Source organism: Falco peregrinus, chromosome 1, assembly GCF_023634155.1.
Source record: "Falco peregrinus isolate bFalPer1 chromosome 1, bFalPer1.pri, whole genome shotgun sequence".
NCBI lineage: Eukaryota > Metazoa > Chordata > Aves > Falconiformes > Falconidae > Falco > Falco peregrinus.
Genome location: NC_073721.1, coordinates 12807584 through 12935326, shown reverse-complemented (window position 1 = coordinate 12935326; position 127743 = coordinate 12807584). Strand labels below are relative to the sequence as shown.

The window sequence follows — 127743 nt, the reverse complement described above, 5'->3', positions numbered from 1 at the left end:
AGGCACTTAAATAATATTATCTATGTTTTCCTGCAGGGGAGGAGGGGAAAACAAAAATCCTGAAGAAATTAAGGCCAAAGCAAAGAAAAATGTTTGCTATTTTGAAAGCAGAAGCATGCTCCGATACCTTTGTGGACTGAAATGTAGCAGGTTTTCTTGTGATTGTGTGCTGGTGCATGCGGGAAGGCCCCAAACGGTGCTCTCCCAGGCATGGCCTTAACTCCCAAACTACCCTCTCCTCCTGACTGTGCCCTTCAAACTGCCTCAAATATAAAGGAGTGCAGAGCTTAAATGTGTTGATATTGACAGAACCTGGACTGTTTATGCCTTAGGAAGCGCTCATTTCAAAATATAAGTGCTTTCAGTGAGAGACTGCGGTGAATAAAACTCTGTACTTATGAAAATCCAGGTCATTGATGTTGCAGCAAAATACAGTCTCCCTGTTGCCCACCAGCTCTACAGTGTTCCAGCCTGGTATCTCTCCCAAAATAAGCTGATATCCATCTGCCTGCAGGACAGCTGGAGAAGGGCAAAGCAGCAGTGGCCAGCACTGTACTTGCTTGGTTTCCTGTGAACTCTGAGTATATCCAAGTTCTAGCACTTAGGAGGGCCAGGAGCAAAAAAACAGTATTAATGTAGTTAAGTGCTGTACAAAACTCTCCACAAATCCTATCAGCTTTAATCTCTGGCTTCACTATTATTACATTAATGGATCTCCTTTGAATGAAGCTTCCACCCTCTGTCATTTCTAGTTCCAGTGGTAAAACGCAAGAAATTCATTATGTACTTGTATTTGCTATTAACTGGCACAGCGGCTGTAAGGAACACAATGTATTTATTTGTAACTACCATGGAACAGGACTAAATTCAAAAGAAATCTCCAATAAACGTTAAGATGGTGCTATAGAACAGCTGGAACATTAAGTGAACAACCTTGATAACCCAATTGTTCATTCACGCATAATTCATTTCACTTCTACTGAAGGAGTAATTCCTCAGGACGTTAAAGACTTGTGATTTTGTGAAGCTGAGAATGAAACCAATGAAACCAGAAGGGACAAAATCCTCTCGTGACCCACATATTTGTTTAGATGAATTAGGTGCTTTTTGGGTTTATTACAGTACATTGTATAGTGTTGTAAATTAATCAGAACTGGGGAAGAGAACTGGCTGATACAGAAATTCCATGTGCCTGCCCTCCCCCCCCCCCCCCCCCGATGTAATTTTTTTAAAATTCATCTTACTCTATTTACTTGTTTCACAAGACAGAAGCAGATCCCTGTATAGCCAAACGTGCAGGGTCTCACCTTTCCAGGCTTTTATCGGCTATGTGTCAAGGCTAGTACAGCCTACTGCCCAGCACACATCAGTTATTTTGGCAGGCAGAGGTACCGCTTCCTCTGTCCCAGCTCTACTGCAGCTGTATGACTTGCAAGGGTCGGTGTTTCTCAAACATTTAACCTAACTGTGTCCACCTGTGACAGCTGTTTGCAGCATTTTAATTCAACTTATTGCAAAACTACAGAAAACGGCTGAGGAAAGAGTCCGGTTCATAAAGCAGCATGTTTTCAGCTTCTGCTGCTGTTCTGTCATCCTCATCAGACAGCTCCCACCTATTTCTTGGATCCTTTAATGGCAACGTCTGACAATTAACATTTGTAAAATGAATGAGAGAAATGGCATCTCTATACCGTTGGCTCTAAATGTAAAAAACCCAGCCTTACTAGTTTCCCGAGGCTGAGGCCTGGTCTCGCCCAGTCCCTGTCAGGTACATTGCAATGATCTGCAATACATTGCAACCCCAGTAAGAGGATGTGGATGAGGTGCTGGTAGCTATATATTGCATTAACTCCTGCTCTTTGTGTCAGCCCAACAGTGATACCGAGTTTATCTTTTTTTTTTTTTTTTTTAGGTGCATGCATGTGATCTAAAGCCTTTATAATCACACATTTTACTTATCTGAATACTTCAGATCACATGCGCGTGATTTATCTTGCAATCTTACATTAATTTTTCTAGGTAGAAGTTTTTGTTATGTATCCTCTTGTAGTCGGAAAGCATTAGAACAGAGAAAAACAGTTGCTCATTCCCTAACAAACACAAAATAGCCAACAGTAATCCTTAATTCACGATGAATCGGGAAAATATAGCTACACCTTCTTTCGCGGGCGATGTCACCCCAGCTTTAGGCAGTGGTAGTGCACTTTGGCTGCTCTAGGTGGCTGGCCAAGAGGCTGAAGCACCCCTGCCCAGCGGGGCCTGCAGCCAGGCGCAAGGAGGTCAGCCCTGCACCCCCCGGGGCCAGCCCTGCACCCCCGCCGGGGCCAACCCCGCTCACCCCCCGGGGCCAGCCCCGCTCCCCCCCCCGGGGCCAGCCCTGCACCCACCGGGGCCAGCCCTGCACCCCCCGGGGCCAGCCCCGCTCCCCCCCCCGGGGCCAGCCCTGCACCCACTGGGGCCAGCCCTGCACCCTCCGGGGCTAACCCCGCTCCCCCCCCCCGGGGCCAGCCCTGCACCCCCCGGGGCTAACCCCGCTCCCCCCCCCCCGGGGCCAGCCCTGCACCCTCCGGGGCTAACCCCGCTCCCCCCCCCCGGGGCCAGCCCTGCACCCCCCGGGGCTAACCCCGCTCCCCCCCCCGGGGCCAGCCCTGCACCCCCCGGGGCTAACCCCCGCTCCCCCCCCCGGGGCCAGCCCTGCACCCACCGGGGCCAGCCCCGCTCCCCGCCCCGTGGCCCGGCAACCCGCCACCTGCCCTCAGCGAGCTGCTGGGAGCTACAGCTGGGCTGTGGGCAGCGGGAGTTACTCTGCACTCCCAAGTACTTGGCTTTATCGCTAGGTTTGAACCTGAGCGTTTTCAGCTTGAGGAGTTTGTTTCGGACTGCGCTTTTTTAGCGAGGTGTGTGTAATTGGGAAAGATACGCGCAGGGTACTACGAGCTGGTTTTAGCGAACATCACGGGCCAGTTTGCCTTCCCGAGGCACGTTTCAGGGCCAGCTCTTTCCCCAGTCACACAGAGCCTCCCTCGGCGGCCTGCGAGCCCCTCAGCGCGGCGTGACCGCTGCCAAACGCCCGGAGGAGCCCGCCGGGCCCGGCCGCCCCGCCTGCCCCCCGGCAGCTCCCCCAGCCGGGGCCCGCTTCCCGCCGCGCCGGTGGCTGCGAGGGCCGGGCCGCCCCGGGGCCGTTAGCGCGGCCGCCCCTCCCCCCCTTCCCCTGAGGGGCCGCGGGCAGCGCCCTGGGGCTGCCCCGCGGCGGCTGGCGGGGCCGGCGGCGCCTGGCACAAAAAGGCGGCAACGTCTTTCCTCAGGGATTTTTTATTTGCGGTGCAAAGCTCCATCTTTCCATAAGCTGAATGCATGTTGCCGGCATACACACCTCGGGTCATATATGTTAATATAGACAGATAAATATATATTAGTCGAGCGCAAAACACAACAGAAACCTGACGTGCTATAAACACACCTTTACATTTATCATAAATCTATACTATTTTATAAAAATAAAAGTATCGCTAAAATATTTTTATGTCCTCTGCAATGCATACAGGAGGCTTTGGGCTGCGCTGCCACAGGGCGCTGTGGGGAGCAAGGCCGGCCTCCCGCGCCCTCCCACCGCCACGGCTTGCCATGATGTATATATGCCTATCTATATATCACTATAGATAGAAAGAAGTCAAGTTTCTTTCACTTTTGTACACATTGAGCATAGAAGTTGAGAAAAATTGCCTTTTTAATTTCTGCATCCCAGTGCAGTGCGCACACGATGTACACCTACGGGCAGAGCGAAACAATTACCGCCTCAAAATTCTCTTGCAGGGGGTTTGTATGTCCCGGGTCTCACCAAGAGGTCTTGTTAAGTCATTGCCACTTGTTACATCCATGTAATTACACTTAATTTGTCAATCAAGATTTTCTCCCTCTTTATAACAAACTGTCTATTCCATAGTTTTCTGGTTGGAAATGTTTTAAAGGCTTCACATTCAATTTCCGTAAGTGCGTGTGCATAGACTGTGTATTTTTAAACCTTAGAAGAGAACTTCATTTGTATAATGCAAATAATTTTAAATAAGAACCTAAGAAAACTGCCCGTTTCCTGAAATCCTTAAATAGGTGCAGCTGCAGCATGGGACCCTGATGTGTGGGTGTAGGGGTTGATTGAGGAGCAGCACAGTCCCTTATGCTTGCAAACGGAGACATTTGTAATGCCCTGTGCCCTGAATTTTATCTATCTGTAATTTAATCAGGACCCTCCAATTTAAACATGCCTGAACCGAGCCTGCAGTTTCTCAAACAGGGCCAGGCACTTGGCAGATCCCACTTTTAGCAGGGGCAGTGGCTGAGGTTAAGGATGTATGCAAATGCCTTCCCCTGGAGGGACTGGCTTCACTGAAGCTGCTAGTTTTAGGTATTCAGGCTGAATGCTAAACTCAGAGCAGTGAGTATCTAAGATACAAGTATGGAATGGTTAGCTAAATCAATAGGAAGTATGGGTGGTCATGGTTTTCTTCTTCAAGTAAAAATATGGTGTTAGTATTTGCCAGTATTGCAGAATCTGAAACACCTGTCACAGCAGCTGTAGACAAGGGGCTCTTAATGATAAATTGGTATAAAATTTCAGGTGTGGCTGTAGTTTCTGCCTGAATTCTCAGTGATTGTGTATTGAGTACAGTGTCTAAGCTACTGTTAAAATTCCAGCCAAAAAAAAAGTAAAATGAAAACATGGGTAATATTTACAAATAAGCATCAGTAACTATGGAACTAGGAATACAAAATAAAATTGTACATTTTGTTAGAAGCAAATTAATAAATAATTAAATAACCATTCACGGCATTTTTATACACTTAAAATATGATTATAACTTTTAAACATACAATTCTATGACGCAAAACACTGCTATGTTTATGTTAAAAATGTAGAATGCATTTTTAGGGACATGAGAACAAAGCAAAAGTACTGGGAATGTTTCAAAGTAATTTTCATAATTATAGTATAGGAATTATTTAAAATCGTATTTTGAACAGTATATCCATTAAGTGAATGTCTGGCTTGACTAACAGTTTTCTTGGGGGGGGGGGGGGGGGTTGTTTTGTTTTTTTGGTGTTGGTTTTTTTTAAAATTTTTTTTACATTTTAACTTTGGGGCAGTTTTAATGCCATAATATTATTTATAACATCTAAAAATAGATTTCACCTTTGGTTTGAGCCACAGCTCATGGAGTAATGAAACACATACGTTTTTAAGTGAATGCACTCTCAATCACTGTAAATCATCACAGCTGATTTGCTCCAACACAACTGACTTGCTCCAATTGATCATCAGGCCCACTGTGCTTTCATAGATGGGGTTGTGGGTAGTCTTTGTCCAGCAGACTGCTTAATTGCATGTACGCCCCTCCAAAGAGGCAGTAAAATAAACATGGACACATATAATCTACTGAATCTGTATCTAGAGTTCTGCGCTTTGAGTTTATTGTAATAAATCTGTTCTGCTTTTAGGCTTGAGAGTGCTTACGCATGTGATTGTTCAGCCTACAAAGGAAGAAAAGATGTCTCTGCTTCTCCACAGGCAAGTAAGCAGTCCCTGGCCAGGCCTCCGAGTGTGCTCCAGCTTGTCTAGCAAAGGTTCTGCACTGGAGCTAGTAGCTAAGTGTCTTTAGTCAGTAAGCTGTATTCTAACAACGGTGACTGAACACTCCTAAGCAAGACAACATATTTCAGCTTAAGAGGAAGTAACTGAAAATATCAGTCCTTGGAAGGATTTGTAAGGAATGAAAGAAAAGAGATAATGAGAAAACCCTCAGGGTAACACTCACAGAATATGGAAGTTACCAGATACTCTAGTATTTTCCTGACTGAATTTACTGCGTATTGCAGAATATGAACCCTACATCTACAATTTAAAAATATAAAATATAAATCCTCCCAAGTGGGATGATGCAAAGCTGATATGAGTACCAGTACTCTTAAACTGGTATTTATAGCTCTAGCTTGGAGACTTCCTTATATTGCAAGTTTGCCTCTTCTTTCTACTTATTTATTGCTCTTTAATTTTGTGTGGTTGCATATACTCTCCTGCTAACCACAGCGACTAAATTCGTTCCTGTGCAAACAGAAAAGGTCTTAAGCAGGACTGAATTGCACTTATGCTTTGTGCTTTGCCTCTCTGTCAGACTGGATTTTGCACACTGATAGAAAGAAATAATTAAGTCAATTCATTACGGACAAAATTCTCCCAGTTCTCTGTGATGGATCTTATCTCCAATATGCCACTTTCAGAACAGGACTGTGCTTGAGGCAAGTGCAAACCAGAATAAAGGCTAAATTATTTCTGCAGCATTTTTGAACTGGGGGAACACGCAAACACTAGTGTAATCTTCCTAAACCCTGTTGGTGAAAATACACAGTGGCCACTTAAAAATAATCTGTTTTCCTTATGTAGTAAATAGCATGGTGGTATTAAATACTCTACATTCAAATTTTCAAGATTTAATGGCATCAGCCTATTATTTACAATGTCACTCTCAACATTCCCAGTAGGGGAATATTTTGAATTTTTTTAACATGCAAGTCTTGCAGGAATAGATGCGAATACTTTAGTGCTACTTGCAGGGGGTGTTAATTAATTGGTGTGCCTTAGTATTTAATTTATGTCATAGACAAACTTACTCAATTTTTTAGGTGATAAAAAGGCATAAGTTAATTATGGTTAGAAATATACTTCTTCCTTCATTTCAGCCATTTGAGACCAAACCTTTTTTTGCTGACTCTCAAGCAAGAAATGGTAGTTTAGTATGTACAGGGTTTTAAATGTCAGCTACAATGTAAAACAATGACATTTTGGTTCTACACTAATATATTACTAGTACTATCTTGCCTTTGAACAACTATATTATTGTTTCTTCCATAAGGTGGGTTCAGGAAAACAACTCCCACAGCCTCTTAGAGTTTGTGGTCACTCTGCAGCTGTGTGGTTGCTTCTTGTTTAGCAAGTGGCTTTGCCATAGTAGGATTGCATCTACTGCACAGATCACTCATTTCTAGGAGACTTTCTTCCACAGCTTTTGCAAACGCATCTGAAGAGGTTTCTTTACAGTCTTTAAAGCTTGAGATGCAGAATAATATATGCTCTGGCTGAGGGTTATAACATGCCCCATAACCGTTGGGCACCACAGGCCCATAGCAGCAGAACATTTCCGTAGTAGTTGGAACCTGGTTGCAGGGAGAAGGTAAGGAGTGATCTCTGGTTAATGAGGGCACCTGAAATCGGTTGGTTAGGAATGAGGAAAAAGATAAGCAAATGCTACAAATGCTGAAAATGTGGTGAACCCCCCTTGCAAAATATCATTTCCTTCAGAAGTCCAGACCTGGAGCTGACACTTTGAAGGTAAAAGCTGATCTCAATACTGAATTCGGTTGCTCTGTTTGTTTGCTATTGTTTGGAAACTGGTATCATTTGAAGTGGATATAATGCATAAGTTTTCTCACTTTATCTAGATCTTTAACAGCTATAAGCTGTGTTGCTGAAAGATGGGTTATTTTTAAGGATGTATGTAATTCTGATACATAAAGTTATGATACATAAAACTTCTCTAAGGTTTTAAATGTCTTAAGGTTATCTTAAGGTTATATTAAACTTGTAATGGGAAGACTGTAATCAATTAGAGAAAGTAGTATTGTCCATTTCTAACCACCATTTATAATTGTGTTGTTGTATAAAAATATTTTAATGCATCTAGGTGCTATATGTCTATGACATGTGAGTTTAATCATGGCATAATGCAGGAGTGAAACACTTTCTCCTGCAGAAAACAAAAGACGTGTTAGAAATCTATATGTTTCAGACTCTGTGTACATGGGCCTTCACAAATGACATTTGGCTTTTTAATGGTCTAGAACAAGCCATTAGTCCTGCTAATAGAGCCATAGAATTGTCAGATAAATTTGCCGTGCAACAGCCGAAGGCCATAAAGCTATTCAGAAGCACTCTTTGCTCATGGATAGTTTCTTCCAGAATTTATGTAGTAGTATGTTGGTTACATTCACTCATGTCTGAAAGCCTACAAACATTATGACAAGATCAAATTACTTATTAAGGTTTTATGCTGTAGCATGATATTATAAGTCTCTTTTGTTGCATAGTTCCAATCTGTGCAGTTGGGTTAGTGTTTCAGTAAATTAATTCCTACAAAGATTTCTTCTTTCATTAGGACTGCTACTACATGCAATGAAACATTTAATTTTTAGGCTGTATGCTATAAAGATGTTTCCTTATTCACAACATTAAATGGAAGAAGTGTTGACTCTTAGAGTATCTTAGTATGGTTGCAAATAACTAAAATCCGTAAATGTCTGTAAATCCAGGATGCATGCCTGCGCAGGCTGCAGTCTTACACTGAGTAACTGAAGGCTCTTGAAGATTTCAGACACAGCTACTTTTAAGAGTAAAATTTCCTCGTGGCTCTTGGCTTTTGTTTCTCAGAGTGGCAGCCTGTCTGGCTTGTGGCTGTACTGTCACTGGAGTAAAGAATTCACACTAGAGCTGTCACCTTAGGGGAAGGATGAGAAGAAAGGGAATGGGAAGATACATAGTTTGGGAAGTGAGGAAACACTGAGCCCTCATGCGAATTGTACTAAGCTTGTTTGTGTGCATTTCCAGAATTTCTGGGAAGGGGTTTGGGATGTTGCAAGGGAAGTGATAACTTCAGTATTTACGGTTCTGATTTTGTGGGATGAACGAAAACTAGATTAAAAATCTGGAGAATTTTGCAGACTTCTTGATGGTTCTTGATGGTAACAGATTTTTGTTGTAGTTTGTTTTGGTTTTTTGGTTTTGGTGGTTTGTTTTTTTTAACTGTGAGCTACAAAGTCTGGCAGAACACAAATGAATTAGCCTTTGCTTAGCAAGACCAGTGAACAGGAGAAACTCACCTGGCTGGTTGAAAGGATGAATCGATTACTTGTCAAATATGTCTCATCTGTAAATAACTCCGGCAGTTCCTTGAAGTGTTCCCGTGCCACCTCTCTGAGCCCCAGCAGATGATTGTCTATTGCCATTCCAGTAATAGCCTGTGTACGACATGATAAGATACCAGCGTTTAATTGAGTATGGAGACATTTTCTTAGCTGTAACTGCCTTGTTTTCTGGTCAGAGTTGATGAACTTGGTTTGGATGATGTAATGCTGGTAATGTTCAGATATTACTCTGAGTACGTACTTGGATGATCAGTAACTAGAAATTCATATGGTGCTCTGAAGATGTAAAAGTTAGGAAGGAGCTGGTCTTGAGATGTACCATGTGCTGATGTTATCCGGCATCTCTCAGAGCTAAGTATCATGGGCTGGGCTTCCAAAGCCACTGAAGGGAGCACATGGGACACTTAGAAATCTTTAACTTGTTTTGGAATTTCCCGTGTGTCACTTGGATTGTATTTCAAGATAGCAAGACAGATCTGAATTGTAACAAATTTATCTTTCATTGCCTTGCTGCCTGGGTCTCTCTGGCAGGTAAAGCATGTGCTATTCCACAGAACTCATATCCAAAGATCTGGTAGATGTCTCCAACAGATGTAACAGTGATCACAGAATAACAGATAGAATTGCCAGTGATCTATCACAGATCTACTAGCATACCCCACCACTTAAGAAGATTGCGGTTGTGGACACAGATGCCTTCTTGATTTAATTCACTGCCCAAATATGCCACTTCCCCCTGCCCTGTGCTGGATTATCTCAGGGGCAACCATCACTTTAGCCCTCGCCCTGATGGGGCAATTGAAAACACTAAATTTGGTAAGTAAGGATGGTACTGTAGCCCAGGTGCCATGAAGCTAGAATCAAATTAAAGAGGGCTTAACTAATGAGAATAATGTGCCTGACAAGCAAGAGACCTAGAGCAGCAGTCTAATTGCCATCCTACTTGCCCGTGTCTCTGCTCACCATCATCTCCAGCACAGAACCAGCTATGCTTGCCCCCAAACCCTGCTCCTGAGTGTCCCCAGTCTCCTCTCCTGATCACCTGGGGAGGTGATCGGCAGCATGTGCAGTGACTGAACTTTAGTAGGGCCATGCTGGTGGCCAGCTAGCCAGCTTACAAGAATTATTGCTGAGCCTGCAGTAAGTCTTTCTACCACGAGCTAGATATGCTTGGGTGTTTCAGCTCTATCCAGCTACCTAATGCTGTAGGCTTAAGGAATGCATTGGCTTTAAGGTCTTTGCCCTGATAGCAAATGTGATGGAAGATAGCTAACAGGATCAAAAGTCAGTTGTCGGAGATGGGCAGACCAGGATAGTTACAGACTTTTGTTTCTTTACAAAACCCAATCAAAATTTGTTCCAGTCAGGCAGGAATTGCATCAGATTAAAATATGCATTTAAAACCCTTCAGTCTAGGTTTATTCTTCTTGGTGGGAGCATTGATTATGAGGACTGAGCTGTAGCTTACCCCTTGTAACAGGCTGAAGCCATGGAGGAAGAGAATGCTGAACAAGGGACGTGGTACTACACTGGGAGTAGAACCGATAACCCTGTGGCACAGGCCCCTTGTAACAAGGGAAAGAAGCAACCTGAGAGAAGGCAGGATTTAAAAACAAGTACAAACTTGGTTTTCCTCTTAAGGGGCAAATGGAAAAAAAAAAAAAGCACAAGTTTGCTTTTCCTCTTAAGAGGAAAATAATTTTAACCCGCTAATAATGCTTGAAGCAGGGTTTTGGGAGTGCATAATCTTGTTTGTCTTATTAAGGAGTAGGCACTCATTGGTAGGGGGGCTATTTGCTCATCAGCCCAGATGGAGAAAGGAAGCTTGCAAAAAAGTAGCATACATCAGGGCATGTTTACGTTGTTTTTCCCATAGAGGGAAACTGACTTGATAATAAAAGGAAATATTTTGCTATCACACAAGATTTATAAGGTTGTTAGAATTGACATTTTTGCAACATAGATCAATGTCATGTCTGAAGAGAGGCCGAGACAGCCTAACGAAATAAACTGTGAGTCAACACATAGGAAAAAACTGTGCTAAATTGAATTTTAGAGCTCCGCACTTAAGATAGCAATGCTACTAGTAAGCCCTAACAAGGGGAAATAAAATCATTAAATTGCTTTTTGTTTTATGAACTAGATTTTTTCGTTTTTCTTAGGAGCAATTACATTTCAGCCTGTTACACACTATTTAGTCAGACAATGTAAGTCTTGACCATAGTTTACAGGCACAGCAACTACATTGTGCTATTCTGAGAAAGAAGGGGGGTACTTGGTGAATAGAAATACCTGGAAAACTTTTTAAATTTAAAGATAAGTTAATTTTCCGGTCTCAATTTTAGTATTTTTCCATGACCTACACGCGAGGTTGAATTTTATGAGTTTCAGGAACTGAAATGACTTGGAGGGAGAATTTTATGAAATTTTTTTCTTTTTATTTTGAACAGATGTTGTACAGAAATTCCATTGGTTGTGATGTAGTAGGCCTACACTATGTTGTGTTGGTGGTGGGGTTATGCTGAGGTGGTTCAGGTGAGGCAATTGCCCTGAAGTAAGACTCAGCTCTGCTTTACAGGTGACACAGAGCCTCAGCCTCTAAGATGCAGGCTCCCAGCACAAAGCTTGAAACACAAACCTGTTTTGGTTTTTTTTTTCACCTGCTTCTTTGTTTCACAGTCTTGGGAATAATCCTGCCTGAAAGCAACACTTCACCTCTCCAGTGCTCTGAGTATACCTTTGAAACCACCTCTGGAAGTGAACGATTTCTTGAATATTTAAACAGTGAGCAACAGTGTGGGTTTGTTAGGCAATGGTCTGAGACAAAACCGTAGGTAGCAGATTCACTTAACATAGCTGGTTAACGTTTATTAGTTTCATAAGTGGTTAGACTAAGTTGTTTGTAGTTTAAGTCTGTGCCTGTCTTGGCACAAGTGGGATGTAGAGCATTAATTAGACTGAATTATCTAATTTTTAATCAACAGAAAATGAGTTGCTTTTCATGCTAAACTGATTTCTTCACTGGGGGGGTGGTGTGTGTGTGTGTGTGCATCTCTTCCTTTTGTTAGATGTGCAGGTCTTTAAAAGAGAACTTACTGGAATCATTCCCTCATTGTTATGACCTTGATTAGAAATGGCACTTTGGAATACCAGAGTACACTTTCCAAAATACCAGCCAGTCTGAGGATCAGGTCCCAGATAGGGACCTCTCTCTGCTAGGGAAGAGAAGCCTAAGAAAATGCATAAATTATTATTTTTAGGGGTGCTCTGTGTGTGTGGAATTCCTGATGTGTTAACAGCTGTCTTGAGCTTATCTGTAACATCATAGTTTATCGGTCTAAATACCTGTAAACTTGGGGGATCTGGATTTTGCAGTTGGATTTTTTTCTCATGCATGTTACACAGCAGTTGAGTTGGTTGCTTGTAATGCTTGCTTACTTCTCATCCTGATGAGGCTTTCAGCTGTCCACTTGCCGTACCCCATTAGAATATCCCCACTGCCACTTTTCTTGGCTACCCTCATGGCTAACATTTCATGTTGATCACAGAGTACCCAGGATAAAGGCTTATTTCATCAGGCTACTGTTTTCCATTGCAAGCCTTTCAATATTTAATTTAAAAGTACCTTTATTATATTTTGATTGCAAACTCTTTAAGATGGAGGCCATTTTTTAATTGTTAATTTGTACAACACCAGACTTAGTGGAATCCTAATTTGTGGCTGTGACTCCTAAGTAAGACACAGATACAAATCATAAATGTTTTGTAGAAGCACATTCCGCATGAATATGTTGAATACAGAGTGTCATGTTCCATGACAGTTCTATATAAAAGAGCTAATGCCCAAGAATGATGGTCTTGCCACTGATGTCTAATGCAGAATTTTGTTATCTTGCTTTCCAGGAATTATTCTTTTAAGGTGATGTTAGTTGAATATGGCTATTTGGAGGGTGTTTGGGTCATTAGAAATTTTCAGAAGTGTGACATGGCACGTACTTTTCTCTTCAAAGATGCCTACATTTTCTGTTGCATAAATAGTTAATGATTGTATCTTCATAATTTTCTAGAACAAACTAACTAGTCCTTATTCAGACAAAGCAGTGTTCCACTTACCAGAATAGTGTAATTAGTTTGAGCTGCAATTGCATCCTTAAATCTCTGCATCTTCTCAGAATCCTGGTGGGGGAATGGAAATATATCTGTTATTGAATAAATTCTCAAAGAAATAGCATCTTCCATCAATTAACCAGCAGCCAAAGAGCGAGCGTACTCAAATGTCCTTTGCTCCTGATTCAGGTGTAAGTATTATTTATAAATGAAAAGTCATAGGGATTCAATGTCCTAATCAGCAACGGTGCCTGGTTGTGCAGGGGTTGAACAGGTTTATTGGTGGTAGTTTGTTTAAAGTCAAGGAAGGACTTGCAGTTCCTTTTGTGGATTCCTTCCGTGGATTTTGGTGAAGTAGATTACTACTAATGGAATTGCTCCATTTGAAGTAGGGAAAATAATTGCCTAGTGTAATTCAGTGTTTTCAGAACAGCTAGGCAGTATATTTTTTCCACAATGGTGTATCTAGACAATGACAGTGGTATTAATGACAGCCATTACTGATATTTTACTAGCCAGTCAAAAAATTACTCCCTGGTGTGAAAGGGCATCTAGAATTTTCCAAGGCTGCTCTACCCTGCACAGATTCCTCACATTTCAGATAACAAGCCAGTAAATTTTGACTCCTGTCAAATGACAGCCTTTTTATATTGCGGGAACGCTCCTAAGAAGTACTGCCCTGCTGTACATCAAGTCCAATGCTACAACTTTTGGAGACCCTGAAACAGCCAGAAATGACTGGGTCTCCAGATAAACGGGAACCTTCAGCTCCTATGGACGATGAATGATCTTTTGAACAAAGAATTAATTTTAGAAGCCATTCAAGGCCACCATCAGGGACCTTCAAAGTACAGAGTCTGTTATTTTTTCATAGGGCTAGAGCTAGGCCTTAGTTCCCTTATACAGATTAAATTACCAAATGCAGTCTTTAAATCTGATTAATTTACAGCTATTCAAGCAATCTCTGCAGTGTCAGTTGCTACTTCTTTTACAGCAAGTGTCAAATGCATGAGATATTTCTCCTCCTAGAGAATCAATCCGACTTGATCAATCTTTGGTGACTGTTCAAGTTATCATTTGAAGATCATTTTTATTAGCATCAGATAGAAAATTGTTTTTAATTTAGTTTGGATTAATGGCTATTAACAAACAATATTTCGGGGAGTTCAAGGCTACTTAAACCAAGTGATGCATCTCTTTGTCCAAAAAAATAAAATTAACCCCTTCACATACAGAGGTAATCTGTAGGTCTAAAGAAATCACCTTGGAACAGGGCTGTATTAAGTGAATTTTGTTTCTAATGATACTGTGATGATAATACGTATTGTTTTGAACTGAAAGATAAAGATGTTCACATCAAAACAAAGATTTCTAAAAGTTTGTGGGAAAGAACATTCACAGATCAGTTTAAATGTCCTTTGCATCTCTCAGTGGACAAGAAGCCAGGAAAACTGTCAGTGTATTGGTTTGCATTATGATTGCAGGTTTTTCAGGGGGAACGAAACCATTATTCTCCCTCTTCAGTACTGCCAAGGCATGCGATATAAAGATTAGGGAGATGAGACTGAGCTCACTGTAGACACGCATGGCATTCTTCTGCTTGCCTGTGTGAAGCCGTACAGTTTAGGATGCAGTGAAAGGTGGGTACAATCTCAGATTTCGGTGGTTTAAAATGGTGAGAAATTCTGAAGCTTTGGGAGAGCTGCAGAAGTCAGTAAGTGTTGGAATAAGGAAGGTAGGAAGAGATAGTTGGAGGGAACAAGAAGGATCTGGCAAAATAATGTGCTAGGTTGGCTCCTCCTAGGCGTATAGTCAGCCTGCAGCAATGTGTGTTGGGGCTGGGGGTATCCTGGGCACCCAAGTGTGGAGGGGAATGTGTGCACATATAACATCAGCTTCTAGTGAAATATGATTAAGAACCATGTTGTCAGACAGGACACTGATAGCAAATAACATCCTCTTCTTGTCTACTGTATGGTAGTCACTATGTGCAATAGTATGGTCATAATCTGCCTTGGATTACCCACTCAGTCTAGGGAATTACTTCAGGTTTCCTGTGAGTTATCGTTTTAACATAGAAATTATTTGAGTCTTGTTCATCATGAGCTAAGTTCTGGTCATGGTAACCTTAAGGAGACTGAAGAAGCAGTGAAGGAACAGAGCACTTCTCTGGGCAAATTTTCCTTATCCTCTGGGACATTAAAGCTTGATTTACAATATTTCATTAATTTACACTTAATCCAGCCCAGCAATACTTCTAGCCACGCTATGCTAGATTCTGTAGAGCAGCCACGTGGTCTGCTTCCACTGGAGTGGGCTTATTGTGCAAAATAATCTATATTATGGCAGTGTTTTGCATCTGAACAGCCACCTGGAAATTCCCTGTACAGCAGTGAAGTGCAGTGGGTAGAAGCAGCACACAGAGAGATGCTGAGGGAGCCTCTCCAGGGATGGCGGGCGGGACAGTGCGCAAAGCTGTTTGTGCAGCTATGGTCTCGGCTCTCTCACCTGTACCTCTTTGCATCCTCATCTACTGTGTACAGTACTCATGCTTCTGGCAAACAGATGGTGTGCCTCAAAGAAAGGCAATTACATTTTTCTTTTTGCAGGATGATGTCAGGACAGTTTGGAGAGTTGTTTTATTAGTGTGATGAAGTTTTTTCATCATGAAGGTTCAGCCCCCTTGAGGATCCTTTAAAGCTAACTCTATTTGGTAGAAACATACCTTTAAACCCAAAAAGCTCAGCCAGAACATATCCACTTTATCCAGAAAGCAAAGCATGTGAATTATATCACTTCACACATAGCAGTCTGCAGCAGAGCTCTTTACTGCAGGGGACCTGTGAGGCAATTCCCCTGGTGTGGCAGTATAATGATCCTGAACTTTGCATGTTCAGCCTAGATCTCGCCAGGGAGCTGAATTTGGATATGGTGATAGACCATTCCCGAGACAGTACTAAGTCTAAAATCAGATGTTTTGTTTCTTGTAATGTCATGCTTAGGCACCTCTGACACCTTTTTAGGCACCTTTTGGTGCTTAAATAAAAATAAGGAAATATTTATATTTAGCTTAATGGATGGTCTGCACAAAAAGCAAAATCCTGTTACCCCACCCTATGACTTCATGTTCTCAGTTAACAGTTAAAAATGAGAGGTTGGGGATCATAAAAGTATTATTTGCTTAGTGTTTTGCCAAAGAAGGCAGAGGGGGAACCAGGGCAACATACCGATAGAGCTGTCTTGTCATCAGTCATTGCTTTCACAAAAGCGAATGCTTCTGCGGTAGCAGACCTAATATTGTCAACTCTGCCCTCATCAAATCGGCGTATGGAAGCACTTTCGTAGGTAGGGACCAGTCTCCTATGGCATCTGAGAGAATGAATTAAGAAAAACGAAGAATAATTATTTTCAAGGAGTCATAAAGACTAAAAGAAATATAGGCTTGGTATATTTTATTGTTACAGCCACGATTTTATTTTTTGCATAGTATTCATCTTAATGTTGATAGAATTCTATAAGAAGCTTAAAAAAGATGGATGGTCACTCCTTTCTAATATGAGGAGCTGCATACAGCTGTATACGTTTTAGTTATGCATTGCCCATAAAAAATGACTTGCTGTGTAAAAACAAGGCTAGTAAAACTAAAATTTACTGAAAGATCTCAAGGAATGTTTTATTTGTACTGCATCATAAAATAATTGTGTAATTAATCATTTACTTATGGCCTTGAAATATACTTTATTTAAAACAAGAAAAAATGCACTGTGTAAGAAAAATAGAAAACTAAAAAGGGAAAAGGGTGCTATTTGAGGTGGAGCTGGAATGAAAAGCAAACAGAACAGTGTGAAGACTATTGTTCAATTTGGGTCCAGGTATATAGCTCCTGTTCCTCACTTCAAGACACCTACTGTGCCTTCCAGTTGAAGCAGGAGTCTCGGAACATAACTGTCCCCTAAGGTTTTTGCTGCATACATGGGATTTATATCATGGTTGGGATCCAGATCAAAATCTTGGACCAGGTCATTATTGGAATTTGGTTAATGGAATACGCAAATGGACGTTTAACAGCACTTAATGGAGTATGCAAAATGTGATAGGCATCTCTGGTTTTGACTAGGTAAAGACCACTTCAGGATTTAATTTGACACAATAAAGAATTGTTTATGAAATAGGCTGTTCTGCAGGAAACCATGCAACTGATCTCTAGCCTGGAGCATCAGCTGTTCTGACAACGTAAAAAGGAGCTTTTAACTTTGATAACACCATGGAAATTGGAGGGTATTATCAGTTTTGGGGTGCCTGTGAAGAAGGAAGCAGCAGTAGTTGCTATCCTGTGTAGGAACTCTGATCTGATATGCTGCTGGAGTATTTTTCCCTGTCAACGCTTTTTGCCCTGCAGTGCAAGGGATGCGTATGTGTTGAGCTATGCGTTACTGCCACGGTTCCTCACAACCTACCTGCAGTGGCAAGGGAGTGCATTCTGCTCCAGGGACTTGAATTCCCTAGCTGCTTCTGCTGCTGTGGGTGGCAGGGTTGTCTACCACTCCCTGCCACATCCTGTCACCCTCTTCTCTGTGCTGAGTGCAGGGACAGCTGTAGGGAGGGCACTGCCTGGGAATGGTGTGTGGTGGAAGGGGGATGTGGGGATGGGAAGGTAGAGCAAGGAGAGGGAAATGGAGTGAGGAAAAGGAGTATTCTGTCTTAGAGCCAAGTGGGAATTCCTATCTTGTCTGACCTACAGTCATTATGCAAGATCCCTCACTTCCATGCAGGAGGCATTTGTTTGGGTGCCGAGGAAAAAAGGACCCTTTGCATAAAAAAACAAATTGTGAGGCTCCTTTTGTGCTGCCTTGTTCCTGTGATTTGAATTAACCTTACCTGTAAAATGCCAGCTGAAGTGCTACTTGAATATAGGCATCTGGGCTAATCTTTTGTTTCTTAATAAATTCCTTTCCATAGTTCTCAAACTTGTAGGCGATAAAGTCCAGGTTTTTTACTATCCTGGAAAACAAGCAGAGGCAGTTACTGCAGGGGGAGATGCAAGAATCTCATGTTCCATTTCCATTTGCAAATAAAACCCAGAGATCGTTTCCTGCCTGTACCCACCTGGAGGTGAGCAGGCTCCTGCTCTGCAGACAGTCCTGCCCTTTGGTAACTTGTTCCTAGTCAGTAACTTTTATTCATGCAGGTTCTAGGCTGGGCTTGTTATCTGCAGCCTTAGCAGGAGCTGTGGCACTCAGGTCATTCTATTCATTTGAGTAAAACACTTTTTTTTTTCTTTTTTTTTCTTTTTTTTCTTTTTAACCATAGTGTTTTCACTCCTGAAGCCTAAGTGAGGGCCTGCTTTGTTCTTGACAAATGTCTGTGAGATTTGCTAGTGTGAGAAATGGGTGGATTTAAAACCTGGTAAAGGGTGTCAGCTCTCTGCAACCTTTCAATTTAGAGGACTACTACCTTTATTTAAAAACAAAAAGGAATTACTCTGCATCCTGGATGTTCTCATACTCTTACATATGCTTCTAGTTACTTTGAGGTCTCATCTAATTCAGTCACGCTGGACATACTTACTGCTGGTCATGCAGACAATACGGTCTCTACAGAGAGATCACAGGCCTGAGTGTTGAGATTAAATAATTTGGAAAAAAAATCTCTCATTACCACCCCTAACCCCAAAGATCATGCAAATCTTTTACAGTCTGGAAAACTAACCCCTGTATGAGCAACATAGATGTAAACAAATTACATTCCTGAATTAAAATCGTTATTCAAATCAGTTGTATTTTACTATCGCATGTATGTATCCCCATTGTCCTGGCTTCGGCTTTAGTCAGGTCAAACCTGCAAAGTGCATCCACAAAAACAGCGGACTTGCATCCTGTGCAAATCAGACTCAACAGTTTTTCCAGTGGTCTTTCATTGTCCTAATATTTACATGGAAGAAAAACAGTGGTAATACAATTCCTGAATACAGTGAAGTGGCTCCAGTCCATGAGGGTGCTATCCTGCCAAGAGATGCTAGGTACGTTCAGCTTGGGAAGAGGAGGAGAAGTGGGAGAGCAGGGAGAACCCTCATGAGGAAACCCATGCCTGCACACAATGTGCTGAGTAGTTCCCAGCTTGCAGTCATTGTTGAGAAAAATGAGGCATCTCTTCTACCTTTGGAGTTTTTCTGCTGATGATGCCAAATGTGCCTGAATTTCAGGGGAACATTTCCATCTCAGTCTCCGTGGAGCAGGAAGCTCACTCACTGAATCGGCTCGGACTAATTTCTTGGAGCTTTCTTTCCTGTTAGTATGTGAGAAAAAAAAAATATCATTACAGTCCCAGGAATAACCAATTTATTAAACACTGCTTTTTTAGGAGGTAAATGACTGGTTTCCAGGAGCTGTATGGGTCTTAGCGGCCCTGTGCATCAAGGGGAATTTGCGGCTGGCAGAGGCTTCCCAGGGGCTGGAGTGGGTACAATAGCTGTACTGAAAGGTGACTCACATGTGCTTGAGCAAGTGTTCAGTGCACTGCACCAGTACGATGCCATCAAAAGGGGAGTGTTCACACACGGTACCACAGATGCCATCTCTTCCTACCACAAACTAAGCAAGGAAAAGAACAAGTGTAAGATATATAGAGAATAAATCATTTTCTAGGTAAGTTACCCAGGCTGGCAACCTAACCACACGAGAACAACAACATCTTTTGTTTTCTTATTGCTCATATCAGGAACTTCCTTGACTTACAGATTAGTGGGTGACTTACAGTCTTATTGCAGGAGATTTTCTTGTCCTGTGAATAGCATTGCATTGGATCCCTTTCATGCTGCTATTTCAGACTGATTCCTGCGAGAATGTAAATTTTAGCAATTCCCACTGGAGTCTGGAAATAGGATTTAGCATCTGCTTTCTGGTAGAGAAAACCCATTAATAGAAATACAGGCCAGGGTTCTCCTTCCCCATTTGGGGGCAACGCAACTTCTGTATCTGGGAAGTCCCTTAGGATCACATTTTATTACAGATATATCAAATGAGCTAGCTCATGCTTATTTGGTAGCTTTCTCATGGCTTGTTTTACTGCCCTGCTTCCTCCTTACCTTTTTTGGGGTGTGTATTCTTCATTTTCCTCTTGCTTGCTTTCCTGATTTCATTACACATACATGGTACAAGTGGTGACACTTAACCTGCTGCACTGCAGTTCTGATACCCCCATGCAGCTGGTTACTTCTGTGTTTCAAACAAATGCAAATGTCTAGGACAAAATTGCAACTTGTCTCACATGTTTCCTATCCTTTTTCTGGACTTTCCCCCTCACTTCTTTTGAAGTGTCTTTGCCTGGACTTCTCCCACTCATCTTGCTCTGTGCATTTGTATCACACACCTATGCATTCTGCCTCCCTGATTTCTATGAGGTTTTCACCATGTGTGTGGTGCAAAAAGTTTACCGGGATGTTTTCTGATGCCTTACTGCAGAGCTGAAGAAGAATATGGAGAGAAAGAGCAAGTCCTACTGTGAGAATGGCTTCCTACAAAATTTGCATTTGCATGAAAGAAAATGGGATCTTTTTTCCCCTATGAATTTCTCTTCACCTTTGAACCACTTCTGGCCGGAATAAATCTGGGCAGATGCAGCTTTCCCGTATACTATGTAAATGTATTGCTTTCTGCTACCTTCTGATAGTAAACAGAAAGAAAATCTTGTTTATTCTCATCTACTTGAAACACCTCAACTAGTGGCCCTGCAAATGACAGGATTCTAACTAAAGACAAATGGTATGTTCTTGAAAAACACAGCACTGTGTTTGCAGTGGTATAAATCAGGAATGACTACTGAAATGTATTTGCACTGGGGTAAGTCAGCGCAAGTGAAATTAGTTTAGTGGTTTCTCTTTTCATGTTGCTGTTCTTAAATATGGGCAAGATCAACAAGCATTGTGCAAGCAATGTATCAGTCAGGGGGTTTTTTTACAGTTTTTCATGAGGTGTCAACTTTGTTGGCAGTTGGAGATTAATACATTGCTTCACCCTGGGTCTATTGCAAAATGTGAAATTAACAGTGCAACACTTTCAAATATGACAATCAAAATCTGATTGGGAAGAAGGCTGGAGAAATCAATACTTTCAGGAAAGTCTCAACAAGGATGTCATTAAATGAGTAAACAGTCTGTTAAGTGAGAACTTCGTACTAACTTTAACACATGCTGAATTATAAGCAGTAGTATTTCTAGGACGACAGGAAAATGTGTGAGAAAACAGAGAAAGCTATTGTGCTTTTCTTTTTTTGTTCTAGGATGCTAGTTCAGCATTTTTATTTCATTTGATTGAGTGTAATTAAATGGGTACTGTTGTTTCTGTTTGGTTTTATCAGATACTTACCTATCTGTGTATCTGTCTACCTCCTCAAGTGCAAAGGGCAACTTCAGGGAAGGTGATAGCATACCTGTGTTGGAGAAGGCCTCCCCACTGCAAGAAAGGCAGTAGATCTGCATCCCTGCCTTGCAAGGAACAGTGCTGTTCACACCAACCCTGCCTTGGCAGATGCTGACGCCACCTTCCCCTCTTTCTCCTCCTTGATTCTAAGTGGTCCCTACCACAAGGGCAACTGGAGTGCTTTGCCACGTGCAAGTAATATCATCGTACTGTAAGGTTTTTACCTGCATAGGTTTGTCATACCAGCGATTGGCCCCGTTTTTATGGTAGCCTCCCCCATGCAGCAGTTGCAGTGCCATGTTTGTATCATTGAGTTCCACCCTGCTTGGGCTGTCCAGACACACCAGGCATATGCACCGTTCAATCATGTCAAGGGAGTCGCGGTTAGTAGAGTCTGGGGATAAAAGAGTGAAATATTCACATCCTCTTACGTGTAATACAGGCCTGGTGGGGAACCCTGCTGCCTTGGAGAGCACTGGAGATCCGACCCTGACTCTGCAATGAGCTGATGACTGCAAAGCTCTCTCAACAGCAGAACATCTCGGTGCAAGGAAATGTTACACTGGGGCATTCATTCATGTGTTAACTTTTGCAATATCTCTGAGTATCTTTCATATGATTTAATAATATCCACTTTCTTTTTCTGCTTTCCATTTCCTGAAGTAATTATATTACAGAATAGATCTATTTTACTCTTAAAGCCAGCAATGCTTACTTCTTTTATATACAACAGTTACAGAGAGGACAGGTGGAAAATACAGAATTTCAGAGTTCGTGCTGTTGCTGCAGTATCCTGCTCTGGAACAGCAGGGCCTGTACAGGTATTGTGCTGTTCACCCATTAAAACCCTTTTCTGGACAAGGAACAGCAGGGCCCACGTTGTTTTTGTGTTCTTGCATTAAAACCCTCTTCTCTCTCCTGTCCTTGGTCATTTCTTGTCCTTTAGAGAAACAAGCCCTGGATGGGTATATTGCTTATATCACATGAGGGAAGCATCTGTGGATGAGGTTGTGAGGTTTAGTTTTTTAATGTGATATTGCCAAAACGATGGGTTGCCACATTCCACTTCCTTCCTATCACTAGTGTACCGCAGAATAAAATATGATTTTTCTGGCTTTCTTTCTCTGTTTCTTTTTCCTATCCTGTCACTCTTGCTTCTACAGGTGGACTACAAAGGCTATTTTCATGTTGTCCTCAGCACTTTCCTCCTTATTTATGGTCTATTTATGTGGGGTGTTTTCTCAAGTTTTTAAAGTCAGAAACATTATGAAGATAACGTTTTGTTTGCTTCTGAGGGCCAGTTTGAGGCATAGAAAATATTTAATAGTGAGCACTTAATACAGCTCTTAATTGAAAGGATAAAAGTGTGGAATCTATAAAAAGAACTTGGTTTATTCAAAAGCATATAACATCATTAATTGCTATTAAATGTTTTCTAAAAAGATCAAAGGAAAAAGGGCTTTCAAACATCAGCTTAAAATTCCTTCCATTCTTAACAGATCAACTTTCACCTGCTTGTTTAGCTAGGTTTTGGTGAAAATGTTTTTGTTTCAGAATGTTCCTAACTAAAGACATGAATTCAAATTGATCAAAACTTCTTGCAAGTCTGTGCTAAGTTCAACAAATCTGTGCTGAATTCAGGAGATGACTTTAGCTGAAAGAATGGAAAAAATATTTAAAATTAAACAATTCTGATTTGCATTTGAAATATGGAGCCGTTTCAAAATGTGCATGTTTCTAATGTATGCAAATATGAAAAGTTGATCCTCTGAAAGGACAGCATTTTTCAAAGTAAGAAAAATATAACTTCCCAAAATGAGTAATATAGGTTAATAAGGAGCTAGAAAAAAACCCAGATGCTTGTAATCATCCAGGTTCACTCTCTGGATGCTGTGTAGTAAAAAAGAGCACAAATATGCAAGAAATGAAAAAGGTATCAGGAGAAAGAGAGGCAAATGATAGCAGTGGCTGAGAAGGAAGAGGCAGGTTATGGTAAGGTACTGTCTATTGCGGTCTGGTGGCTTCTACTAGGGAGTGTTGGTAGCCATGGGCCCAAGTGACAGGGGTGGCCAGCCTGACTTCTAGGCTGCGTGGGGACCTGGTGGGGCACATTTTATGGTGTCTTCCCTTGCACACAGAAGCAAAGTCCTAGGAAAGGCACCTGGTGTTCCTGCCAGGTGCTGCAAAGACTTGAGCCAGGAGGTTGTAATTGATGGGTCATGCAGGTAGGCTGAGCTTTCTGCCAGTGATCTGTGGTGCCCTACAACATGTGAAACACTGATGGCTCTATGAATTGTATTCAAAAGCATTCAGAAGTTCTATAAGGGAGAAGTCACGTCCCTGTCCTCTTGGCTGTAAAGCTTTTCTAGTATCTGACACTTAAAGGGCTGACCGTAATTGTGGTATTTATTCCATTCATGGTCTGGGTACATCAATGCAAAGGCTGAAAAGATCCTCGTGAATGGAAGTTGCCCTGTATACCTCAGCTGCTGGTATTTGCAGACAGGCACCTTCAAGGAAAAACTGCTTGCATAGTGATTTACAAACTGCTCACAGTTTGCTCAGCGTTCTGCTTTATGTTGTCTGATAGATTTATATATATTTCATTGTGGCTGTTGCCCACACATCTTTGACAGATATGAAGCCCTTATTCTGACATATGACTTCAGGGTATCTTGAGTCTAGGTATTAGGGAGAATAAAATTAAGCTCTGCTAGAAACAGAAAAGTAGGGAAAAGATGCCCTTACAGAAAGAAACAGACATGTCCAGAGAGCTGATCAAACACTGAAAAAATTATCACGTAAAGCAGGCAATGAACTGCACAAGAACTCATGAACCATGACTCAGGATGGAAAATAAATATTTCCAGAAATAGCTGAAACAGAGAAGTGTGAGAACAAGCCTAAAGCCCTGCAAGACATTTCGTGTCCCCCTTCCTTTCTAATGCACGCAGTTAGCATCGAGTTGGCCAGTTATCTTTTGGTTAGTTGGCCTTTTTGTTTTAAAAAGGAAAATATGAGAAGACGGTTCTGAATCAAATTCAGATATAGTATACATGGGACAGCAGCCCCTATAGTAGTAAGAATTAACTTCCTCTACTTAGGGGAGTGAGTTAGTTCTGCAACCTCAATGCAGTTGAAACACTGAATACGTTTATAAATCAGCGATGACTGACTGGGTTTATTACAATTTCTTTGAAATTTTCTCACCTAGAAGACCTATTCTTTACTTGCAAAACTATACAGGCCCATGTATATATCTCCTTCATAACCTCTGCAAAGTGCTGTATAAGTCTTCTCCATCTTGAAGCAGCCTCTCTTTTCCTGCCCAGGACAGAAGAGTTGCAGAGTGGCCCCTTCCACCTCACACTGCTTCACTAGAGGCTTTTCTATTCCTCTCTTAGTTATTTTTGCAATAACATTTAACCATATATAAGAAAGAAAAAATGTCTGTTCATAATCATGTGTAACAGCAATACATTATACTACATAGAGGAGCTGTACTAATTTGAGTGGTCTAGGATGAGATTCCTGCTCAAATTAGAGAAGGCTCATACCGCAGTGATGTGAAATTTGCTAGTGCAGAATCTGTTTTTTTCAGCTGCATAACAGAGTTGGTTTGCTTCCTTTATTAAAATTAATATTTTGGCAAATGCCAGGCAATCCAAATACACTCTAGAGAGGGTTCTATTTTTTGTCAATTTGCCTTTTTTTTTCTTTTTTTTTTTTTGTTTACATTTAGGATGATGTAGGTTTACAAAGATGATGTTGCTTCAGGTTCCAAGGTATTCACTGTTTTACTTAAAGTTGTGGCATGAAAATAAATAGTCAGGTGTTTATCTCAGTTTTCATTAAAATAAGGAATCTTTTTTTTCCTCCTGATTTAAAAAGAAAAGATGGGGAGAGAAAAGCTTCAGCATGAGGTTGGTACCACATAGTAATGCTGTAGTAATGGCCAGGACTGAGTTTTTGTGTGTATTTATCTAAATAAATTTATTATTAGCACAGAAATACTTGAATAAGAAAAGGGAGGATCTTCCTTGGGATGGTAAACATATTTTGATAATATTGCTGAACTGGGGATAAAGAGATAGTTAGCATTTATTTTTCCAGGAGGGAAAAATAAACACCTAAGTCACCTAAAATGGCAAAAAGAGGGTGTTTACATCACTTAGTTTCAGACTAAAATGTATAAGGTGTGACGTGATATAGATGACTAATCTCACCCTTTATTTTCATCTGTTTCAAAGTTAGGCATTCGAGTCCAGAATCCAAGACAGCTAAATGCTGCCTGTTGTTGAAAGAGAGAGAGAACTATCCCCAGATAATAATTAGTGTCACCTTTCCTAGATACTTTCTTAAGATTTAGATGAATCAGCCCTGGTACTTCCTATTTTTCTCAATTGACTAGGGAGAGTGCACAGCTAGATTCAATGGGTGTTTAACTTGTAGATGCCTTTGTTAGATGAGATGAAAAATGTCTAATAATTGCCAAAAGCTAAGAGCATACATCATTCCTATTGGTACGAAATGGATGTGAAGAAAGAGACAAATCACAAAATCTGATGCAATGTAATTTATGGGATGAAAAACAGAGAATGGAGTGAAAGCTATTTACATGGTATAACACTTAAACATACACAGCCGAAGGGTCAAACCGTATCTGCTGCTTCCCTGGTAATGCACATCTGAACACTTACAGGTATTGAGTTTCCTCCTACTAGAAAAATTCAGCAGTGAGGTTGCACGTTCAATCCTGTGTTTGCTGTAATGTTCACTCCCAGCAAAGAAAGGCAATGGTGGTGAGGAGGAAGAGGAGTAAGACGATGAAGAAGAGAAAGCTGGGGTTGCTGCTGCTAACCTTTCATAAGGATCATCCTGGCCTCTGCCCACTCTGTTCTTCCGTCTGTTGTCAGCAGCCCAATTGGAGGCAGCATTTCCTCTTCATTCTCTGCCATTTTGACTATCTTTCGCAACTGAGTGAAAAGATCTCCCTCACTGAGACGACGGAAATTAATGACAACATCCAAAACAAAAAACTGCAAAAAAATGACAGAAGTCAGAACAGTTACAGGTGGGCTGGACCCTCACTGGACCAGCATTTGGCTTTTGTCTGGGTGAGTGTTGAGATGCCGAAGTCCTGCCTGGAGAGCCAGGCCTGCAGACAACGGAGCACAAACCCACTGGGGACTGGCCCAGGGCTCACTCCTCCTGCGTTTTAATGACAGTATAATGCCAGTTGCTACAGGGGACTTAAATTGTGTGTTGGGCTCAAATGCAACGTACCTTATTTAAATAAACTTAAAAGCCCCTGAAGAGATAAAATCAGGAAGTATGTAAGTAATTTCCATTGTACTATCTGTTTAAAAATAACCTAGAGAATCTAGAGAACTTCCCATTCAGGTGAGGGAATGGACTTCCTAGAAAGGGGACCACTGGGATCTACCTCTTCATTCCAAGGGGGCCTGCAGGCACAGCTCCAGTCAGGCAGTCAAGCTGGGCTATAAGATATCCTGCCTGGCCAATATACTCTGCTCCTCAATGGTATTTATTGGTTGGGGCGGACTCAGTCTAATGCTTCAGTATTTCTGCCTGCACCTGTGCTAACTCCTTCAGACATACCTGCTTGGGATGGTGGTATATATGCCATGTGTTGCATGCCAATACTTAACTGTCAAGAGAAGAGCATTTCCAGCAAAGGCACTCTAATAAGATATTTTTTTTTCTCTGTGGTTTTCTCTCTGTTTAATAAATATTTTTATTTGAATGAGAAAGCAAATGAATTCTGCCACATTCCTACTTTCTGCATCACTGTACTTGGAACATAATGTGGGCTAAGAACAAAAGTGCTGCAGAAGCATCTTTTGGAAATATTGACAGCAAATGCTTGGTAAGAAGTGAGCTCATACACAGCACATCAATTGTGTTTCTAAACAGTCATTAGATTAGGCTCTTGAGTGAATTTAAGCAAACTAAGAAATATAGAAAGGTATAAAAGAAGAATACTCATTTACCTGATTGTTACAAGCAACAATGATGTGCTCTGGTTCTGGCATTACACTGCTTTTCTGGGCCACGAGGGTATCTTTGGTATGTCCTGGAAGACGATAGGAAGAAAAGAGTCCATAGTATTGCTTCATACAGAGAGGATGACCAGACAGCTGTCCACGAGCAAAATCAACAGGTAAAGCATGGCTGGAGAGAGAGAAGGAGAAAAACAAAGCCAGAGGAAAAGAGGGGAGAGAGGGGAGAGAGAGACAGAAAGGAAATCTAATCTGTCCTTTGTTCTGTTACAATTAGATCAGGTATAGCACAAATTTAATAATAAAATGAGATTACAGTATAAGGGAAATAGATGAATTCCCATACCGAAGTTAAATACATCATTCCTGGCAGCTTCATGCATATTCATTAAGCAATTGCATTATCATCTAGTGGAAATGGAAAGAATAGCAGGTCACAAGCAGCTTTGCAATGTGCGCGGGACACCTGCCGAGATGGGACCCTGGAAATTTGCCAGGACAGAAGTCAGCAGAACAGCTGGAAAAGACACAGCACCTTGAAAAAAAGGTCTGATGAAATTCACTGCAAATCACAGTGGCCCTGTGCTGTGCAGAGTGGTTAAAGAGGCTGTGAGAGGGCCTTGTCTGATGAACAGGAGTGGCTGGGCATTTCTGTTTTCCAGTAAGCCTTGCTTACGTACTAGTCCTTACTTAGAGCTATTCCCCTTTTACGGAAGGCATGTGAAAATAACACCACCTAAAAGGCATCTTTAGTGGCCAGATAAAAAACCCACGTTATCACAATCACAATTATGGATTGTAAAATATCCCGCTGACACTGCAGCAGGAAATAATGGTGCTGTCACTCGGGACAGGTTGCAGAGCCCACAGGAAGAAGAAGATCTTGTGCTGCAGACATTTTTCCCTCAGCAAAAGAGGACTCAGCTTCCAGCTTGCCAGAGTGGTGCAGGGGTGAAAGGCACACAAGGAGGGTTACTGCTACATGGCTGATACGGGGTAATGTTTTGTGCTAGTTTATCTTGTTTAACTGTCTCTAGAACTCTTGCAGTTCTAAACCAGCGATACTCACTTCAGTTCCTGGCTCTCAAACTCTCTGTATCACTTATTTCCTTGTACAGGTGCTTAATTTTTTTTGTTCCTTATCAGCAAAATAGGCTTATTAGTGATCTACTTCTCCCACATTTTGCATAATGCAGAATTCCTCTTACATTTAGCAGAGTTTTAAAGAGCATCTTTGACGATCGAAGATAGTGGAATAGCATGGTAGATTTAGATAAGAAAATCTGTAATTATAGCAGTTAAGAAAGGGGTTATTAACTCTGACTGATGGCAGCAGAAAATCTTGAACTGATTTAGGAGAAGTCTGTGTAAGGTCTTACAACTCTTTTACATGAGCAAGTTAGGCATCATTAGTCATGGCAACTGCATGGAATATCTGCAGTTAAAATGAAATGCCTAGGTTTGGGTTGGAATATTGTGCATCTGCATGTGGGATGATCCAAGAGAATCTAGCAATACGCTCACTGGTAGAAGTCCTTAACAGCAACAAGGAACTGAAAAAGTTACAATTATGGTGTCCTCATAATTATACAGGAGGCATGATAAGCAAACAGCAGTAACAATATGAGGACACAGTAGTGAGGATTTAAATGATTACAGATTTAAGGCAAGCAAATCTGATCACAGGATTCTTTGGATATGGAGTAGCACGGTCAAAATAATAAGAATTTAAATCATCCTTTGTTTGAGCAATGTGGTTTCTTTATCTCAGATGCTGTCATATAAAGATGCAACAAACTACATTAGTATGCAATAGTGCTTCACAGCACGCTAGTGCTGGTGTTTGCAGCTGCATGGCATATCTTGGACAAAAGCATGTTCTTAAATAAGTACCTCTTCTATGCTTTCTGAGTAGCTGTCAGACTTCTGAAGTGAAAAACCAGCCTTTTCTTTCTTTTATCAGAGATGATAGGGACTTTCTTTGAATAGGGGCTTTGCCTTCCTCATACAAATAAGTGTGGGTTAAAGCATACGCCATAGGCCTTGTGTGTTTCCAGGCAGGAAAATGACCCCATCCCTACTATGGTGTGGTGTCCATTGTGCTTGACTTGCCACTCTTTCTGCTCTTTGGCGAGCAGTGATTTCAGCAGTAAACTTGGAACGCTAGGTGGGGTTAAGAAGTGCTGTGTAAAATGCTGTTATGAGGTACCTCATACGTGAGTTAAAGAATCATGGATTTCCCCATGTTTATACACAGAAAGGAACAACGGCATAAGTAACTTATTTTTACCAGCCACTGAACCAGCCTGTCTGTGGCGAGGCTCCCTTCTCCTGGTGAGATGGGTTATTTCTTTTCTGGTAGGAGGGAGGTGCGGGGGCTGATGCCCTGAATGGAGGGAGCAGTGTGTGGAGGCGGTGCATGCACAGGGAAGGTGTATGGGCTGTGTCACCGTGGTGCTGCTGCTCATCGGGTCTGGGCAGCACAGACTTCTTGGGGTGTTCTCAATAGCTGTTAGGCAGGTTGTGTGGGTCCTTTGGGCTGTGCTGCATGTGCTAGAGCAATGACTAGCAGGCACCACAAGGATTCTTCTCCAACCCATTAGATTGCAGTAATAGAGCAGAAAGCACATAAAAAAGCATCACTGAAGCGCTTGCCTTGAAGCATGCTGGAGCCCCAACCCTTCCAAATGGGGGAGAGGTGCAATGCAGCCTGACTTTGGGCATGTTAGAGCACCCTTGAATCAGAAGCCCTGCAGATACTCAAGCAGTAGTTCTCCTTCCAAGCTACTTACGTGTCCAGTAAAGCTTTATAGTCTTGCACTCCTGAAATGAGATTGGCAGCAAACCTGCAAGTAGCAGATAGAAGTGACATCAGTCTTTTGTCATTTGGCAACATCGGGCTGTTTCTGAGAGACAGAGGAGAGCCTGAATGATTGATGACACAGCATAAGGAGAGAAAGCCTTCTGGCTTGGCAAGAAGAGCCCCCCACCCCCACCTCAAACCTAAATTAATTCATGTCAGGAGAAGTATGAAATCCTAGAGACGGTCCCTTCAAATGGTTAAACAGACTACCACAGGAGGAAGCCTGAAAGCATTTATTTAAGGAATGGGAGCAGAGGCTGAATACTTAATAGAATCCCTAACATGGCTTTCAATATCAATACTCATAAGCTGTCCATTTTATTAGAGTACTTCCTGTCCTAAGCAGACACTCTTTCTGCAGAGCTGTGGACAGGTGTATTATTTCCTGACACTGCCCATTTGCACTGTGTCTGAGTGGGAGGCTCTGAGAAAAATATTTCCTTGTTACAGCACGTGCATTAGAAAATGCAAAGTGGAGTTTTTTTGAAAGCTGTGTGCACAATAAATTTACTCAGTAATGAATAGAAGCATTTATAGTTATGTTCAAAGTAAAGTAAAAAGATACATTGGTTGCCTATGCAAGATGTTAAAATAACACATATTGGCTTCAGGGTTCTGGCTGTTTTATAATAGCATAAATTCACATGCAGTTAATTCTTTCAGTAATGAGCAGCTAGAGAGTGCTAAAAGCAAAGAGGAAAATTGCACTATGTGAAGGTAGATTTGATCTGGTTTACTGTTTTAAAAGGAGAAAATGTTTTGGCAAAGGCTGAAGAATGGAATCCTGTTTTAAGGGCGCCTGGAGAGGTATATTCTGTGCTTGACTACTTGCTTACCTTTCCACTTTTTAAATGATTGTAATTGCCCACAACAGCTCAAAGGAGAAAGGCCAGTTCAGGGCTGGGATGGATGGGCCTGAGGAAAGCAATGTTCTTTGGGAGGAATGATTTCTGAATTCTTATTCTTAGATCCCCTGTGTTTCTGGTGCTCTTTTGGGCACCTGAGACAGACAATTTAATGCCACCGTGGCCTTTTCTGTTTGCAGCGTGGCTACAAGTTGTAGTGATGGCACGTTAAAAATTGTTTTCCTTTAAAGAATGTGTCAGAAATCAGTATTTCTGTTTTCCATCACAAAATGCTTTACTTACACAATGAAAAGCTTTGCAAATATTCCTTAAAAAAATTATAAATACCGTGGCATTATTTTTCATGCAATAAATGGAATAATAATGATGCTTTCATTTCTGATTATCAGTATGAGTATCCCCAGAAACACTGTCTTCAGTCAGCAGGCCTAGTAGGAAATCATTTAATGGTTGCAGCCCTTATTTTTTAATGAAAGTTGATTGTCTTTTTGCAAAAGCGGTATATTTAAAATATCCTTTCATTTAGCAAAAGCTACAAAGTCGTAATACATTACCTCAGCTGGTCATCTACATCCTTGAAATACTGACGAGCAAAGATAATTGCTGGGCTGGAATTGACTGGAAGAGCTAGTCGGTTGTTGAGGTACATGTCATCCAGCCAGTAGTTAAGCACCTAAGGGAAGGAGATGTGAATTCTTAAAGCTATGAGCAACGTGCAGAAAGGCAGTCTGGGCATGAGGGGAGAGTGCTTGGTGCTCCTGGTGTCAGGCATGGGCTCTGATTAATGGAGCCGCTGAGCATTTTCAGTCTGGGCTCTGTGACCTCAGCTCAGCTGAAATCAGCTGCAATTCCATAATCCTATTTTTCAATCAATGGCAATTTACAGTGTGTTCCATTAAAAAGTAAACAAGCTCCATATTGAGGTGCTTTGGGTATTTTGTTGTTTGCTTTTCTCTACAACAAAAAAATGTTTGAGTACAACATGCTAACTGCTGACTCTTGAAGAGTGATTTAAGAGATGGACAGAATTTTACTAGTGATGGCTTTCCTCAGGGGGCTTCAAATATTTGTCAGCAATGCCAAGATGCTCTGTTGTTAGCCAGCAGATACTGTCCTGTAGCAAGACAGAGTGGGAAAAGAATTTCCCGAGCCTAATGGTTTAGTCCTGCAGATACTGGCATGTGGATAGGGCCCCTGGAGAACTCCCTCTGTGTCCACTGACACAAATGCAGATTGCTGATGCTTGACCCAGACAGACACAAGTATTAAATTTCTAAAGATTTTTATTGAAAACACATATGTACAGTAACTGCATTGCTTTATGTCTGAGCAGAGTTTGAAGAATCATTATTTGGAAAATGGAGGCTTTCATAAAAAGATCAAATAGTCTTTCTGAGTTTAGCAGCATGCTTTGAATATAGTAACTATAAACAACAAGGAAATTATGCAAAAATAATTACGAATGCATGCATCAGTTGAAAAAGTTTTCCTCTGAGATATTTCATTGCTGTTAGAACAGATGCTTCCCCCACAGTCTCTGGAGTCTTCAGAAGAACAGGCTAGAGCTGTACTCCTGGCAAGTTAAATTCCAAACAAAACCATTTCTAGTTTATCTTAAGAATCAGGTATTTAATTTTAATAACCAGTGTTCAAAGTTGAGATGTTACAGAAAACACTTATACATCCTTCCTCTGTAATTTTCATGCTGTAAGTGGTTAAATGAACAGTTGTCTCCTGGAACACTATTTGCTATCAGGAACGCTATTTAAGCAATGGTTAATTTAGCCACCAAAACCATGAAGTTCTATGATCAGAATAACAAAACAAGATTGGGCAGCATTTAATGGAGCCCTCAGACTGTGGCAACAAGTCGTTCAGAAATTAAGAATTGCTTTTAAAATAAAAGCACTGCCAGTACTGTAGCCTTTTTTTCTATAGCAGCAATTTGATGGAGTCGTCTTGCAGGTCACACAACTGAAACGTTAAGGGAGAACCATGCTTCACTGACATCAGTAGCAAGCCTGCAGGATTTTACTGAATCCATGAAACTATCCAGTGTCTCTCTTCCTTGCTGGGAAGTGTCTCTAGTTTTCAGCTGCCATATTCTAATGTGGTTAATGCAGGCAGGATGAACTGTGACTTTGTGGAATGATAAAATCTACTTTATCTATGGCTTATTTAGTTTTCCATCTTGGGAAGCAGAAAGCTGAGCTTTTTCAAAGGCTGAGGTCTCAGCATGGTCTATGTGATAGATAGAGATATATCTATGTATACACGTGTGTGAACATTCGGCAAAATAAATACTTCTGAGTAACTACATTGGTACAGTTTGACAATAAATGGCAAATAGTATTTTAATTTAAAAAGAGTAATTCCTATCCTGTAGTATTCTATTTTAGAATAATTTGGATCAGAGTTTTGGGTAGATGGGCATACAAGACACATTTTTATAGCCCTATCAGAAAGCATTTTTAATTTTAATAAAAACTCTAAATCCTGTTATTAAGGAGAGAGGAAGACATTATCTCCAAAAAGGATATAATAGTGTTTCCTGCAGGTAGAGCCGCCACCTGTGTGCATGCACCTGAGGTGCACGAATTCCCTCATTTATGTCAACAAACTGTTTAATAATGACATAGATTTTAACACTGTTTGAAAAATCTAGCCTAATATGTCTGAAATATTCATTCCCTTGGTAGACTCTGATGTGACGACCCACTGAAACCAAGCAGTGATTGCATATATAGAACACCACAAAGAGTTTGCAATTGCTCAATACAGCAAAAATTTTTCTCATCTGTATTTGCTTACCCAGTTCGTTGTCTTTTCCCTTCTTTCCTCGAGGATTTGCTGCAAGGATTCCCCCAAACCTCCTGCAATTCCAAACTGCTCCACAATGACCTTGGTCTTTCTAAATTGCTCCTCTGGCACCAAGTGTTTCATGCATTGTAGGTACATGCATAAGGTCTGTTGTAGTGGTGGGACTGGAAGTTTTGACACTGCCTAATTATAAAAAAAAAAATAAATTAGCAAGTAATTCTAATTGTTCCCAAACTGTCCTCTTTTTTTTTTCTTCTTCTTTTTTTCCCCTTCTGTTACTGAACAATATATTGCATCCCTTTTTTTTTTTTTTTAGCATTTGAGATGCCTGATTACTGCAAATGTAGTTGTGTGACTTCAGTGGAGTTTCATTAGGTCTTAAACTGTCTGGATTTTAGGACACAGTATGCAGCTGTATGCAATACTGAAGCAGTGGTACCTATCCAGTGGCTCTATTTGTAGGCCTTTGGCCAATGAGGATTTCAAATAGATAAGCCAGGAAACTAGTGGAGAATTTTCCTTTGTAAAAAGTCTAGAAATCCTAGGACAAACAGGTAAATAGGCATGATGCAAGCATATAGCCTGAGCTAGACTCTAGGAAATCTTCAAACACATTAAAGTATAGTAAAATAATGCATTAAGAGAAGGTATTTCATTAGTAAAGAAGTGCACTTAGCTTGTGATCAGTAAAACCAGGGGTAAATACTTGTTTAATTGGCAATATGACTGGTTATAAAATTGGAGAAATAAAAGACATGCACGTCTACCTGTTCGTTAGTACTGACTACAGACAATCCTCAATAAACCTGTGGTTTACCCTGCCAAACCTCTGCTGTCGGCCAGGGTGGAACCCTCCTAGAAGGCTTGATAAAACATTTCTGTTTATATTTGCTTTATCTTTATCCTGTTTGGAGCAGGAAACCAACAATATCTGGGAAAAAAACAATCTCATGCTGCTCATGCAATTAAGCTTCTTTTGTTTTTAATCTAAAATTAACCAAGTGAATTGTAATTAGTCATTTAAAAGCCAGAGCAATCATGGGGGCAGTGGGAGAATCAAGCAAGGATGTAATCCATGAAGGACTGGGAAATTGCAAGAGGCTGTGATGCTCTAAGCATGGTTCCTTAGGGAGATAGACATGTTTCCTGTTGAGAAATGGTCATCTAATTCAACTGTGCTTGTCCATTAGCGATCAGTGTAGACTGTAAACTTTGGGAGGGTTTATTTCTCTAATCTGATTTTTGTTTGTCTCCTAAAGCAGGTAAAATTCAGATATTTTTTTTCTATTAGCTCTTGATGAAATAGACATTCATTTTCACAGGACTGCATGACCATAGCATGATTTCAGTTGGAGGAGATGTCTGACAGTCACCTAGTCCCACCTGCTGCTCAGAGCAAGGCTAGCTGCAAACTCCTTTGCTAGTGCACGTAGGGATGGAGGGAGTGGAGGAAGTGCTCGGAACAGAAGGCAGGGAGTGGGTGTCCTCAGAGCTCAAATACCAGCCCTGCCTTTTGACACCCACAGAAAAGTCAGATATTTAATTAAATTAAATTAAAAACTGCATTAAATTTCCCTATCTAGAAACCGAAGATTTCAGGTACTCGTAAAATGTGTCGTAGGATTACCTGCTATTAATGGAAATGCAAATCCAATTTAGCCTGTAACACACCCTGGATCTCAGAAATGATAGAATGGTAATTCTACAGTTTCAAGCTATGTTTAGTCAGGGGCATATGTCTTCTGTCATTGACTTCTAGGTCAGTGGAAACCGATGGGTGAAATGATATTTCTTGTTGATACTGGCTTTGGCCCGATCTTTCTGGGTAAGGTTGCTCTACAGTTCATGGCTCTGCTTAGGAAAAAAGCTTTAAACCCAAGGGGTTGACTGCTTATAGGCATACACATCCGGCATCTTTTAAACCAGCTTGAAAATGAATCATACATGATAGTTTGATAGTTCTGTACTATTAAGAAATAATTACATGCCATCTCTGACTGTACAGTAATGCATCTGCTGCTGTGTAATAATATTTCACTTACTGGAATTCTTCACAGGATGTTGGGAGGAAAAGTGTATTTGGGTATGAGAAGCACTAATGTTACACCAAAGTTCTTGATTATGAACTGCTTCAGGTATCCTAGTGTTCCCTGAAATGAAGAACTCTGCTCTGGAACAGAGCTTGGTTTACAATTATTGTATTAATTTACAGCATTAAAAGCTGTTAAGTCATCCATCTTCAACATTTTTTCTTGTTTTTTGTTTTCCCAGAAACAGTCACTTACTGTCTCATCTTTACTGCATGTATCTTTCTCTTTCTTCTGCATGTTTTTTTCTAGGATAGGCATTCCTGCATTTCTTTTGATATCTTTTGTTGAGGACAGAAATTGAAGCCACTCGGGGGCACTTATGGAGCCTCACGCCTCGGTTCTGGAAATAGAAAAGATTTAAAGTCCAGTCAATACCCATTATTTATAACCAAAATGTACGTGGGGAATATTCCCTGTGCAAGCATACACAGAAGCTTCAGAATGCAAAACTGAAGAGAAATAGAAGTACAACGTTCAGAAGTAGCTGAACTGAGCCCTGTGGAGATTGCTCTGACATTGTTTGTCTCATTTTGCTATAAATTTCTTTATCCAGAACTATCTGATACACATAAATGATGTCTTCTCAGCATGGTTTATTTTGTCCTTCTAATTTACTTTGCAACGCATTGTGCCGTGATCTGCACGCTTTCTATTACCGCTATGTGTTAGCTGGAGGAAAGAGGTGACTTCTCTTTGAATGTACTCGTGTTGACACAGATAATAGGAAGGCTTCAGTTTTTTATCTAAGGATCTTCTGCGTCGTCCCCTTACTATTTTATATGAAAGCATCATGGTCTTTAAATGTATTTGTCATTGAACGGTTCCATGGACACAGTGAGGTGCTGTCATCTCCATGTTAAAGATGTGGAAGCGAGCTTGACGGAGACGTGCCTTTGCTCCCTGCAGACTAGAAGCTCGCAGGGTGCCAGTACTTTGAGGCATAGCTCTGGGCTGGGGGGCCCCGTGAGCCTGCCTAGGCTGGCAGGCTGGCTGTGGGAGGGGTGCGAGGGGTGGCATATGCTGCACTTGAGCCACTTCACACAGCGGTCTTTCCAAATAGCATATACCTATCCAGGGAGACGGCTTAACCTGCCAAAAGTCACAGAAGTCATCTGTGACAGAGAACATACTTCCACTTGTGTGTCTCTGGTATTGTGCTCACCCTGGTTTTCACTTCTAAGGGTGCCTCTTGCTCCTTTTCTGTACAAGAATGAGCGATATGCCAGACGTTTCTTCCTATATAATAGTGCCCACATCAAGCAGTTACCCTTCAATTATGGTGATACAGCTAAAGCAGAGTAAGTTCCATCTGTTCAGTCAGGTCTTGATGAATCATAGGGGGTTTTGGAGTTGTTTTAGGGATTATTTTTTTTTTTAATTACTTTGCACTATGTGTATGCGAAATATCAAAGACAACGTGTTGACTAAGTAGAAAAGAACTTCCTTTCTGAAACCCTTGGGACTATACATTCGAGGCACTTGAATTACTCCTACAACAACTTTTAAGAACAATTTGGATAAAAACCTGAAAGTGAGATGAAGAGTTTTGTTTAGCGATGGGCAGGGATGGCTGTGCATTATTCCTGTCCTGCAGAACCAGCTTGGCTTTTCCAGCCTTGAGGCTTCAGCATGGCTCTGCCAATGTGTATGTGGTCACTGACACCTTGTGTTGATCTTGTCCTCTCCCAGTCCCGCACTGCCAGCGGGGCCATGTGCTGTGAAGTAGGTTGAATAAGGTTGAGAGATGTCCCTGGGGCCCTGCAATGAGCCACGCAGCAAACTCATGTTGATCTGTCATCTGCTCATGATTTCAACCCAGCTGAGAGACGATTTCCCTCATGGAAAGGCCACATTAACCCACTGTGCTGCTCCGCTCCCTCCTGTGTGCTGCACAGGTGCTCTATTCCTGGCAGCACAGGTTCAAAGCACGTCAAATAATGGACACATTCTGTAACTCTTGGAAAACCGTGGCTTGCTCAGTAGTTTATGGGCTGGCCTCTGCTCTCCACCTGTGTTCAAATACAGAGCAGCCATTTTGTCTCCAGGGCCCCTAAAACTGCACCACCCTAAAGGAAAAAGCGTGCCGGTATCCTTCTCACTGGGACTTTTGATCTTTCTTTCCCTATGTTTTTTGTCAAACTGCAATATGGAGTCACACCGGCTACGAGTCCGTACTGGTTCTGTGACTGTGGGAAATGCCACTAATAACAGACTCGCCTATCTGCAAAATCCGTGTGATGAAGAGTTTTTGGGGGTGCGGAGGGGGGGTAGCCTGAGCTGTACTTTTTCTCTGTCAGGGGGATGAACCGAGGCTTTGCCTCTGGTTCAAGTGCTGCCAGCTTAACATCAGACCCAATTCTGTATTTGCTTAAAAAAGGACAAGGAAAATGACACGAGGGAAAATCCTGCAGAAATTCAAGATGACTTCAAAGTTGCTCACTGGAACGACTGTGAGGTGCATTGTCAAAGTTATTAGGCAAAAAAAAAAAAATAATCCTAGCCGCTTTTATTTACGGCTGGCTTAGCTGGAGGGCTGGGGCGAGTGGCTTAGCAGGGCGGCTGCGAGTCACAGCAGGCTGGGGAGCCGGTGGCTTCCCCACAGCTCAAAGGAGCAGCTCAAATCCACAACAAAAGGCACTGATCTCCCCCTAAGCCGAGAGCACAGAGGGGCTGAAATAAGCCCATGTGCTTATACTTGAGTTCTCCGTCCGCTGCGGCCCCGGGGGCAGGTTGCAGTGCATTCCGCTCAGCCCCCATCTATTCATCCCCCCTGCCAGTGGCAGCAGGAAGATAAGCTTCAAGTTCTCAGGAACCGACGCTTAAAGTTCAGAGGGGCGTACGCGCTCCCACGAATACTTGTGGGAAGTCGCGCTGCGGCGGCCGTTGGCAGTGCGAGGCGGCCCCGGAGCCTCCCTGTCGCCTGCCGGCAGCTCCCTGCGGGCCGCAGCACCGCCCGAGCCCGTCCCCGTCGGGGACCGCTCCCGCTCTGCCGGGGGCCGCCCCGGCACTTCCCCCTGCCCCGGCCCCGGGGCGGTCCCTTCCCTCCCGCACGGCCCGTCGCGGCGGGACCCGCGGGGGGCCCCGACGGGAGCGGCCCCGTGGGTGCCGCGGAGTTTGGCGAGGGGAGCCCTCTCGGCTGCGGGACCCCACTCCCCCGCTCCCATGCCCGCGGCTTCCCCGCCCCGGCTCTCGCAGCCGCGCCGTCGGGGCGGCGGGGGGCGCGCAGCCCGCCCGCCCTTACCTGCTCGTCGGGGCGCTCCGGGGCGGCGGCCGGGCGGGCTCGGCGCGTCGCGGCGGCTCTGTCCAAGGTACCGCCGCCTGCTCCGCGGCCAGGGCCCCTCTGGGCGGGGGCGTGCGGAGCGAGGCTCGTCCCCGGCGCCGCCTGGCTCCTCCCCGCCCCGCGGCCCCGGCACCGCCCGGCCCGGCCCGGCCCGCCCCTCCCGCTGCGCGCAACAGGCGCTGCCCCCCGCCCGCCGCGCCCCGGCCCCTCAGCGGGCCGTGCCTGGCGGGGGCGCCGCGCCCCGGGCCGCCTGTGCCCCGGGGGGGCGGGCGGGGGCGCCGGGCGGAGCCGGGGTTGCCCGCGCCCTGACCACCGTCGGGACCAGCCGAAAGGCTGCGCGGCGGCGGCAAGGGGAGCCCCCGAGGGCTGCAGCTCTCGGTGACCTCCGGTGCCACGGCGGTTGTCGCCAGCGTCGAGCGGTGTCGCCGCGGGGCATCTGCGGCTCCTGAGCGCTCCGTGGCCGAGCGGGGCGGGCGGTGCTGCCAGCGGGTTGCCGGCAGGGCGGCGGGGAGGGCCGGCAGCGGCCCCGGGAGGGGACCGGGCTCTGCGGGAGCTGCCCTGGCGGCGGCAGCGGCCCCGGGGCGGGAGGGGAGGCGGCCCCGGGCGGCGGCAGCCGCGGACCGTGCCGTGCCGGGAGCGGGGCCAGCCCCGGGGCGGCGGGCAGGTGCGGCGGACGCTGCCGCCGCGTACCGCTAGGAGAGAGGCTGCGGTTTAGGGAAACGGGGCTCAGCCCCGCCGCGCTGGCCGTGGCTCCTCCGCCGGACCCGCCGCGCCACAGCACCGGCGCGGTGCTTCCCCGAGTTCTGCGCCGCCTGAGCAGCGACTCGACCCGCGGCGCCGCGGCACCGACGAGCCGCTTCTCTGCGCCTCCCTCGGGGCGCCCAGCTCTCCGGGGGCGGGTGGCAGCCCTTTAGTGAATGCTGTGGCCGTTTCTACAATTTTCCCCCCTCTCTCGAGATTGTAAGCCATGTATTTTGTTTCCTAATGAGCTAAGAATTTAAATGAACGATTTTATTTCATATCAAGATAAATTTCCAGGGCAAAATGTGCACTCTGGTTCCATTGTGGTCGGATCGAACGTTTCAACTTTTTGCAGAGGTTTGAATGAAGCACTTCATCCATCTTTTGTTTTGTTTAATCCCTGTCGGCTACACCGCAGCGTAGGGGCAGTTCTCGGCACCAAGAAAGGCGTTTTCCAGTGTCGTGTCTCTTTAACTGCCGGTTGTGCGATTTTTTAACTACTCGGGAATTGAAACTCATGATTGTCAGAATTAAATTTGCGTGAGAATACAAGGACCTGGTTTTAGGCAATCGATAGCATGTTTGCAGTGCGATGCTCAGACCCATTAACGTATATTTTGAAGAATGAACGAGAACGTTTTTTACTGGGTTTTCTCCTGGGCAATTTTGGTAACCGATGAGGTTTGTGTGAAGAATTGTTACTGTAGGGGTTACGCTGAGCACAACCAGCTCCCTCCCTCAAGCAGCCCTCAACAACAAAACAGAGGCAATCGATCCCCTTCAATTCCATTTATTCAGATTGTATTATTCTTGTAGTTTGGAATTCAACATAATACAGCATATTGCACTTACCGGAGAGCAGCACAAGAGAGAAAGAGAGAGAGAGAGAGAGAGAGAAAAGTACAATACTTCAGTTTATTCCCAAGTAAGAATAAGACGTTGTGATAGTTGTTGCTCTTCTTAAATATATGAAACCAACAGAAAATCTAAGTATATGTACACAAGATTTACCAAGTCCCTGAATATGCCATTCAAAATTTTACACAGACTTTTTTGCTTTTCTTATATTTTTTACAGAGATATACAGTATGTCACACACAGTTTCAGCTTGAGAAAAACTTTGCACGATTATACCCCAGCTATGAGGCTGTTGGGATTTTTTGTTGTTGTTTTGTTGTTGGTGGGTGGTTTTTTTGGAAGGCCCCCTCCCCCAGATTTATGCCAATGATTATTCAGATAATTTCCTTCAGGATTGTCCCCCCATTCCGCACCCCCTCCACCCTGCCACCAATTAAAAATAAGTCTAGAAGAAAGCCATTACATCATGACAAAGGTTAAACTCTATATATTGCACGTCAGTACAGAAACATAATGCAGTAACGCTTTCGTCCCCCCCTTTCCCTCTCTCCCAGGTGCCCCTCCTTGCTCCTGGGCTGGGTCATGTGGGGGAACCTAACTGTACTCATAGTCCGACGAGTCCTCCTCAGACACCCCTGTCAGGTCTCTGCGGTAAGAGTCCACGCTGTTCTCCACCTCACCCGCTGGCTGGAGGTTTTTGCCTGTGCCTTTGCGCTCTTCCATTTTGATGGTGTCGTAGAGTCCCTTAGGTCCTTCTTCAAGGAGGATGTTCCTCTCCGAGTGAGAGGGTTTCATTTGGCAGACGTTTTTGAGGAAGAGGAGGACGGGGGCGTAAAGCATGTTGGCAAGCCCCATGCCCAGGTTGAGCTGCACAAAGCCCATGGTGTGCACAATCTGGCCAGCCACGATGGGCCCCAGGGCGTATGCCACGCAGTAGGAGATGTCTGCGATGGCGTAGACACTGCCGTAGACAGAGACATGGCGCACGTCCACCAGGAAGGCCAAGGTGGGCAGCAGCGCCGTGTCCACCAGGGCGATGCCAAAGCAGATGCCGCAAAGGGGAATGATGACCTGCCCGAAATTCCTGCAGGCTGGCACCAGGCAAGAGCTGGCGCCAATGATGGCCATGCCCAGGGCCCCATAGAACCACTGGAGGTGGGGGTACGCGGCGGCCAGCCGGACGGTGACGTAGACGCCCAGCACGTGGGGGAAGAAGGCGGGCAGCCAGGTGAGGCCCACCTCCCACTCGCTGGCCCCCATGGACTCCTTCATCCAGTTGGCGATGGTGGGCTCCAGGAAGGCCAGGGGGATGTTGCAGGTGGCCAGGGCCCCTGCCACCACGGCGATGTAGGGGTCGACCATCAGGCGGTGGATGGGGGTGCCGACTGGCATGTTGGCCCGCGCCCCGGCAGCGCCGGGCGGCGCCAGGGCCAGCAGCATCAGCCCGTCGAGGAGGCAGACGCAGGCCAGCACCAGGAAGGGCACCCGCTTGCCGGCGAACTCGTAGAGGACGCCGCCGAAGGGGGGGGGCGGCCAGGCTGCCGAAGGAGATGCAGGCCAGCGCCGTGCCCAGGGCGCGGCTCCGCGCCGGCTCCTCGGCGTAGCGGTCGGCGATGAGGGCGATGCCGGCCGTGTCGGCGAAGGCCGAGCCCAGCCCCTGCAGGCTGCGCGCCGCGAACAGCGTCGCGTAGTTCTCCGCGAAGGTGAAGGTGGCGGTGGAGAGGAACATGATGGCCAGCCCGGCCAGCAGCGGCGCCTCGTAGCCCACGCGGTCGATGAGGGTGCCGCTGAGCGGGTTCACCAGCAGCTGCAGCATGGCCTTGGAAGCGAACAGCACCCCGACCTGCACGTCCTCATTGCTCCCCGTGGCCGGCGGGTACCGCGCCGGCAGGAGGCTCCTGTTGCCGCCGCTGCCGGTCTCGTTGCCCCCCGCGGGCGCGGACGGGCCGGCGCCGTCCCCGCGGCCGCGCATGGCCGCGATGTAGTCGGGGATGATGGGCACGATGACCATGTAGAGCATGTTGTCCAGCAGCAGCGCCACGCACACCACCACCAGCAGCAGCCGCCGCTGCCGCCGCGCCTCCCCCATGGCGGTGCCCAGCCGCCGCCGCCGCTCGCCCACCGCCTCCGACAGCCGCGCCACGGCGGCCCGCGCCCGGCCCGCGCCCCCCGCCTCCGACATCGCCCCTCAGCGCCGCCGCCGCCCCGCCGCCGCCCGCATGGGGCACGGCGGGGGCGGCCCCGTCGCCGCCTCCGCCGCCCGAGCCGCCGCTGCCGCCGCCGCCGCTCACCTCCCGGCGGCCGCCGCCAGCCCGCGCCGCCGCTGCGAGGCGGCTCCGAGGGGCCGGTCCTCCATCACCACACTAATAAGCGCCGCGCACGGAAACCCCACCCGCCCCCGCCGCCGCGCCGGCCCCGCCGCACGCCCGCCCTCCGCGCCCCGCCCCGCTGGACCGCGCCGGCGGCGGCAGCCCTGCCCTGGCCCGTCGCCGTCAGGGGGCTGCGGGGGGGTGCCGCCGGTCCCTGCTCGCCCCGGGGGTGTGCCGGGGGGGGGGGGGGGCAGGGACGCCGTGCCTTCCCCGGAGCGGGGGCCCTCTGGCAGCTCTCGGCGCCCCGACGGTGCGGCGGCCCGCGGAGCCGCGGGCGAGGAGCCGGCTCCCCCGGCAGCCTCCCGCAGCCCCCGCTCTGTCGTTTCCCTCAGGGCCTGGACGCGCAGGACCAGCGGGCCGGGCCCGACGTGCGCCCGCCGGTGCTGCGGCGGAGCCGCGTCCTCGCCGCCCTGCGCCGCAGTTGCCCCAGAGGGGCGACCCAAGCCCGGCTCGCTGTGCGGGGGAGTCGGCGGTTACCGGCGCAGCCCCTGTGCGGTGCGAGCCGCAAAGACCCCCTTTGCCCCCGCGCCTGGGCCGCAAGGAACCGGCGCCCCCCTCCCCGGCCGCGCAGCCCGGAGCCAGCGACTGCCGTCGTCTAACCCGAGGGCTACTCCCAGGGCTGCCGCCAGCCCGCGCAGCTCCGCCGCCCCTCCCGGTGGCCGGGCCTCGGGGGGTGGGGGGTCGGGCCCGCCGGCAACCCTGCCCCTCCTCAGGGGGTGTGTGCCCTCCCCGGCGCCAGCGCTCCCCGCTAGCAGACCCTGAAGCTGCACTGGAAATCAGAGAGCAACACGGTAACTGTGCTGCACGTGCCTGACACGGGGGCACACGCGCCCCAGGGCCGGACTCTCCCAGGGCGGTGGTGGGAGCTGGTGCTCGCCATCGGCCGGGCCAGGGCTGCGGCTGGAAGCCCTGTGGAGCAAGGGGCATCGTGGGGCACAGGGCCTTTGCTATGAGTAGGATGCTCCTGGCATAAAGCAGAGGGTAAATGTCATTAATCCTGTAGCAGAAATGACACGTGGGCTGATCCAAGGAGGATCTCTGCAGAAGGCTGTATGAAATAACTGGATCTCTCAACAGAGCAGTTCCTCAGTAGATGTGGAGTTTGGGCGCCTTCATTTGCTTGCGTAGCTGGGCTTCTGTGGCTGAAAGGGAGATGATTTATCTGTCAGTTGCTGTGTCTTGCTTTGTTGCAAGAAAACTGTCTAGATGGCCAGAAAGGCTTTAAGATGGATCCCTGCATGGAGTGGCATACAGATCCAACCATGCTTACACAGAAGCGGTGTCACAAAGCACACTTACAGCAGCAATACCCCTAGACATCCATACTGTCATTGCTATCATTATTTGTTAGTCGTTCACTACCCCAGCTGCAAAACTGCAGAAATACATCAGGACAAGGCTCTTGACCCAGGGCTCTGAATATTCTAGTATCCTAAACGCTTCAAAAGATCCTTTCAGAGGGTAGAAGGGAAATGTCTAAGAAAGTAGGAGAGTCTTATTAGAAGGGTACTGAGCTGAAGGCCATGGCTGCTGCACTTGGCTGCACAGTTCAGGCTACTTGTCACCTGCGAGACTGATTTCGTTGGGAAAAAACCCAAACCTCAAGCCCTGCAAAGCCCGTCTTCCTGTGGTTCCTCAAACAGACAGAACCGGGGCAGCAGCCTGAGAACATGTTTCTGCACGGCATTGTGTGAGCACATGAAGAGCAGCTCCCAGGATGGTAAGGGAACTGCTGAAGGATGCACCCCCTGCTTGGGATGGATATCACGTTTGCGGTAAGCGGTAATGGGTTGGGGGCAGATATGACTTTGGATCATTGCTGTGCTGCAGTCAGGAGTATTGGAATCTTGGCTCTCGCTTGATGAGGCACTTTATTTGATTAAAGTTTCCCTTTTAATCAGAGATATGGTCATTTCCCGTCTCTAAAATGGAATCTGGCTCTGGGGGTCATGTCTGGATAATAAAGGGACTGGTTCTCTTGTCTCAGGGGAGCTGATATTGAATTTATTACCATCAAGGGAAAGCAGAATTATACTTGTAAAATGTTGCATAATAAATTTAGCCTTCTTAGTAAATCAAATCAACGGATACCCTTATCTGCAAGAGATGCGTCATCGCTACGTGAGCTTCTTTGACTAGACAGAACTGATGTAGAGAAAATGTACCTTCAAATGTGGCCAAAACTGATGGACCCACAGTAAATTAAAGTTAAAAAAAACCCACCTCTCCCTAGTGTTTGGCTTAGAAATTCGTAATTATATTTGGGAAGGGACTTCAGGGTGAGATGAGACGACTTTTAAAATTTTGTACTTTATCCCAAAGCCCAGAGGATGTGACACTTCCTTGGTTTGAGAGGAGGAATGCGGAGGAGGAGATGTACTTCATTTGTCCTCCAGTGCAGAACATGCAGTTTTAGAAAGTCACTGTTAATGTCAAGGAGATGGAGAAGATTTTAGGTCTGTAAATAGAGCAGAGTTGGCTGCACCAGGACTTCTTACCACTTTCTTTGTTCTAGAGGCAGTAGATGAAGGAAAATGCAGCTCATGATGACGGTTTTGCCGTAGAGAGGAATTTATTCCTGTGTCCAAAAACAGCCCAGGGCCCAGAAAGGGAAATTTCATGTAGCATCTTTGAGATTTCAGAAACAATGGAAAATACATAACACACATATAAGCATATAAACCTACACGTCTGGTGATGGTATCAGTTCAAGTTTAACGTGAAGGGAAAGTGGGGTTCAGTATGACCAGCTAGTCACTCTTTTAACACTTGGTTTAGTTTAAAAAGAAAGACCTACCTACATTGGGAATCTTGGAAAAATGAGATGGTTTTCTCTTCAAATATAAAAATAAATATCCGAGTAGTTAAACAGAAAAAATGACTTGTGTACAATCTGTGCTTGCTTGTCCTGCTACCTACTGAATTGATAGTCCTTGCACTTTGGAATGACAGTTGGTTTTGATGCTGTGTCAGAGTGATTTTACAGAGAAAGAGGTAGAAGCAACAACTGCTGTGATGCACTCTGCTGTCTGGAACAGGCTTAAGTTAATCATGCATCCTTAAGAGTCTTTCTTCCACAGGAGAAAAACTTTTTGCTATGAGGAGTCCAAGTACAGTGAGTCAGTGTTCCTCATGTCTGCAAAATATTAATTTTCTTAATAGTCTGAGTACTTAGTATCTGCAATAGGGAGCTTGTCCCCTTAAGGATATGGTAATACTTTTTAGCGCTTAGTCCCGAACTAATTACGTGTTTCTTTTCTGATTTTAATTTCTGATTAAAAGACCTGCTAATCTGATCCTGCCAAATAGGAGAGGCTCACCTAGTTTGACAAGTATGTTATAATCTCTGTAAGTGTGGTGGTGGAAAAGAGAGGAGATAGAAGGTAAAGTCCATTTTCAACCACCTAATTTCAAAATCTTTTTTGTGCACAAAATGGTCAGCCATTGACATATTCCTGTATGTCAGTGGTCATTATTTTCCTGCCCTTCCTCTTGGGCTCTAAAATCTTTGTTCCCAAGGCAGACAGACACAAGGGTGCAGGCAGAGCCACACAGAGGAGCTTGGAAGAGCAGAGGGAAGAGCCAGTCCTGGCAGGGCCTGGCAAATCCCAGGGCTGGTGCCTCCATGCAGTGGCACCGGGTGGGGGGAGGCCAGGCAGGGCTCGGTGGCCCTGGTCCTGCTTCGGGTACCCGCTGGGCAGGTCTGGTTGGCAGGACTGGCTGGACAAGCCTTAGCCCCTTCGGCCGATGGTGCTTTTGGCATTAGTGAGAATAGCCACCAGGCACAGCCTTCTGGGGAGACTGTGTCTGTTGTAATTCTCTGTCAAAACTTCACGTGTGATATAGGTGTGACGAGGGATGGGGACTGTACATGAAAGTGTGCCTATCTGTTTCTATAAAAGCTGTGTTCAATAAGCAAAACTGCTCTTTATAAATTGTTGTCATAACACACACACACCCCCCACACCCTTTTATTTTTCAGCAATGGTAAATTATCTGTGTTTTTTTTTAATGTTGCACCCATACTTTATGCTGCTTCGCTCTTTGGCAATAGTGCTTAGAGAGAGACAGAAAAATAGATGAGAAAGAGAAGAGAAAAAGTAATTCAAGGATTTGTGTCTAAGCTTATGTTAGCTCTAGCAATAGTTGATGTTCTTGTTAGTTATAATAGACAGTTGTTAGTTAGAGTTAAAAGAGAGGTATTAAATTATAATGTGTCTTCCATCTCTAAAAGTACAGGGTATTCTCTATGTTAAAGTCATGTCTCTACTTCTAAATGGCTGAGTGAATGGAGTTTCCACTTCCTCCCTTGGAGAATACTTAGCTGTCCAATAAAATTCACAGCTTAAGTAGTCTTTTAATGTTCAAGTTAAAATTTCTTTTCCTGTTTTATTCCCACTATACCTATATCTACTGTGTGCATCACCTTAAACCACCCTTGTCTCTTCTTTCATGGAATCACAGAACAGTTTGGGTTGGAAGGGACCTTAAAGATCACCTGGCTCCAAGCCCCCTGCCACAGGCAGGGACACCTTCCACCAGCCCAGGTTGCCCAAAGCCCCGTCCAGCCTGGCCTTGAGCACTGCCAGGGATGGGGCACCCCCAGCTGCTCTGGGCAGCCTGGGCCAGTGCCTCACCACCCTCACAGTGAAGAATTTCTTCCTAATATCTAATCTAAACCTACCCTCTTGCAGTTTAAAGCCATTACTCCTTCTCCTATCACTACCTGCCCTTGCAAAAAGTCCCTCCCCAGCTTCCCTGCAGGCCCCTTTAGGTACTGGCAGGCTGCCCTAAGGTCTCTCCAGAGCCTTCTCTTCTCCAGGCTGAACAACCCCAACTCTCTCAGCCTGTCTTCGTAGGAGAGGTGCTCCAGCCCCCGATCATCTTTGTGGCCCTCCTCTGGACCCACTCCAACGAATCCATGTCCTTCTTATGTTGGGGGACCCAGAGCTGGACGCAATACTCCAGGTGAGGTCTCACAAGAGTGGAGCAGAGGGGGAGAATCATCTCCCTCAACCTGCAGGTCAAGCTTCTTTTGATTCAGCCCAGGATTTAGTTGGCTTTCTGGGCTGCAAGCACACATTGTCAGGTCCCACTGAGCTTCTTGTTGACCAACACCCTTGCATCCTTCTCCTTAGGGCTGACCTCAATCTATCCTCTGCCCAGTCTGTTTGTGTTTGAGATTGCCCTGACTCATGTGCAGGACCTTGGACTTGACCTTGTTGAACTTCATGAGGTTTGCACAGGCCCACCTCTCAAGCCTGTCAAGGTCCCTCTGGATGGCAACCCTTCCCTCCAGCATGTCGACTGCACCACATAGCTTGGTATCAGTGTTAAACTTGCTGGAGGTGCACTCAATGCCACTGTCCATGTTGCTGACAAAGGTGTTGAATAGCACTGGTCCCAATACGGACCAATGAGGAACAACACTCATCACCAATTTCCACTTGGACATTGAAGCCAATGGCCACAACTCTTTGAGTGTGACCATCCAGCCACTTCATTATCCACTGAGCAGTCTATTCATCAAATCCATGTCTCTCCAGTTTAAAGACAATGATGTTGTGTGGGACGGCATTTACTCTGTCAGTCCTAGACTCGACAAGGATCACAAATGGTGTCCATCTCTGAGATGCAAGAAGCAGCTATAAGATCTGGGAAGATCCTGCTCCCCCCAGTGACTGCTTCTCTTCCTAGTACTTTAGCATCATTTTTGTCCTATCATGTCTTTCTTTGCTCTTTTGAGGAAGCCAGTCAAAATGTTCTCTAACGAACCATAAAAATACTGTTTTTCCCAAAGTTACCCTGTATTTCCGCTTTTCAACTGTAAAAACACAGAATCTATCCTTGCTCCAAAACCCCTCAAATTCATCCCTGCACTCATTTCTCATGCAATTTTGTAGGGAGCTGGCGCTGAAGAAATCTTTTGATGCTACTGATTCTTGAAATGCTTCTCCACTAGCCACTCACATCTACTCACCTTCTGGGGCTTTACTGTAGCCCAAATCAAATTCCTCATTGCTTAACAGCCTCTCAAAACTAAGACAGCAGGAAACACTTCTTCCACACCGTCACAAATAGTTTCTGTGACTTTAAAAGCAGTGCCAGACTGGCAATCAGGTTTGCTGACAGTTTAAATGTAGGCTTCCATCATGCTGGGCTTTCTCCTCGTACTGGCTACAGAAGAAGGATATTTCAAATAACCTGTCAGATATTTTGTTTTGGTAATCTGTAAAGTGATCAACATTGTCCCAAGCAGAATGAATTGAATATGAATGTTTTACTTAAGTGGGGAGGCAAGTATCTTGGCAAAGAATTAGAAATGCGTTTGCAGGATGTATTGTATGTGACATATCCCAATGACAGGATACAAATCAGCTTGTACCTTCATACTATTTAAGTGAAATTTCACTGTCAAGAAAAGCTCTGGCATCTGGCAATTTTGTAATACCTTTCTACAAAACCATTGCATTGTAAGTATGAAGTAGTTGTTAGTTTTTGGAAACAAACAACATAATCATAGAATCATTTAAGTTGGAAAAGACCTTTAAGATCATCAAGTCCAACTGTTAACGCAGCACTGCCAAGTCCATCACTAAACCATGTCCCTAAGCACCACATCTACGCATTTTTTAAACATCTCCAGGGATGGTGATTCCACCACCTCCCTGGGCAGCCTGTTCCAGTGCTTCACCACCCTCTCAGTGAAGACATTTTTCCCAATATCCAATCTAACCCCTCACCAGGCACAACCTGAGGCTGTTTCCTCTTGTCCTGTCCAGCATAGGTAAAATCAAGTGGAGAGTGAAGCCACCTTGTAGCTATTTGCAGGTGTGTAGGATTACTATTTGCATAAATTTAGGGAGGGCCATTAGGCATGTCCTCGTGGCTGGTTCCTCAGGAGGATGGGCTCAGGTGAGGTTTATCTTAAGTAAGCCAGTGTGGGTTTGAAGGTGCTGTTGGAGTGATGGTGTGGGATAGGTTGTGGGCAGAGACAGAAGAGTGAAGGTAGTGATTTCATGGTGCTTTTTGTCACTTGGAGTGTTTGCTGAGATCTGTGTTGTCGGTACTGCTTCAGAGCAGCATATGGTCCATGTGGCCCTTGTCAGCTGGGGGTTTTTCTTAGCAAGTTTCAAAGGGCAGTGGCTCCTGCTGGTGCTTTTACATCTGTCAAAGCAGCCTTTGGTATTTTTGAATAAAGCTGAATAACAATCTATGCTTAATAATACATTAGGTAAGAGGTTTTTGGTCTTTGCTCACGAATCATCTGAAGATACTTTGACAGTTGTCTCACTTATTTTGTTTGAAAATGTGAGTTGCTCTCAGCATGAAGGTTGTTCTGAAAAAAAACTTGCTGTAAACATGAGATACCTGGGCTGCACTGACCGGCCCTCAGGGGCTGTGCACCTCCCATTGCCTCGCTGCCTGGGCTGGAAGCATGGGGGGTTAGTGGCAGGTTCCCTTCTCCTTCCTGCTGTCTCATCCTGAGCACTGCCATGCTGATGCAGGGCTTTGGGGAATCATTCTTGGGGTTGATGATTCTGGAGACCTGAGCTGGGCTTGGCAGTGGAGCACAGGTGGCGCTGGCCCCAGCGTACTGGCCTGGCTGATGCTGAAGGGCTGTATCCTGCTCCCTGCCCAGGGGCTGCAAGGCTGCTGCTATCAGGCTCCAGGCTGCACAGCACTGATGGAGAGGCTTTGCTGGCAGTGGCCTGGCCAGGGCACCTGAACAAGTCTGATGAGATGAGAACTGTGGAAGGGCAGGTGTTGTTACTTAGTTCTGGATGACACTTCTTTGTGTGAAATTTTTTCCTCCCCAAAACATCTGCTGCCATCAATCTGGTCACTTCTAGGCCTTGTTCTATTTGCTGTTTTCTTGGTTATGCCCAAATCGGCTTCCCCTCTGCTGTGTCTAAAGGGTCTGATGTGGGGCTGGAACTCAGTTAAAGAGAACTTCTGCAATTTTCTAAATAAATCCTTATATAAGTTCCCCCCCCCCCCCCCCCCCCCCCCCCGCTTAAGAAGAGTAGGAGTAGTCTGTAAGTGAAATGAACTTCCTAAATGCTGAGTTTTGTCAGCACATCCAGTAAGTTTGTGTTTGGAAATTGCACTGAAAGATCTCTGGAGGATTTGCAGATGGGAGATGAGGTCCGTTTGCTAACCAAGGCAGGATCAGCTGAGTAGCAGGAGGAGCACCTGGGAGAATCAGCTGAGAGTGCTCCTGCTCTGAGCTTTCTTGCTGGTGGAGAGAATGCATGGGATTTGCTGTCAAAATGTGATGGGACTGGTAGTGTCCTGGTTGCAATCCCAAAGAGTGTCTGGTTATGTAGTTTAGAGTCAGAATTAGAACTTAAATTTTCTTTAGTAGTTTGGCATAGTGGATATGGGGAGGTTTTGTTTTGGGGTTTTTTTTTTCTTTCCCTAGAAACACAAAGTTAGAGGGCAAGCTTTCTTTGACTTTCAGTGAGATGGTGGCACCTGCAGTTGAACTTCATTCTTACTGAAGGTATCTGGTTTAATTTTGAGCACAGCCGTAGAAGGAAAAGTACCTTGGATCTGCAGGGTGTCCTATTTTTTCTGAAGACTTCAATTTTTTAGTGGTACTGTTGAGAACTCTTTTCAACTATCTCCATAGTACTTGAATGCTGTTTTCTGTGCATTGCATGATCTAAACTGTATGTATGGAAAAGAGGGCTGTTCTATGCAGGCTTGTGCTGCATGCGTGTCCCTTCAATAAAAGGGAAATGCAGGGAATGTGCAGCAGTGAGCTAAAGGATGTTGAACATAGACTGTGAAGTACCTCTAATTGGAGACAAATAAGGCTGCATTTGAGGGGGACCCTGTACTTCCTGACAAGGTTTTAGGATTTCAATGGGCTCCAATAATTCCGAACAGTGAACTTCCGAAGATATTTCCCGTTTCCTTGATGGCAGCTATGTTTAAAGAATATGGCACCCGGGAATTGAGAGTAGGAGACTATGACCTTACCTTACCCGCAAAGCTGGTGGCAGCCACCTATTCCTAGTGCAGGGTCATTCTGCTCTTGCTGTGAGGCTGCCTCTGATTTTGAGGTGAAAGGCTAGAGCTCCCATATGGGAGGCTATTGTCCTGCATCTCTTACAGAGCATGCGTTAACTGGACAGCAGGCATCTGATTAACATCCCTAGTGCTGTCATAAATCAATCTGTGTATGCTTAAACAAGTTACATCAGCATAATGAGAAAAGATGTGGCGAGACAATTAAAAGAATTAACCCAGAGCAGGAGAATCGATACCACGGAATAATCTGTTGCCGGAGTGTGACAGCCAGGCACCATGGCAGTTCTGGCAGCCAGTCCCTGCAGGAACTGAGCCCCAATCTCTCTCATGAGGAGGCTGACGCATTTTCAGAGGATCTGGCAATAGGGCTCTGGGGCTTCCAAATGCCTGAAAGCTGATAAATTTTAATTATTTTTATTATTAATTTTTATTGCTCCGAGGTGGAAAGCAGCTGTGTGTGAATGAGTTCACAAGTATGTGTGTAAATAAGCCGGTTCATACCTTTCCTGCCAGTGGAATCGGAGCATAAGGAATAGGGTACAATCAATTTTAGTGATTTAATACTGTCTAGGTAAGCTTTTCTTCCTACCCACTGACTCAAGAAGGTTGTCTTGCAGTACTGTTCTTCTGCTTTAGTGCACTGCTTAAATCGAGCACTGCAAATGGCTACCAATGGAAAACAATCTCAGACTTATTAGATTTAGATTGTAGTGGTCATTATGGTTTATGTGGTCGTTATGGTCATTAAATTTAAATTTAATTTAAAAAATGAAAGGGGGGGAGGGAAGAGTTTCTAAAAAAAGTATGGGTTTGTTTTCCTTGGCTGCCCCCCCCCCAAAGTCACATTGTGAAAAGTCATGTTGACAATGTGCGTCTTTCAGGCATTGCAAACTCCTACTAAAGTTCAAGACAATTGCATGGGAGTCCTTGAAAAATGAACTTATGTCTTCCCCAGCCAGTACTCGGTATTCATTACTTGAATCCAGTTCAATTACACCCTGTGAGATAAGACCTCTGGTCCTTCATTTCTCTAAGTCTGCTTGAGGTTCCCCTGGAAAACTTCTCTGTAAGGCTGCTCATAGCTGGAAAACACAGTCAGCATAATGCACCTGGGACCAACAGATCTCCTCCTTTCTTGCCAGTTCAATGTAAAGGAAGTCAAACTGTGTGCTGAAACTCAGTGAGCGGCGAGAGTCTCTGTCACACGGATATGTTTTGGAGAAAGGCAAGAGAGCCAAGACATCGAGAGATTGGTGTGAAGGGATGCTCCCAGCATTGTGTTTGTGTACTCAGCTTTTTTTTTCTTTGCTGCAGCTCTTATCTTCCTCAGGCAGAGAAACCTGTGCTTGCAGGTCACCTTCTCTTCCACTTATCCCCAGGCAGCAACAGCCAAGTGCTACTGGGACCATAAGGAGTGACGTAAGGACCACCTCTTTGGAGGTGTGGAGGGAGCTCCACCACGTATCTCTGAGCATGTGGGACTCACATTGCGAGTCCACTAGACCACCAAAGCCTAATGGGTGAGGTTAAAATGCTGTTGGTGTTTCCAAGAAACAAAGTTATTGACCCTTTGTTTGGGAAGAGTTTCTCTTGGGTCAAGGCAAAGCACCTAGTGCTGGGACTCGTGTTGCCGCTTTGCAGGGCGGCAGGTGGTGAAGCACCTAAGGGTCCAGTGTCCTCTGCTGCCAGAGAGGCAGCGGCAATGGTGGTGAGGGGGCTGCCTTGCTGCAGAGCTGCCCTGGCAACAGGCATATGCCACTGCTTCTCCTTGGGGAATGAAGCTGGTCCAAAGCTTCCTTTGGCAGCAGGCAGTTAGGGTTCATTTTAAGCTCCATGTGGATACCCTCAAGACCAGGTGCTGTGCTTGTACCTGGAAAATGGGTGTCCTGCCGTGTGGTGAGAAAGCAGTGGGTGTTGAAATGTGTACAAGGGCCTCAACCGCAGTGCGGGCCCTGCTGTGGAGAGAGCAGGAGTGTGCATGCTGACTTAATTGCGAGGGGGAGTATTTACATGCTCTGTGTGAGGCACGGGCTAATTTGAAGTGCTCTAGTTTGCCCTCCTGTAGTTAGCCACCTTTCCCTGACAGCTGATGGGGAGGATGCTATCCTTCCCCCTTCATCATATAGCCATGATGATTTTTGTATGTGCTGTTCTTGAAGGACATGCTGGAGGGTCTGCAGCAAAGGGAGGCTTTTGCTGGCCCAGGAGACTGGCAGCATGGAAAGGCTGTTGGAGGTGCAGAATGAATGCAGGCCCTGCTTACTCTGCTTCCCGTTTGCTGTTCTGAAGCATGCTGGCAGTAAGGTAACTTGCAAGATAAGCTTTGTGTCTGTTTTTCAGTGCCAGTTATGTGTATAATGGATCTCAGCTGGGAAACCCTACTAGGACAGGGCAGGGGTAAGGGTTAATGCAAACCCGGGGCTGACCCTCCCCTAGCAGCTCTCCAGATGGGTCTTCTAGCACAATGCCTTTAGCAAAGATCTATAATCACCGAACTTTTGACCCCAGTCTCTGAAGTAACTCCAAGTATGTTTAGCACACATACAAATGAAGTGGAAATCATTATTGGCTTGCTCGTGACCTGCTGAAAAATGGTTCCCCTCGGGGGGCTCCGTTTCCATTTCCCTCAGTCTCTCTGAGCACTCAATCTTTCAGCAGTTTCATGTGCTACACACTGAGCATCACTGCTTCTGATCAGAGCTGCCTGCTGTTGCCTGTTCACTCCAAACCTTTCCCTGCCTTACATTTTCTTGGGCAGGAGTAACAGGGCTCATACATAACCACTGCCTGCTGTGTTTATGTTGTGGGTCCACCCATGGCTCTTGAACTCATGCCACGCTGTCAGTTGGTCTGTCTGTCCTCTCTGTCCCTCCGCCAGCAAGTCCCAGGTAAAGGAAATACAGGCTTGTGGGCTGCCAGGAGGCGGTGCTGATCCAGATGACTGGTAACCCAAATGGCAAGGCTTCTTCCAACCTGGAATTTTATTTCTCTGCTTTCTGGCTGCATGGACATACTCATCTTGTCTGGGCTGTTGCACGGGTGTTGGCAAAACTGATGTCTTCTTTAAAAGTCAGTCCCTGGAGCCCATTACTTCTGTTCAAAACAAATAAACTATTTTTCTTTCTTTCCCAAGCAAAGCTACAAATAAGTTTTGAGATAAGGACAAAGCTCATTGAGAGAATTGCTACTTATTCTGTGTAAATACAGAGTAATTTCCAACACTTGGGTTGTTCTTGGCTGGAGTCTCTTTTTGTGTGGAAATGATCACAGAAAGAAGTCCTAGTATTCACTTTGTCACCTTATCCTGCGTTGGAGTTGAAATATTCTGAGTACTGGTACTTCTATTTTGCAGATTTGAATGCCTGCTTATTTTTTTCCTATTGTACTTTTTAGTAAATGACAATTTCTTCTTGGTGGGATGGCATAACACTAGAATAAAATGACAAGACTTTGCTAGAATAAAAATGACCAATTCGTTAAAAATGGAAAATGAAATAACCATGTTGAGCTATCCTAGAAAAAAAAAAATAATTGTTGTAAACTTTTTTCTGGCAGTACACTAAAGTCTATATTGAGACAGCAACTGTTCATGCAGACACGTGGTGCTCTGCCCATGCTGTTAGCTGTCTGTTTGGCAGCTAGCCCCATGGCAGCACGGCCCTCTCCTCCAAAGGGGATGGTATGGCTGTGACTTGGTGTGGGGATGTGGCAGACCAAGGGGAGCAGGACCCTGGCTCTCCTCCTCTGCCTGCTCTGCTGTTTGCTGCAGTCTGCTTGGAAATCTTGCCATTGTACCTAGGGGCAGCTTGGAGCCAGGCAAGCTGTGCATATGCCTAGTGCTGCTTGTATGTCCTGCTGTTCACTTTGTGCAGGGGTCAGGGTTGCTCTGTAACAGCAGAATTACCAGGACATTCCCAGCATTCCCTTAACTTCTTCTTTTTATGTCACGGGACAGCTCTTCTGCATCCATGACAGACAGCTGGCAGCGCAGCCGGAGCAGTGCCTGCCCCAGGGTGTCCCACTGCTCAGGAGTGCGTATCAGCCCTGGGACCAAGGGGAACGGTGCAGATCTGGAGCAGTGCAGGAGGGAATCGAGCCTCCTGCTCAGCTGAACCTTGTGGAGGAAACTTTGAGGCCTCTGAGGCTCTTTAGTGTCAGTGCACAGGTATGCATGTGTGCATTTTTATTCTTGGAACTTCAGCCGTCTGAGGGATGCTTTCCGTATGGGCCTGTGCCCCCAGGATGCTTGCCGTTGTGCTTGGGTAGGGCTCCAGGCTGTGGACCAGTTACAGAGGTAACTTCTCTCTCAGTAAAACCTGGGAAGCATCTCCTTAGGCAACCAGTAGAGATGCATCCCTGAAGTTATACAGGAACACTGTTGGAGAGGTAAGGTGGAATGTAGCCCTTGGACTTGCTGGAAACCACCAGAGGATCCAACTAAACCCCCAATTTCCATAGTGTGACCTCTTCATTGGAGGTGATGTGAATAAGTGGTAAGGCTTGTGGGAACCTGTTCCTCTGGACTCTGGAACTTCCTGGAGGTTTTGAGTTTCTGCTCCACTGCTGATGTAAGGCAGTACCACATGAGTTGTACACACTGAGGGACCTGGGGTCCTTCTGAGTCCTGTAGTTTCGGTGGTTTTCCAGAAAAGCTGGGGTGGGTAAGCCAGAGTCTGGTTGCACAGAAGGAAAAAATAAAAAAAAAATATTGCCAGCGTCGAATACGTTAGTTATTGGCTATATTGCTCTGATTCCAAGGGGTTTACCCAAGTGGTAGCTTAAGTGATAGATACGTAGCTGGGTGAAGTGCCCAGGATTCTTCTCTGCTAGGCTCTGTCAGACAGCAGTTAAGGACATTTGGAGCAGATTTGTGGCAATATGATGCCACCTTCTGGTTATATTTATAACAGCAGAGATACTATTAAAAAATGGGTTTATTGCTATCTTTGATAAACTAGAATAACCAAATCCTTAACTATTTTAGTAGCTTTCTTGCATACTTTTATTTTAACGCATTTTCCACCAAGTAACATGATCATTTTCCCTTAGGCTACTGTTTAAATTAATAAAAAATAAAAAAAATAATAAAGAATAAAACCATTGCACTGTGATGTGCTGCTGCTGACTTCAAAGGGAGAGAGTTAAGGCTCCAGAAGAGGGCTTGACATCCCTGCTGCAGAAAATCTGCCACCGTGTTTTCTGTATGGCAATGGCAAAGACCCGGTTTTCAGTAGCTAGCAAGTGCTTGTCCTCCCGACGTTTTATTTAATAATATGTTATGATGTTTTTTGGCATTAAAACGGCCTTTCTACCCAGCACAAGATGACTCCTTCCTTACAAAAAGCAAAGAATCAAGTGACTTTGCAAGAACGTGATGGTGAAATAAGGGATTTTCCTGAACTTCCCTTGTTGGTCGTTAATCCTATGTGTAAGCTTTCGCTCACCACAGTCAGTAGAAGTGATGCCTGGACTCTAACTGTTATGAGGGGGTTAAAAGACATGAGGTGTCTCGGGCGCAAAGCAGTGCCCGGTAGGTGCTGTAGGTGCCGGGGCGCCCCGGCCCGCCCCGTGCCCAGCAGGGGGTGCGAGGGCACCGCGCATGGCCAGCTCCCCCAGCCCCCTTAGCTGTGCGTGCCGCTCCCGCAAGCCTCCGACAGCCAAGGAAAAAAAGCGTAGAAGCAGAGTGTAAGCAGATGGAGAAGCGTTATTTGATAGAATTTCATTTCACTTTGCACATATGCCAGTTGCTATAGGAGATGGAGCCTGGCAGGGAATGGGGTTCCTTCTATTTGGTGTAACTCTCTTCTATTTACCAGCTAGGATTTTATTGTTACTGACAGCACAGTACTTCTGTGTGTCGTCTTGGTGTGAAAACATATTTTATTTCAATATTTGAGCTTCGGAGCAACTGCTGCTTTTTCATTCCTTAGCGCAAAGATTTGATGCTACATTTTCCATGTAAAAAAAAAAGTTGCTTTTCTGAAGTGAGAAGGATCTTGGCTATTGGGACATACCAAGAAATTAATGCCACCTTCAGGTCGACAGAGCTCACTTATTTAACGTTTTCCTCCTGCATCTTAAAGTGTTTTGATACATAATTTTCATTCTCCGTTATCTACCAGTATAAGCCCTGATTTTGCTGCTTTAACAAGTATTGTTCTTGGCTGCTATGTGCTGACACCAAATTTTGCACAGAGACGTCAACTCTCTGATTTCATGAGATTGATGGCAGTTGTTTTAGAAAATCTGTTAATAGAAGTTGTATATTTTCACTAGATTTTGTATAGGGTAGTGGTAAGTATTTGGTGGTAGAATTATTTGAAAGGCGTTAACAACTATGATACAGCAGTTTTGTCATAAAAGTAATGTATTCCTTGACAAATATTGGTGTCTTTGGGCCTGATAGAACATCCAGTAACTTCTTCCTCTTGTAGGAATTGCCTTAAAGTTATTGGCTTCAACAGTAATTTTGTATAAGGAAGTCCTAGGTTTGTGTTCTCTAAACATTCATGAAGATCATTGTACAGGCTTTTCTCCTCTCTGAGGATGGGCACATTGTGTTTTGTGATCAATGGAGATATTAATTTGGTTGTGACGTTGTCTTTTTTTCTTTTTATCATTAGTAGTGCATTAAGATAATGCCAGTGATGTGTCACAGTGTAGGAGATAAGTGATGTGTTTGGTGAACAGCAATACGTGAATCTTAAATATAAGTTTTCTAGAGAAACAAATTTGTTTCTGGCAGAGTTTGTTTTCATTAAGGGCAATCTGCTCAAATGCTTGGGTATCATCATCAGCTGTCTCTTTGCTCCCAGTTTGTTAAATCCAGATTTCACAGTAAAATCTGCAGCATTTATGCAAGAGCACAAAGCAAGTGGCAGCTGCTCTGTCTGGGCTGCTTACAGCAGATTAAGCTGCAGTGAGGTGTGCTGCCAGTGGCCATTGGCCTGAGGAGACCGGACAATGAACTGCCCTCTGACTTGTTTATAGTCAGCCCTGTCCTGTAAATCTAAAATAAATCAGAAGCTGAGCTGTGGCTGGGCTCCTTAGATGAGTAGCTGAATGGAGAGGCCAGTCAGGGCTTTAGCTAGTTCAAGGAATCTGTAACTGCAGTCTGAGATGCACCTCTGCATCTTGGCCTTCTTCCAAAGAATATTTTCTATGTTTTTTTTCAGGCATGCTTCTGGTTCCATCTGAACTTAAACACCCCTTTGGTTCTGCTCTTACTTATCCCTTTTCATGCAGTCCGGATGGGTGCTGAAAGAAGACATGCTGACTTCTGCAGGAAATAGCATAATCCACTTCTTCCCTAATTCAAAATCCAACAGGAGCCCATGCCTCTACTAAGGCCTCAGCAAAGACTGAAGGAAATGGCAGCTACTCCCTGTTGAGAGCTGATCAAAGCAGTTTCTAAAAGTGAAGAAATAGTTATGACAGAGACTGTGGCTTTCTCTTTTCACTGCTTGTCTTTCTACCTCTTTGTGTCATCAGTCTTGGACTGATGATCTGTATGCAGCAGCTTTCTTCCACATAATATTTATGGAGAAAAGGCACAGCACTGAGTGACCTTTCCATCTTCCAGCTGTGCATGCAAGTATCTGGTCAGCAAATGCTTGATGTGGTGTGTTTGGAGATGAGCTTGTGGGGTACCTTTGAGCTGGCAGTGCAAGGGAAGAGCGCTGTTCTCTGCACTTGACCCAACAGAAGGCATGACTTGGCTCCCGGGATCCAAGCGCTTGTGGAAAGCACAACTTGTTTATGCATTACTGTCATTTTCTGCCACTGATAAGCCACGATAGGGCATGTATTTTGGAGATTATCACACTGCTTGGGTGATTAAAGTCCAGAGGCAACCTGAGGTTCGTGATAATCACTCAGAAATCCGCTGCCAGGTAGATCTGGTGGGTTAAGTAGATCATGCAGTTTCCTTCTGTAGTTTTTGGAAGCTGCAGCAACAGTCAAGTGCTGCCATTGCTCTGGGAAAGTGGGATGCCCAGAAAAGTGGAGACCCCTGCCTGGAGCATGGCTCCAGCCACCCACAAAGTGAAGGTGGTTTTCACAAAGTGCTGGGCTGGCTGCATCATGCTGCATCTGCTGCCCCTGCTTCTCAGATCTGCAGCATCTGCCAGACTGAGCTAACTTGATTATCCCCAGGATGAGATTACCCAAAGGTGATTTTTTTTCTTTTACTGCTGTGACAGATGATGGGAACTGACTCTTCACCTTTGGAGTCATGCTGATAGAATAGGATTTTCTTCAGGAAACTATAGCTGGTGCCTATTACCCAGGAACCGTAATTGTGTTTGTGTTATGTATCCCTTCCTGCCTCATTTTCTTATATTTGCATCTCTGATCACCAGCTCTGTGCTCTGAGCAGGGGCTCTCAAACTGTGCTGCTTGGCTGTTGTGAGTGCAATGGGATGGTCATGGGATCTGTGACTGAAAGCAGCTCCAGCTCCTGAGTTTGGGGGGATATATGCAAGTGGCGATGTCTGGGGTGGGCAGCTCCAAGCCTCTCGGAGCAGAATGTCTTGAACTAGGGTTTTTCTCTAATTTTTAAGCGGTGTCTGTACCAGTGTTGGTGAGGATATAGCAGGCTTAGACAATGCTAGTTTTAAAAATGAACTTTATGTCAATGTACCAACTGTATTTAAAATAGCAGTGGCAATGCCTAGAAGGGGACCTGTGCATATGATGCGTAGACATGGTCCTGTGGTGTTTGCAGATCCGCAGCATGGTGGGTAGGTGAGCCTGCAGTGTGCGAAGTGGGGAAGTCACCAGAGGGTCATGTGTGACACATTAGGAGAAGTAAATCAAATGATTGCTGTGGCAAAGACTGTTTGCTGTTCTTTATCTTTTTCTATAATATGCTGGAAAAATACGAGTTGTGTGATGTATTGGGCGTAAATAGAATTTTGTACCGATTTGATTTTTGGTGTGGCATGTTTAATTACCATAGAAAGGTGTGGAAGACCTTGAAAAGGAAAACAGGATGATACAGATACAGTTAATAGCAGAACTTAGTGTTTTGTAAGAGATCAACATTATTTTCTGTAAGGGAAAATGGCACAAAGACTTCCACTATACAGTGACACAGAATATTATATCTGCTCAATAAATCGGGTAATCTGTGATCAGAGCCAGCCTCTGCACATTGTAGCAGGCCCTTGAAACTGTTTTTCGGTGACCAACGCTCCTTTTGCCACAGTGCTTAATGATTGTAAAACCCCCTGAAAGATCACGGGGGAGTGAGCCACCTGGCTGGGCCTCTCCTCTCAACTGGACACGTCCCCTTCCTCCCTGAGGAAAGGGGCTGGTGGGGGAATTTATATTTTCTGCTTCAGAGGATGAAAGTAATTTTGTCAAGTGCAGCCTGTTCAGGGCTTGTCTGAGAGCTGCTGGCAGGGAGCGTGTGTGTGCTGCTAGTCAGGTGGCTTGTAGAGGTGCTCGGCTGTGGGGAAAGTAGTCTGACAGTAATGAAGAAACCACAAATCCACCTGTGTAATAGCACGTGCTGCAGCCACATCCTACCATTCTCTGTGTCTGTCAGCGGAAGTTTTGCCCCAGTTTCTTGTCTGTTTCCCTTTCAAGCAGTCATTCCACAAATGACTGTACGGAAAAGCTAGATTAAAAAGTCACATAAGCTGCTTTAGCAGCCATTAGTTTAAGTACACTCAGTAGAGTAAACATTTATATGCCAAATCAATTCAATAAATGGAGACAGGTCACTGTATTAAGTGGACTAACGGATGCTCAGGACACCAGATCCCCTCAGCAAGCGATGCAGGGATTGTTCTCTCTCCAGCACTTTGCTCTTACTACAAACAGTCTTTTGGGGAAATGGTCTTATCTTATCATTACTTGGAAGTGGTTCCCCTGGTTAGAGAGGTGTCTAGGAGATCCAATTTAATGTATCTCCAGGACTGGGAGGATGGTACTTGCTCCTAGGGAAGGAAGGTACTGTGGGAGCTGGGAATAACTGGGTGGGTAAGCTCCCGGTCTTTGGCTCGTGTCCCTATGTGAGTGTGTCTCTGGAGTGAGGGACAGCCTGGAAAACTAACAACAAGAGAAGCTGTCAGTGCCTTTTCCCTCCAGAGATGCCGTGGAGAGACTTTTAGGAGAGGAGGGCTTTTCTCCTGAGGTACTTGGGCAATGCTGCTCAGCTGGCTGTGCTAAATAAACAGTGATGGTTGTGAACAGCAACGTGGGCAACTGGGTGCCTTGCAGTCCTTGAGAGAAGTGTCTGTCTCTCCTGTGGTGCATGGATACTAGTCCCAAATCCCTTCACCTGATGGCCTTGCTGACACCTTTGGCAGGTTACATCTGAATATGTACCCTGGAGTGCTTTACACGCATACCAGGTGGGATCTGTGAATCTCCCTACCGTAATGAGAAAGAAACAATAATAGGGTAGAAATGCTGACTTCTCAGAAAAAGCACAACTGAGAGATGCCAAGTATTTTTATTGTTTTTTCCCCAGCTGTGGCACAGCACTGTCATTGATCAGGCTGAGCAGAGAAAATGGCCACACATCCTTAGGTCTCTGCCATGTATGCTCCTGCCACCAATTCTTCCCTCGGCAATGGTTAAGGGGTAGTAGATTGGGTTCAACGTGATTAATCTGGATAAACTGCATGTTATTTGTGGTCTTCATGGCCGGTTGTAGTGGCAATGTGCCTCCCCAGCCCTCCTGGCAGCTATCCCCAGGTCCGTGGAAAAGGCAGCCCAGAGAGGCAAGAGACAGTGAGCCACCGGTGGGACCTGGCAGTGCCTGTGGAGGGTTAGACAAGCTACATACTCATCGATGCATAGATCGGGTGTTTCATTACACATAAATGCAATATGCTATCAGTTTGATTTCAGTGCTGTGCAGAGGGGAGGTTGAAGAGAAAGCTAGTGTGAAATTGCTTCATCCCTGTTTGTTTCATGTTTAAAAAAACAAGAGAGAATAAAGGCCAGTGGCTCTAGTCAGGGGACTGGCAGTGCTGAGGACATCAGGAGCTGGCTGGACATTGGCTAAGCCTAAAATTTTAGAGCAGCATTAAATACGTTTTTTTTTTTTTTTTTCATTGCACTCCCCTTTTTAAAGGTCTTTTTGTAACAGGAACTCTAAGGGGGGGAAATAAAAGTTGACTGGGGTTTCCCTAGGGTCTACTAAGGTGGCTCCAGTGATGGGAAATGCCACGGAGCAACCTCAGGTGGGCACCAGATGTGCAGCTTTCCTGGCTGTGGGTGTAGGATGCTGTGACTTGGCATAAGAGCACTTATTTTTTCTCTATGGTGGAAATTTGCTATTTCGGTGTTCTCTGGTAATGCTAACACAGGACCCAATAAAGAGAATTTGAGTTGGGAGGGTTTACACCCCAGCTCTGGTCATTGTGAAGTACTTTTGTGTCCCCCCACAAACAGCTGGGCAGGTAATGAACTGTGACCAGCTGGTAACAATTTGCTTTCCTCAGAGGCTGCATTATGAGGAAGTCCAGTATGGAGCCATCGTGGAGCAACATGTGCCATTACAGTGGGCTTGAGGGCTTCCCTGGGTAGGGATGGGCATAGCTTATGGGATGTCACTGCTGTGCCTCGCTCATCGCAGCTGCCCTCTGCATCCCGTTAGCCCTCTGACTCTCTTGTTACAGCAATCGATTCCTGCTGCTGTCACACACATAGTGGCTGTATTGTTTCCTTAACTTGGAAAAATACGTGTTCAATCTTCACTATTACAGGGAGTGTCCCCACTTGCGTAACATTAATCTTTTTCCTCCAGCTTCAAAGGCTGGGCTTGCTTTTTTTTTTTTTTTCTTTGAGTGAATTACCTTTAGATGTCTCTGAAGCAAATTAAAGAAACTGTAGTTATAAAGTCTGATTTGGATGTTTTTTTTTAATGAGGAGAGCAAAACCTTTGCACCCTCCTTCATCTGGAGTGATGTGTTATTTCATACCGTAGGTAAGCACTATAGTATCATCGCAGAGCCTAAGAAGATTAAACTAACCTGTATTTCATGAGGAAATGAGAGCATAGATAATTGCTTAACTTGCTAATCTCTTTAAAAGTACCAGTGAGCAAATTTTAAAAATTCTGCAGAATGGAAGTAAACAGAAACGCTTGATTCCCAGTGTCCTAGTTTATGAAACCCAGATGACTTCTTTTTCTGAAGTGTGTAACCTACTTGAGATTTTTGTCTACCACCTACTGTCGGGCATTTGATCTGAGTCAAAAGAGGTTGCTGAAGTCAAGAGTTGAACGTAGTTTGTGAATTGTAATACAGGGAAACTGGAGAAACTTCTCCTCTCAATATGTGACTCTACTGCTGTGTCCTCCTCCTTCATCTTTGTATCTTGCTCTTTCTACGGTGCTGCCTCTTCTCCCCTATCTTAGTGGGACCAAGTGCTTCTCAGGCAGTGACCCTTGCTGGGGTCCATGCGGTGCTCAGTCTAGCTTCACGTGGCTCAAAATAAATACCTGGAGCTTATACCTCCTGATATTTCCTGTATTGATTACCACCTTACCGTGCCTTGATTTTTTTGTATCCAGGAGTAGCCGAAAACATTGTTTACCTTTCTGCTATACAACTTGCCCAGAAAATAAAAGAAATCGGATGCTTCTTAAGGGAAAATGTTTTGGAAGCAGCATGAGGGTTGTGTTTGTTACTATCAGCTCTGGATTTCATGCTTTTAGCCAGTTTGATTCTGCTTTTGATTTTGAACCCTAATACCATTTTTTCAATGTGTTTGTTTATTTTGCTGGGACTTCATAGCTTTTTAAACAGAAGCTCACAAAATGTTTTAATAGTGGTCGTGGCAGTTCACAAGGACATTTCCTGATTCAGTATTTCTCCTTGGACCAGCTCTATCCATCCTCTCCTTCCAATCTGTATTTATTAGATGAGTGTGTCTGTAATGAACGTTTGAGAATATCACAATCTGTGTGTGTGGCAGTCCTCCAAGTGAAGGAGGAAAACTGTGGGAAAAGCTCCTGGGTACTCATTTTACTGCTCAGCTTTAGGCATCTGTTTAATTATTCCTTGCAAGCTGAAGCAAAACAGACAGGCAGATACAATCAGATACATTTTAATTTGCATTTCTATGACATTTCCCATGCCAGGGTAGGATTTGGCGGTCATTCTCTCCCTGGAGTATGAGAAAATGCCAGGCTTGGTGAGGGTGGGTTTACCTTCTCTCCAGGTGGTGCCCGAGAATGGCAAAGGTAAGAAATGGAGAAACCTGTAGCTTTATTAGATCTGGTACTAAGTTTTGAGATGAACTTGCAACTTTAAGGGTGTTGCACCTGGTGGTTGCTTACTTCAGGATGATTGGGTTATTTGGATTCGTTTGCTGTTACATTCCTCAGGCAAATTGGCTGCTGAAGAAACAGCTGGTTGAGAACAAGTGCTGTTGTGGAGGCAGAAATAGAACATGTAGGTTAACGAGTGAGTATGTAACCTATAAATGTCTAAGTTCACATTTGCGGAGCAAGCTCTGGCCCTGCCAGCCTGGGTGTACCCAGGGATAAAGCAGGCTGCGGTCGGCAGGAGCTGGCACCAGCTCCCTGGAGCCAGTCATGGGGGTCCCTGTTGGAGTGTGGGAGACCTGCTCTCTGGCAGCCTTCCTGAGACCCCTGCTTTGATGCTGAGGACATATTTCTTCCTGAAGCAATTGCCAAGCGAAAGGCAGGGTTCCCTGCAGTTGTCTTACTGTAGAATTTTCATTCCTGTTCTAGGTTTTAAGCCTGTTTTAGCTCTTACTTGCCATGATCTAGTGCTGGTCCTCCCCTAATTAAGGGATATATCAGTTCTCCTTGTGAAGGTCTCATGGGGCCTACGAAGGGATGTCCTGGAAAAACTAGTGGGAGTTTGGATCACAAAAATGCTTTGATGCTCAGTGTTAACAATTGGCAAGTGTAGCCAGGGTGAAGGAGTGGCACGAGCAGCCCCAGGTTCTTGCTGTGCCTTGGCGGTGGCTGTTTGTAAGGGGGAGAGCTGTAAGCAATGTACCCGGCTGTGGCAGGCTAATCGCTTCCAAGTCCTAGGTTTCCAAAAAAGCTCTTGGAGAACTTGTTGCTGTTGAGTTGTATGAGCCCCTGAACAGCTTCATACTACTATTTTTTTTCTTCTTTTTTTTAAACTGTGAGATATTTCTAGCTTTCTTTGGGAGGCATGTTTTTTAATTACTGTTCTTGCATAGTTAACTGGAGTCAACTTGAGGTTAAAGCTAATTTAAACTGGATGTTATATTTAGCATTTATGGTGCTAAAAGGATTATAGGAAAATAGATACTACATAAGTGGCCATAATCTTCTCGCTGTTTGTGGTACTTGAGTGGCAGAGAATGGGGTGCCAATCTGAGATTAAAAATCTAATTTTAGGGAGCTAACGAGAGTCACATTGAAGTAAAAAGGTAAAGATGGATTAAATTTTGAGGACTTAATTTTTTTAATTGGGCCTCAGACCTGCTTAAAACCTTGCAATCGGAGCTTTAACCAAAGCATGTGATTCTAAATTATGTACTATTTCCATACACCAATTTAATAAAATTAAACTGGACACTTCAGTTATACCCTTGATGGAACAGCCAGGATATATTTTTCAGAGGTCATTTTTTTCCACTGCTTGAAGTTTGACAGGCTGCCTCTGTGCTATTATTTTTGATTGCTGGAGGCAGTACTTAACCAGCTCCTCTTATGTGGTACTTCCAACGCGACAGTGACGAGAAAGCCCAACCCGGGATGCCAGGAACCAATGCAGATTGCAGCTCTGCAGCTCCAGTACTGGCCCTTGGTCAGAGTGCAGTCGCCTTGCCTGAAAAGACCTCTCAGTTAATTTCTTTTCCATCAGCTGGAGGGGAGAAAAAAAAAAAAATAGATGTGTGAATAGTAATGCTGTTTGCAGCCCTGGCCTTACCGCTCTGTCAGGAGTGTGGGTTACTTCTGAAAAGAGATGCAAACAAATTTTAAACTGGAAAAATCCCATCACTGCATTATAGATGAGCCAGCTTCTCTGAGTTGTCAGTGTGACTGAGAAAGGACTGGCTGCTAGTGCGTGAACTCTGCAGGAGCCTGGTGACTCGGTGCATGGTAATACACTGCGTTGGCTTGCTGGTGTCTGCTTGCAGTCACCGGGAGTTCTGCCTTCAGCCAGCCACGTTTAATGGCTGCAGGAGGAGGGATGGATCCTGCATGCTCACTGTGACCAAAATGTAACCAAAATCGGCATTTGGAGAATGTCTGAGCTGGGCTCCCTTTTATTCCTGCTTCTCTGTAGGCTTTAAAATTAACAATTAAACCCTCTTAATGGGATTTGTGTACCATATGGCACCTTCCCCACAGGATGACTCTTTCTTGTTGCAATCCTGTCATTTGTCCATACCTACAAATAGTTTTCAGCCAGAGAAACAACATGCACAGTTTAAAGACACCCAAAGAGGGATAACCATCTCTTTGGACAATTCTTTATGCCCCAGGTGGGAGATACAAATAGTGTTCTCCTGTTGTGGTAAATCAATGGAATAGACTTCAGTGGTGGTGTGGTTTAACCACAGCCTGCAACTCGGCCCATGTGGCTGCTCACTTGCTCCCCACAGCGGGATGGGGGAGAGAATCTGAGGAGTAAAAATGAGAGAACTTGTAGGTTGAGATAAAGACAGTTTAATAGGTAAAGCAAAAGCTGCACACGCAAGCAAAGCAAGGAATTCATTCAGTGCTTCCTACGGGCAGGTGGGTGCGCAGCCATCCCCAGGGGAGCAGGGCTCTGTGAAGTGTAATGGTGACTTGGGGAGATAAACACCATCACTTCAAACATCCCTCCCCTTCCTCCTTTTCCCCCAGCTTTGTGCTCAGCATGATGCCATATGGTATGGGACACCCCTTGGGTCAGTGGGGGTCAGCTGTCCCCTCCCAGCTCCTGGTGCCCCCCAGCCCCTCGCTGGTGGGGTGGTGAGAGGAGCAGAAAGGGCCTCGGCTCCGGGCAGGCTCTGCGCAGCAGTAACCAAACAGCCCTGCGCTGTCAGCCCTGTTCCAGCACGCATCCAAAGCACGGCCCCACACTGGCTGTTATGAAGAAAATGAACTCTATCCCAACCAAAACCAGCATGAGTGGCAAGCTCAGCCTCTGAAGTGCTATAACAATGAGAAGTTAATGCTCAATGCAGGATCTAAGCATAGACTATGGGGTAATAGGATGCTGACACGCTTCTAGTCCTGAATTCCTTTGTTTTGTTTGTAATACTCTCATTTCTGCTGGTAATGAATTCTCAGAAAGAGAAACTGCAAAAGGACACCAATAAACCAGTTTTATTATTTGGTCAATATAATACAAGACACACTAAGGTATAGCTTGTCCTACTGATGCCTGTGATACTTGCTTTTCCTTTAGTTTCATCCTAATCCTCTTTCACAGCACAGAGGTTCAGCCAGCAGTAGTTACACAGCTGTTTGCTCGTAGATGGAGCTTTTAATTATGGACAACGTCATGGGATTAATGTTTCCAATTTCAGCTGCTGAGTAGGTTTTCACTGGAGTCAAGAACCTTGGGTTTTCCTGCTGGTGTTCCTGGTCTAAACTCATTGCTGCTTCACATGTTGCATTTATAAGTATGTTGCTATATACCTTTAATTTCAAATGCCATCTTTAGGTGATGGTGGCAGAGGTGTTGGTACCTGCTGTGGCACAGATAGGGAGAGCAGGGTGTGTCTGTGTGTCCGCACTACCCTCCAGTGTGCAACTTCTTCTGGGGGAGCAGAGGGACTGTACAAGAGACCTGGTGCCTCCTAACTTTTTAGACAACTGAAGCTAGCTAGTGTGGCTCCCTTCAGCAAACACATCAGGATCAGATCTGACCATGTCTGTGATGTGCTCCACTTTCTAACTGCTCTGTGGGTGAGAAAAACTTTAAGAACTTTTGAAGAAAGTAGTGGAACACTTCAAAATAGATTTAGGCTGCATGTAAAGGAAAACTTCCTTAGCTTCACAAGTGTTGAGAGCTCTCCACAACTATTTACAAACATTTTACACTCAGTGTGTTCTTTGTTTGTTTTTAAGTCCTGTTCCAGATACCATATTGCAACTTTTTTTCCCTTATTGGCCAAAATAGAGTTGCTAATGGCCACTCTGCTGCTGTGGCTATTGCTCCTTCCTACCTTAGAAATGCATTACAACCTCTCAAACACCTGCTATCAAAATCCTAGCTGTCAGGGCTGACTGCCTGTATCAGAACAGGACATGAGAGTGGGAGGAAGCTGGAGTTCACAGACAAGCAATTTTGCTCAGCTGACAGGGTTTCATCTTGTCTTGCTCTAGCTTCATGTAGCCTGGAAATCACTGCATTCACTCAGTTACTCCCAGGGGATACCAGGTTAAAACCTCATTCCAAGTGACTACTTTTTCTTCCCTCTTTTTATACTTCTGCTCCAGTGACCTGTGAAAGGAAGAAAAAACATACTTGGGGTAATACAAGACAAAGAAACAACTTCAGGGACTATAAGATCATCTAGTCTGACCTCCTGTGTATAGCAGAACAATTTGTTTAAAGTTCCTGTGGGATGCCTGTTGTTACACATAGCTGTTTCTGGGACTACAGCATAGATGCATCTGTTAGAACAAGCACGGTATAAAGAAAGAGGTTGGTTTTTGGTTTTTTTTTTTTCTTGTTGAGAAGGAGCAATGGTTCATCCACCTGATGCCTCTGTCTGGTTCCAGTCTCATGGATGTCAGAACCAGTATCGCTTTTCCCTCTATCACCCTCTCCATCATCATGAGGCTGGTGTGGCCCCCCAGTGCTAACTCTGCATCCTTGCCACTCATAATCCCTGTAGCATCATTTCAGCCATCATGGAAACACTGCAAGCACGTTGAGTACAGCGTAGGCAGCCCTGTTTCACCAGGGGCTGAAGGAATATGTGTGCATAGGGGAACTAAGGGCTCACAGCTTAGAGAGCTAGGGAGGACAACCATAATCATCTAGTCTGAAACTAGGCTAAAGGTGTATCTTCAGAGCTATCTGTCTTTGTCTAAAAAGGCTGCAAGTGATGGTGGTTTCACTAGTTCTCCTGATAAGCTGTTCCTGTCTTTCATTACTGCTGGGAATTTTTCCCTTATTTCAAGGTTGAATTTATCTAGCTTCAACATTTATTCACTGGATCTTTGTAAGCAAGATTGGAAAGCTCCTCGCGTATATCTTGCCCAAGTGCAATTACCTACACAGTGTGATGAAGGTACGCCTATGCTTTCTCTTCAGTGAGCTGAATATGTTGAGCTCCTTACCCATCACGTCAGAAGGCTTGGGCTTTTTTGTTAAAGCCAGAGAACTCATTTTGTGACACTCGCTTGAACTCTGTCCAATGCCTTCAAATCCTCTTTAAAATGCAGACACCAGAACAGGATTCAGTAACCTAGTAGGGGTCTTGGCAGTGCTGCTCAGAGATGCTGGAATCCTTCATTATTTCTACTTCATACTTTTTTTTCCTTCTTTTCCCCTACATTAAAGAATCTTATTAGTCCTTTTTGCTACAGCATTGCCCAGACAGCTTACATTGAGACGATTATCTATAATGACCCCTAAATCCTTTTCTGAGCTCTGTTTTTCAGAGTAAAGTCTTCTATCGTGTAAATATAAGTGACTGCCATTCCTGGATCTCAAACGCTTGGTCTTACCAAAATACATTTTGTAAGGTTACAACTATTTACCATGGTGGCTTAGGTAACCCTGTAATGATAATCCATCTATCTCTTAGTTACTACTCTACAATTTTTTATGTCACATAAATATGTGGCTATAGCATAGAGAAGCAAAAAAAAAAAAAAAAAAGTTGTCTCTGGCTTAAAATTGTCCCCATTCAGTGGTATCTGCCTATCAACTGTATTTTAAGATCTGTCAGTAGTCTAGTTTTAGTCCATAGAATATGTTATGTCCTAATTCCATAGGAGGTGTAATTTGTCATATTTTACTCATCCTTCAGAAGTATCTTGGAGAAATCCAAGCATCTATTAGCAACACATGAGCCTTTGCATTTTTGTCCTGGACGCAAAGACTGTGATTGAAACTTCTTCCATTTTAGTCAGGTCAAACCAATTCTGACTTGCTTGTTCTCATTTTCTACCCCTTCAGCTGGCAAAACCTTGTATTTTTTTTCAGCAAAGGGTGTACTGTAGGGAAATGGAAGAGTTTTGCAACAGCCTAGTGGCTCTCCTGGATGAGAGAAGATGCACTTTTGACTGCCATCAGGTTAAGGACAAATGGATTTGAATCCTTCTACTCTCAGATGAGTACTATTGCATAAAAGCATCTCTTTTGGCCTTAACAGTGATTTCTTTCTTGTTATATGATAAGATAAGCTTCAAGTTGCCTAGTCTCAGGTTTTGAATCCTTGCTGAAAACAAGCTGCAGAGAAGTGGCTCAATGTGATGCTGAAGGCAGAGTGGGCAGGATATAAAACAAAAAAATATCTCTTCAGATTTATAGATGTTTAAAATGCTTTTCTTGCCTTATGTTTGGATCCCACTTTTGGGGGAGAGCTTAGGTACCAGATTTCAGCTTGGGGACTAACCTCCAGGAGCTGGATTTATTGCATGTCTGTGCTGAGTATCCTGGTATGCAGTCTCTCTGTAAATAAAGGGCTAACTCGGTAAATCAGCCTACTGTCTTGTCTCCATTACGGTTTTTCTTAGCTATTTCAAGAAAGTTGAAACCTTCCCAGTGAAGGAAAGGCTGCAGAGCCCTCTGGGAAATACAGCACTTGATCCATACGTCAGAGGTGCCATTCAATGTGCTATCTAGGGCATGCTGGGCCAGAAGCATAACTGTGGAGTACCGATCAGCTCATGATGTTCAAGCTGACTCTGGTTCAGTAGTGAAAGACCTGACTAACATTGCCATCTCAGCACTGGTTTTGTCTTCCCTCTGTTTAACGGCGTTTCCCCTGCCCTGTCCGCAGCTAACAGCATTCTTAAACTTCTGCTTGTACAGCTGCTTTTCAGCACAGCGACCTCTCATCTGGTGTGGTATAATTTCCTTGCAAAACTGCCTGTATTTGAATGATGGGTCAGGTAACAGAGTCAGAAATCAAGAATGATGTCGTTGAATCTTCTTGTGTAGTTCAGTGGAACAAATCTTGGGGTAGCAGGCGCAAACCATTGAACACCATGAGGGGGAAAAAAAAATATCTGTTGTCTTGCTCTTCACCAAGAAAATTCAAATAGTGGCTTCTCCAGCAATTAAAGCCGCCAACTGTTGTCTGCCGTTGTACAGTTTGTTTTCACTGTCAAGATCTGAAGCACATGGCAAACCTAGCATTCTCGCTGTTAGGACTTGGAAGTTTGCTTTCTGCTTCCAATTATAATCTTCTTTGCTGGTTTTCGTATGTAAGTGAACTATTGCTGTTAGCATTTCAGTTCTTTCTTTAAAAATAAGGTGTATGTTTGTAAGCCACAAATATTTGTCTTCCTACAGTCACGTTCTTGTACTACCAATTAGAAGTTAGTTTGAGAACTTGACTTATGTTGGCACTGTATTAAGATATTAGACCTTGCTTTATAACTATACAATTAATTTTAAGATTCCCAACAACAATTTATTAGAAGGAAGCATACTTTCTACCATTAGAGACCCACCGGATTAAGTATTGTCCTCTGAAGCATATTTTCAAACAGTGTTTAATTAGTTTGCGTTAATTTAAAACCTGGGCTAATTGACATTAGATTCCTCTAAAGCAGGTAATTGAATGAGTGTCTGAAATACTTCTCCTATAACATGAGATCAATATTTAGGTGTAAATTCTTAGTTGTATTGCCTATTTCTGTGGGCTAGAGGCTCAAAGGAGCAGCAGCTTGCTTCACTCCCTTTGCCTCGTCTCTGGTATCGCTCAGGGGAGTTCTCTAACCAGCATGCGGGAGGCTGAGCCCTGAGCTTGTCTCTCGCTTCTTCTAAAACAAGGAGAATTGGTGGCCCAGCCCAGTGCCTTTACTTGGCCCTAGCTCTTCTGACAGATCAATGATCTGATGTTGTGTTCTGAACAAAACTTGCTTTGGAAAATTTCATACATAGGTAACAGGAAAAAATCCTGCCTGTGGAAATCCAAGGGTCTTAAAATATTAAAAAAAACACCTCAATTCTTAAATCTTGTATGCACAATTTTAATTGTCCTAATCATTCAAACTTGCATCTTACTGAGGTCTTAGAATTCTTGTGCTTTCTATTGCTGTTGTTATTGGATCCTTTTTTAATGATGTAATCTCTTCTGCATCTGTACTGTACATCAGGAAATTTTCAAACACCACCTAAAACAGACATGTAGGCATGTATGTTTACCATTTAATAATTCTTATTTTACATAATCCTTAATGCAACAGGTCTATCCTCCCTCTTTCTCTGCAGAAAATGGAATGCTTGTTTTCATAATAAAACATCTTCTGAGTATTTACTGTGTTAGCCTGTCTAGGGTAGCTTACACGGACCGTTGATTGTAATCCTCTGACGAATAATCTCTAAGAATAATCTAATGTATATACAAGGCAGATAGTAGCACATGTATTTGCATTTTAACTCCAAAATACAAACTCTCAATACCATAAAGCTGAGCTGTGAGTGTCCACTTAGCCATCCTCGCAGGTAAAACATGAACAGAAACTGAAGTGAGACGTGACAGTAAAGATCAGTACTGGTGACTAACACTTGCTATCGTCATACTACAAGGATCTGACATTACATTTTTTGTCTCTGTATCCCAACTTGTTGAACCAAACCAATCATTAGCGCTTGGGTCCATGTTTAGGGATTTGGCAATACTCTTCTCCCTGTGGTGACAAAACCAGCTTACTTCCCTGTTTTACAGCAATTTAATTCAAAGTAGTATGACGATAGACTGCGAACAGTGCAAATTCTTCCCTTGACCCTGTTCCTAAACTGGTTTTTAATGCCTTGGTCAGATACACAAGAAGTGCCAGAAAAAAAATACATCAGAAAGTGTATGGAGTACGTGAAGAATGTGCACTGCAGAAAACCTCAACTCCCTGTTATTGAACTGTAGGGTGTTTGTAAGTGTGGGCAGTGCAGGAGAGCCGAGTCAGCAAGACCTTGATTTGCAGCATTATTGAGGACACAGTAACTTCATTTGGAGTTGTGGGCATTTAATAGCTTTGAAAAGAGGACTGTAAGAAATGCTATTTAAGGTGTGAGGCATTTCTGTCTGCTGAAAGGAAACCTGACGAAATTATGCTGTTTGTGTCTAGAGATAAGGAGGAAAACTTGCCTTCTATTTATTCTCCAAAAGCCTGTCTTTCATCAGCGCATCAAAATATTCACTCTGACACAAACGAGCAGAACTAGGCTGCCTGTAAGAGGGGTAGTAGGATGGCTGGGCGATATTGGATGTAATACTGCAGATCATTGTGTTAGGAGTGGTTGGATACTGAATCAAGTAGCTGAACCCAAAGGAGAGACACACTTGAGTCTTCTGTTTTGATCGTGGACAATTGTCCAAAGCCTCCCCAACAAAGGGCTGCAATAGTTAACATGGAGTACCCTGAAGTACCATCTAATTATTTTTAGAAGTGGGTAGGTTGTAGTCACTGTCATCTTTAGTGACAGGACAGGTATTAGTCACTGATGTTCAGATTGGCTGTTCTGGCTTAAGTTGAGTTGCTGAATGCATCCAAGGGTTACACTTTTCTCCTTTTTTTTTTTTTTTGTCCTTATGGGTGGAGGTTTTTTCTGAACAGTAGGTGGGATGCTATCTGCGTGGGAGTGTCTTGCAGTCCCTGAATAACCCCCTGGGCTGTACTTTGGTTAGGGTGATATAAATTCTGTTTCTTGCCCTCTGGGATTCTCTAATGTTGAAAACATGGTGGGACTTTGCATGCTTCAGCATAACCTGCTTGAGATGTGGGACCTTGTTGTGACAGGCTTTATCGGGATGGCAGCAGAAACTCATTGGCAGGATCTGGGCAGCCAGCAGTGCCAGGGGGCATTGGGCCAGCACTGTTGGGGTGAGGGCTGACTGTGCTAAGGATAAACTCTGTAATTAACTGGAAGTGTGTGCTGGGCTTCTTGATGCACTGCAGCTTGCTTTCAGACATTTTTCTGAAAGAAACACAACATGCTTACTGGTGCACTTGCTCGTGGTCATCAGCCAGTTCTTCTTAATGCCAATAAATTAATGGTGAGAGCTAGTTGTAGCTAGAAGAGGATCTTCGCTTTGCTGACCAGTTCCTGGAAATTCTTATGTGTACTTCCATCTCTTGTTTGTTTCGTTTATCTTTTTTTCTGGAGAGAGTGATATTATCCATGATCCAATAAATGAGCCATGAGCAGCCTCGTTTCCCCTATTCTTTTGCGGAAGTCAGCAGCTGAGGCATTATGAACCAGAACTGAGGAGGTGGTTAAATCCACCCAGTTTGTTCAAATGCTTAGTTTACCTCTCTTCACTCAGTCAAGAGCCTTTTTAATTCAAAGAATGAGGCCCTAGGCTGGGACAATTATGGGCCTGACTGGCTGAGAAGCATTTGTTTAAGTTATTTAGGGTGGAGATGGATGACGGGAGAAATGATTCAGGTTTTATGTACATCCTTAGGTTTGGAGGTGCAGGCTGAATCCAGGTGGGATTTTTGAGCAGGTGGGAGTAACTGGAGCTTAAGGGCACTTGGCGCAACGCAGCGCACAGGGAACAATCTCAAGTGAAGTCTCACCCTGGGAAGCTGTGGGACACCCTCTGGAGGAGTGGGACAGCCTCTTCTCATGTCAGTCATGCACTGTACCGCCTCTGCTGTGCTTTCAATTTGTTGCACTACGCTGGGCTGTATGAACAAGTCCCATGTTCTACAAAGCATGTAAGTTTTGCACCATCCCTAGGTCTGAAAGATTTTGATGACTGTTACTTTGCATTCCTTCAATGTGGCCATAGAGGACTGATTTGGTTGCTGCTCTGGCCAAAGGCCCTATTTCTCTTTAGGCTTGAATATTACTAAGCAACTTTGTGCTCGCTAAGTAGCAATACTCAGCTTTACCCATCCGTAGCTTTCAGTAATCAAACATGAAAAAGTGTGCCTCAACAGAGGCACGTGAAAATCTGTAGCTGCTGTAGCTGTCCAGTAGAATGGAGAAACAGCTCTGCTACTTTCTGCTCCCATGATAAAAGGTTTGCATAAAAGGAAGTAAAAAAATCAATCTGAAAATAGACTAAGAGCCAAAGCCTGTGAGAAGTTCCTAACTGAGGTATGTTCCCTTTAAGGCAAAGGGGACTCAGACCGTAACCAAATGTCTTAAGCTGTTGTTTATTACACTATTACAGTATCGTTTAGGTAAGCCATAATGTGTTTCAGTAAGCAAACATGAAGACCACTCCTCAGACTGCAAAGTTCAGAAAATACACTGCTCAATTTAATTTTACTGCGTGTCCTGTCGTTCCTGTGCTGTTGGAAGCAGCAAACAATCATTCCCTCTACACATCCCCGAACCCCTGGTTCAATCAGGCGCTGTCAGTCTCCTCGGCAGCTACCTCTCCTGAGTCAGCACTCTCCTTAGTTTCATCCCTGCTGTGTTCAAGCTTCTCCTTCATGTTTGATCGTCCCTGCAGCCCTTTTCTAGGCTGTCTATGCCCTCTGTGGGTTGGAATGCCCCAAACTATGAGTCTTATTCAACGCCTGAGCACTGTGGCTTTCAAGTGGTGTGACCATGTGTCCGCTTTTGTTTCGTATTCCTTTTTTTTAGAGTTTTTTAGCATTCTGCTGTGACTTGTCAGTATGACCCTGCTGACAAGTGAACTGATGATTTCAAGGCCTGGCCAGGTCTCTTTTCCGAGAAAGAGGTAATTACAGATTCAGAGCCTGTCACTGTAGATACATACTTAAAGGTAATTTTCTGCCCATACACATTATTTTGTGCTTATTGGTGCAAACATTTTGTCATCTGCTCACTTAATATTATGGGTACCTAAGATGTAAGTCTTAGCTGTCAGCTTTAGATGTGATTACTCTGAATAATTTTGTCATGGTGTAATTCACTGCTCTGTCAGGTGGTTTGTGACTAGACTGAGCCTCACAAGTCCCAAAGCACATCTCCGAATGGGATCCTGCTGCTTACTTGTGACAAATGACATTTATCTCCTGTCTCTAGCCATGGTGGGAATGTCTGTTCTACCCACTGATTGTTTAGCTTCCGGGATTGCACCATCTACCCTTTTGTAACTCATACGTAACTATTTTTCCTTACCCTTTTGTAACCCACATGCAAGTGTTTTCCCTTCTAGTATGTTCAAAAGCATCACAGGGACAGATCAAATTGCTTTGGTTAGCTTCAAAAGCTCTTTCACTGTCAATGCTTGGAAATGAACTATACGATCCTGATAAAAGTCAGTTAGGTTTGGCTTTTTGTATGCACAATCTCTTCTATTTTGTGTGTCACACAAATATATTTTTGTAAATGGGTCATTGAGGCACATCTTGTAATGACAGGTGACATCAACTGACAGTTTTTGATCCTGTAGGCAATGTGAGCAACACGAGCAAATACAAATATTTAAAATGGACATTTCTAATAGTTTAAAACATATACAAATTCCGATAATTATAAAATAAGTGGCTTTTTAATTGCTCAGACTCTTCAGTCACAACTGATACAGTCATTGTTCTCACTCTTGTAGAGCATACGGGAAGTTAATGGCAGATGTGAAGTTAATTTTTATTTTTATGACGTTTATAGAACATAATATGACCCATACCTCCCCTGAGTTTTTTCTCAGTGTCTGATAAAAAGCTGGATGTTTTTCTGATGGACTGTGAGTTTGTTGATTGTCCTGGTAAGCAGCAGCTACAAAATCTGATGCAGTTTAGCATGTGCAAAGCTGAATGTCACACACATTTGAACCAGAGCCAAGCTAATATTCCTTATTGGGGTAAAATGCCTACTGAAATGTTTTTATGGAATTAGGAGGGCAGACTCATCATGGAAATTTGGGAACTCCCATTGTGGGGAAGATACGTTATTCAGATGAACAAGCTACTTATACAGACATGTGGTGTAATACTGGATACTCCTTTAATCTTTTCGTAATCCAGACATTACCATATGGACAAACTGCACAGATTGATTTGAGGAGGCCTCGCTGGATAAATGAATACCCTACTTTGTTTAACATAAAAGCTCAGCAAATTAGAGTATCAGGGGAAAAAAATAATGCTTTCCAGCACATAGTTTATTCGCAGTGACATATAAAATGAGAGTGATGACAATCAACACAGGTTTAAGGCAGCTTGTTTGACAAGCAGCTCGTGATGGTTTGGACAGTTATCTGGAGGGCTTTCTTTCAGTGCTTCATTGCTTGTAGCCAATGCACGGCCTTTCCAATGTGGAACCAACCACCTTTGCATGTACATATCAGAGAACACACGTAGTTTTCTCTAGCGTTTTGCTTCCAGTGGTGTACCTGCATTAATTTTGCTCGATGCCGTAATGGGTTATTTAGCTTTGTTATCAACCTCTTTCTCAATCTTCTGTCCTGTGAGGAACTGCCATATTCCTCCTCTGTAGTTCTCATTCCCCAAGGCATATACGAAGGCATTCACCATTGGTGCAGTCTTGGCAATAACAGCAGGAATCTGTCATGAGACACAGTATTTATTAATAGGATGATGCACTGAGAGGCTGGTTGGCCAATTTCAGCCTGGGCTCAGTTTCCCTTTACCAAACAAATGCCAGTCTCCAACATGAGCAGCTTGCTGCCCCCAGAGAGATGAGAGGTAAAAGCAACTTGGTCAGTTGGAGTCCATTGCTCAGGAAATTATAGTCTCCAGGAGAAATAATTTAGATCAGCATTGCCTGAAACTGGGATATTTTATTTAAGAGTGAATACAAACACTCTGGAGGAGTGAAGGGTGTGCCACGGACACCTTCTGATGGATAGGTGGGCTGATATTGCTAACACATTTTATGTGGGAAGCTGAATACCTAAGTACAGTAATGCATTTGGTGACTTGAAACTGGGCTAATTTTTGGGGACTGAGTGAAAGTTGAAAGGTTTAATGTGATATTATTGAGGCCCAGAGGTAGCCTTGGAGTTAAGACTCATAGAAAAAAGGGAAAAAAGGAGGCAGCATAACCTTAAGAGTGATCAATTGCAGTCTTCCCGAGGAGAGAGAAATGTTAAAAAATGAACGAGACAAACAGTCTCTTCAAAATTGAAAATTCTGGGCAGGTCCTTGACTCTGGGAAGGACACAAAAGCTCCCTCAAACCATGGGGCAGTGCAGGCTATAGACCCCTAACTGTCTGCTGAAGAAAAAAGCCCCCAACTTCCTAAACAGTAGCTTGATCAAAGCAGTAATATAATGCCCATTACATCACTGTGCTTAGAGGTTTTGCCTTAAGTGGTAGATGAAGAGAATGCTTTGAGGAAATGATCTGCTTGTTATATATATGTTATAACAAGTAAACCCAATTGTGAGTAAATTGGCCTCGTTCCATAGGAACGGAGACAGGGGAGTAAGGAGAATGTCAGTGTTTGAATTCCCTCAGGTGGCATAGACGTACCATGCGGTATTTTGGTGAAATGAACATCACGTTTTCAACTGCTGCGTAGAAGCATAAAAGGCAATAGGGACCCCAGCAGATGACCAGCGTCTTCAATGGTAAACCAGTATTAAACTGAAAAACAAGAACAATACATTCTTTTGTGCTTCCCAGCAGCACACTGCCACGGGCAGATGGGACAGATCCTGTGAGACCATGGTTTGTGTTCTGTAGCAGGAGGGGATCAGCCAGCAGGATGTGCAGTATTGCTGCTGCTTTGCCGTGCATGTTGGACGTGTGTGAGCATAGCTCCCTCTGCATCGAGGGCTGCCTGTGCAGCAAGTCCCCTGACCATGGGGATGGGGTGGTGAGTGGCAGTTCTCCTGGGTAGAGGTGCCAAAGCACCTTATGGCAGATCAGTTAAATCAGTCTGTGTGCTAGATGGAGAAGCCATGGCCAGTAATTGCTGCTGGGGGGGCAGCATAGACATTTAAATACAGAACAACATTTTTCTGACTTCTCAGAGGGTCTTGCAGACAAAAAAAACCTCTGTGGAGCCACTACTAGGGCAGCACAACAGATGGATGCAGCAGCAGCAGCTGTGTTGTGGTAGTAGGACTCCTCTGTCCTTCTTGCTAGGGCCTTATCCATGCTGTTCATGGATAGCTGTTCCCAAGTGTCATATAAATATTAATGCATAGGGAAGATAAACTTAATCCTTAAATTTTCTGCATCGTAACCAGTCTACAGAATATTCTAAGAAAGAAATTGCACTCTATTGCATAAACTCACTGAAAAAAAAAAAAAGGTGATACTTATAATAATGAACGTTGAGATTTATTTAAGAACTGTGCAGAGGGTACACATGTTTATTCCAGACAGCCACAAACAAGTCTGCCTGACTGTCTCTTTGCCAGTATAACATCCCCCTTGAGCACTGGCTGCCTTTACCAAGTGCAGGGGTCGGGCTGTGCCTGCCAGCCATGGATAGTGCCCCAGACTGTACAGCCTGCACCTAAGAACTCATATAATCACCACATTACATTCCCATAAACCTGCCACGCCAGAGCAATTCCTTTGTTTCCAGCTCATAAAGGTTTCTGAATTTCCTCAACCAAGTGTAAACACGATGTGCATAGGAAGGCCCTTTGCCCCCACGGGGTGCCTGTGTGTTTCCCTGTAGTGCTGCAGTTCTGGCTGGCTGCCTCGGTGATAAGCTTAGAGCCTGCAGGAAATAATGATCCTTCCTGAGCAATGTTTCTCTGGATAAATACTGATATGCTATTACCAAATATACTGCATGCTGTGTGCTTGTTTTTGTAGCTAGAATTGGACCAGTGTAGGTGGAGGGGAATCCTCAGGGTCATTAGTCCAACCTCTGCTTTGGAAGGGAGTGGTTTGTAATGCGCTGGGTTGGAGCAGATGTGGCTGGCTGGTCAAATCTTGAAATATCTAAGGATGGGGTTTCCACAAGCTTTCTGGGTAGCTCCATCCTGCGTTCTGCTACCCTCCTGCTCCAGTAACACTGGGGAGCTAGCGCAGAAGGAGCTGAGCCAAAGCCTCTGTGAAAGAAATTGGCTTTTTGAGGACTTTGTCTCTGTTGGATGCAGCCCTATTTTGGCAAGGTGGTTGCAGGAGTGGGGGAAGCTTTCTTACCTTATAGTTCCCACTTTTCTTGAACTTCTGGTGTATGGACTGATAGGCCGTCAGCATGATGAAGCCCGGGATCATGAAATTGAAAATGGATAGACCAAAAAGGAATGTGATATAGTTTCTGGAAAGGGTAAGGAGGAGCAAAAAAGAAAAAAGAGGTTGTTAATTCCTCTCTAAGGCATCTCTGTAAACTTGCTGTAAATATTCATTAACTTGTATTTTTAAAAGGGGAAAAACCAGTTTTGTCAACATGCTTTACATGCAGCATTTGCTGAAGGCTGGTTAAGTTGTGCCATGCTGTTGTGTATGGGATGGATAGTGTCATAGAAAATCACAACAGGTGTTTGATTTCTAAACCCAAGCATCCCTACTCGGACATCTGTACTGGAATGCATTAAAAAAACCCCATCATTCTAAAAGAGTTTCAAGTCCTAAACCCAGAAAAGATGCAGTTTATAGATGAGCAAGGGAGCAGCAGAAACCTGAGCACTAGCCTCTCCCATGGAGGAAGCTGACTTCAGCCGTTCCCACATGGTGCCACGTGAGTCAGGGCAGCCTTGGGTCATGCCTGCCTTGTCCCAGCCACTGGGGAGGGAGATCTGCCCCAGCACCAACGACGGAGGATGGCTGGGGGCTTCAGTGTGCTGTTGAGACCACCCCAGGGGATGGCAGCTCCCACCCCCCCCCCCCCCACCCCGGGAGCTGGCCCCTGCACTCACCTGTCCCCTTTGCTGTAGTCCAGGGTGCAGCAGGTTCGGAGGGGTTCGTAATCGTATTCCCCCCATCCCAGCAAGGGCATCACAGCCCAAAAGGCAGCAAAGAGCCATGCAAACAGCATCATGGAGATGGCCGTGCTCCACTGCAGCTTGCTCCCTGCAAGAAAGGAAAAGGGGGTACGCATACCTGGAATGAAACCACCGTGGAAAGCTGCCTGGCTCGGTGGGGCCAGTGCCAAGCACCCCAGCCCTGGGGCCTTGGGCAGAAACAAGCAGCTGTCGGTGTTTTCTAGCCTGAAGGCGACCTGAGCCTGGAGCAATCAACCTTGCATAAAATAGGAAGGAAGCTTTTAAACTTTAGGAAAGAGCAAATTCTTATTCCCTTTTGGGTGCTTTACTTAGACAAGTGCTGTATTGCTGTTTAGCTTTGTACCATGCTGGAGTTACAGCTGCTCTTACAAATATTAGATTCTTGTGCTTTGGGAATGTGTTTGAAGACTCAGATGAGGCAGAGAGCAGCTGAATGAACAGAGCAGTGCAACAAATAGTGTTGGAAGAACTCGAGCCCTGCTGCAGGCTGTGGGTCAGATCAGAGATGCGACTCCGCACAGCCTCCCCAGCCCTTGCCTGCTTCCCCCCTGCCCTGCTGAGAGTGCAGGGCATGCATGGATATTAAATATACCCTGTTCTAAAATCACTGCTCATCAATATGTATGTCAATATCTATATACAACCTGACAACGCACCTTGTTCTAAAAATACTGCAGATCAAATTATTTTGCCCTCAAGATGATTGCTTAGCCTGGAACAGGAAATGCAAAGCTCAGCATTGATCATTTTTATTATAAAATTAGGAAAAAAAATACTACTTGTGCCTATCTCATCCAATTATGTAAAATACCATAGGAATAGGTCAATGAATGGAATGAAAGACTGGAAGCTTCAGAAGACATGGGGCATATTTCTTCATGGAGGAGGCAGGCAGGCTTTCCCGCAACTGTAGTACGTTGTGGTTTAGCCTAACTGCTTGCGTGTGAAAAACCAAACCAAACAAAACAACCCCTGGATAATTTTGTTATGGAGGCTAATGTCTCTAATCATGCCCGTGCTGAAGAGCCCATGACGCCAGCTGCGCCAGCAAGGAGCACGGTGACTCTTCCCACTGCTCCTTCTGTCTCCTCACACATAAGGAATCTATTTTGGACACTAGAAAAAGAGAGAATAAAACCTAAGAAAATCAGATTTTTTTTTCGTTCTGGATTTGGCCTTTTGCAAAATGAGACTAATGGTGAAATAGCCTTGGTGAAATCAGTTGCCTGTTGACCCTCCAGAAAAGATTTAATGACACATCAGAAGTAGCTAAAAAATGTATGAATGTAAAATTAAACACATTTGATATTATTTTAATTTTACCCAGAAAAAATACTTGCCTTACAAGAACAGTGAAAGAATTGTGCTCTGTTCACATGGCAAAAATGGCCTCTTCTGGGGGGGCTGATGCCAAGAGAGCAAGTTAAGAGCAGTTCAGTTGGTTTTGTGCAGAGCAGGCCATTGCTATACCTTAAATGCCTTTTATTTTTTGCCTGATAAAATTTAATGTAATAGTCATGTAGATCCTAATTCAGTTAAGTGTGTATGTATAAAGTCCAGCATATGCTTAAGGATATAATTCCTAATTAGGGGCCAGCGCTGGCAATTTGGTCCTATTAAGTCTAATCACTCTTGTACTCTGGCTTTCTCTCCTTGAAAACTGAGGAGGAAGCTTCTCTTTTCCATACAGTGAAATATTAATGCAGGGGATTTGAAATGGCTTCTGTGATTGCTTTGGAAGAGAAAGAGGTCATACTTATAAACACACACACTGCACCCCACCCCACCCCATTATTTAAAGATCACTAAAATTGTGATGCCAAAAGCTTAAATTTTAGGTAGTGGTAGATAGAGCATGGAACTTTAATCCTTTTGACTGCACTGGCCAGTTCTTAGTGACCTAATCATAAACTATTTCTCAGTCTTTAGTCTGTGGGAACACTTAGGAATTTAGATTTTTTTTTTTTTTTTTAAGATTTGTAAGTTGGTCAAACATTTAGCTGATTTTCACAGAAAAAGCAAAAAAAATACATCTCTGAGCGGCTCCATTTCAGCTAGATTTCAGACTGAAATTCAAAAGGTATTTCTCAAAGAAAAGGTCAACAGGATTTTCTAGGATGGAGGAAAAAAAAATAATACCTTCTCCTTGCTCTTGCAAATGGTTGTTATAGCTGATATATTCCAGAACAATATGCCTTGTGCTAGACTTCATGGCATGCATCACTTAAAATTGGCAAAGTCTGTCAAACCCAAAAATGTCTGAAAATATGTATCGGTCATGAGTAAAATAGGTGTTGGTACCTTCTTCAACTGCAGTGCAAAAAACACTAGTCACTGGTGTTCACAAGTCCTCATCTTTTGTAGGAATAAGAAAGGTTTACTGCATAATAGCTTCTTTTGTGCTTATCATTAGAAAAAGCTCTTTAAAATACCCTAAATAAAGGGGATTTTTTTACTCCAATGATATTTTTCTTTTTTTTTCTGTGGTTCTCCATGGTCACAAAGCTGTCTTTGTGATTACCTTCTGCTTCAGTGAAAATGCAAGATCTGTATAAACATTGGCATTTTGTCAGGGAAAACTGATGAAGGTGCAAAACTAGATGAAGGAAGTGTGGCAGGGTGGCTGCAGTCAGTGTGGCAGCAGGTAAGGACTTGCTCCTAGTTTGACAGAGCTGACAGCTGCAACTTGGAGCAAACAGTAGTTTGCTAATTTTTGAATACTGATACAACAACCTAGGTTTACTTATTCAAGGAATTAAGGATTAGATAAAACTCCCTGCAATTCTTCTTCTTGAAATTGAATGCTGCTGTGAAATCCCTGCTGATTTTGTTCATCTTTTCTTTTGTAATGTTGAGAAAAGTACTGACATAAATCACCTCAGATTTTCCATTTCCCTCTAATTCTTAAATGCGAGTGTAAAATCTTCAAGATCTTTTTTCTTTCCTTTTAAAGCTGTAGCTCTATGCTGTGTTATGACAGGAAAAAACCTGACCAGGATCTTTCCCCTCTTCACAAACCGCTGATGGCAGCGTGCTACCCTCTCGCAAGTATGAGCCGCGCGTTAGATCTAAACACCTTCTGCAAAGATGTCTCCGTGGTGGGTGGCTGCCCCCCAGGCTGTCCACCAGCTGCCCCCTGCCTGCCTGCGCCCAGCTCCAGCGGGACCTCCAGGGCTGCTGCTTCCTTCCTCCCTCGCTATGTTAAGAACATAATTTGGGACGTCGTCCTCATTCGAATGGCTGGGGAGGGAGAGCTAACCTTGCTATGAAACGTCATCTTCTGTCCTGAATGATTGGCTGTTGACAGGCAGCTTTCTCTGAGTTTGCCCTTTCCTCCTTCCCTGTTGGGCACTAACATAAAACCGCTTCTGTTTTCTCCTTTCCTCCCTTAACGATCAAATTTTGAAATACAATAGTATATGTTTTCCCATCCTGTACGCATTTGATATTGAAACCCTTCGGACTCCTCTGCCTTTTCTCCTCTCACGGCATACCTTTAGTCTATAGATTTCTGTCATCCTCTCCTTGCTGGGAAAGCAGCATCTCAAGGGCACCAAGGCCACATTTAGGGGATAAAAAAAGAGTTGCCTGGGATGAAGAAATCAAGTGAGGGGAAGAGTAAAATGCCTTGAAACTACAGCTTCCCTGTCATGTGTGGTGGTCATACTATTTTCTTCCATATGCCAATCAATACCAACCTGTTTTCTGGTGAGTGACATATCTAGTTATCAATATGCTTTAAAGGCTAGATCTTTGTCACTTGAGGGTTACATCGACTTCCAAACTTAAAAACCTGCTTAATTTTCAGGATGTTGGTGAACACATTTGTGTCATTAGCATCCAGAATGGCTGAAAAATCACATTTTCCCTCATCATAGTAGCAATCTCTCACATTCTACTCGGCTCGCTCTTCCTCAGAAGTACAGATAGTGGATAACCGAGCATCAGGCTGAGGAATGCCTCAACAAATGTTTCTCAGGAAACTGTTAGGACATAACAAAAACATTGGAGGTGATGTAATTGAACCTGGAAGGAGTGCCAGTTCTGGGGGAAAAGATAAAACATTGATAACTTTGTTTTTTTAGGCAAAGGTATTTTGTACCTCCTGTATAGGCACACAGCACATGCCAGCGTCAACAGGAGTTTAATGTATGAATTGAGAACGTGGTATCGCCAGCAGGCTTGATGTATCAGATCTATGAGATATGACTTAATCTTCCTCGCAATCAGCTTGTGCAGGATGAAACTAGAAGTGGCTGGTGTTACTGGAATAGCCACAGAGCAGGGCTGGAGATTTGTGCTGGGACTCCAACTGCGCTCCAGCTTTTAAGGCCTTCTGGGTTTTTGGTTTTGGTTTGGTTTTGTTGTTCAAAACGTTCAGGAACAGCCGCAATGCTTGGCCATCGGTAAGTAACAATTTGAGCAAAGTAAAGAAGCTTGTGCCCTGAGGGTCTCTCTGTCTGTGCTCTTAATATAGTATGCTCTTGACTGGAGGAGTGCGTGACACAAAAGCATTAAAGTCAACGTTGCGGAGAGTAAAATGTCTTTCCAAAGACATGTTTATTTTCAGGCTATCTCTCTTGTAAAAATACAGATGCTACTCTTTAGCTCCAAGCACATTTTAGTATCTAAAGGGTGTTAGTATGGATTTAGCCTACAGCCTGCATTATTTGGGGCCTTTGTCTGGACACGAAAAAGAACATTTCCTTGCCTGAGCTGAATTCTTGACAAAAGTTGCAGCACAAAAAGTTGGCAACCTTTCCACCCTCAATGGGATCATCAGATTGAACTTGTTTGCTGCGTGCTCTGGGTGTGTTTTAGCACTTGCTGCTTTATTCCTACAGAGGCCATGCCTGAAATGCAGCGTGGACGCTAATGGCAGAGGCAGTTGAGGCGTTGCAGCTCAGCCGCTTCTTCCCCAGCCCGTTTTTACACTTCCATTTAGGAAATATTTTGTGGTCTGAGCAACCTGCACTTTAGCACAAGAAAAGGAGGGCTCTGTTTGCCTATCAGCATTGTTGAAGGGACGCAGTTTTTTTGGGAATGGTGTGGTTATGTGAAGTGCTCTGCACTGCTCGCTCCTCTGGGAAGAGCCTGGCTGTAGTGGGAACCAGGAAAGCTGCAGGTCTGAGTGGGAGGACCTCATCCATTTCTCTCTGGGGGCAGAGCTGGGAGACTGCTGAAATGGCCAAACAGTGTGGATCAGGGCATTCCTGGTATTACGGAGTGCTAGGTTGCCCTTTCAGGATAAATTTGCATTTCATATTGTGTCTCTTTCCCTTTTCATAATGACAGCCATGAGATTGTGTTTGCCACTCGGTTGTTTTCTAATAACTTTTGAAAACACTGGCTACTTAGAAGTACACTGGTGAGGGAAGAGGGAACTGGCAGGTACCAAGTTGCTGCGTTTACAGTGAAAGTTGGTGTCTGGGGAGAGGTGAGCACCCCATACAGCTGTCAGCACAAGTCTATCTTATCAGACAAAAGCAACATCATCCCTTGCCCTATATTCACAGGGAAGTGGGGTTTGGCAGTTCCAGTGCTAACAAGGCTGCTAGTTTGTTTTACAGCAGGTAATAATGCCCTTGGCTGTGCTCCCTGACCTCTGTGCTAAGAGAATATGGTTATTCCTCTGCTCTCCCCATCCATAGTGGTGGCTGGAGTGCAGCTGGAGTCCCAGCGTAAATCCTAGCAGTCTCCACAGATGCTAAATTCAACCCAGCACCCTCATTCAGCAGAAATTTCCACTCACGTTACATGAATGAATGCAGAAATGCAGTACTGCTGAAGTTTGGGAGGAAGTTCTGTGACAGAAGACAGAGCATATCTATCTGTATAAATCCATATGTTTGACATCCTGTCAATCCCTATTTCTCACCGAAATCAAAAATATGCTTTCATGAGTCCACAGGAAAGGCAAATTTACTTTCCTGCATTGATCTCCCTGTCTAATATTAGATTTCCATTAAATCCAGCTGAGGTGTCAGAGCTACTTAAAAACTAAATTGCAAGAAAAAACAAAAAATGACCTTCACTAAAAGAAGAAAACCAACATATTCCTCCTCTTATCAGTACTTAAAAATGGCTCTGCTGCTCTTATTGAAACTAGCAGATAATTTGTTCTTTTCTTGGGAACAAATGTACTGAGTTCCAGTCTTCATAAGGGGGCTTGGAAAGTAGCATAAACCCCACAAATGGTTCTGGCACCCCAAAGCACCCATGCGTCGTGTCACACAATGGGACTGCTGAGCTCTGTCTGCATGATCATACCTCTGGGCTAGTGCTTTGCCATGGGCTCTGCTCCAGCTGCTCTCTCTGCAGGGGCATCTCTCTGGCTACACATAATTTACCTGTAATTAGTAAACTCTGCATAGGCACAAAGATCTGTTTGGTACACAGCAAGGTGTTGGGTAGAAGCCCAAGGGGCATAGATTATTCTTCAATATGGGGAGTTGAATTTTGTTTGGGACACTGAAGATTACTTATGCAGAAAATGAAAACATGGCAGGCAGGTCACAACGTGGATGTGATCTGGAAGAGGAAATACCTCCTGATGGTGGCTGGTTAGTGCCCCCCATATGGAAGAGGTCCTTTGGAGAGATTGTTTATATTTGTTCTCTCTCTAGCAAATAGAGACTTAGTAAGTCTTAACTTAGATAGTAAGGCAAATAAACTTACATATAAGATATGCAGATAATAAATGTGTGCTTGCTTTGATTCTCTGAAATCTAAGCAAGCTGCTTTATAGCAGGATCTGGGTAAGGCTGCTAGGTAAATTGTAGCCCTTACTTGTACAGTAGTGATGGTACCGGTCCCAGGCGACCGCAGCGCTGGAGCCAATGCTGGCTAGTGCTGTGAGGAAGCCCTGGAATCCGTGAATTTGACAGCCATCAGAGCCGTAGGGCCAGTATCTGCCAACAAAAAAGAATATGTTAAGAAAACGATAGAAAAAGGTGAAGACATGTTTGGAAATTGCATTAATGGAGAGGGTGAAATGATAGCCTGTGACCTTGCTTTCTGAGTCTGAGAAACATTGTGAAAGATGTTACTGTGGGTGCCTTTAGGTATTTGCCAGCATTTATCTTGCTGTAATGTCTGATACAGCACAACAGCTATTTTTACTCTTAATATGGAGAAGAAAAGATAACCCTGCATTTATGTATTGGAAAGTTGTTGTTTGTTTTTTTTTAAATTTGAAATCTACATTTCATCCAATTATCCGTATCTTCAAATTTGTCAGCCAATTTGTCAACATGTGAAAGTAGCAAATGAGTAATAAACTTTTGGAAAGTCAAGGTTCACCATGCAATACAGCATAAATGTTCACAACAAATAAAAATACTCCTGATAGCAAGACTGAGGCATCCAAATGTCTTTGCAGACATAGATTGAAAAGAACTATGGGATAGTCTCATGTAGCTGACATCTGCTGACATGACCCTTCAATTACCTGGTCACCCATGGTAAGGAGCCATGGCTGTTTTGCTTCCCGTGTTCATCTAACCTGACTCTTATGCTCATAAAGCTGGCTGTGAGGTGGAAATCTTCAATCTCCTTTCCCCGGCATTTACAGAACACCAGTATAACTCATTAGGAGACTACCCCTGGAAGTCCCTTTGAAACACGTCTGCTTGGGAGGCTGGGAAACTTCTGCTCCCATTTAAAAGAACCATATATTGGTTTGAAATATATTTCTAGTCTCTATTAAAGGTATTTTCAGGGTTTAAAAATATGCTACTTAAGTGGAATTATTCATCAGCTTTTTTATAGGGTGGTGGTAGTTTTTTTGATTATGGTTTACTTGTGATTTGTTTATTGTTATTGTTCACTGAAATGCTTGATATTGTTTCTGTCCTCTGATTAAATGATTGCGTGTGGGAAAATGTGGGAAATCAAATGTGTCATAACTGATGGGAGCTCCCTGCTAACAGATCTGCATTTTTATTTTCCACAAACTTCTCAAATAAGTGCTTTAATGGAAAAGTTCATAAAAAACTAGAAAGGCTTGCAGATGAATTTGGGGTCAGTCTAGAGGTTTAGGTAAATGAAATGTACAACTGTGTTGATATTCAAGTAGCTTCTACTATAACCACTGTGCGGTTAAATGTCTTCTATAATCAGTCCTATAATCTGTTGACGATTATATTCGGTGTAGTCTGCTTTCTTACTTGCCTGGTGGAACTATACAGAATTTCATTTTGCTGTTTCAGATTGAGAGAATGAGAAGGTTGGTTAGATGGTATGTAGAAAAAGAGTGATTTAATTAATTTGACCTCTTAGGACTTAAGCTGTAAGTTTTAATGTGGTTCTTCTGATCCTCCTTTAGGAAAAATAAGATATACCTTAGGAAGCTGGAGAAGGCAGCGATGAATGCATTGACACAGATCCCGCAGTCGGCCAGTGCAATGCTGAGAACCAGCAGATTGCTGGGTGTTCGGAGTTCTTTGATTTTTCGGAAAGAAATAATTGTCAAGCCATTCAGACAGAAGCCAAGCAGGGCTGAAATATAGAATTGTTTGGTTTGATTCCACTAGAAATGGGAAATATCTACAATTATATTGCTGTATTCTTTAATGAGAGAGCAATAATTACTATGGGAACTTATGCACAGGTTATGTATCTGTAGTGGTTACAGCCTGCATGCAAGCTAAAGACTTTCAGGAGAGAAGTCAGAGGTGACAGCTGAAGCCAACGCTTCAAACTGCATTAGGGTGTCGTGGTTTAACCTCGGGCAGCAACTAAGTACCACGAAGCCTCTCGATCTCTCCTCCCCCCACCCCCAGTGGGATGGGGAGAAGAATAAGGTAAAATCCATGGGTTGAGATAAGAACAGTTTAATAATTGAAATGAAGTAAAATATAATAGTAATAATAAACCCAATAATAATTTAATGAAGACGAGAGGGAGTGAGGAATAAAACCCAAGGGGAAAACCCCAAGTGACGCACAATACAGTTGCTGACCACCCTCTGACCGGTGCCCAGCCAGTCGTCAGGCAGTGATGAGGGCCCCCTGGCCAGCTCCCCCAGTTTATATACCGAGCATGATGTTCTGTGGTATGGAATGTCCCTTCGGCTAGTTTGGGTCAGCTGTGCTGGCTCTGCTCCCTCCTGGCTTCTTGTGCCCCTCCTCACCGGCAGAGCATGGGAAACTGAAAAGTCCTGGACTTAGAGCAAGCACTGCTTAGCAACAACTGGAACATCAGTGTGTTATCAACATGATTCTACTAAATACTAAATCCAAAACACAGCACTGTGCCAGCTACTAAGAAGAAAATTAATTGTATCCCAGCTGGAACCAGGACGCAGGGATATGGCCAGTCATGTGGAGCAGAAATGTTTTAATCTTATTTGTAATTCTGTCGTTTGTTTTAATAGAGAAACCTGATTGCCAGGCTCCGTACAGGGACACGTGGGTCAGAGCGAGGGAGATGCAGGGGAGGCACTTTCAGAGGGGCTCACAGCCAGCACTTGCTGCTGGTGCACACATCTCCCAGCCTGTCTTTGGTAGAGAATGGGTTGTGTTTAATATCAATAGTAACATTCTTTTGTGTTTAAGCATAGAAATCCCTCAGCTGTGTTTGTCAGCCTGCCTCCCTTTGGGCTTCTGTTTAAGGTTAGCGTAGACAGTGCTTGAATCACACCAGCTCAATCTTATTACTGCCCTTAGTCAATAGACTATCCATGGAAAGGAATAATCTAATTATAAAAAACAGTCACTGATAGATTTTTAAAAAAAATAAGTTAACGTTGGTCCTCAGAGAGGAGCATCCAAGCAACCCCAGCTATTCACCCAGGGCAAAGCTGTGCCATCCTGAAACCCATTCTTCACTGGTTTAAACTCAAGCTTTGTCCTTTAATGCCCTTTTCAAGGCAACCTGAATTATTTTAGCTCTCATGAGGCTCTGACTCAACATCCCACCTCTAAGTCTTGGTTAGATGAGATGCAGTATGTCTTTTGCTTCGTGTTCTTCTTGGAAAGAGAAATGATGTAGCACGAAAATGTCCATATCCCCTAAATCTGTAAAGTAGTGTAGTTAGTTACGCTTATTGTCTTAATTCTGCAGTTACATAAGATGGATGATTTTGTCTAGTCAGAAATCCTGCTCCTGCCTTAATTGCATTAATGGCTGATGGCATAACCACAGTAACAGATGATGGGAGTCTTTCATTACACAACATGTAACAAAATATTTGCAGGAGAAATATTTGGAACCATTTGAGATTGCCGTTCTTATTCCCTCCCTGCCAGCTTACCTCCCACCCACAAGGTGAAAACTGCTGCCTGTTCTCCCAAATGCAGTGAAGCCTTTAGGAGAGGCATGTTGTGACCGTGTTTGAAGTAGAGCTGAAGAGTTATTACTGTATCAACTTTTTTTCTGTCTTTCCCCTGTTTTTGGAAGCTCCACGCTTCAGCCCATTCTGCTTTTTTGAAGGCCAGCGTGAGTGTACAAATAGAGAACTTACTAAATTAAAAAAACTAAAATAGCTACACATTTTCATTTTTGGAGCAGCAGACGTGTCCAGTTAATAAAGTGAATGCAAGGTTTTCCTCTTCCCCAGAATGTTTGCACTTAGAAGCAGCACCAAAAAAGGAGGTCTTCACTGCCTTTCTCTCAGAGTCTTTTAGAAATTATTTAGTTTGATCTTCTAAGTCAGACAACAGAGATAAAATTTTATTGCCAATCTGCTGGTCATGTTCTGCCTAAAACCCTATAGAAAATACTTGTGTTTAGTAAAACATACATGTGTTAGATCACATCTAGTTTTAAATGCAGGTTACAGGCAGGTACTTTGCTTGGACTTCAACAGCTGCAAGCCCCCTGGCAGGCTGCAGCCCCTGGGCACAGGTGGGTGAGCTGTCAGGGTGCTGGTACCACAACCAGCTGGTCCCCAGCAGGACCCTGGCTGTGGGGCTCTGCCAGCACCCAACGGTGTCCCTGTCCCTCCTGCTGCTTCTCACCCCTCAGTGACAAAGTGCAAAGTCATGCCAGGACCTGCCAGGCCCTGCAGATGCCTTAGTGGCTCTTAGGCAGGTTTAGCCCTGAACCCTCTTTAGGCAGCAGCTTGCCCCTGGGCCAGGAGTAGAAGCTTTTTCTTCTCTCTTTCCTCCAGGGGAGAATTTCTGGCCGTGCTCTTCCAGCTTTCCTTTTCAGGCAGATACGATGCTGCCTTCCAGCTGAGCTCACCTGCAAGGAGAAGGCAAGCATCCTCCTTTCTCCCATGCTCCGTGTTTGTGGGGTGAGCTAATGAGCATATATCCCATTCTGTTGGTGCTTACAGCTTCTCCTCCTCTACTGTTGGGCCCCACGATCCCCGCATCCCCAGGTGAGCAGCACTATGCAGGGATGGGGTCCCAGGCCCTGACTGGGAAGTAGCTCAGAAGACACACCAGCGGCTGAAATAATCCTGGCTACAAGCCTGCCCTTTGCTAGCTGCCAGGTAGGTATACATTCGTAGTTTTGTTGCAGTTTCTCAACGTGGCACATGCCTTAAGAAAAGCCTACATTGGCTAAATTGAATGAAAATGGACTTCTTCCTGGAGTTTTGCTTCTTAACAGTTTGAGAGCTTTTGAATCTCATACAAGTATCTTTCTGTTTGTCACTTCTACTCAGGAGCCATTAACTGCAGCACTACCGATGCAATCTGAATGTATGCAAAGAGTTAACAGGCTGTTGTGGACCTGTTATCTTTATGACAGCCTTCGAAGCCTTGTTTCATTGAGGGATGATCAGCCATTTCAACATGTTCCCCAGAAGAAGATAAAATTGCCTTTAAAAGTCAACCACAAAACCTTACATCACAAATTCTTGATAGGAAAGCTGAGTAGCAGGTACTTCCCTGCCAGAGGGCGGCTATGCATACAGAGCAGACCTTCACTGGCAAACAGCTGGCAGCTCACCCTGATTTACTCACAAGTACTGGTGATGTAGCCACAATGACCGCCATAGGTCTGGGGCAGCATACCACAAGTGCTGCTCTTTGCTTCAGTTTTCCTTCCCCCTCCCACCAGGAATAATAGGAACAAAAATCTTATCGCTGCTGCAGTCCCATGCCGAGCTTACCTTCGACCAGCAGGGCAGTGCCGATGGCAAACACCTCTAATTCAGTGAAGCCTTCAGGGACAGGGTATGCGGTGACCATACCTGCGATAAAATGCCAACAGATTTAACCTCTGCCCTCTGTTATATCTGTAGGGCTGCCTTTTCTCTGGATATCCCTTCTTCCACTAGCCCAAGGCTTCTTAAAGGAGCAGCTCACGTGCAGACACATGCTCATTATTATATAAAAGCTTTGGGATTTTTACTCCCACCACTACAATCCCCGCAAGAATGTTATTAATGATGGGACTAGCATCAACCTGCACTCCCCCTTCCCCTGCAAATCGTATTTCAGACACCAGCAAAATGGAAGCATTCATTGCAATTACAACAAGTTCTTTGTAGAGACAAGATTAAGAGCCCTGTCCAGTTAATTCTGCAACACTGGAAAAGAATTAAAGGTTGTGGAACGAAGGAAACATGTAATATATAATTGGGGAGTGACCTGAAAAACAAAGGGGCACTCATTGAGTTGGTGATTAGGGGAAAAGTATGAACCAAGAACTTCTGCAGCATATAGGTCTTCCCCTCACCCCTTTTTTGGAAACTGGCCAATATGTTTTTCTGGCGATGACTATTCTGTATACGAACTTATCTCCTCTTCATAACTGAGACTTAAATTAATGTGCACACTGGCACAGCCTGCTTAAAGACAAACACTTAGAAACTACTGATTTGGGGCCCCAGACATACAGGGAGGGATGTGAGTTGTCCAGTTGTGACTACTCACAGGAATTACCTTGCTGTCCTTTTGAAGATATTTGAAGACTGGGGTCTTGGTGTAGTGCTGCTCTGGAGTATGTGCAGTGTGCAGCTTGGCCAGCCTCCAGACCTTTACCTGCCGGCCAACTTCCCCCCATGAGCAAACCACGGGATGGATCCGAGATGTGCATCAGCCCTTGCCATTTCCCAGCAGGGTCTACTGTTTTCCTTTCATTTCTTGTACTGCTGGTTGATTAACTCTTTAGGAATTTGAATGCCTGGATCCTGCAGAATGGAAGACAGCAGCTTTCAGAACCCAAGTGAAGCAAATGGTACTTTTTTAGCTATACAATTATTGTTTATGCCTGTCCATTAGAAGTGAGCAACTTGGCCGTACTTTCTCGATTTTTAACCTACATTTAGAGTAGCAGTAGTTGTGATAAGTACTAGATAGGTTGTTTTCTTTTAATGGTACTTCATTGCACCCTTTTTAGTGCATTTGTTTCTTTATTCTTCTCTTCTCGTTCCTTACTGCTTTTCCACAGATCTACTCATTGCCTTGACAACAAGGTGCTGCTAGCATGATCGTTGCTGCTTGGGCACATAACTTTCTTCATCCTCATAATCTGACTGCAAAATGGGAGCAAAAATGGAGCTGAAGCACAAGGCATTTTGGCTTCCCCCAGCTCAGGCCCCACACTGTGCTGACCTGGGTCTTGGCTGGCTGAGATGTCAGAGTGAATGTGCTCCGGCTGAGGCCAGAGCTTGTTCATGGCTCTCCTGATTACACAGCAGAGGAGCAGTCATAGTCAGGAGTCTTGGCTGAAGACAGTTGTGGATTTTTTGCAGTTTTCCTGAAATCTGTGCTTACAGGCTGTGATGCCCAGAAGAACTGATCAGAGGTTCAAGGCTGTTGTGAAACCATCTTGCTGTGTTTTCTGATCTCTGGCATTCAATTTACAGCTGGTTTTGATGCGGGTAATTGCCTTGATGGATATGCTTTTGGATTTTAAAGTAGGATTCAGGAAGGCATGATATTTGTTAGGCTATACAGAAGTTTGGTTTAAGCAAAGCAAGATTACATTGCACCTCATAAATCCATTGTTATGTCTGTCTTTCATTCACCTACATGTCTTGATGACAAAGAAGGTGACAGCCCCTGCCTTCTAGCAGGGCAAATGACTGATCTAAGTCTGTGTTTTAATAGTGATCCATTGTGTGTTCTTGCAAAAAATTAGTGCTAGATCTTGTAAATGTGCTGTAAATCTTTTTAGTGTGATAGTTTTGAAAATAGATAGCTCATTGTAATGCTTGTCAACATAAAGCTGTACGGTTCTTCTAGACTAGGGGTAAAGGACATGGATATTATATGAACTGTCCTCATGAGTGCTGTCAGGTGCTTTTCATTGCCTGCCACTGTACTTCACCCTCACTCCCAAGCAAACCTCCCAAATGTGTTACTCTGCTGGTAGTTTTTGTGGTGTGTATTAAAGTCTGTGGTGCAGACTTTGCTCATTCCAAAACTATTTTTTCCATGAAAGTAGGCTACTACCCCAGCCCCTCGGGATTTAGCAGATCTTTTTTAGAATGAATATTGTGAACTTGTTGGCTGCTTTTCTTCAAGTATCTTTATAATTTTCATGTCTAAACCTTATTTACTTTATCAATGTTGAGTCTAATAACAAAAGTCAGTCACAGGGTTCAGCATCTGACTCAAGTACAACTGGTGTCAATAGAAACTTTTATGCGCCAGGCTCTACAATATCTATTTTTAATGCTGTGTTAAGCTGACTTTCTAATAGGACAGCGGGATGGTATGAGATGACGTATGGCCCAATATGGCTACTGCATTCAGTTGGTTATAAAGGGGTTTCTTCAAGCAAAGAGGAGATGTAAACAGGGGATAAATGATTGAGTTTGATAGAATCTGCTAACGATAGTTCCCTTTCCATTTTTTAGTAATTCCTTTCTACTTTAGGCACTCTTTTGGTAGCTACTTGCTGTTTCAAATTCAGGGGAAAAGGTCTTTCACTCAACCTGATGTTATATTGCAACTTCATATTTTGAATTCCCACTGATCTCTCTGCATCGATAAAAAAATCCATTTCATTTTACTCTCTCACTTAAGAATACCTCACTGGTTACTGATCTGTTTGCAAGGAAGATGCAGTAAAAAAGATCTGATAGGTTCTTGCCACATGTCCTCATGGATTTCATAAGACTGTATGGACTGGGTGGGAGCATATTAATCTTTGTAAAATATGCATCGGTACAAGCACAACAAAAAAAGGTGCAGTGCAAAGATAACAGAGTGCTCATGCACTCTGAATTTTTTCCATGCAATCAATGCAGATTACTGACGTGCTTTTTTTACATTCACAGCAAGAACTTTGTTAAATTGATGTATTATTATTCCTCTGCCTTCCTAATCCTTTATTCTGATTCAGGTTTAGCCAAATTGTCTTTGACTTTTTATATTGAAGAACACCTTTAAATGACAAACTACAGTATTTCAGCAGAAGCGGGCTGGGAATACAGTGACACAGAACTTCAGTTTGATATCACAGGAATGAGTGGTAATCTTGGTCCCCATGGGAAATGCTTCTCATCAAGGCAAGTAAACCAGAAAGTGTATTGTCTGGAGACCTTGTGGTTGCAGTTCTGAAAATTTGTTTTGATCTGGAAGTAATGAGTAGGAATACCCCCTAGATTGTAAACAGGCACCTAGCATTGGCCACAGGAGGGATGATGCAGGGGAAAAGCCTGCAGAGCAGTGTGCACAGGCATCAGCCCTTTAGACAAGCCTGTGACCACGTAACAACTGCTCTCCTCAACAGTCTGGCAGTCTAACACGCTTGCCAACCTGTCTCTGCAGCTGCCTCCAGATGTGCTTGGAGGAAGAAGCAGTGGTGAAGGCTGAGGGTGGCCAAGAAGGCGTGGGAGAAGCAGGAGCCAGTGGCCGTGCTTTTGGGGAGTGAGCATGGCAGCCCTGGGTCCGGTGGGGAGGGCATGAGGGGTCCAGAGCAGGGTTTGTACTCTCCACGAACAGCATGGGGGCTGGGAGGTGCTGCTGTGCAGAGGAAGGGGCTTGCTTGCACGTGCAGAGAGCCAAGATCAGGGAAAATATCCAGGGAAAGCTCCTGGGCCATGCTGAGCCAAAGTGAGAGAGGTGTAAATTCAATGGGAAGAAAGCAGGAGGAGCATCTTCACAGCCAGAGCGGTGCTGTGTGAAAATTCCTTCAAAAAAGGATGAAGGTGCCTCACCTCCTGCCCAAATGTCACGCATTAACCCTGTGCTTGGCTACGCAAGGATGTGATGCAGTGCTGCCTGGATCCAGACAGCCGGTCACAGCCGTGCCATGGCCTGGTGGCCGCACCGCGTGGCTGCTGGGGACCTGGCTGTGCTGGGGCTGGCTTCCCCGTGCACTGCTGCTCCAGGCATCAGGGGGAAAGCTGCAGCTGGACTGGGAAACATTGCCTTTCATTCCTGCGGTTTAAGTTACCCCTCTAGAGACAGGTGGCTTAATTCATAGTAAAGTGAATACATATTTGGTAAAAATATACATATTCACCTAGGCTAGAAAATTAATAGAGTTAATTGCATCCTAAACTTAGTCTTTGCTGGATACACCAATTGTGATCATTATCAAATATGTATAATTGTTGCCTTGATCTGTTACCTGTTTCTCAAAATGCATTTCAGATGTCTGTAAATACTATGTTTTGCTTTCACTTTGTCTACTAATTTTAGGGTGGTATACTTATCCACAGCATAATGAAATACGCTATCTCTGCCGAATAGCGGCATGTTTCAGGACTGTGGAGGAGAAGGCAGTCCTATAGAATGTAAGATATGCCTAGCACTGTTTGGTTTGCCCTGCGGGGCTGAGGCCTTCCCACAGCATGCAGAATAAGAACTCTTCCAGGAATTATGGTTCAAAGACCAGTAGCCAGTACTCAAAAGAAACTCTGCTTTCAAGAGGGACTTTAGCTGTGCTAAGGGAGAGTTTGTACACCAGCTCTCCTTCTGTTTGCTGTTGCTCTTGTAAAGAAGCAACGGGACTCTCTCTGAACTGGTCCTCAATGAGCGTATGCTACTGCCCGTGTATGGAGATGAACTTCTAGGCCAAAGTGTCTAGTATGACAAAAGCACCTCATTTTTCTCATCACTGTGATATTGCAGATCTTACTTGTCTTAGCAGTCTTTCTACCAGTGTCTCTTTGTGCAGGTATTTTCCCAAACTTTCTGCTGACACTTCCCTCAGAAACATTACTTAAACCTGAATTCTGCATAGCTTTCCTTGGCTTCAGTATAAGATCTGTGTTTACACTGAGGGATTCATCACATCTAATTTTTTCCATATAAAACCCAGATCTGCTAATTATCTATCTAGTCTAAGCTAGGGTTTCTTTACTGTTACCGGAGGAAACGGATAGTTCCCAAGCATCACTTGTCTTAGGGCAGGACAAATTGCACTCTAGAGACACCTCTTCCTCTTCACTAACTGTTGAGAGAGCCCAGTGACTACTTCAGATTGATGCCTACCTTTTAGGTGGCTATATTAAGAATCAGTCCAATCTTTTGTACCAGAACATAAAGATTTGGGGCTTTCCACTTCTTTTGAAGCTTGGGGTTAACTGCAGTCATTGCCTGCTCCTCTCTTCTTTTGGCTTCTTTCTTCTCCTGAACTCTTCTATGGAAACCTGACCAAATATGTATTTTTTACAATAGATGTATTAAGGTCTCTTGTGTTATCAAAGTGCACTTTTCAGTGCACATTAGGAATAATCAACAATTATTTATAAACCACACCTGTGAATTAGTCAGGGCTTTCCCCTGTATTACCATAAAATAAATGTTACAGGTTTTTTAAAGATTGCCTAATTATTTTAGCTTCTGTTACCCAATTGTTTAGGCTCAGCGTAATACACAATTTCTTCAAGCTGAGTTGCCTTTTATAATAGAGTGGTACAAGACTTGTAAAAACAACATTATGTTCTCTCACAAAATGAAATTAATCATGATGAAGGCAAAGCCTTCAGTTGTGCCTTTGTTGCAATCTCTAATATGAGAATGTTACTGAATTATTGTTTGTTTTGTAGCTAGATAATGAAGGTGGAGAGAAGTTTTCATAGTGTGCCATTTCAAAATGATAGTTCCAGGCGCTCTTAATGCAGCTTTCAGCTACTTTAGTCCCTGGTAATTTTTTTCTTTTTACAGAAAAAAACCCCAATCAATCCCTGCATAGGACCTCTGGTGGGCAAAATCTCATCATAAAGTGGAAGTCTTGATTAGGAAATTGCTTTTCAGACAGACAAAATATGTGAACCTTATGTTACATAGGTATCTTAAAGGCAAGTTGGAATAAGAGAGAATGCCCATGAAACAAATTGTTTTGCTTAAGTTCCTCCAGCAAAATGAAGTAACCTGCCAAACACTTTACATGATACTTTGAAACAAATATAAATGGTAATTTTAAAACCTTATGAATGCATTTATTAATAAGGCAGAAATGCCTAGAACTGTGGAGGTTAAAATACAGGCACTGAGCAGTAAACTGTCAAGATAACAAGAGAAGCTTGGGGTTTTTTTTGGATATATCGGTAAAAGAGCTTAATGTCCATCATGATAGATGATTAAACTGTCCCCAGATGACAGGACTTTCTGAGGACCTTGCACACCCCTTCACTTCTGTGGGAAATTCCTTAGGGAAAGCCCTTACCAAGACTTCATCTCCTTATATGTTTCTTGCAGGCTGCAGCACATGCCACCTCCTGCTGTTCCCCTCGGTGCATCAGCCTTCCCTGTGTTTCTGCTGGTCTGAGTGGGACTGTAGGACTTGCTTTTGCCCTGGAAAAGTTCATCTGAAGAAAATTGAGTTTCTCTGAAGATGGCTCTGCATGCGTTTAATATTCCTGTGCCTGCAGGCAGATGGGACAGGGGAGTCAGCGCTTAGGGGAAGCTCCTGATCATCAAAGGCTTCCCTCATCTTCCCAGGTTTTTTTCTTACTCTTATCTTGGTAAGGATAGGTTATCAATATTAGGCCAGTTATATATCTTCATAGGTTGAACAAATGAAGGATGGGCTGCAAAGCAAAGCAGGAGGAGCAAAGTGTAATGCTTTTCCTTTTTGCCCTTCTGTGGGTCAGTAGGATGGTTGTGGGGGTGAGCGGCTACCTGAGGCATGGCATGCCATGATTTTCTGCTGTTAACTCCCCAAACTGCCCCTCTCTTATTTCACAAATAATCATATTTTTTTAAAAAATATATATAATGAAGCATTTAGTCCAAGAAAAATAAGAATAATTACACAGACATTGTAATTCTCCTATTATGACCCCACCACATGAATATATGTATATATATATGCATGCATTGCATCACCGGAGAAAATGGATTGATAAAAGCTTATTGCTCTGAGAAAAATAACATTAAGGAGGTAGAATACACCAGGGCAAAAACTTTCCCTTTTCACTTTCTTCCTACCTTTTCTCCCTTTTTCTGTAGTCTTCTTTTTTTTTCTTTTCTATTTTTCTTGGTCCCTGTGTGTAAACATTGACTTGCAGCTTCCAAGAACTTCACTAGAACTGTCACAAGGGCATGTCCTTGGACTGCAAATTCTCGAGGCTGTAGGCAGCTAAATCAGAATAGGAAAACTGGTGATTATCAGACTGGAAAGAGGGCAGAGGGTCGCTGTGTAAAACGTTATGCTCCATCTGCATTCAGGAGCCAAATAAACAGTGCTGGAAGTTTAATTCTTCTTGCATGCCTGAGGAAGCAAAATAAAACAAGGCACTGTTTCCTAAGCAGAGGTGACTCTGCAGGGCTTAGACTAATACTATTAAGGTCCAAATCAGAAAAGGTTGTTGCAGTCAGCAATACTACTGCATGACCCCCTCTGTCATGCAGCTAAGGATGCTAAGCCCAAAGTTAGCTTGTTTTGTTAAACTGTAGAAACCTTACTGGATTTTAGGGAATGAAGGCACAATAGAGAAGGAGGACCAGGAATATTAACCTGAAGAAGTTTTGCCCATTCCAAATACAAATGTCAGATATGATTATGGTATCTCCAGTCATCAAAACTGAGTACAGTGAACTGGCGTGTGGCTGTGGCATCTCAGAAAATAGTATTTTTCCTGTGAGAATGATGCTGTTGGACATCACATTTATGTTGTTCTGAGTGTATGTTTGGGAAACTCCATGGGTGTGTGCCTGTGTGTACAGACACATAAATACTTTTCCAGTCTTATTCACTGCGCAATTGGTTTCCTTCTTTAGAAGACTTGTAAAAATTCCCTTTAGCTGTTATTCTGATCAGAAATTAGTCAAGAGTTTATGGCTACCAGTGCAATGTATTAATTTTTGTATTAATTTTTCTATTAATGATAATTTAAGCTTTAAATCTAGATGTACGTATATATGTATGTACAAGTCAATGACACACTTTATTTGTTTATACATTCCTTTCCCTAATCTTTGTGTCATGTCTTCTTCGGCTGTGCTCCATTAGAGATACAGGTGTTGGTCTCGGATAAAAACTTTTGGAGTGCCTACACCTTACTAAAGTTCCTGGGCATTGTTTTAGTATAAATGTGAAATAAGCACTTTTTAAACTGTACATTCCAGCAGTGCGGATGTGCTGCGATGCTTATCTTTTCCTCCTTTTCTTCCTCCCCCTACTACCAGCTGTAATGTTAAGAGCTGGCGTAGCAGAAAGCTGATAGATGACTGCAGCATGTATGAGTGATACTTGTTTTGAGCTTTAAAGGGCTTTTTGTAACAAAACGAGTCAGAAACATTAGTATCCTCAAAAAGATAACACTGTGCAACTCAGATGTGTTTTTCACATTTGCGTTATTTTTTGACACTGCCTTGGTGTGGATAGTTTTATGGTAGTTAAAACATTTACTGACGTGGATTTATATGTATTTTCTGTGCATTTATTTTTTGTGGGTGGAAGCATCTTCCAGATTCCATCTAGTGGGCAACACAAGTTCACTCTCTCATTAGTGCTCAAGACTAATAGTCTCAAAGACAGGTTTGCAGAGGGATTTTAGGAAAGAGAAGTTAGCTCACCTGCTGTGTTCACCTCTGCAGAGGCATTTACAGACTGTTTGTCCCAGAGAATTTTGCTCTGGGGTCCTGTACGTCTGATCCCAGTGGCATTTGCTTGTCCTTGTGGGGCCTTTGGGGAAGAGCAGAAGAGCCATGGCCATGGAGGTTGGTGCACTCCTCCCTTAAGGTGAGGCAAGAGTCAGTGTCACCTCTTCCACCCTGGGGCCAAACTTCCCTTACTGGTTAGTGAGGGGACCATTCTCCCATTGGACTTGAAGGTCCTGGGTACAATAGTGTAATGCACAATTAACACTATAAATTTGCATCAGCCATGACGAGACCTTGCTAGGTACATGAGCCCAAAGCGAGGAGAGCAGGAGAGACAAGGCGGATCATTGTACACCTCCATCTTCTGCTAGACTTTGCCTCGCTGAGCACGGCTGCTTGCAATGTGGCCTTGTGAAGCAGCTTCTGCTGCATGGACAGAAATGGGTCAAATGCTGCGTTCTAAAAGATGTGTACGCATTTATCCCCTACTTGGGTTAGAGGTCTGCGCTCTTTTGTACTGGCTATAACAGCCAAGGTAAGCGTATACACAAAAGAAATACCATTGATAGACTTACAATACTCCGTGCCAAAATTTGGGTTTATTTTATTTCTTCAGCATGTCTAGACGTCTATTAATGACTTCAGTCCTATAGGTTTGGAGGAGCTGCCTTCATCAGCATTAAGTGCAAGATCCAATTTAGAATGACATAATGCATTAATGTGCTCTGGACTTGCATCAGTGGGAAGGATTTTCCACTCTACAAGATGTGCCCTGCCAGAAGCTTCTTGGAGATGCATTTACCTAATGAAATTGATTTAGTGTCTGGCTTGTGTTGCCTGCTAATAAAACCTTTCGGACAAAATCATGATAATAAGGTATTTTATGGCTTTCATTTATGATAAAATGTGCTGGTTTGTTTGCTTCATGTCATATTTCTCTAAGTATATGGGGAAAAGAAGTAAAAATAAATTCTACCTAATGGCCATATTAAAAATGAGTGACTTAGTGGAGCATGCTGACTTTGTCAGTCAGGTTCTGCCTCTGAGCTCGTGAGAAGATTCTGCTGATAAAACAATTTGGGATCAAAAATTCTATATGGGAAAAAAATGGGAAATGATAATGTCAAGTAATTAACTTAATCTTACTAAAAACAAAGTGAAAAAAAAAATTCTTGAAATTATACCTCACTAAGGAAAGATAGGAACGATTGCCACATGCTGAACTTTGCTGACAGTAATCTTTGTCCCATTTGCTTTGCATTTATTTAGACCAAAAATATAAACAAGGAAACTGGCTATTCTCAGAGTATGTAAAACAGTCTTATGTAAAACAGTCTTATGCTTCTGCTGAATGATGCTTGTTGGCTGCTTCTTTGTACGCCTTTTTTTCTCCAGCTGATTTTTTTCAGCTTGATGAAGAGAAGAAACCGTTTACTTCCTAAGCAAGCAGCAAGGAGCACTATTTTTTATGATTTAGAGTGCAGAATTGTGCCCATGGAAGTAAAGGGCCTAACTCCTACTAGTTTCATTATGGAATGAAATTGGCTGTCATGAAAAGAATGTTTTTACTCTGCACTTTTACCTTTGGCAGTTGCAAAAGGTGATATTGATTTTAAAAAGTCACATATAAATATCACCTGCACCTACAAGAAAATTAGCTAACGAGCGTTCAGTTTAAATGAAGTAGTATAATGCGTGAATAACTGTTCAGTAGCTGGCAGGAGGAGATACACTTAAGTCTTAAAAATACCATGAAGATGTAGAAAGCTGTTGCACTGCAAACAAATTCTTTGGGAGAAATCAGAACTGTGTGTAAAAGTGAATACGTGGTCTGTTGAACACAGTAGTGAGGTTTTGTTTTTGTTGTCCAATTTTCTCTCTTCCTTCTCACTGAATTAGAGAGGGACCATGGATATAACCAGAAGCAGCATCTTCTTGCAGCCTGCTCATCGATGCTGCCTTGTGCATGCGTGCAGTTCCTCTCCTGCAGCCCCTGAAGTGCAAGTGCTGGCATCTAACCTTATGGTTTTAGGCATCTTGTTTCATTGCCTTTGTTTTATCAGTTCGCTCTCTTGTGTTCTGCCTGCTCCTTTCTGTTATGTCTGTGAAGCCTGTGCACCAGGGGAACATAACCTCTCCCTGTGCACCAAGGCCTTCCTCCTCCACCAGCTCTGTGTGTCCAAAGCCTACCTGACCTGGTTTCCTCACCTCCTGATGAACTTCTGGTAGAGTTTCCTCATGGTGAGGCCAGTCCCACTCTCTTGCCCGTTCAGATCAAGCCCAACATGGGTGTATCTGTGGTTTGACACTCATCATTTGCATGATTTGGTGGTGATTTACCAACGAACAATTATAAGAGGATATAGCCGACGGGGAGGAGAACCTCAAACCTGTAAGTGCTGATAAAACAGAACGGGGTTGTTACCTGACTGATCCTTTTCCCTCCCTTTTCCACACGTCTCTGACACACTTGCAGATACATTCCAAGGTGAAGAAATGCGTTAATGTTGCCACTTTTATTTATCTTGTTTTATTAATCTCTCAGCCTTTCACCAGGTCTTTCTTCAGCAGTGAGTCTGTATGTTAACTAAATATCAGCTTTCTTGATGAAGTGCATAGCATTAGCAGCTGCTGAGGCGTTCTTTATTGATTGCTGTTGTTTTTTATAAATTAAGTTTACTTCTACTGCTCCTGGCATTTAGTTGTAACTTAGACATTTCTTTTGTGAGGCAAAATAGAGGTTCATGAAAGCTAAACCTTACCATACAGTTACTGGCTACTTTCTACCAGTCTATCATTCCAGAACTCCAATGGAGGGAAACCACTTTATCAGATGCGTTGAAAAAAATAGAGGCAAGAGGTTAATTATAATTGAATTGCTTTTTTCAAGTAGAATATAACTTCAGTGGGGAGAGAGATGCTTCAGTCAATGTTGTGAGTATTGAGCTGAGGCAGAGGCTGGGCAGCAAGGCAAGTTGACCAATGAGTGCACTAAAAAACCCGATAAGCTTGGTCTTTGCTTGGAGATCATTAAGGGAACTGACAAATCATTAAATCTAGAAATGGGACCTAATGCAAGTCAATGAGAGAACAACTATGGATATTTAATGAGCAGCAGTGCATCATGTTCTCAGCTCTTCAGAAATAAATAATGAGATACTTGAAATTTTCTTTGAACAACAATAAATGTAGAATGTGAAAATAGCATGGAGAAAAATAATCCTTTGGGCCATCCTCTCAGTAAGTGATTTCTACTGGCCTTAATTAATTATCAGAGTAACTTGTGAAACAAGCTTATGTGAAACTATGGCACCATAAAATGCCTGTTTAATAGTTAGCCCCAAACCACATCTAGATTACCTTGAAACTCTGAGAGTTCATTATCCTGAATTATTGAAAAATTGCCAGTGTAATTTCATTCTGCTGAAGAACACAGGATGAATTCTGCATGAAAACAGCTATACACCAGAAATCCTGGTAAGCAATCTTGGTTAGGATCTATGCCTCACGCTGGTGCTGAAACATACTCATTAACCTGCAGGTAGTTTGTACGTAGGAAAAGGTATGGTATTGCTGCACTTCTGACTGGTGACTTCTGATTACATATTTAAAACAAAAACCAAAATGAACAGGTCTGCAACAGGGAGAAGTGTTGGAAAGGTGAGGTGGGAGATGAGCTCTGGAGCTGGGGCTACTTCAGCCAGCTTATTCCATAGGGATTCTCCTTGCACAGGTGGACCCTCAGCCCAGGCAGGAGAGCAGGGGCAGTGGGGAAACAGTGGAGACGTGAAGGTAGTTACACCATGTAGCCTTCTGCATCCAGCTTGGCTGGGGAACTGGGCTCCCTGGATACCCTGTGTTGCCAACAGGAAAAGAAACCAGCTTCAGAAAGAGGCAGCTTACGTTGCCTGTATTACGCTTATTTTGGAATGTCCCGTGCATCCCGATAGCTACCGTGGAGTAGTCTTTTGTTAGGGATCTGAGATGGCTGCACAAGCGTGGAAGAGATTTGAGTTTTGAGGAGTAACATCCACAGAGCAGCTCTTCAAAACGTGTCTGTCTTTCATAGCACTCTCAGGTGGAAGCTTTGCATTTGAATGGTTTCTGGTGGGTTTTTTTTGTTTGGTTGGTTTTCGGGATTTTTTTAAGTTATTATTTTATTTATTTTTATTCACTAAAATGTCTTTTGGCCTATGCATAGGCCAAAATACTAGTATTTCTTCCCTGGCTTTGTGGCACTTCATATGATTTGATTCTCCTATGCACCTCCGTAGAAGGGCAGCTGTAGATAAAACCAGGCCTTTAAGAATGTGCAGAGCTGTAGTTTTCTCCAAGGGAAATATGAATTTAAATCCAAGAAAACCTAATTTTTAGATAAAACTTCGTGGTTGTAATTCCTTTCCCTGTCTTTTCTGAGCTTAGGTAAAGGAAAGGGGAACTGGGAAGCGACCAGTGCTGAAATGCCAACAGGATGCTGGGTGGTTTCTGCCTCAATCAGCCACATTTGATCCCACACTCCAATTTCTCTGGGTGGAGCAGATGGCAGAGTCCCTACTGCATTAACAGGGTCCAGGATTTTAGTAGAATTGATCATGTTTTACATTGCAGTGAAGCATCTGGGACTCTCCCCTGTAAAACCTGCTGGGCACTGTGGCTTTCCTGAGCTCCAAACTGGAAGAGAAATATTTTCCTAAAGCACCTTTGAAGGAGTAGTGGCTGGTCAGTGCTTTATCACTAGCTGTTGAGCTCCATTTAGTTACTCCTCATTTCTCTTCAAATTTAACTTGCATTTTCTGTTTTCTATCTGACACGGGTCATTTTTTCTGCCAAAGCTATAACATAGTGTGGCTGGGAACTGGGGGAGTAGCAATCTGATCGGGTTGAAAGTAATCACCTATTAGTTTCTCCAGAGCCTTTTACCTCTAACAGTGTGGTGCACATTTGTGGTGTGAGTGATTTATATACTTTCACATCAACAGAAAATAATAGTCTTTATAAACATGAGACGTCCTTGCTAGTAGGAATAGAATTCTGCTCCCATCTCAAATAGTGACTTCTCAAGCTTTATATTTGTGCATATATTTCAGCTCTACTTTTCTCACATGTGTTGTGTTCTTCAGAGTCAGATGAAGGTTGCTGAAAACATGGGTGCTCTCCATCAGCTTTGCAGTTATGGCTGCCTCTCTAATAGATGGGAAACAACTGTCTTCAACAGGAGTGGACAAAAATAATTTCACAGGCATCCCTGGGCTGTCCTTAAGACAGAGGTAAGCTTTTCTTAGCATTCCTGAAGCTGCCCCACAGCCCAGCATCAGGTAGTGCTCCCCAAAATGGTTCCTCATCTGGGCTTTGTTGTATTAGCAAGGCAGAGCACAGCGCTCAGTCCTGCAGGCATGTGCTGGCCCTGATATAAACTGAAATATGTGCATATTTACTGGGTTATTCGTTGTTTATTAGTATCAGGCATATTGCCAACAGTTCTGTAATTGCTTGATCAAACTAGGAGTTTTTAAAAGAAAATAAAGCCTTTTAATAGTATCACTATATATTTTTAGTGTTCTTGTATAGGAAGCTTATGTTCCATTAGCACAAGAAACTGTTTTTAAGTATTCCCAGTTCACTGTGAGGAAATAAATTATTGCTAATTCCTGGTCAGATAACAGTTATCTTGCCTGCAATACAGGTGCCCCAAAAGTATGTTTGCTTTTTTCCTTGCCCAAGAGCCACAGGTTGCCGGGGGAGAGTGTCTCGATGCTCCCTGAGGGAAGAAGTGCTGTCAGTATGGTTCCAGGAAGCAATAAGCACCTTCATGAAAATAACTCAAGTCCCCATCCTTAATCCCTGCCTATCCTTTTTTATCTGATGGACTCAGCGAGGGCTGGAAGATCACAGTGTGGCGGAAAACAAAAGGGAGTTAACAAGATGTGACCAGTCAATGGATAAAACAATAGGCAAAACCCTCCGCGTTGTCTAGTGCCCAGGTGTCCTTCCCATGCACAGGTAGCCATGTGGATCGTGGTGAGTTTGCTCTGCTGCTTCATGCTCGGAGGGCTGCCATGGGCAGGCGGCTCGTGCCCGTCGCAGTGCAGCTGCGCCTACCACAGCCTCAGCGAAGGGACGAAAGCCAGGTATGCCGATGCTCTCCCCGGGGGGGTTGCCGCTCTTTCGCTGGGTGTCGGGGATTTTATTTCTTCTTCTCTGTAAGGAGGCTTGGAAGGGAAAATATTGCGTCCAGACTTTGCGTCCATTATTTTTCCAGTCGCTTTGCACTCTAGCTTTATTTGCAGAGGATTAGCTTCTGAAAACACAGTAAGCTGATTTCAGAGAAAGCGTTTGGGTATCTCCTCTGTGAGGACAGAAGTGACATAAGTACTGCTGGTGCAACGGCAACAAGGAAATAAAATTTAAACATCTTTTTTTTACCATTATGCTGAAAATGCTAGTTTTAAAAGGCTTTATTCTGCTCTGCTGGTTTGTTTCTAAAATGTAACTAGATTTGGTTTATTTTGTTGTACCAAAACCTGCAATTCCATTTACTTAAAAAATCCTTTAGTTGGAGATTTTAGGCAAAGCAATATACTCTAGATGAAAATGAACCAAAAAAAAGATAAATGATAATAACAATAAAAATAAAATAAGATAATGTTCAGACTGGAAACTTACAGTTTAAAAAAGAAGACAGGACCAGAAGGACATCCATTTTTGAATGCAGTGCTCTTGTACATACATTTCTCTGGAGGACTGTAATAAAAGTCTTTCTGAAAGATAATCACAAAGTAAATGATTTGAATTAATGAAATACAGGCTACATTTTTATAAGTTGTGGTTCACAGCAGAGGAGATTTTGTGACAGAGATACAATATTTGCAAAATCCTTTGGAAAAAAAATTTCTAGACAAGACCACAATACCGAAATGAAAGGCTGTCCCCTGTATTCTGGATTCCCATTAAATAGATCCACTTTCTTATCTCTTTTATGGTGCTATAGATTTAAGACTTGAAACTTTCCCAGTAAGAAGCGTGATAGAGACACAAGTAGTCTGCAATTGTTAAAAGCGAATGCAATCATGGGACAGCCAGTTATTGCTCCATAAATGTCACAGTTCCCAGGTGAATTTCTTCTCAGTGACTTGAAAAAGCTTTAGTGTGTTTTGGTAAGATACCCAATAAAGGAAATGTCTGTTAGACCCTTAAGGAACAAAATGTCACCTTTTTTTCTGCATTATGATTTGTATTTCTCACTAGTAGAAGATTATCCCATAGATTAAATGTTTAGTGCTCACTGACATAGTTTAGGGACACTATGAGAAGAACTGTTTTACTGTCATAGTGTCTCTGTTATCAAACATTTTGCCTCGTGCCTATGCAAACGAACAAACAGAAGTTTATTGAAAGAGGATTTCTGGATTTTTCGTATTTGATCAATTATTTTTTTCTTCAAAATCTCAATTTTCAGCTGAGGGTGGGCAGAATTTAATGCCATAATAAAAGTGCTGGATGACAGTAATGTACCAGGCTTTGATTATAAATTGACAATTTAACTGTAGGCTCGAGTAACATTTAACTCCAGGAAACTTGCATGAGCAGTTCAGCCATGTTATTTGTGTGTGTTAGTAGGGGAATAATTGCTTTCAGCCAAACTCAATCTAGTTTTGGCAGCTTTGTAATATTCTGCTTATCACCCAGGCAGTGTGATAAGAAAACGTTACTTGACTGATCACATTACATTGCTTGCGGTATCTAGTTTAGCATGTGGAGTGGGACATGCCTATCTAACCTGTTACCTTTGCAAGGTGGCTTTGTATTTTGTTAAGAACTTGCCTTTCTTTCCTTGCTGATAGGCAAATTAAAGTGTATTCTGAGAGACCTATTTTGTCTCCCTTCATTCCTCATCGCTATCTACAATCCCACACCTTGACAAAGTCAAAATCACAATTTTTTGTATGAAGGCTGTGAAAATGCAGCATGGGGTTTTCATGATTTGATCTCTAGAGATTAGAAATGGGAAGGAATGATCAAGACACATAAATCTGCCTTGCTTTTAGTATAGCATTTTCCAAAGAGTTAATTTTCTGCACTTTCACTCTCATAACTGCACATGCCTGCAGTGCAGTGGCTGCTACCGGCTGCACACACCTTCCCGACTATTTCACAGTAAAGCAAAGCTTGCTGTGGTGTAATTCCAGTGAGTTGTGAGCTGACTTTCTTATCCTCATTTCACGACCCAAACATCCTGTGCCATATTTAATCTGTATGATTTCCTGCCATCCCACATGTCAGTAAGGCTTCTTTTCTTACATCTTTTTTTGTTCAATTTATGGATCATTTTGTTTTAGCATGCACTAGAATCCTGCTATGCGTGAATGCTGTCATTGTTGTCTATCATAAGTACTCTAAAAAAAAACCTGAATGAAAAATAAAAGCAGGAACACTATATGGGCCAGAGTCAGACTCCCACCCCTCCAGGAGGGGCACAACACTGCAATCTCTGCAGTCAAAAGGTACATATGGATTAATGCAAGTTGATGTACTGATGGTGAAGATGTAGAGATCAGCAGCAAGTAAGAAAAAACAAGAAGGAATCTGGTGAAAAAAGAAAGATGGATCAAAATCCTGCATTAAAGTAAAGTTTCAAAACCTTCTTAAAATACAGGAAAGTGACATCTGTGTTTGTGTTTCCCCAACAGGACAGTGCTGTGTAACGACCCGGAGATGACTCTCACTCCTGTGAACATCCCTGTAGATACGTCCAAGCTTCGGATAGAAAAGACAGCCATCCGCAGGGTGCCAGGAGAGGCTTTCCACATGCTCCACAACCTGGAGTACCTCTGGATGCCCTATAACTCCCTGGCCAGCCTCAGTGGGATCACCTTCAAGGGCCTTCGTCGTTTGCAGGAGCTGAGGCTGGATGGGAATGACTTAATATCATTCCCCTGGGAAACCCTGGTTGACATGCCACAGCTAAGGCTTCTGGATTTACACAACAACGAACTTACCTCAATCCCTCCAGATGCTGCTCGTTATGTCAAGAATGTCACATACCTGGACCTCTCTAGCAATAAGCTGATGACTCTTCCTCAGGCTCTTATTGCCACCTGGGCCAACCTCCAGGCTGTTCCTTACTTCCCCAACGATAACTCCAAGATCATCCTAGGTAAGAGAAGCTCCTGTCTTTTTGCAGGGGGCACAAATTTCAAGAGCTCTGCATCTTACTGCAGTATTTTCACCCCCTGTGGTTACTACAGCAAGTACACTGCTGTGTACAATTTAATACCCCATATAAAGTGTGCAAATTCATTTACATAATTAACAAACTCACCTCAGGCTCCTCACACCCGGCTTATTACACCATGACCTTCATCACTTGCTTGAATCTTTGTAACACAAAACTGGTGACTCTTGCTCAAACTCTTTATTTATTGACATTGCCACTTTTGACAGAAATGCAAATATGATTAGAGCTCCCCATCATTCACGTGTTCGTCTCTAATAACAGTTACTATGGAATCGACCCATTTTAAGCAGCATTAAATAAGAAGATGGACATTTATTATGTCCAAAGAGGAATACAGCCATCACTGAGCATAACATCTGGGTCAGGACTGCCAGTTTGTCTCTTTCCAGAGCTGTGTTTATCTGTTTACACAGAATTAAACCCTAGTCTCCCCACAGCCACCAAGACAGTGCTGCCTTTAAGGGCAGCTATAAAATTACAAGAATCTACCTTTTGGTGACAATTCTGGGCTCCTCAGAAGTATGGCTTTGAGGCAATTGTTCATTTTTATATCAGAGGGCATGTTACAGATGAATCCTCTTGGCTGAGTGTCCCCAGATGAGGTTTCAAGTACATTTACTAGTTCAGGGGCTTACTACTCAGCCTTTTAGCCATCGTGCAGCGGTTCCACTCTACAGCAGGTTGGCGACTGTTCAGAATTGTTGCCATCTGCTGTCTTCACTTGCTATGAGCTGACCCAGCTCCACTGGCTGTGTTTGATGCGTGGGGTGTGTGCATTTGCATGTACTGCCTCTACAGCCACAAATGTGAGTTCAGGCACTTGCTGATAATCTTGTCAGAAATATTGCAAGTTGTCTCTCATTCTGGGGAGTTCCTGCTGCTCTTTGTTCTCTGGATAAATTTAGTGGGGTAACGTTTTTAAAACCAGATTGCAGTGGAAACAGACACAAGACTTTAACAAGATTCAAAATGGCACCTACAAAGCTTTTAGTGTCCTTTGCAGATGTTGTTTAAGGTTTCATTAGCATCAGGAGAGGAGCAGGTGTTTCATCATCTCCTTTCGCCAGATGTGGTATCAAGTTCTTTAAGCCAATGCTAGCTGTTTGGGATTGCCCGTTTCATTTGTGGCGTAACAAGACACCGCCTGGACCATACGCTTTTCTTTCTTTATGTTTTACAGTCAAGTCACATGTAAAAATGTTATTCCATTCAATATAGATTAGGAGAGTATTTTGTTGAGAAGAACAGATCACGCCTTGATGCTCATGGCCAACCTGAGTGTTTATGTAGCCAGCTGTGCACAGATTGCTTGTGCCAGAATCCTAAAAAATTCATGTAGGCAAATGAGTATAATGCTAAGATTAATACGGTAATATATAGATAGTCCAGCTCCTAGATCCTATCTTGCTAACACCCACAGGAACCAGGTATATGAAAAGCATGTCCCTCGCAGGAGAAGACTGGGAGAACACAGCTGCACGTTTCTGTTTCACTTTCCTCATGACTGTTTCTCATGAAGGCATTAAAAAATCCATGAATAATAAAGAGTCCTATCTACAGTGCATCATTGTGACTCTTCTTCAGAACCCTTGCTTGTAGATGACTTGAAAAAGAAGCACTTCCAGTGGTAGCTCACTGGCTGATAGTCTGTGCCAAGGCTGTGAGCTTTTGCACATGAGGATTACCCACATGAGCCTACAGGATGGTGCTGTGCAGGGCAGCAAAGGGCTCACTGTGGCTTTGGGGGTGCCATGGCATCAACTGGAGCTGGGGTACCTGCCAAGGAGTCTGGAATAAATTGTTATGCAGTGCATGAAGTCAGAAGTAAGCTGCTAGGAAAAGTGCCATAAAACAACAAAGCCAAGCTGACCTTTCATTCTTTACTTAGTCCCCATAACTTTTATATATCAATTTATAGGAAGTGCCCTCCCACTAAGCCCACCACTTTCGGATTCCCTTCCAAGCCCAGTGAAGATGGCATGCAATGGCCTCAGAAGTTTTTCAGCAGAATCTTTAGAACAGTTTATCTGAAGCCTCTAGGGCTTTTGGTTGACCCTGTGTTTCTGTTGACTCTAGCAAATTCAAGCAGCCCCTTGATGCTCATAGAGCCTTGTGTTGCATCATCTGTGCTTGTGTCAAAACTTGGTTCTTGCCAGAAAGCCACTGCTTGCATGTATTCTGCTAGCTAAAGCTGTTAGAGACCATAAACTGTCCATTGGACAGGTGAATCTGGATATTTGTAAGTAGGATGACACAGATTTAGTCAAAATTCATCACCTTCTGTTCATGGATATGCATTGCTCTAGTTCCAATTTTGCTTATTTGGTATCATCTTCACAGGTCTATTTTTAATAGAGTAACGTCTCGTTTTTTTGAATTTGAGTTCAGTAGGTACACACTCGGAGAGCAGGAAAAAGAAAAAGAGAAGCGTTCTGAGACTCTGAAATGGGAGGGTATTCTTCCATGTACTCCTTTCTATGTGCATATTCTTAATATAGTTAATGTCTGATTATGTTCTTTTATATACCATAACATGTATATTCTTCAATTTAATCCTTAAAACTGTTCTTTCATCTTATCAAGTGTAAATTAACATTTCAGGAAAAACAGCTGATTACTAAATAATGAAAATAAATTAGAATAAGAAGGCTGGAAGAGGGCTCTTACAGTCAAGTAGGACCTATTGTGAGCCTGACAGCTGGCATGAGAATCTGTCCAATATTTTAATAATCTGCAGTGAGAAGAAAACAAAACAAACCAGCCCTCCCCCATGGCTACTTTTTATTTTCCATCCTGGAACCGTATGTGTTTATAATAACTTCTTTTTCTTCTTTACATGCACAAATAGTGTTTTTCATGATGTGCATAATCCTGCTTTGAATTTAAAGAATATGATTTCAGCTCTGGGTTTTGAGATACTTTAGCAAGCTGTATTTATTCCCGTCTACTAACTGGCAAACATATGAACGATCAAGCTCAGTCACCAGCATCAAGGGGCTGTTGGAACATCTCCCCGACCCCTGTGCCCCTGCACACGCACAGGCAGCCCTTGCAGGGCAGGTGAGGAGTCTATCACAGTTTGTCCTGCTGACGAATAGAAACAAAAGTGGCAGAAACAAAAGATGCTGTCGGAGTCACTTAATGCTCTGATTTATTTTGACAGGCTTGCAAGACAATCCTTGGGTATGTGACTGCAGTCTGTACGAAATGGTCCATTTCCTAAATTTCCAGTCTCCTAACATAGCATTCATTGAGCCCAGGCTGAAATGCTTCACGCCCCGGAGCCTTGCAGGAGTCTTCTTCAGCCAAGTCGAGCTAAGGAAGTGTCAAAGCCCCGTTGTACATACGTCTGTAGCCAAAGTAAAGACCATCCTGGGCAGCACTGTGCTGCTGCGATGTGGGACAACAGGGGTGCCCATTCCGGAGCTCAGCTGGAGAAGAGCTGATGGTGCTCAACTAAATGGCACAGGTGGGTTTGGTTTAAGCTTTTCTCTTACACGTGGAATGAGTGAGGCAGACCTGCACCTTTATTTTCTACAGACTGTCGGAAGCAAATGGAAGCTTCTGTGACAGTACATCCTTCCCACTGATAAAACACCCCAAAAATAGAAAGGGGTGCAAAATTAAGATTCACTGTAATTCACAATAGTATCGTGTGTGATTCACTATTGCACTGTGATTTTCTATACAGTATAAAATCACTTACATGTTGATATCATCAGGTAAATGTATACTATCATGTAAAAAGTTGGGTTTGCTTTGTTTCATAACAATTGTGGTGGTGAAGTCAAGTGGTTTTCTGCAAATCTGTTGGAGCTGAAGAAATGAAATATGTCCAGCTGTAGCAAAAGTCTCTGTTTTAAGTTAGCCAGTTAGTTATTTAGTCACTGGAAAGGCTTCCCACTGAATTATTTTATGGGTCTTTGAGACTAGTGATGCGTTGCTGTTAATCGGTTAGTAACCATCTCTGGCAGAGAGGTGTCTGATGTGAATTCAGCAGCGGTTCCAATCTGCTGTGACAAAGAAAGAAGAGGTTGCAGAGGCAACATTACCGATACGTTAAAAGAGAAAAAAGTCACTAAACTGCTAAAGGATGCAAATGGTTCATTTCTGATGGATTGCCAAGGTCTCTTGGGAAAATGCTCTGTGGGAGAAACACTTGACAGGTGCCTCCTCTGTGCTCACCCTTCTTGTGGGGGGAGCTTTCAAACAGCCACTGTTTTTGTGACTGATCATGTTTTCGTTTCCATTCACAAGAATGGATGGACCTAAAATTGCAATGTTGGTCCTTTAATGTGTGGGGAATTTAGGGAAGAAACCTTTGCTGCACTCAGGGCAATCATCCTTAGATTTTTACCCTCGAGGTTTTAGGTCAGGACCTGAACCTTCATCCCTCCAACCTCCCCTGAATGCTACTGTACCTCAGCCCTGGCCCTGACTTTCATGGATAGGTCTAAACTCAGCAGATAACTTGCTAAGGATGGGGTCTAATCTTCACAGGGTTATAGGGCTCCTCAGTGCACAGAAAGAGGGGAGAGAGCATTTTTTTTCTTTCACAGCAGTAGAACTGCATGTAATAAATATCTTTTTTTGGATCTGCACAAGTCATTGCTCTGTTGTACATGACATGCAGGATGGAGCAGAGCTGCTCCTCATAATGATAATGTCTACCCATCATGCTGTGAACGTCCCACCTACACTTGAAAGAGAGCCACAACAGAAAAATAAAACAGAGAATGCTTTCCTGAAAGCTTAGGTTGAATTTACTTTGAGCTACAATTGAGAATGATGTATTTTGTGCCCCATTAAATCAGACTTTAGTGCCTTTCAATAGAAAGTTTGCTGAAAAAGTACATTATTTCAGCTTTTGTGTCAATTCTGTAATGACTGTTTGAAATGTTGGTGTTCTGAATAGAAAGGAGTGAGAAATAGCCCACAGTCTGTATGTACGTGGAAGCGTCATAGGAAGACCTGTAGCTTTATGTTTTTTAATATACCCATTCAGTAAATAACTAAAATGAAAAAGTAACTCCTAATGTTATTGTATTTTACTGCCATTGGAATGTGCCCTGGTTGACAGGGCTGGATCCTCCCCATGAGGGCTTGGGAGAAGGGTGCATTCTGCCTTACCTTTGCTTTTCACACATCTCCCTGGTTTACCTTTCAATGGGAAAAGGCAGAGTTAGTACGTGCTCATCCTAAGGAGGCTGGTTAAATAATGAAGAGGGTGCTTTACCCTTCTGCATGGTCCCTGCTCTTTTTTTCTGCACAAATAGAAAAAGGCAAAAAAAGCTGGTTTTAGACTCCTGGTAAGCCAAGTGAGAAAACCGACTCTCAGCTGTGTATATATTGCCCAGTCGTAAGTGCTCGGACTTCCCTCTGTTTGGCTCAACATAAAAACCTGCACTAATTTAGCAGTAAAAGGGATATTGTTTTTCAGCTGGTTTTCTCCGTATACTCTAGGCTAGTCCATATATGGTTTTTAGAAGAAAATCTTGCTGCTTGTATTCTCTGTCACTCAGAGGACTGCGTCTAATGTTCATATAGGTCGCATTACCACCTGCTCCTTCCACCCTTTTAAGTATTGTACCTGCATAAGAGCTTTTAAGCTTTTTTCTTTTTTTTTTTTTAAATAAATAGAACTTTCCTTTTTTTTGTTCTCAAACTGCATCAATTTGGAGGAAATGGCATCAAATGCTTCACAACATCTCTTCGGTCTTAAGCAGTGTAAATCCCAGCGTAACCTAATTTTAGTGTTACTGTCTTTTTCTTGGATTTACTTTGATTTTGTAATGTTGGTGGCAAAAAGAAATGATGACTCTATTGTATCAAGCAGACATTTGGCAGATCGAATCCTATTATTTTACAAAACATGTTATTAATTCTATTGATTATTGCCTATTTATTTTATATTATTCCTTCCTTTCAGTTCACCAAGAGATTTCTAGTGATGGGATGAGCTGGTCTATTCTGGGCCTGCCTGTAGTCTCTTATCTTGACTCTGGAGAGTACATCTGTAAAGCAAAGAATTTTCTGGGGGCAACAGAGGCGTTCATATCGCTCATCATCACAGACTCAGAAAGCACGGATGACCCCAACTCTAACGCCAAAGGGGCATGGAGTGGGAAGGCAAGTGGGATGGAAGCAGCTGCCTACAATGACAAGCTAGTGGCAAGGTACGTTATCACCACCTCCACCATGCCTACCCTGGGGGCTGGAGGGGGCACTGGAGATGGCCTCCTCCTCCCAGATGTGGCACAAGATAATCCCAGAAACCTACTGGTGAGCCCACCTACTGGTCAGCAGGAGCCAGAGCGAATGGTGAGGTCTGTCAGGGTGATAGGAGACACTGACCAGAGCATCACCCTGGCCTGGAAGGCGCCTCTGACAAAGAACACGACGGTGTTCAGTGTCCTCTATGCCATCTTTGGAGAGAGAGACATGCGGCGGATCAACGTGGAGCCAGGGAAAACCAAGGTCACCCTCTATGGGCTGCTGCCAAAGACCAAATACATCGCCTGTGTCTGCGTGAAAGGGCTGATCCCCAGGAAAGAGCAATGCATCATATTTTCAACAGATGAAGTTGCCAGCGCAGGAGGGACCCAGAAGCTCATCAATGTGGTTGTCATCAGCGTGGCCTGTGTCATTGCTGTTCCTCTGACGCTGGTGGTCTGCTGTGGAGCCCTGAAAAGGCGCTGCAAAAAATGCTTTGTGCGGAAACCCAAGGAAATTCAGGAGTCTTACGTCACCTTTGAAAGCCTGCCTCCTGGAGCCAAGGCGAAAGGCGTGGAAGGAGAATACTTGACTAGACACACCCCCGATGAGTCGAACAGGCTGCTGTCTGCCCGATCCAGCGTGGACTCGGAAGCAATACCAAAGATGGAGGAGCAACCTAATGAATACTTTTGCTGATAATAACTAGGCTGATTGTCGGCTTGCTCACACGGCTGTATATACACTCTCTGGTCCAGAACTGCAGGCCACCTTGTCAATGCTTCTGTCGCCAACACATTCTGAAGGACTATGCAAGAGGGTAGTTGGTGCCCAAGCTTTACAGAAACATGTTGCTCATCCCACTTGGGGTTTGCTGTTTTGTACCCAGGCAAAAGCTTCTGTGATAATGGCCTCGTTCTCCTGGACCACTTTTATTTTCGTAAAATGAAGCGTGCACACTGAGTGTGAGGACATTAAGTGACATTTCTGAGCGCGCTGTGCTTGGTGCTTAGTACCTGCTCTGTAATACACAAAGTATTTTATTCTCTTTTGATGTACTTTTGGTTAACAAACAGGGGAGTGTTTAGTAATTTTAATATATATACCTATGAAGGTGGAGATTGAGAGTCTTACCTTTTACATCCCCCATGTTTGCATGAAACATGCAGCTCGCTGCATAATAGATCACTGAACACAGCTGTACAGCACCCCTTTCTAGTATGTCCAGCGTAATAAGAGCTCTGTGCTCTGAATTCAGAGAAATGTGCAAAGAAGGTGGAAATCAAGAGGTAAACCCCAATCCACTCCTAAGAATAACTAATAGAGAGCGTTTTGTGATTGCATTCTGGCCCTAAACACCGTTAAGATTTCTTGAACAACAGTACTGCAGAGGTCTTTCAGTATCAGTCCTAGCTGGCATTTTGTAGCTGTATTGTAATTAGTAGAGTATGTTTTATATCAGCTGTGCTAGTTAAAATCATACAATAGGCTACTCTGCAAACTGTGTGGCGTTGTAATGCTTTGTAGTCACACTGAAAAACTTAAATTAGTTCTGCAAAACCCTCCCAGAGCAGCCCTGTCATTGCTGCCGGCTCTCCTGACAAAACTGGTGGCGAAGACCAGAGGGCTCAGCCAGGCATTTGTGGTTAGGTCATGAAAATACCTTGCTCCATGCGGAGCAGGGGTATGTGATGTGGTGGTAGATCGCTGGCCAGGCACACATCAGTCATACTTTCACCATGGAGTCAGCAGTGGCAGAGGCTCAGTGTGGACTTTTGGGTTTCAAACTTTTTACAAGTTCAAGAACCCTGAAAAAACCCCGTCTAATATTCATCTAAGTGTACTTTCATTGTCCGGGTGAGCTAATCAGTTATATTAAGTCCTGCAGCTCCACTTGAATTTGGATCTGAGTGCTTACCACAATGCACGTCCCAGTCACATAATTTTCCACTCCAGTCCCTTGTGTATTAGTACTGTATATAAAGTTTTTCTCTTTGTAACAAATATTCTTCATGAAGAAAATGTTCTGCCAAATGTTGAATGGGAGGGATCCAGGCAAGTTGAAATGAAAACTGGTAAAGCTTGCTGAATTGTTTTGAAATGTGTATTTGTAAATTTATTGGAAGGATGTCAACACACATTCTGGATCTGTATGTGCAGTGGGGGTTAACAAAACTCACTGGTTGGAATGGAGCCCTCTATGGATTTTGCAAGTCCTCCTTGTACAGAAGGGTTTCAGTTATGTCAGATTACTTGGCCTGGTGGAGAAAGCAAGTCATTTGATCTCAACAAATACTAGCAACAGGTGACACATTACAATAATTTCTGATAGGACTCCCTGTATTCCTTACATTAATGATAAAGAACTTCTCTTATATTGGGAGAATTTGTCAATCTCTGTATGAAATAATGCATGCTACTTCTGTCACTGGACTGCATAGATCTTTAGGTTTACAAATAACATTTACAAATAAAATTATGTCTTTTATTACAACAGATTAATTGATCAAATATGTAGTATGTAATAGATCTATTGCTTATTTATACAGTTGCATTTCCCAGGATTATTTTTAGAGTCTTGCTCCAAGGTAGAACCCCCCCCGAAATTCTTCCAGTAGCAGGTTTTGGGATTAGTTGCAAGGATTGCTGTATTATTGAGCTTGATTCCTGCCTACATCTGCAGCGCAATCACCGGGCTGTGCAGAAATCTGCCTGACTTGGCCCTGGATGGATAAGTTAGCCCTGAAGAATCCAGGCTGTCCCGAAGTTCTCCTGTTGTTGATGGAGTGGACATACTGCCCAAGGACTTTCCTGTAAGTCAGGTTTGCAGGAGCTGACTGGGAACGAGAGGTATGTACCTTTTGGCTCCCTGGAGGCACGAGCTGGGTGATTTGCCACCTCCAGCCCTGGTGAGGAGCAGCTCTCACCCGCTGTCGGTGCGTGCTCCGCCACACGCTCTGTGAGCCGGCAATGGAAAGGCACGGGCTGGGCCAGCACTTTGCTTGTGAGGGAGCATGGAGAGGGCATCCTGTGACATTCGCTGTGGATGTGTTAGGTTTTACAGAGCCTATTGGATAGTTTTTGCACTCTGAATAAATAGTGATCCCAAATAGGACAAACATGATTTTTCTTTTCTATCTCCTATGGCTTTTCTCACTGACTCATAGGTGAGGCATCACAGCTCAGCGTCTCAACTGCTGCTGCTCCAAAACAAGCCTCTCTACTGCACCGGTGGGTCACACAAGACAGGCTGTAGATAGAATCTTGTGTAAGCTCTGTGTCGCCCGGTGTTGGTCAGAAGAAAACCCCTGTACTTGCCAAACTGCAGGTGAAATGTCAAACCATTAAGTAAACTGATTTGCTGCGGAGTGTGACTTCAAGGCTCTGGGTCAGATTTTTCAGTGGTATGGAGGCAGGTAAAGGCAAATACCTCACTGGATTATTTTTTTTTGTTTGTGGATATTTTAACTGAAGAGGTGTTAGGCACCTGGTTTCAGCAGGGTTAGCTCAGGCCAGCTTCCCTCTCTGGTTGTAAGATACGTTGCTCAGAGTTCAGGCAAGGAGAATATTCATGCCTGGAAACAGTTTCTTACTCAGGTAAAGTCAATCCTTGGACAGACATGTGCTGTAAGAACTGAAACAAACATCCAAATCTTTTGGAATTACTACATTAGCAGCATTATCTATTTATTTTTGACACTTTGTTCTGTTTGGTTTTCTTCTTCCACACATAATGTTTCCTCTGTTAATAATATCTTTGTGTCAGGTTTTGGCCAATTTTTTGTTTTGGGGGTCTCTTTCAAATATTTTGTCACTGTCAAGGAATAAATTTTGGAATCCCTTGGTGTTCCCCACTTTTACTATTAAACCATTTAAAGATTTCTTCTCTGATAAGTGTTGAGCCACTTCAGTAACAGGATTAAGGTGAGTGTCCACCTGTGTTGGGCAGGAGGTTTGCACTGGTTGCCTGGGCTGGGCGATTTGGAGAGCAGTATGAGCCACTCTTTGATGGGCCCTTCGTGTGATAGATAACAAAGACATGTTCCTCCTTCCACAGTATCTTTTAATACTTATTTTGGAAATCAGAATAGTGTGAAATTGAAAAATTAAGGATAAGATCTGAAAAAGAAGGTAACTGCATTTTAAAAATGAATCCAAATAGCTCTGAAGTGTACTGAAAAATTGTCATTATTTCTTTTTCTTAAAAGGATCTGGAGAAAAGCAGCTATCAAAATGAGGGAACTGAGCAGAATATAAATGAAATAATGTGCCCAAAGTGATTAAAAAGGAGTACTGCAAGCAGCTGAAGTGCAAGAAGAAATGTAAAAAAACCACCTTGAGGCTTTGAAATACGTTTTTTCCAAATATCTTAAAAAGTGTCCAGATTATCTGGTGAGTAGATCCAGAAAGAGGTTATTATTGGCTCTGAATTATAAAGTCTCTGCAAATATTTTTAATGCCACATATATATAACAATTCCACAAATTCAAACTAATGTTCAAGCTGACAAACACCTTATTTCCACAATGTGATTTAAGCATGTCGGAAGGCTATAATTGCTTTGTCTGGTCAATTTATTTCTGTGTACCCAGAAAGAATAGACTAAAATGTCTTTAAACAATTAAAAAAAATATATCTGGGACACAAAAATGTATGTGCATATAAACATAAAATTGTGGGAAAAAAATGAAGAACCCGAAAGTGTCAAGAAGGACAGGTAAAACATTTTTCAAGATATTTTAAAAGTTGAATGGACATTGAAGAATGAGTTAGAAAGTATTCCAATAGTAAAACAAAATGTAAAGGTTCAAAAGGTCCTGAGGAAGCTGACATCAAAGTCCCTCAATGTCAGAAGTGTTCTGGGAATGTCTGAAAAATTTCAGGATGTATTTACTCAATATTCAGTGCTACAGTACCGTGGCTTAGTGGGAGCTCCATCAGCTTTAAAGTCTGTGAAAAGAAGCAGCAAATTGTTGTCCAAAACAGAGCAAAAGATTTGTCCCCCGCTTTATTTTCCCATTACTCAAACCAAAAAGGAAATAACTTAGCAGTTGCTGGTAAAGTTTCAAACGGATGAGAACTAAATGTGTGCACCCAGGAGAGCAGACCAGGAGCTTCTCAGAGGCAGCAGTGAGCCTTGGAGCAGTGCCCATGTTTCCCGAGAGCCAGGGGCTGCTGGTGCAGATGTGGAGCTGTTGGCACCACAGTCACATCCCATGGGAGTATGTCGGCCCTTAGCTCCCATTTTCGACATGGCAGATGGACTCTGCTCGTGCCCTGAGTGAGAGATGAAACCTTTCCTTTCCTCTGGTGGGTGAAAGGGGCAGGTTGTGCCCCTTTGCCAGCTCTCTGTAGGATTTGCTGTGGGACCCTGCCAGGGGCACTGGGTTACTGAAAAAATTGGGGAAAGAATGGCAAGTTTGTACAGCTCCTGTTGTTGTTGAAGGCTTGTGAAAGAGAAGCCTTATTTACCTCTTTTCATGTCACCTTCCTCTTTTTCAAAGCTCCTTTTTCAAGCCCGTACCATTTGGTGTTACATGCACTGTATCTGAAATACCCAACTGCAGCCTTTACCTCTTATGTCCTCCCCAGCAGGGATTTCTGATGCTGATAGCCCTGGCAGAGGAACTGGAATTGTAAAGCATCAGCCTGGACTTGATTTCTGACAGACCTGTGTGCACCTGTCACTTCAAGATGGAATTTGACTTCCCTCGCCATCGCTGGGAGCATGCAGCGGGCGTCCTTTCGGCGCTTGCTTTGGCAATCAGTGCAGCCTCTTAAACTCCACTTCCCATAGATTAGCAGACAATGACTCTGTAGAGATTTATTTTGACAGTTTGGGTTTTAGGCAGCTTGTTCTGCATTTTGGCTTTGGCCAGGATGCCACATGACATTAAAGAGCAGCTGAACGGAGTGGACATCTGCTGTCACAAAAGTGACCATTAAATTTACAGGCAGGCATAAACTGGACTGAATTAAAACAGCAACAAAAATCTGACTCCAGTAGGAAACATAAACATAATGGCTACAGCAAACACCGTTTGGGGGATTTTTTTTTTGTTCCTTTCTTTCTTTTAATTTTCCCCTCTTCTCTCTACCCTAGAGAGTGGGTAGACTCTCCACCCACTAATTAATCTGATTGTGGTAAATAATTCACCACTAGTTTCTCAGCTTATTACTGAAGCCTCTGAGTACACTTGGGCTTTCAGAATGTTTAGAGAAATGGCCTCTTAAGTAGCAAATAAATATCAGCCTGAAAACAGCCGGAGGATTGCCGCAAAGGATGACGAAAAGGCTGAAGTACTTAATGCTTTCTTTGCCTCAGTCTTTAACAGCAAGAGCAGTTTCACCCAGGTGCCCAGCCCTGGAGCCGGAAGAGGGACGCAGAGGGGCTGGAGCGTGTCCAGAGCCGGGAAGGGGCTGGGGCACCCGTGGGATGGGGGGCGGCTGGGGGGGCTCAGCCTGGAGAGGAGGGGGCTCAGCAGGGCCCTTATCGCTCCCTGCAGCTGCCTGACAGGGGCTGTAGGCGGGGGGGTCGGGCTCTGCTCCCAGGGAACAAGGGACAGGACAGGAGGGAACGGCCTCAGGTGGCACCAGGGGAGGGTTAGATTGGGTGTGAGGGGACATGTCTTCACCGAAAGGGTGGTCAGGCACTGGAACGGGCTGCCCGGGGAGGTGGTGGAGTCACTGTCCCTGGAGGTGTTTAAAAGACACATAGATGTGGTGCTTGGGGACATGGTTTAGTGGTGGGCTTGGCAGTGCTGGATTATGGTTGAACTTGATCTTAAAGATCTTTTCCAACCTAAACAATCTATGATGCCATTGGCCCATGGTACTGACTGACACCACTCTTTGAAAGGCTGTTTTCCAGATAGGTCAGTCTGGGAAGAGATCTCATGTGGGAGAAAGAAAACAACTATGTTTTATTTTCTTTCTTTTCTGTTAATAAACTAATTTATTTAAATTACTGTATATTTTTAGCAGAGAAGCCCGGATGAAATTTTACTTGCTGCATCCCAGTACACTGGGCATTATGCAGCTGTACTGTGTCCAAAGATGTACGCGAGGTGAACCCGCCAATAATTTTTACTCTGTATATAAACCTGTTAATAAACAACACTTTTCATGATTATTTTTTTTTTTAAAGATGTGACTTAGCTGCCACATACTTTAAGACCCTCCCTGCGGACCACAGAGGAGGAATGTGACAGTGGCAAAGGAGGCACCTTTCCTGTGAGCAAAGGATGTTATTGCAAGTTTGGGCCTTAAAAGCGGTGAACCCCTCCTGCTAGCTTGGTGCTGGAGACAACCGAACATCCTGACCCCGCGGCCTCACCGGTGGCATGTATGCAGCTCACAAAGTAGGTGGTTTTCAATCTTGTTTCCCTCATGAACCCCAAGCACTGATGGGCCTCCCCATCACCTTGTGAACACCAGGCCAGCACAACTGGACAAGCTGATGATCTGGGTGAACTTCAGCCATTTATCCCATCACGGTATGCATTCCATCACGTCTAACACTGAACACTATCTAGCACAGGGGTCCTCAAACTACGGCCTGCAGGCTGGATACAGCCCCCCAGGGTCCTCAATCCGGCCCCCGGTATTTACAGAACCCCCCGCCGGGGGTTGGGGGGGGAAACCAAGCAGCCGCAGATGGCTGCCTGCCACTGCATCCGTGCGCCGGCCCCCTGGTTAAAAAGTTTGAGGGACCCTGATCTAGACACTGGTTTTCTTCTGCTTCTGCTGAAACCTTTTCTCTCTAGACCATGCAGCTCACACATGGGCAAACTCCAGGTTTGCTCCTGATGCCAAGCTATTTTCTATCTAACTACATGTTGTATGTAGCTTACTACTGTTCTTAACTATGTGTTGTGTGTAGTTTACTACCATCATTACCAGTTATAATGAAGCGTAAAATCATAAAGTTATAATTATAAAATAATATTGTTGGTTTATTAGGGAATATTTCCATGGCAGACTACAAAAGAGGACCGAAGGCGCTGGTTGAGTGTGGCGTTTGCCCCCCCAGAGGCCCATGTTCACGCAGGGTGTCCCTGAGGCCCTCTGCTTCGGTGGCTGATGGGTGCCCAGGAAGGACACTTCCTCCCACTGCAGCTGCCAGTGTTGCTTCTGCAGCGTTCCCAGTTTAGCCGGCCAGCCCTGCTGACAGGTGGCCCCTTTGCTGCTTAAGCTGCACTGAAAGTGCGTAAGGAGTGTCAGCCTCAGCTCACGGGAGTTGGGCTGTGCCACTCATTGCAACAGCTTCACCAAGAAACGTCCCCAGTGGCCACCACCACAGTCAGGTGGGGGATTTGTAGTGCTGCATCTGCTGTGCTGGACCAGCAGCCTTTCTCCTTCACTCGTGGCTTACTGACACGTTAAAAATGTAGGGCAGCCGTGAAATAGCAGGTACTGCACCATGGACATATAAGGAAGATTTCAGTTTTAAAAAATGATATAAAAACACCCAGCCCCCTATGCTGGTGCTACATGCTGGGCATAGCGAGCAAGAGCAGCCCGACAGGCCCACTACTCACTGCTTGCTGCTCGCACACGGGAGGCAGTCATGAAGCACTGCAACAGTCCCCGGTTTCCCCAGCAGCTCATTTTGCTGATTTGCCTTGAAATCAAAGCACCTGTCAAATTAGAAGCTACAGAATCAATCCTATGTTTTCTGTAGGCTTACAGAGGCTATGCTGTTGCACACACCGCAACAACCAAGTATAGATCTAAGCCGTCACACTATAAATATTTTTCTATCCTGGTCCCATAGGTTAGAGGTTAAGTAGGTTCAGGCTAATCTTGATTTGTGACCCAGCTTCACATGTGCTGTGGTGAGGTTAAGCCTTTTTCCAGTGGCAGCTGCCTTCTGCAGGCTGTGATGAAGCCCATACACACTAGATGGCCCCAGGAGAACGCAGCGCTGCTTGGAAATTATAACCAAAACTTGCTATCTTGGATTAAAAAACAAAGATAAATGAATTTGGTTACACCAAA

General features: G+C 43.8%; 4 protein-coding genes across 5 annotated transcripts; 1 reads left to right on the top strand and 3 right to left on the bottom strand.

Annotated features, from left to right (window-relative positions):
- Positions 1 to 3306: 3306 nt before the first annotated feature.
- On the bottom strand, positions 3307 to 39539 carry CHAT (choline O-acetyltransferase). Its single transcript, XM_055793834.1, has 15 exons — positions 39398 to 39539; positions 36352 to 36496; positions 34058 to 34249; positions 31801 to 31919; positions 30310 to 30363; positions 27509 to 27689; positions 26356 to 26533; positions 21719 to 21888; positions 19567 to 19667; positions 19234 to 19362; positions 17956 to 18078; positions 16305 to 16446; positions 13084 to 13146; positions 8926 to 9063; positions 3307 to 7206 (listed from the first exon to the last, which is right to left on the bottom strand). The coding sequence occupies exons 2-15, from the start codon at positions 36412 to 36414 to the stop codon at positions 6937 to 6939; spliced, it is 1923 nt and encodes a 640-aa protein (XP_055649809.1). The 5' UTR covers positions 36415 to 36496; positions 39398 to 39539; the 3' UTR covers positions 3307 to 6936.
- A 1419-nt stretch (positions 39540 to 40958) lies between these two features.
- Positions 40959 to 43393, bottom strand: SLC18A3 (solute carrier family 18 member A3). Its single transcript, XM_005236758.3, is given in 2 exon segments — positions 40959 to 42562; positions 42564 to 43393. Coding segments are annotated over 2 exon segments (1587 nt in total). The 5' UTR covers positions 43218 to 43393; the 3' UTR covers positions 40959 to 41629.
- Positions 43394 to 65529: 22136 nt separating this feature from the next.
- Positions 65530 to 121241, top strand: LRIT1 (leucine rich repeat, Ig-like and transmembrane domains 1). 2 transcript variants are annotated; one of them, XM_005236750.3, is made up of 6 exons: positions 65530 to 65647; positions 108416 to 108562; positions 109296 to 109423; positions 111983 to 112449; positions 115694 to 115999; positions 118460 to 121241. In XM_005236750.3, exons 3-6 carry the CDS (start codon positions 109302 to 109304, stop codon positions 119440 to 119442), a joined length of 1878 nt encoding a protein of 625 aa, XP_005236807.2. In that variant the 5' UTR covers positions 65530 to 65647; positions 108416 to 108562; positions 109296 to 109301; the 3' UTR covers positions 119443 to 121241. The 2 variants fall into 2 exon arrangements, with proteins under 2 accessions (XP_005236807.2, XP_027641523.2); XM_027785722.2 differs by having other exon boundaries at positions 109168 to 109423.
- Positions 78588 to 94690, bottom strand: RGR (retinal G protein coupled receptor). Its single transcript, XM_005236749.3, has 7 exons — positions 94454 to 94690; positions 90732 to 90888; positions 89179 to 89300; positions 82303 to 82456; positions 81587 to 81704; positions 79952 to 80065; positions 78588 to 79021 (listed from the first exon to the last, which is right to left on the bottom strand). Exons 1-7 carry the CDS (start codon positions 94530 to 94532, stop codon positions 78881 to 78883), a joined length of 885 nt encoding a protein of 294 aa, XP_005236806.2. The 5' UTR covers positions 94533 to 94690; the 3' UTR covers positions 78588 to 78880.
- Positions 121242 to 127743: the final 6502 nt, after the last annotated feature.

Excerpts from the sequence above, each read along its gene's own strand:
- CHAT (XM_055793834.1), bottom strand. The coding sequence starts at position 36,414 with ATGCCTATCCTAGAAAAAAACATGCAGAAGAAAGAGAAAGATACATGC. Across the intron at positions 27,690-30,309 it reads TATAAAGCTTTACTGGACAC|CCATGCTTTACCTGTTGATT; the intron begins GTAAGTAGCTTG and ends CTCTCTCTCCAG. Across the intron at positions 18,079-19,233 it reads TCAGCAGAAAAACTCCAAAG|GATAGTAAAAAACCTGGACT; the intron begins GTAGAAGAGATG and ends CTTGTTTTCCAG.
- RGR (XM_005236749.3), bottom strand. The coding sequence starts at position 94,532 with ATGGTCACCGCATACCCTGTCCCTGAAGGCTTCACTGAATTAGAGGTG. Across the intron at positions 89,301-90,731 it reads GCCTTCTCCAGCTTCCTAAG|ATACTGGCCCTACGGCTCTG; the intron begins GTATATCTTATT and ends TTTTGTTGGCAG. Across the intron at positions 81,705-82,302 it reads GACTACAGCAAAGGGGACAG|AAACTATATCACATTCCTTT; the intron begins GTGAGTGCAGGG and ends TACCCTTTCCAG.
- LRIT1 (XM_005236750.3), top strand. The coding sequence starts at position 109,302 with ATGTGGATCGTGGTGAGTTTGCTCTGCTGCTTCATGCTCGGAGGGCTG. Across the intron at positions 112,450-115,693 it reads TAACTCCAAGATCATCCTAG|GCTTGCAAGACAATCCTTGG; the intron begins GTAAGAGAAGCT and ends TTATTTTGACAG. Across the intron at positions 116,000-118,459 it reads TGCTCAACTAAATGGCACAG|TTCACCAAGAGATTTCTAGT; the intron begins GTGGGTTTGGTT and ends CCTTCCTTTCAG.